At 41.6% G+C, this 144,179-nt stretch overlaps 3 protein-coding genes across 6 annotated transcripts; 1 reads left to right on the top strand and 2 right to left on the bottom strand.

Moving 5' to 3' along the window:
• Positions 1-45,182: 45,182 nt before the first annotated feature.
• IFTAP (intraflagellar transport associated protein) lies at positions 45,183-109,579 on the bottom strand. Of its 4 annotated transcripts, XM_070804069.1 has the most exons (9): positions 109,456-109,571; positions 105,038-105,114; positions 104,393-104,450; positions 93,505-93,660; positions 68,983-69,137; positions 67,710-67,781; positions 66,303-66,369; positions 54,218-54,360; positions 45,183-45,429 (listed from the first exon to the last, which is right to left on the bottom strand). In XM_070804069.1, exons 4-9 carry the CDS (start codon positions 93,635-93,637, stop codon positions 45,271-45,273), a joined length of 729 nt encoding a protein of 242 aa, XP_070660170.1. In that variant the 5' UTR covers positions 93,638-93,660; positions 104,393-104,450; positions 105,038-105,114; positions 109,456-109,571; the 3' UTR covers positions 45,183-45,270. The 4 variants fall into 4 exon arrangements, with proteins under 4 accessions (XP_070660170.1, XP_019831236.1, XP_019831235.1 ...); XM_019975677.2 differs by lacking the exon at positions 104,393-104,450; XM_019975676.2 differs by lacking the exons at positions 104,393-104,450; positions 105,038-105,114 and having other exon boundaries at positions 109,456-109,579.
• A 195-nt stretch (positions 109,580-109,774) lies between these two features.
• On the top strand, positions 109,775-111,507 carry RAG2 (recombination activating 2). The gene has a single exon (XM_019975675.2). It carries the CDS (start codon positions 109,924-109,926, stop codon positions 111,505-111,507), a length of 1,584 nt encoding a protein of 527 aa, XP_019831234.1. The 5' UTR covers positions 109,775-109,923.
• Positions 111,508-121,604: 10,097 nt separating this feature from the next.
• Positions 121,605-126,941, bottom strand: RAG1 (recombination activating 1). The gene has a single exon (XM_019974785.2). The coding sequence runs from the start codon at positions 126,933-126,935 to the stop codon at positions 123,804-123,806; it is 3,132 nt and encodes a 1,043-aa protein (XP_019830344.2). The 5' UTR covers positions 126,936-126,941; the 3' UTR covers positions 121,605-123,803.
• Between the last annotated feature and the right edge of the window lie 17,238 nt (positions 126,942-144,179).

Raw genomic sequence — 144,179 nt, 5'->3', positions numbered from 1 at the left:
GTCCCTCTCCTCACCTCCTTTCAAGACAAATTACCCTGAAGCACAAACACAAATGCCAGAATTCTTTCAGTGCCCGTTTCTATTAGCACATATTGTGTTATCTGAGTCTACAAACATTCCTATTTTCTTCCCACCTTATCTCTGCTCAGTGACCTTTTAAATGCCACTGTAGTTCAGTTGAATCAACATCTTTTTCTTTTTCTATTCACTCTTGGCCTTCATCTCTCCTCTCAACTTTTTTTTTTTTTTTTTAAATCTCAACAGCGTTTCCCTAAACACCTCATCCTGATTAAAAACAAGACCCGGACACTTTTCTCTACATAATTCTCTAATGTGATGATAACTGATGGAGAAACCTTTTCTACCCTGACCTCAGAACTCAAGGGCACAAGGAAGAGTCCACAAGCCCTGTACTTCCTGCAAAATGACTCGTTTTCTTTTCACCTGAGTGTAAATGAATTGAAGAAAGAGTTCCCATTCTTTCAATTAGTAAAAGAACAATTATTTTCCCATGTAAAATTAAAGCTTAGCAGGCACCTTTCCTTGGGAAGACATCAAGCTGAATGCTTTTCACTGAAGCCAAACCACAGCATTAAGAAGATAGATTCCTCCAGAGCTGTACTCCTTCGATCCTCAAATGCGAGTTGTTGGTTTACTTTTTAGCCAAAGTAAAAGATCTTTTTGCTTCTTTCTTTAAGGATCTCCATTAAGAAAAGCAGCAGCAGTTTTTCTATTATTGAGTTTCCTTTGTCGGGGGCAAAGGAAGGAGAAATGATAGTCTCATAACTTAGACACTGGTTGTATTGGTTTGCTATGGCTGCCTTAACAAAGGACCACAGACTGGGTGGCGTAAATGACAGACTTTTTTTTTCTCACAATTTTGGGGGGTTTTAGCTTTTTATTTCCCTTTGGAGTACAGTCAATTAACAACGTTGTGATTGTTTAGGGTGCGCAGCAAAGGGACTCAGCCATACACATGCATGTATCCATCTCCCCGAACTCCCCTTCCATCCAGGCGGCCACACAGCCTGGACCTGCAGAGGTCCCTGTGATAGATAGTCGGTCCCTGTTGGCTGTCCATTTTATATATAGCAGTGTGCACACATCCATCCCAAACTCCCCAATTACCCCTTCCCCCCTTCCTCCCCTCAGCAACCCTAAGTTTGTTCTCTGTGAGTCTGTTTCTGTTTGTAAATAAGTTTGTTTTTGTCATTTCTTCTTAGATTCCACACATAAGGGATATCATTTGATATTTCTCCTTCTCTCTCTGACTTACTTCACTCAGTATGAAATCTCTAAGAAAAGGAGAAATATCATATGACATCCCTTATGTGCAGAATGTAAAAAGGAATGATACAAATCTCACAACTTTGGAGACTGGAAGCTCAAGATCAAAGTGTCAGGTTTAGCTCCTCCCAAAGGCGTCTGTCTTTGGCTCGTGAATGGTAGCCTTCTCTCTGTGTCTTCACGTGCTATTTCCTCGGAGACTGTGTCCTAATCTTTTATAGGGACGCCAGTCATCCTGGATTAAGGCCCACGCAAATGGTCTCACATTAACCTACTTAACCTCTTTAAGGACCCTAGCTCCTAACACAGTCACATTCTGAGGTCCTGAGTGTTAGGATTTCAACATATAAATTTGGGTGGGGGAGGACACAATTCAGCCCATAATGGTGGTCTTGAGGACATGTTCAAGCAGAGTTTAAGTGTTTAGTGACGACCAGTGCGCCCGGGCGAGTGTGCTCAGTCAATTCAGTTGTGTCCGACTCTTTGCAACTCCGTGAACTGGGGCCCACCAGGCTCCTCCCTCCATGGGATTCTCCAGGTAAGAATACTGGAGTGGGTTGCCATTTCCTCCTGCAAAGGATCTTCCTGACCAGGAAGTGAACCACATCTCCTGCGTCTCCTGCATTGCAGGCAGACACTTAAGCGCTGAGCCACTGGGGAAGATGTTAGTGACAAGTAACAGAAACTAACTCAGTGTGAGTAAATAATCATCATAATCACCAAAAGAAAAAACCAACAGAAAACATCCAAGGCAGGAAAACAATCATGCCTTAAGAAGGAAAGAACCTGAAACAGAAAAACCCTCAAGACACTCTCCCTCCCCTCTCTGCTTCCTCTGCAAACAGGCATCTTCTCTCTTTCCCCTCTTTCCACAAGATAGAGAATAGTCTCCAGGCTGAAAACCTCCCTTGGACAGGTCCTGCCATTTATCCACACAGAGTAGCTAGAAAAGCTTCAGTCCCAGTTTCCAGGGGAGAGAATCCTGATGGTCCCATTTGAGGTCAGGTGTTCGCGACGGTCCAATTAGTTATAACCACGGTGATCACATCACCTATTTCACATATGACTCTTGGGGGCTTGCCCCTGTGAACTGGGGTGATTCCCATGGGAAAAGAGGTAGAGATACATGATCACTGGCCGGTGAACAGGCTAGATGTTCCAGAACTTGCCACTGGATGGATAAAGATGTTTTTTCTGCATGTCCCACTTTTTTTGTTAGATCTGAGCACCTGTTTCTCTCCTGCTAACCATCTGAGCTAGAGATTTCTCCTCTGGAAGCATAGACAATAGGTAACTATAGCAACTAGCTGTACAGGTAATTGCTCTGAAACACTACCCGGGGGTTAAAAAGCCATGGAGACAGTGATTCCCTACGTTCAACTCGAGCATTAGTCCACAGCTAAAGAGAGTTTTCTTGTCTCCAGAAGAGTCAATGTTTTACCTTTTAAAAGTAAAGTGTGTGTGCCACAATTCTCTCTGAAAGCCCAGGCACTGAAGTAGGTCCAGGAGATGCAATTTCAAACAGGCTCAACCTTTCATCTTCCAGGTCCAAGGCTTGGCTAGGTCTCAGTTGCCTCTAATCTTCTTTGTATCTTTGTTTCAGCTACCCACCATTTCCAGGAGCGGGTTGATGAGGAAAGACACAGGTTCAATAATATCACCTGTAGCTCTGATAAGACAGCATTTCCTAGGGACTCCCATGGCTGTCTAGTGGTTAAGACTCCAGGCTTCCACTCCAGGGTACATGGGTCCTGATTCCTGGCCAGGCAACTAAGATCCCACATGCCACACAGCACAGCCAAAAGAAAAATTTTTTAATAAATTTTAAAAGACAGCATTCAAATGTGATCAGTTCATCCCCCAAAGGTTCAACCAGAAGTACAGGCATCCCAGAACCTTTCTACCCAATGATCTCCCTTCTCACTCACTCACTCTCACCTGAATGCACTGAATTTACAGACATAAGGACAATAGCCTTCTCTCTCTCTGTTTTAAAGCTCACATCAAATTGGAGTGACTCATTTTGGAATCACTGGGATAAGGAAACAGACATAACCCAGGGTTTTATGGTCTCGTGTCCTCTCTCATCAATTATTCGGGAGAAAACTGAGTGATAACCATACGCATGCTGGAGCCAGGCTGCCCAGGCGCAAAGTGCTACTCCTTTCTGACTCTGCCTTAGACAAGCTATCGTTCTCTCTGAGCCTCAGTTTCCTGATCATTAAATGAGCTAATATACCTAAGTGCTTAGCGCTGTGTAGTTGATGGCTATTATTATTAACACTGTAATAAAAATCTGGCCTGAAAGGCCACCCAGGGTTAGCCTGTGATGAAATGCAAGGGCATTCCTCTCCATTCTTCATTCAGGGCATCCTGCTCTCCTGCCTCTGTATCCCATCTATCTGGGAGCCTCATGGGAACTTCCCCCATCAGGCCCCAGAACCCAAGATCATCTCACTCTCTGAAACTGCTGACTCTGAAAGAGAGGTAGTTCTCCTATCCTTGGGAAAAAAAAAATACCCTCAGTGTCTTGTTTCCTTTCTAAGAGTTTTTTCTACTGTTTCTCTAAGAACGTCCGTGCATCTAGTTAATTGGATTATACCAGTTTACTGGGTTTCCTGGGTGGCTCAGTGGTAAAGAATCCACTTGCCAATGCAGGAGACACAGGATACGTGGGTTTGATCTCTGGGTCAGGAAAATCCTCTGGAGAAGGAAATGGCAACTCTCTCCAGTATCCTTTCCTGGAGAATCCCATGGACAGAGGAGCCTGGTGGGCTACAGTCTATGGGATCACAAAGAGTTGGACACAACAGAGCACCCACACACGCACAGTTTACTAATTATCACCTAAAGCTGTCCCCTGCCCTCCATACTCACTACAACTGTCTGAGTTTGGACCCTCTCATCTCTCACCTGGACCATGACTCTCTTCCCTACTTGGTTATGCTACCAATTTTGGTCTGATATCCATAGAACTAGCATAAGGGTTTGTTCTAGAAAAATTGATTTTACTACAGATGAAATATTTTTCCAGGGGCTTCCCTGGTGGCTCAGATGGTAAAGAGTCTGCATGGAGTGCAGCAGACCCAGGTTCCATCCCTGGGTCAGGAAGATCCCCTGGAGAAGGAAACAGCAACCCCCTTCAATATTATTCTTGCCCAGAAAATCCCATGGATGGAGGAGCCTTGAGGGCTACAGTCCATGGGGTCGCAAAGAATTGGACACTACTGAGCGACTTCACTTTCACTTGAAATATTTTTCCAGATAAAAAATTTTGAAAGCTCCCTATTGCCCAAAATGTATATTCCAAAGTTTTGTCTGCATAGCCCAAAAGCCCCCTGCTGACCTCTACCTACTAATCTCTGATCAGTCTAGTCTCTGATCACTCCACTTACCCTACTGTGTTACACTTTAGCCACAGAAAGCTACAAGTGTGGTGTTGTTACTTCCAGCTGGAGTATCCCAGTCTTCCAGCCATCCACCTAACTAACTCTTACCCATTTTTCATGATCCAAGTCAGTAGATATCTCCTCTAAAAGCAGTCTATGTTTCCCCCTAGAAATAATCCATTACACTCTCCTCCCTGTTGACTTCATACAACATACAGAACAAACCACTCTAAATGTTCATTTTCTAGACTGTCCCCACGTTTTTAAAACCACTTTATTGAAGTATGGTTGACATGTAAAAATATAGAAAACTTATATAACTCAAGAGCCAAATTTTTAAATGAGCAAAGGACAAAGACATATAGTATAGCACAGGGATCTCTACTCAGTATTCTGTAATAATCTATATGCGAAAAGAATCTGAAAAAGAATGGTATATGTATAACTGAATCCTTTTGCTGTACACTTGAAACGAACACTACATTGAAATCAACCATAACTCATTATAAATAAAAATTAAATTTAAAAAATAAATAAAATGGGCAAAGGACCTGAATAGACATTTCTCCACAGCTGACACAGACTTGGCCAAAGGCACATAAAAAGGGACTCATCAGGCAAATGCAAACAAAAACGCCAGTGAAATATCACTTCATACCTGTTAGGATGGATATTTCTTAAAAAGAGGTAACAAATGTTGGCAAGAATTTAGGGAAAAGGGGACCCTGGTACCCTGTTGGTGGGAATGTAAATTGGTACTGCCATTATGGAAAACAGCATTGAAGTTTCTCCCCTACTTTACTGGAAACTCTTTGAGGTCAGGAATTATGTTGCATCAGTCTTAGTATTTTCCTCAGCACCAACCCCAGAAAAGGGTATGAACTATAATAAACACTGGACAAATGAAGGGATAAGGGAGTGGGGAGGAGAGCGTTATTCTTTACACACAGCTATAATAGTACTACCCCGGGCCTCCCTGGTGGCTCAGGGGTAAAGAATCCGCCTACCAATGCAGAAGATACAGGTACAATCCCTAAGTCGGGAAGACCCCCTGGAGAAAGAAATGGCAACCCACCTCAGGATTCTTGCCTTGGAAATCCCATGGACAGAGAAGCCTGGTGGGTTACAAGTTCATGGGGTCACAAAAGAGTTGGACACAACTGAGCAACAAAACAGCAGCAAATAATAGTACTATAACCCTATTGAAAGACTTTATCTTTGGATACATTCCCCAACTTTGGAATGTGCTATATAGGTTTATCTATGTATTCTCATCCTTGTTACTCTGGAACTAACGACTCCATTATGGCTGAGTGAGAGGTTTCAGCAGTCTCTGACTAGGGACAAAACCAGCTGGCCCCACTCTGGAAGGAAATTCTATTCTTGGCCCCCTTATCAGCATCACTCACTCCCCAGCTGAGCCCAGAGCCTGAAGGAGGTCAGCTTGCAGCCCAGCCCAGCAGTGGGACTGAGAAACGGAAGAACAGGTCTTCTCCACCCCACCATGAAACTGAAAAAGCATATGTGCTACATGTATGTGGATGGAAATCTTCCTTCCTGCATCCTTCCCTTCCCTTCTTCTTTCCTCCCTTCCTTCTCCCAGCACATTCACAAATGAGGTGCTAGTGTAAACTTGAGCCTAACAATGTTGGTGGTTGATTAAACTCTTGTTTCATTCCTCTGCTAATCAACTACAAAAGCCTTCAATACGCACACCAACCTCAGAGAGGTTATATCACTTAATTACTATAAAACAACCCCACAGGTTAATGCATGCTTGATCTCAAAGGCGTGGCAGTAATCATTGTGTTATTTATACCAACCACACAGTATGAAACAAGTACAGAGAATTCAGGCCGAGAAATATGACACAGGTCTGAGTTAAGGGACTCTCCACACCCCTGGCTCCTACTGCTGCTGCTGCTGCTAAGGCGCTTCAATCGTGTCTGACTCTGTGTGACCCCATAGATGGCAGCCCACCAGGCTACCCCGTCCCTGGGATTCTCCAGGCAAGAACACTGGAGTGGGTTGCCATTTCCTTCTCTAATGCATGAAAGTGAAAAGTGATAGTGAAGTCGCTCAGTCATTTCCGACTCTGTGCAACCCCATAGACAGCAACCCACCAGGCTACCCAGTCCCTGGGATTCTCCAGCCAAGAACACTGGAGTGGGTTGCCATTGCCTTCTCCAACTACCACTCCCTAAAACTTGGGCTACCATGTTGCTATAGACTGAAATTTTAGACCAAGAAATAAATTATTTTGTGTTTTTCCTATTAAAATGCAAATACCATGTATGGTAGATCACATATCAAACCATGATCAATCATTTATGCCTCAGATACATCTAGATAAATTTAGACATTTTTCTGTGGCACTGGTATTCCAGTGCCTCAAAGAATTGAAAGAGAGTAGCTGGAGCTGATGGAGAAGGCAATGGCACCCCACTCCAGTACTCTTGCCTGGAAAATCCCATGGATGGAAGAGCCTAGTAGGCTGCAGTCCATGGGGTCACTTAGAGTCGGACACGACTGAGCGACTTCACTTTCACTTTTCACTTTCATGCATTGGAGAAGGAAATGGCAACCCACTGCAGTGTTCTTGCCTGGAGAATCCCAGGGACGGGGGAGCCTGGTGGGCTGCCGTCTATGGGGTCACACAGAGTCAGACACGACTGAAGTGACTTAGCAGCAGCAGCAGCAGCAGCTGGAGCTGAATAGTTTGGGCAGGTTACCATCAAGGGTGGAAAACAAGTCAAAAGAGGAATATTGTTACTGTGGTTGTTTAGTTACTAAGTCGTGTCTGACTCCTTGCAACCTCAGGGACTATAGCCTGCCAGGCTCCTCTGTCCATGGGATTCTCCAGGCAAGAATACTGGAGTGGGTTGCCATTTCCTTCTCCAGAGCAGTCTTCCCGACCCAGGGATCGAACCCACATCTCCTGTGTCTCCTGTATTGGCAGGCAGATTCTTTACCACTGAGCCACCAGGGAAGCCCAAAAGAGGAATGAGGGACTAAGAAAGCAAGCCTCACCTATTTCATATCTGTACCTCCTGCCTGGCATTGATAGAATTGTGGACAGTCGCGTGGAAATAAGAGGTCAAGGAGTCTGACTGTAGCTAGCATTCTATTCTACAGGATTGATTTACTGAAATTTTCTGCCTCTGATTTTTGCATCACTAGCATCCCAAGAATGAAGCAGCATGATTTCCAACTTGGCATTTCACTTTATACAGTATATCTGCTTCTGACAAGCTCTGGGTAAATAATTTTTCATAAGTCAAATCGTAATGCAGGTATTCCAGGAGAGAATTAGTGAGGAGATCACCCGGAACAGTGACAATGTCTTGACTGTTTTGTACAAATGCTTGCGTTTCTACATCAGGCTTGCTTGTGACGTACACTTACCGTGTATTTGCCTCTCTCTCTGGAAGGCAGACTATTTAGAACTCTGTGATGAGGACTGATTTAATTTACAAAAATGCCTGTCCAGATCGATAAGGATCTGCAGGAGCTTCCTGATGATCTCATCATGATTCTATGGGATGCATAAAGTAAAGAGGATCACCCTCAAAGTGCTAAAAGATCTGTTCTTCTGTCTGACAAGTTAGTCAAGAAATGAGCAGTCAGTCTCTTCTGCGAATAGAGAGGATGCCAAGTACTAGATAAGAGACTTCTTTTAGCTACAGGCTCTTATAGTGAGAACAACTGATAAAAAGTGTGTATATTTGAACAAAAGGCTCATTTCATGGAAAAGGTTATTAGAAACTCAAGAAGAATGATGTGTCTCATTGTGGTAAATGAGGTCAGACACTCAACCTGCTTCCGACGTGGGTCAACAATCTTAAGCATGTTGTGAATAGAAAAGCACGCTGTCTATCTCATCAACTTACCTGGGTTTGTACAAGACAATCATTTCATTCAGTAAGGAATATAATAGGCTTTTTAGGCAGCACCTCGGGGACAAAGTGAAGCATGCCCCCAGAGAACTTGGGAACAAGGGTGCCCACCGAAAGGCAAACCAAACAAATCAGCACTGAGTGGGACAAAGCCAAAAGTCTACCGAGTTCTTTCTGAAGCATCATCGACGATACTGGCATGCTGAGACCTTACCTTGACCCAGAAGACACATTCCTCAAAGCTATCTGCATCCTTTTGCTCTGAATCTTTACTCAACAGTCTGCCGATTGATAATGCAGCTCAATGCCTGGTAAAGGGGCCATCCAGGCACAGGCAGGAGTTCTCTCTAGTTGTAAATAATCACATTGGCATTCTAGTTTATCCATCAATCTCATGTGAACTGACTTAGTGAGTAGCCATCACTTTAAATCTGGTCAATTCCAAGTACACTGATAAAGCCCAGTTTCTGTAGTGGTACGTTTACAAAGCTTCTGCTATATAGCACCAAGAAGACTTTCTAAGGCTTTATCCTTTTGTTTGCCATTAATCTTTTTCCATTCTTTCACCATTGCTTAAAAGGTAAATTTCCCTTAATGGTTTGACTCATAAGCAGTATCTATACAATACCCAAAATGCTGGTTGATCACAGACTTAGAGAAAGAATTCATGGTTACCAGTGGGGAAGGTTGGGGGGAAGGGATAGCTTGGGAGTTTGGGATGGACATGGACACACTGCTATATTTAAAATGGATAACCAACAAGGACCTACTGTATAGGACAGGAAACTCAGCTCACTGTTCTGTGAAGCCAGAAGGGGAGGGGATTTGGAGGGAGAATGGATACCTGTATATGGATGGTTGAGTCTCTTTGCGCTCCACCCGAAACTATCACAACATTGTTAATTGGCTATACATTAATATAAAAAATCTTTTTAAAAAAAGATGTAGTTTATCTCTTTGAATTGTGGAATGAAACATCCAGTAGAAATGGTTATTTAGCAGTAGAGGCAGAGGTGCAAAGCCAGACTTGAGGTCAACAGTGACACCTGAGGATAAACTTTTTAGTGCCACAGACCCTTTTAAAGGAATCTGAGGAAAGCTTTGAGTCCCCTCTCCATTGAAATGCACAAGTACAAGATGTGGAGTTTGGGGTGGTCCATGAATCCTAGATACAGATTGCTACTTGAGAAGCATGATCTCATGCAAATCTGTCATTTTATAGATGGGGAAACTGAAGCTTTGTGGAGGGAAATGGCTAACCCAGGTGATACAGCTAGTTTCAGGAAGAAACAGAGTTATTAGGTCTTTAACATCTTCAGACCAACATTCATCTAACCAACTTTTTCCCACCGAATAACAAGTCATCCTGACATCAGGCAGATGCAGCAATAATGTAGAAACCAGCTGGTTCATGCTGCTTGGATACCATCCTCTCCTGGGGCATGAGAAGACGCCAACCAGACTCCTCACCCACCGACCCCCATTCCCTAAGCCAAGTTGCACTAAGTCATCTGGCTCTTGAGTCTTTATTCCTCTCTTTTAAAACGGGAGCTGAGGGACTTCGCTAGTAGTCCAGTGGTTAAGACTCCTCCTTGCAATACAGGGCACAAGGGTTCCCCTGGCTGGTAAACTAAGACCCCACATGCCATGGGGCAGCTAAGCCACAACTACTGAGCCCACACACTGCAAGATGCAACTAAGACCCAACACAGCCAAATAGATATGTTTTTTTAAAAAATGGGACCTGAAAGAGGGAAGCAGAACTGACCAACCCATTCTGGAGAAGATTCCAGAAGTTATCAGTGTTTCCTCCTGCAATATGTGAACTCTGGGTTTATCCAGTGATTTCCATCAAACAAATGTGAAATCATGGAAAGAAAATAGCCAATTTATCTGAATTAACTAGTCTGGTCAATGAAAACACTCCATCTGAGGGGCCCAGGAAGGTTGCTCCTAAAGCAATCTCTCTGCAAACTATTAACTAAAACTTCTATGATGTTTTTCATAAAGTACTTTCAGGCTTCCCTCATAGCTCAGTTGGTAAAGAATCTGCGTCAATGCAGGAGACTCTGGTTCAATTCCTGGGTTGGAAAGATCCTCTGGAGAAGGAAATGGCAACCCACTCCAGTATTTTTGCCTGGAGAATCCCATGGACAGTAGCCTGTCAGGCTCCTCTGTCCATGGGGTCACAAAGAGTCGGACATGACTTAGCGACTATACCACCATTACCACCAAAGTGCTTTCAGGTAATACGCCACCTGAGGAAAGAAACATTAAAGGGAGAGAAGGATTAGCAAATCCTTACTGTTAAATGGTTTATTTCCAAAACAACTCTGAAATAAAGACCTTTCTATCTCTTAAGGAATCGGACTCAGAATGGCTAGTATTTTGCACAAAGTCACACAGTAACTAGCAGAGCCAAGACTCAAATTCTGATATCTGATACAATCTTATTTTCTAGATGACAAGTTGAGGTTCTAAGAGGTTATGCCATTCCTTTTTTTCATTCACCTCCTAAGTTATGGTTCTTGTATTTGAACTCACAACTTTAGATCCTAAAGCAAGCCTTTCATCCCATTGAGTCAATGCCTCTCAACGTTCTCTGCAAAGCACCCAAATAGGAATCACCTGGTTGCTCCATTTTTGAGAAAAATAGATCTTGAGTGAGAATTCTTAAAGTGTGGCGCTTGGACCAACAGCTGAGAACACTTATTAGAAATGCAAGATTTCAGACACCACCCAGGACCTACTAAATCCAAAACTCTGGATGTGGGGGTCAGGAATCTGTGTTTTAAGTCCCCTGGGTAACTCTGATGCCTTTTTGAGAACCATTCACTAATGACATGCTTTCCTTTAACCCCTCCCCAAGGCAACTTATTTACACCTGAACTTTTTCTAGATAGAACGATCCTAACACATGTAACCTCACCTTAAAAAGCACTAACAGGTATTCAGCATTTGATCTAAGTCCATCATACTTTACAAGGCCCCAAACCTTGTGGCATTTGATTCTACCGCCTAATTTCATTGTAGTCTCTTTTCCCCAAACACGATCAGAAATCAGAGGACTCGAGAATCTGCTGAGAATCATGGACATAGAGAATAGACTGGTGGTGTCAGTGGGAGGGTTTGGGGGAGGGATGGAGTGGCAGGTTGGGATTAGCAGATGTAAGCTTTTATATACAGAATGTATAAATGACAGGGTCCTACTGTATAACACAGAGAACTATATTCAACATCCTTTGATAAACCATAATGGAAAAGAATATTTTTAAAAAGAATATATATATATATATATATGTATAACGGAACTACTTTGCTGTACAGCAGGAATTAACACATTGTAAATCAACTACAATAAAAAAAAAAAAATCTGCTGAAAGAACTCCACCCTGAATGTGTTCTCAGAGATTGTTCCTAATGAAGAGGAAAAAGATGCCCAACCCTATCATTTGCTTATTCACTACTCTGAACAGAATTTTTAATGGTGATGTTTACATGAATTTGAGCGAACTCCAGAAGACAGTGAAGGACAGGGAAGCATAGCGTGCTACATACAGTGCATGGGTGACACAGGAGGACACGACTTAGTGACTGAACAGCAAAAAGATTAGAAAATAGTTTCCTCCAAGAGAACCCACGAGTGTAGATTGTAAGGCTTTGTTTCAGAGCTAAGCTTGGCCGTGTGATGTTGATGTGTGGGCCTTTCATACTATGTCTTGGTGGGTGGTTCGTTTTATGACACTAAATGTTCTTCTCAAGCAGGTGGTTGGCTGGATAGACTAAAACTAATTAGTTTGTTCTTGGAGAAAAGTGAGCCTTATTTTAGATGTGTCCAGGTAGGTTATTTGCTTGAATTACACGCGCGTTCTAACAAGGAGTGAAAATGTGTTACTCTGCCTGGAGTCTGCTATATTTTACCATGGAAAACACAATCAGCAGTACCAAATGCAGGTATAACGTTCGCTGGTTAAACCAACCCGGTCCTGCATCTCCCGTGTTGCTGCTGAGCAATTGAATTTGCCTGCGACCGCGCTGTGGGCGACGCTTTCACAAGGAACGGTGCAACACTGCCACCGTGTGGTTCCCAGGTGAAAATGGCTGAGGCAAAAATAACCGTCCCCACTGAAAAGGCCACACTGCTGCCAGAGTCTCCCAGGAAGCTTAACCTTTGCGTTTGAGCTTAGAATTCAGAGGCAAGAGGACAGATGAGGACTTTCCTTGGGTGGACACAAAACATTAATCAGAAAGTGAGGCAGTGCCTGGGTAATCAGGTACCCCCAGGAATTCCCATTTTCAATCCTCCTTCAATTCATTCTGTTCTCTTCCCACCCTGTTCCTTTCTTGTTAGCAGCTTTTATTTGACTACAGCTTAATCAATTTCCATGCCATTCCTGAATCTCAGCTGCTGGCCATTTAAGATCCCCCCCACCCCGCGCCCCCGCAAGTTCAAAGCATAGATCCCACCCTCCTTATGTTTCTCCAGGTTTCACAAAGCCTTCATCCAACCATTAGGAACCAACTCTTATCCTGGTCTGTAAGAGGGAAAAAAGAAAGAGACGGAACAAGATGGGAGATTCCGAAAACTCACCATGACCAGTCCAGCAGTTGACTTGCCTGCTCTTGGACATTTCTTCTCTCTTTATTAATTGTATAGGACTTTTTAGTTAGTATGAATATCAGAGACTCACAAACCATATGAAACTTTCAGGGAAAAAAAAGAATTATTTTTCTAAATGAATTAAAGATATACCTTAGGAAGTTTATTTACCTGAAAAGAACAATCTCCAAAGCTTGCACAAGTGCACCTTCAGGGTTCCAAGAATATATGGTTTCTTACAATTAACTAGTAAAAATTGAGGGTGTCAAGCACACTTCTGATGAAGAAAAATCTGGTTCCCTTTGTTTTTATAGTTTCCCCACATTATTAATGGCCCCACTGCATCCCAGGCCCTGAGTAGGCCCTCTATGCCCATGCTATTTCTAATTCCCAGGTTAGAAATAACAGTTTGCTTTTTTTTCCTAAATGCCTCTTTCAAAACTAAACACGAGCACACACGTACACACACAGAGAGTTCTTGTCTGGAAACCTTATTTGCAGCAGTGATGAAGAATCTCTTTTGGCTCCTATAGTATGGCTGACAGCTTTAGTGTTTCCTCCTTTCAAAAGTTAAATTCAAAATGGCTTTTATCTTTGTCACTGGAGATGAGTTGACATTTAATGTAAAATGAGACATTTAGCTGCCTCTGTAAAGGCAGAGTAGGGGGTTTTCTAAGAGAATAAGCACATTCGTTTTTCAGATCTGCTGGCCAGCAGCTTTGGTTAAATGAAGTTTAATCCTCCCAGCTTATCCTCACCTCACCTGAAGCAACTGGGAAGTTTTCCCCCACATTCCTTCCAGCCTGAGAGGTGCTGCCTCCTGCAGACAGGTGTATCAACAGGGAGCTTACAGAGAAAGCTGGGAATGTTCATTCCGAGAGAATTTAAAGAAACATAACAGCCATAGAAAGGAACAAAAATGATTCAGTTGTAGTGAGGTGGATGAACTAGAATCTGGGATACAGAGTGAAGTCAGTCAGAAAGAGAAAGACAAATATCATGTATTAATGCATATAATATGGAATCTAGAAAAATGGTACTGATCAATCTATTTGAAAGCAGGAATAGAAACGGAGACATAGAGACCGGACACAGTGAGGGAAGGAGAGGCTGAGACAAACTGGGAGAGTAGCATCGTCATATATATCATGTGTAAGATAATCTATATATGATATAGATTATTTACACTATCATGTGTAAAATAACTCGTGGGATGCTGCTGTATGACACAGGGCGCTCTGTGACGAGCTCGGGGGGTGGGAGGGAGGCTCAAGAGAGAGGGAGATATGTAGACTTCTAGCCGATTCATGTTGTTGTGCAGCAGAAACTAACGCAACACTGTAAAGCAATTATCCTCCATTAAAAAAAAAAAAAGTATTTACAAATTAAAAAAAGAAAAGAAAAGCATAACACACCCACACTAGCAGGATCAATATTCACTTACACTATATTCAGATGCACAAAGAGCCTTTTTATTCCTCTGTTTTGATCGGCTTCCCTCACAGGACTTCAACCAGCTGATGGCAGAAGAAAATAATGAAATGTCTATCTGGCCTAGCAACATAGTCTTAGTTGGAATCCCATCTCGGCTGGGCTGGCTTGGATATGTGCTTACTGTTTCAGAGTCTGCACCTCCCCGTCCCGGGTGCCTCCTGAGCTGATACCTTAGAATCTGAAAGGAACAGTGTGGCTTTGTGACCTCTCGGGGAGAGGGGGGAGATGGCCAGGGTCCTTGAGATGTCGGCCAGCATCCACAGAGAAGGATACAGGCTGGGTTGACCCCTTGCCTGGAGCCCACGGAGGTGTGAGCAGGTGCCCTGGACTTTCTGCTGGTGCCACTTGAGTCTTTGGCTAACATCACTCGGGGTCTGCTGGACTCAGTTCACCTTAGTTCTTGCCGGCACAGTGGACATACCCCTAAGATCTGCCAGGAATCTCTGCCTTGCTGTCCTCAGCAACACTGGCTCCTTTGCACCCTGCAAGTGTTGGTTCTTCAGTCATGTCCAACTGTTTGCAACCCCGTGGACTGTAGCCCACCAGGCTCCTCTGTCCATGGCTTCCCCAGGCAAGCATACTAGAGTGGGTTGCCGTGCCTTCCTCCAGGGGATCTTCTGAACTCAGGGATTGAACCTGGGTCTCCCACACTACAGGCGGATTCTTTACTATCTGAATCACCACGGAAGCCCAATTTGCCCCCTGAAGTAACCCCTTTCTGCCAGGCTCCCCAGGCTCTGCAAAAGTCAGTGGCCAGCCCTGGGGGTATGAAGAAATCCCAGGTCCCTTTCAGTCACTTGAGAAGGAAGGGTGGTTCAAAAAAGCCAGGCCCTCCTAGGCCTAACCCAGCTGAGATGGCAGTGTCTTCTGACGAAGCTGCCACAGGTGGCTGCACGGGCAACCTGAGAAACCAGTCTACACCCAGAAACCCAGCTTACTGCTGGTATCTCACACACACACACACAGTCACGTACTCACACACAGATAGTCACACACACTCACTCACAGTCACACACAGTCACACACACACACTTCCCAGCGCCCCAGCTCAGGCCCAGAAGAAAGGACATCTCACTCCCCCACTTCACTTCATTTCTCTCCCTCCTCTTCTTCCCATTCACCTATGCCAGAGGGATAGACCATGGATTTTCCATTTCCTCTACAAACTGGCCTCCTTCTGCACATCAAGTCTTGTGCCCTACCTGTCCTAGGCAGAAGGAGGAGCCTCTACACTTGGAAAATCTTTATCCTTTAGTCTACTGAGGCCTCCTCTCAATATGCTGGGAGTGAGTGTGTGCTTAGTCGCTCAGCCGTGTCCAACTCCTTGCAACCCCATGGACTCTATAGCCCACCAAGCTCCTCTGTCCACGGAATTCTCCAAGCAAGAATATTGCAGTGGGTTGCCATGCCCTTCTCCAGGGGATCTTCCCAACGCAGGGACTGAATGCAGGTCTCCAGCCTTGCAGGCAGATTCTTTACCATCTGAGCCACCAGGGAAGTGGGACCCCTAAAAAAGGAGTCCTAGATGTCTTTTTCCCCCTGGGGGAAAATGTCTTATCTTACTGCAGAATCAAAAACACTATTTGAACACCAAACGTGGAATATTAACTCCTTCTTTCTCTTTGCCCCCCTCTAGGAACCATTCTAAGAGTTAGGAGGATTGCCTCAAGTAAACTAGGGAGAAGATTACATGTAGGGAAGTGTAAAATAAGAAAACGTTTCAAAATATCACCCTGTTCAAAATATCACCCTAGCTCTTCATTTAAATTCTCCAGATCCTTCCTGAGTACCTGCTTCATCTTCAGTTTTTGAGAAAGCACTACAGGAAGTACAGAAGAGACACGATACATGGTCACAACCTCAGGGAACTTTCAGTCTAAGAGTAAGAGAGACTCTTGAATAATCAAAGGGAAGACCTGACTCGCACAAACTGGTGGCGAGGGCACTAAACTGCTGGCAGTTCGGAAGGCCCTCTCCCGACCCCTGGTGTTTCCCTTCCTCCTCTGCTATCGTGAGGCTCTTAAATGTTTAATCTCTCTGCCTCTTGGACGAGAAGCCCTGAAGCAGCGAGCAGGCAAGCAACCCCTGCACTCTACACTGCTGTCTGCAGCCCCCCTCCCCACCCCCACCGTCTCCTCTGGTCGTCAGGAACCAACAATTCCCCAGGGGAAAAGGGAGTGGATGAGGACACTACCGGGTCTCAACTGTACACAGGCAATGTGTGCTCATGATTATTTTGAGTACTGCACAAGCCACATCAAACTGGACCAAACAGCCCCTAATTAAACGCTATGCGAAACGTCTCATTCCTGTGCAGGCTTCTATTATGTCAGAGTCCACTGAAAGAGAAATCTCACATCTAGTAACTTCCACCCGTCTGCTCTTTGTTCAGTAAGACCTCTTAAAAGAAGGGTAGATGTTGATTTTTTTTTTTAAGTCAACTTTCATAGAGAGAAAGTGTGCTTCCCTGGTGGCTCAGACGTTAAGCGTCTGCCTGCAATGTGGGAGACCCGGGTTCGATTCCTGGGTCGGGAAGATCCCCTGAAGAAGGAAATGGCAATCCACTCCAGCACTCTTGCCTGGAAAATCCCATGGAGGGAGGAGCCTGATAGACTACAGTCCATGGGGTCGAAAAGAGTTGGACACAACTGAGCGACTTCACTTCATAGAGAGAAGACTTAAAAGAATAGAACTAAATATTGCCAGTAATTACTCCAGATCGTGTGTGTGTGTGTGTGTGTGTGTGTGTGTGTGTGTGTGTGTGTCGTTATACTTTTAAGAGAAGCACCAACATTGAATAAGCTACAAATAGAGCATGAAAAAGTGTAACATTTAGAAGTCAGAATCTTAGGTGATGCTGATACTGGTGGTGTAAGCATAAATACAAATTAGAAATAAGGGGGAAAAGGCAATTCTCCATGAGGCAAAGAAAATGGAAAGGCACTATCCTCCAACTCCCTTTCTTCTTTGAGCTTTTTAAAAACTCATCATTGTAAGCTCTTTCTCTGCCTCCTCAAAATGTATGTAAATCTCTTTAGAAGGTAAATAATCCCCTTGCCAATTTTACAATCCAGGGATGTTTCCTCCAGGAGCAGGGAGCCATCTCTTTGAAAAGTAATCATCAAGAAAGATAGGACCCTATTTCTCAGTTTCATGAGAGGACAGGACCCTCCCTTCCTGAATTCATATTGCAAACTTACTTCTTGTCGGGAGATATGAGAAATTTACTTTTTCTTTGTATAAAGGCAACTAACAAACACAGATCATTATCCCCATTACATGGTGAATTTAGGAAGAACAACTACATGTGGAAATAGTGCTGTTAAGTCCTCTTGAGGGCTAGTTGTCCTTTCTCTTGAGAATGTGTATGGAATGGGTATATCTGCTTGGCTATACAAACTATAGAAAAAGGTGAGATTTCTTTCTGTCTTTGTAATCTCTTAATGGATTGCCTGTGATACTTATCATGTCCTTGTTTAATGCTGGTTCAGTAATAAAACTGTTTCTCTTCTATCCTTGTGGAGAGGTTTTCTGAGTTGGCAGGAGGTTTTGTTTTTCTGATACATCTTTTGACACTCAAATCTTTCTGTATTGAATAATTTGTACATTTGTGATTTTTTAAATAATGTAATATCTTGATATTACACAATGGAATTAATATAAGAATTAAACCCAGCTGAATGTTATTCCCATGGCAAATAGGGGGAAAAATGGAAACAGTGAGAGACTTTATTTTCTTGGGCTCCAAAATCACTGTAGATGGTGACTCCAGCCAAGAAATTAAAATACACTTGCTCCTTGGAAGAAAAGCTATGACCAACCTAGACAGCATATTAAAAAGCAGAGACATTACTTTGCCAACAAAGCTATGTCTAGTCAAAGCTATGGTTTTTCCAGTAATCATGTATGGATGTGAGCGTTGAACCATAAAGAAACCTGAGTGCTGAAGAATTGATGCTTTTGAACTGTGGTGTTGGAGAAGACTCTTGAGACTCCCTTAGATAGCAAGGAGATCCAACCAGTCCATCCTAAAGGAAATCAGTGCTGAATATTCATTGAAAGGACTGATGCTGAAGCTGAAACTCCAATACTTTGGCCCGCTGATTTGAAGAACTGACTCACTGGAAAAGACTCTGATGCTGGGAAAGATTGAAGGCAGGAGGAGAAGGTGACAACAGAGGATGAGGTGGTTGGATGGCATCACCGACTCTATGAACATGAGTTTGAGCAATCTCCAGGAGTTGGTGAGGGACAGGGAAGCCTGGCAAGCTGCTGTCCACGGGGTCACAGAGAGTTGGACACATCTGAGTGACTGAATTCAGAATTGAATGCTATTTAGTTGTTTTGCAAAAAACTAGAAATTAACTACCAGAAAGGAGGGATAATTCTGGAATATTCTGGATAATCTTTAACATGACTGATTAACTATTACAAAATTTGGTTTCTCCATCTGAAAAATGAAGATTATGTAACATGTATTAATCAATTACTGGTTTTGGGAGATGTTTAAATATCTTCTTAATATGGCCCCAAGTTTAGTAAACATCTGCTTTGATCACATACCTATAACGCCAAATCCTCTGCTCATCTATAAAAGATTCCTTGGATGGAGTAAGTCTTCTTTTAACCCTGGCTGAGAAAAAAACAAAAACATTTCAGGACTTTTCCAGTGATTTTCAAAGGATACAAAATGTTTTTAAAAATATAGGTGTCTTTGACATTAGTGTAAGGTCACCTCTCTACCTTATCCACATTATCTACTCTATTTCTATCAGCAAAATGTTCAAAGATTTTGTCATTGGGCATATTCAGATTCTTTTTAAATTATACATGTATTTTAAATCCTGGATACAAATACCTTCTATACTTTTCTGACATTTAAAGAATTCCACAGCAATGAACAATGGCCTCATAACAAACATCAGTAATAGTTTCTATTGCAACAAATCTTTAACCCAAAATTTGAACACTGTTACCATAAGAGCAAACAGACAAAAGGCTATCTGGTTTCTATTGGGTTGGCCTAAAAAGTGCATTCAGGTTTTCCATAAGATGTTATGGAAACCCAAACAAACTTTTTGGCCAACTCTATAAATTCCTACATTAAAACTCACAGGTAGACCTATAGCTTAGTCATCATATATACCTTACAAGGTTTATTTACTATTTGTACCATTTAAATTAAGTTTAATTTTAGCAATTTAGCCTTGAACACTAGTCATATGAGAAGCTCCCAATTTTCTAAGATACCAAGACTTAAACAATTAAGAACATAAATTTGAAATCAAACAGATGTGCTGAACCATAAACTAACAGTGTGACCTTGATCAAGTTATTTAACCTCTCTTCAAAGTTTCCTCAGCTGAAAATGAGTTAAAATTAAATGAGATAATGCCCTTAATAAAGCATGCTGCTGCTAAGTCACTTCAGTCATGTCCAACTCTGTGCGACCCCAGAGACGGCAGCCCACCAACCTCCCCTGTCCCTGGGATTCTCCAGGCAAGAACACTGGAGTGGGCTGCCATTTCCTTCTCCAATGCATGAAAGTGAAAAGTGAAAGTGAAGTTGCTCAGTCATGTCTGACTCTTAGCGACCCCATGGACTGCAGCCCACCAGGCTCCTCCGTCCATGGGATTTTCCAAGCAAGAGTACTGGAGTGGGGCGCCATTGCCTTCTCCTTAATAAAGCATATCATTAGAAATTGTTATATAATCACTCTATTCAGCTCTGTCATTCAAAATCCGTATCTTTGTAGGCAGTGTCTCTGCTGATGACCCTGGTAATCTGTTGTTGTTGTTGTTCAGTCGCTCAGTCGTGTCTGACTCTGCGATCCCATGGACTGCAGCAGGCCAGGCTTCCCTGCCCTTCACGGTCTCCCGGAACTTGCTCCAATTCATGTCCATTGAGTCCATGATGCCATCCAACTATCTCATCCTCTGTCATCCCCTTCTCCTCCTGCCTTCGATCTTCCCAGCATCAGAGTCTTTACTTTTTTAAAAAATAAGAAAGAAAACAGGAGAAGTTTGTAAAATGCCCTCACAAATTCTCATGCAACAAAAGGCCAATAAAACTCAGCCTGACTTCCAAATAAGGGACGGGATTTTCAGTTTGTCCCTTTAAGAAAGCAGAACTCCAAGTCCACCACTCAACCAAAAATAAAATAAAATTCCAACTTCTGCTCACTCCTATCAGAGAGACTTGTAGCTCTCAACCCAATTTCTCATTCTATGGTTCAAATCAGCATCACGACAGCATGCCTCAAATTAATTAAAAGACATTCCTTTCCATCCAAGGTATAATCACAGCAATTTACTTCCAAACATAATCAAGAAAGTATGTAAAGGAAGATTAACCATATGAAGAATTTTTTCATGTGTGAAGTTAATTGATTTTCATATCTTTTTTTAATGTTTCAAATAAGGATTCTAAAAGACTAGGTTTCCTGAAATATCTCAACTCAGAATAATTTTGGAATAAACTCTTCAAAAGAGATCACACTTTCCACAAAAAAACAGCTTCAAGGCTATGGGGGTAGTGGGGCACCTACCGAATTTGTTGTAGGTCTACAGTAGCTACGTTCAGAGTTCTGGGAACTCTTGACCAGAATTCCTTTGAATAGTCAGAAGAGGGCAAAAAGAGTGATGAAAATATGTTCTTTCAGTAAAGCTTAGAGCTATCTGTTTTAACAGGCCAGATCAGGTTTATGGAGAAAAAACTGCTGGCCATGTTTGATTGTCTTCAGTTCTTTGGGGAAAAAACAAAAACAAGCAAAAACTCAGGCAAACAAAAAAATTGTTCACCTGCAATATTCACTTCCAAAAAGAAGACTGATCCCCTCTATTGAAAGCCAAATAAGAGCTTTATTGAAACAATAGACACAGCTACCTCAATTGCAAACAGGGATTCTAAAGGTTTCCCCAGTCCCTGATCCCCTACATTCACATTTCCACAACCCCTAAATTTACTCCTGAGCCCCTCCAGTGAATGCCCCGTCTGACACAGAAACATTGCAGGAGGGCAACACGATAGTCCCATGAGCAGTCATCACCAATGTTTGTCCAGGATCTTCACAATTAAGGACCCTTGTCACACTCTTCCCCAAATTTCCACATATTGAAACATGATTGTTTTTGTTGTTTAGTGGAAGAGGCGTTTAGACTCTTCATGACCCCATGGACTGTATGTAGCCCACCAGGCTCTTCTGTCCATGGGATTTCGTTATGCTAATAACCAATAATAAGATAATAGCATTTATTAATAACCCTTTGTTACCCATTTTTTTTTAATTAACGAAGGACACAGAAAATGATAATTTAAGTTCTGATCAGCACAGGGCTACCACGTTACTGCAGTAAGCTGATATAATACCAGCCAAAATCCAGTAAAGGTGGTCCACAGACCAAACTCTGGAACCAGAGCACCCAGGCTAGAATTCCAGCTCTGCCACGTGTCAGCTGTGCAACTCTGGGCAAGTTGCACAACCTCTGTGTCTCAATGATCTCACCTATATGCTGCTAGTAATAATTGCACCTGTCCGTAGCGCTGTTGGAGAGACCAAAATGAATTCATATATTTAAAGAACTTAAAACAGTGCTGAAAGATAGTAAATGCTAATTTAAAGTAGCTTTACTTTTTTAAACAGCTTTATTTCTAGAAATAACTCCAGGAAATACTTCTAGAAACTTGTGTCCCTGGATGTCTCAATCTAAGTGAGACTGTGTGTTAGTCGCTCAGTCGTGTCCGACTCTTTGCGACCCCATGTACTGTAGCCCACCAGGCTTCTCTGTCCATGGAACTCTCCAGGCAAGAATACTAGAGTGGATTGCCATTCTTTTCTCCAGAGGTACTTCCCAACCCTGGGATCAACTCTGGTCTCCTGCCTCACAGGCAGATTCTTTACCCTTTGAGCTAGAGGAAAGTCTAAGTGAAGATCTAAGTGAAGAACTCTACATTAAGGCCTTTTAAAATGTCATCTTGTTTTCATGTGGCCCACAATTCAGCGCTCACCAAAGTAATTAATTGTAGCTTTAATATCCTCATTCTGCACCAGGTGAGGTAAAAAGAAATAAAAATTATCTGTAGTAGACTAAATGTGTCAGTAACATAATGTTAATCATTTAAACTCTAGATTTTTAAGAAATACAGTTTTATCCTTTATAAAGTATCACTAGGACATAAATTGGAGAAGGCAATGGCACCCCACTCCAGTACTCTTGCCTGGAAAATCCCATGGACGGAGAAGCCTGGTGGGCTGCAGTCCATGGGGTTGTGAAGAGTCGTACACGACTGAGCGACTTCACTTTCACTTTTCACTCTCATGCACTGGAGAAGGAAATGGCAACCCACTAAAGTGTTCTTCCCTGGAGAATCCCAGGGACGGGGGAGCCTGGTGGGCTGCCGTCTCTGGGGTCGCACAGTGTCGGACACGACTGAAGCGACTTAGCAGCAGCAGGACATAAATGCTATCTCCATTTCCTTCACTCAAGATACAAGCAATTGTTGGATAAAAGCAAGCACTTTGCAGGGGCGGTGAAGAGGTGGGCTCAGTCATGCAGGCAGGTCTGACTCTTTTGCGATCCCATGGACTGTAACCTGCCAGGCTCCTCTGTCCATGGGATTCTCCAGGTAGGAATACTGGGGTGTGTTGCCATGCCCTCCTCCAGGGGATCTTCCTGATCCAGGGATTGAACCCACATCTGTTGCTTCTCCTGCATTGGCAGGTGGATTCTTTACCACTGTGCCAACTGGGAAGCCTGAGGAAAAGGCAATTGAAAATAGAAGGGCTACTGCTGCTGAGTTGCTTCAGTCGTGTCCGACTCTGTGAGACCCCATAGACAGCAGCCCACCAGGCTCCCCCGTCCCTGGGATTCTCCAGGCAAGAACACTGGAGTGGGTTGCCATTTCCTTCTCCAATGCATGAAAGTGAAAAGTGAAAGTGAAGTCGCTCAGTTGTGTCCGACTCTAAGCGACCCCATGGACTGCAGCCTACCAGGCTCCTCCATCCATGGGATTTTCCAGGCAAGAGTGCTGGAGTGGGTTGCCATTGCCTTCTCCGAAATAGAAGGGCAAGAGAAGTCAACTGAGGGAAATATGTCAATATGCCCTAAATGGACAACTATATTACTATTCCCAGAAAAAGTGAAGGATTCCAAAATCTTGGCATAAGGGAATAGCTCTGAAAATGTCAGTGGTCCAATCTTTCCAAGTGCTGAAATGGAAAACTGTCCAGAGAGTGAGTGTCGGGCTGCGCAGTCCCCACCCTGCCATCCTCAGGAACACCAGCACTTGGGACACTTCTCCCAAGCACAGTCCTCTAAGCAGACACCCTCCCCGCCTGCACTGCCAAGCAGTTTCTAATACCGACTCTGTGGTCTTTGAAAACCCTGTGGCTTGATTTCCTCATTTGTAAAATAGAGATAATATCTGGGCCCACCTTACAGTGTTGGCTTGTAGTTTCTCTTTATTTTTTGGCTGTGCCGAGGGGCCAGTGGGACCTCAGTTCCCTGACCAGGGGCCGAACCCACACTCTCTGCAATGGAAATGCAGAGACTTAACCACGGGACCATCAGGAAAGTCCCTATAGGGTTTTATAAAGATTAAATGAGTTAATGCACATAGAGCTCCTATAACTGTGCCTGGCACACATTGTTACCTAAGTCTAAAATATTATTTTTATTTAAAAAACTGGCTCCTAAACTTCTCCCCAGTCCTGAGTCAGACTCTGCAAACCTTCCCCTAGGTGATTCTCATACGAGACAGCTTTGGGAACTATGGATGGGCATAGTGAGATTAAGTGAGATTATCACTTAGTTATCTTATTTAAAATATCTCTAAATGGGTCAAAGGTACAAACTTCCACTTCTAAAATAAACAAGTCATGAGAATATAGTGCACAGCATAGTGACTGTGTTACTAGTCATGTTTAAAACTAATATTTTATTGTGTATTTCACAGCTGCTAAGACAGTAGATCTTAAAAGTTCGCATTACAAGAAAAAAAATCCTGGCAGTGTATGGTGATGGATATTAACTTGTGGGGATTATTTCACAATACATACAAATATTGAATTACTATGTTATATACCTGAAACTAATATACTGTTATATGTCAATAATATGTCATTAAGAAAAAATTATAAAACCAAAACCCAAGGGAATTCCCTGGTGGTCAAATAGGACTCAACACCTTCATTGCTGGGGCCTCAGTTCAGTCCCGGGTTGGGGAAGCAGGATCCCACAAGACAAGTGGTGTGGCCAAAAAAACAAAAAGCCCACGAGGCACTTACCAGAAAAAGCAAAAAAAAATTTTTTAAGTGCCTGGAACAGAAATATGAGACAATTTGTTGGATTTAGACCAGCTGTTCTCAACTGGGGTGAGTTCTTACTGCCTCCCATCCTGGAGTATGCTCATCAATTTGTGCAGAAGTTTTGCTTATAACAACTGGTAAGGAAATGCTTGGAGAACGCAATGGCACCCCACTCCAGTACTCTTGCCTGGAAAATCCCATGGACACGGGAGCATGGTAGGCTGCAGTCCATGGGGTTGCTAGGAATCAGACACAACTGAGCTACTTGACTTTCACTCTTCACTTTTATGCATTGGAGAAGGAAATTGCAACCCACTCCAGTGTTCTTGCCTTGAGAATCCCAGAGACGGGAGAGCCTGGTGGGCTGCTATCTACGGTGTCACACAGAGTCAGACACGACTGAAGCAACTTAGCAGCAGCAGTAGCAAGGAAATGCTACTGGTATCCAGTGGGAAGAGGCCAGACATGCTGCTAAACATCCTACAATGCAGAAGCCAGCCCCCAGGATGAAGATTTATCAGGTCCAAAATGTCAATAGAGTTAATATTGAGAAACCCTGATGGATCGGTGCTTCCCAAACTTTTATGTGCTTACGAATCACCAGGGGATCTTGAGAAACTGTGTATCTTCAGATGTAAAGAACAGACTTCTGGACTCTGTGGGAGAAGGCAAGGGTTGGATGATTTGAGAGAATAGCATTGAAACGTGTATATTACCATATGTGAAACAGATCGCCAGTCCAGGTTTAATGCATGAGACAGGGAGCTCAGGGCCAGTGCACTGGGATGACCCTGAGGGGTGGGATGGGGAGGGAGGTGGGAGGGAGGGTCAGGATGGGTACACATGTACACCCATGGCTGATTCATATCAATGTACAGCAAAAACCACTACAATATTGTAAAGTAATTAGCCTCCAATAAAAATAAATTAATTTAAAAAAAAAAGTGTGTGTCTTGACTCAGTAAATCTAAAGATGAGGCCTGAGACTCTGCTTCTCTAAATAAACATCACTGGGGAGTTTGTTAGAATCATTTCAGCCTCCATCTCAGGACTGTTGGATCATAATCTGTATTTTAACAAGTTCCCTGAGGGATTTACATGCAAAGGTTGAGAAACATTGCTTTAGAAAATCCAGTCAGCTTTGTCTGTCTTTTACATGCTCAGTTGTGTCCTACTCTTTGCCATCCCATGGACTGTAGCCTGCCAGGCTCCTCTGTCCATGGGATTTTCCAGGCAAGAATACTGGATTAGGTTGCCATTTCCTCCTCCAGGGGATCTTTCTGACCCAAGGATTGAACCCATGTTTCCTGCGTCACAAATCAGGTTTGTGCTAATCCACAAAAGAGAAAGCTATTTTTCAAACCTATTGACAAAGAGTAAGACTGGACATTATTTTCTAGACAATTTTTTATATTTAAATATGATGAGAAAACTGCAAGGATTTTATTAGATTACTTTATTAAATTTTATTGATATTAATAATTTATAATTATAAAGAATAATTTTTATAATTATTGGAAAATTCAGACATTCCAAGTAGGTCTTACTGTTCCTCAGTCAAAACCTCTCACAGCTTAAAGGTGTTCTGAAAAACAGGAAGGTCAGGGGAGAGCAGAGGAGGGATGGATGGGAAAGAGGGAGGAAGGGAAGGGAGAAGAGGAAGAAGGGAGGGAGGAGGAAATGAGGGAAAGAATAAGAGAAGGAGGAAGAAAGGAAAGAAATAGAATGTAAGGATGTAGAGAGGAAAAAAGGAAAGAAAGAAGGAAGGAGGAAGAAAAGAAAAAGAGACAGTGAGATTTGAAAAATGCTTTGTACAACTTTAAGCAAAATGATTTCTTACTGCAAGACTTATCAGAACCTTTAATGTTCTCATGTGCAATTTGAAATTCCAAAGGGAGATATTTTTGAATATATATGACTATAGAAGCTTTTTATTATAGAGCTTCCAAGGCCTTCATATGCTAAGGAACTCAGCTTTGGAAATGTTGGTGTCAGTAAACCATTTTCTTTCCTGGACCTTTAAAAGGACTGTCATGCGTACATCTTTTCAGACCACTCAACCTCTACTTTGTATCCTTAGGAGCCAGAATGTATGTGTGTATGTGTGTTAGTCACTCACTCGTGCCTGACTCTGCAACCCCATGGACTGTAGCCTACCAGGCTCCTCTGTCCATGGAATTGTCCAGGCAAGAATACTAGAGTGGGTTGCCATTTCCTTCTCGAAGGGGATCTTCCTGACCCAGGGATTGAACCTGGGTCTTCTGCATTGCAAGTGGATTCTTTACTGTCTAAGCCTCCAGGGAAGCCCAGGAACCAGAATAGGCACTAATAAATAAGAACAGCAGGTATCATTTTAACCACCTTGCCATACCAGGCACTGTGCTAGACACATGACATGCATTTTCTCTGATTCTCACAACAAGCTGACAAGGTGGGAACGAACTTAATTTATACCTTAAGGAAATGAGACAGAGAAGCTGAGAAATTTGCCCCAAACCATGCCTGCTGGTGAAGGCTGGTGAGCTCACCCAGATCCACTTAATGAAACATCGTCTTCCCTGACAGGGGTGTTAGATTCAAATCCTGACCACAGACATCTGTTCTCCTTGGAGACCTGACTGCCTTTTTGCTAGTAACTGGCTTAGCCTCTGTCTCGATCTCTCACTCACATCTCCGTCACCCTCATTTGCTTGCCTTTAACATTTCTGTTCAACTCAGAGTCCTCAGCAGTGACCGACTTTCACAGACTCACCCACCTTTCCCATAGATGAGCCCCTGGGTTGGAGACGGCCAACGTGGAGCTCAGGATCCCTCAGATCTCCCTGGAAGCATTACGTCACCACTTCTAATTCCCTGCTTGGGAGGAAGCCCACCCAGCAAAGGAAGCCACTCATGGACCAACAGCTCCTGTCTGGGGTTCTCCTTTCCCATGCAGTATCTAGTAAGCTCTGGAGAGCTGGCCTCTGCTGTCACGTTGGAATAACAGGTGGTCTTCACACTGGACTTGACTGGACAGCCCACCTCCTCACTTGATCCTCTGCATGCATTACTCCCTGCCTGCATGAGGTATGACATCTGCCTACAACAGCAGCCCACTACAGAGTGGTGATTTTAGGCCAGGCCCCATGCTAAGTGCTTCCCCATGCTAAGTCGCTCAGTGGTAAAGAATCAACCTGCAGTGCAGGAGAGGCAGGATTCGTGGGTTTGATCCCTGGGTCAGGAAGATCTGCTGGAGGAGGGCATGGCAACCCATCCTAGTATTCTGGCCTGAGAAATCCCATGGACAGAGGAGCCTGGCAGTCTACAGTCCATGGGGTCACAAAGAGTTGGACACAACTAAGCATGCACATGCCATGCTAAGGGCTTATAGGCTTCATTTCTTTTTAACCTCGGGCTTCCCTGGTGGCTCAGCAGTAAAGAATTTATCTGCGGTACAGGAGACATGGATTCAATCCCCAGGTCAGGAAGATTCCCTGGAGAAGGAAACGACAACCCACTCCAGTATTCTTGCCTGGAAAATTCCATGGACAGAAGAGCCTGGCAGGCTACAGCTCACGGGCTCACGAAGAGTCAGACACAACTTAGCAACTAAACCACCACCACCACCTTTTTAACCCCACAACACTGTGAAGTAAGTAACATTACCCCCATTGGACGACGCATGCATTAAACCAATATAGTAGATGTTATTCACATGATCATCCAACTAATGTGTGCTAAACGCAAACCTGTTCTTCCGGACCCCAAAACTCACCCTTTTATCCACCAAGCCCTGATGACTCTCAATATAACAATTAAAGGCTCATAAAATCCTATGAGAAATGGATACAGAGGGGAGGCAGACAAACCATGTGGGTTGCCTGGTTTCCTTGGTTTCCTCGTAAAAGACTCTTCGTGAAGTTTTCTTGGCAAATATTTCCAACGACAGATGTGCAAACTGAGGAAAGCTGCTAGAGCACGTGATCGTATGTTTCCAATCCAAATTTACAACTAAAGAGAACTTTGGTTTATGTCAAAACAAGAGGCTGAAAATAGATTCCTAGGCTCCACAGAGATGTGGATTTGTGAAGACAGTTGATCCAAATCACAACACTGAAACATGAGCCTTGTGCAAAACCACCCACACACTCAGCTTGGTTTGGGGTGGAAAGGATCAGTCAGTGCCCTTTACCCTTGGCTCCTGGACCTTAAAAACTGTTTCCTCTCGAAACATATCCTTAGGATATGAGTCACTTCATCTGAAAAATGAAGGAATAGAACTAAACAGTATCAGAAAGTACCTCTCGACTCCACATTTGACGGCTTTCTGAATTGCAAAACCAATTTCAAATATCCCCCTGAGAGTGGCTCATAGAGAAGAAATAGATGAAATTGGTCTTGTCCACACACAATTTTCAATCATCTATGCAAGCTCCAAAATCACTGCAGATGGTGACTGCAGCCATGAAATTAAAAGATGCTTACTCCTTGGAAGGAAAGTTATGACCAACTAGACCAACCTAGACAGCATATTAAGAAGCAGACTTGTTACTTTGTTAACAAAAGTCCATCTAGTCAAGGCTATGGTTTTCCCAGTAGTCATGTATGGATGTGAGAGTTGAACCATAAAGAAAGCTGAGCGCCGAAGAATTGATGCTTTTGAACTGTGGTGTTGGAGAAGACTCTTGAGAGTCCCTTGGACTGCAAGGAGATCCAACCAGTCCATCCTAAAGGAGATCAGTCCTGGGTGTTCATTGGAAGGACTGATGTTGAAGCTGAAACTCCAATATTTTGGCCACCTGATGCAAAGAGCTGACTCATTTGAAAAGACCCTCATGCTGGGAGGGATTGGGGGCAGGAGGAGAAGGGGACGACAGAGGATGAGATGGTTAGATGGCATCACCGACTCAATGGACATGAGTTTGAGTGAACTCTGGGAGTTGGTTATGGACAAGGAGGCCTGGCATGCTGTGGTTCATGGGGTTGCAAAAAGTCAGACACAACTGAGCACAGTTTCATGCTTCCCCACAATGCACACTCCTGGAATTCCTTCACTCACTTCCTGTTTCGGCTTTTCCGGGGTGACACATATCAGGCATGTCCTGGGCAACCCAGAACCCACTTGTGACTGGAAGAAACCAAAGCAACAAAGAGCAAGAACTGGCTCTGCTGCCTCCTAACACCCGACCTACCGAGTGCAGCCGCCACACTTTCCTCTCTTGGAAAGGCCATGATACTGTTTAGTGTCCTCAACCAGTGCTTCTTGAAGGGTCGGGGGTGAAAAATCAGTTCTTTTTGTCTGAGAATTTCCAATCTATCTTAGATGGCTACATTCATTATAAAATAGAATAAAAGTAAATTAATGGGAAAATGACAGGCTGCTTGGGTGTCACAGCAATTTCACTTTGCCATAAAAGTTTCAAAATGTTTACTCTTCAGTTGCAGACTTATCTTACCATGGACCTGTAACAGTTCACAGAACCATGCGGGACTGCAGACCACACAAGAGAGGCTTTGCCCTAAATCCTTTTACAATTCAATTCCAGACATTTATTAGGCAATTTCTAGGTCTATACTAGGTGACCTGGGCACCACTGATATTTAGATGACTGGCTTAAAAAACCTCTCTCACATGCTGAGATAGAATGAGGCCGGGCTATTGCAAAGTGATAGTGGAATTAATTAATTAATAGTGGATTAATTAATTGATAGTGGATTAATTAATTAATAGTGGATTAATTAATTGATAGTGGATTAATTAATCCATAGGTTTTAACTTGAAAAGAGGGCAACTAGCATGTGGCTTGAGAAGTATCACAAGTCAGAAGAGACGATGTTTCGTAAAGAATAAAACCTCCTATAATAATTATCATAGTGTTGTGTTTGGAAGTTCCAGACAGATCTCAACGTCCTGGTCAACCTGTTTTTCTTTATCCCAGCCTTATCCTTCAGAGGTTGGAAGAGAAAACTGTGAGGCAAAAATTTAGGACTCAGCCTCAACTCTCTCATTCACTCACCCTCCCTCTATGTCACCCTCACTAAGCCCCATCAACCCCACATCCAGAATGGGTCCTAAATCCATCCACGTTTCTCCACCTCCAGCACTACCAACCAAGCCACCATCACCCCAGCTGGATGACTGCAGTACCAGCCACATAGCCGGTCACCCTGCTTCTTCTCCTGATCCCATCTCAACCCCATCAAGCAGAGTGGATCTCTTAAAATACAAAGCACATCAAAGATTTCAAAATTCCATGACTTCTCATAGCACCGAGATTAGACTCCAACCCCCACCATGACCTCCAATGTCAGACAGTGAATCCCACTAGCTGCCTCACTCACCCCCAAGAATCTTGGCTTTCCCTCGTTACACTCCAGACCCACGGTCATTCCTTACATTTCTCTGGTCAACAAGTTTGGTTCACTTCAGGGTTTTAACCTAGCTATTGATTCAACCAGGAACACATTTTCTCCAGGTCACTGCAAGCCTGGCCCCATCTTGCCATTACAGTCTCAGCTTACCTGTATGTTCCTTAATGAGGCTTTCACTTTCCACCCAAATGCTCTCTATTCCTTCATCCAGGTTGGCATTCATCGCAGCATTTATCAGCAATGTGTCTTTACTGCTGCAACTCCAGAGTGCTGATGCCTTGCTTATCACAAGCACTCAATGAATATTTATTGTCTGTAGGAAAATGTTCATCTCCATCTAGGACTTGTGCTTAGTTGCTACTTAGTATGAAAAATAACTAATTCACTTCAGAAAAAAAAAGTACAATAAAAGAAGCTGAGGGATTTGTTTGCTGACTTACTTGGGATTTAATTACATGGAGGATTCTGATGAAAGGAAAGAAAAATACTGTAGTACATTATGGTGCTAATGTGTGGGAGTTTTCATTGTTTACCCCTGTCTCCTTCCTGGGGTATTATTAATGAGCCAACTATCTTGTATGTGATAATGTATTACAATGAGTTGCATTGGGTTGCGGGTCAAGATAAAATAGCACAGTGTAATTTAAATGAAATGATGTTTGCTCAGTGAATGGCTGACTCATTTAACACTTGCTTCTCTTCTGCACTTTAGCTGTGCACACCCCAGAGCTGCACAGACTCAGCCTCTCTCCCACCCAGCTGATGGGAGGAGGTGGATGAGCCAGTTGTGAAGCAATCTAATCTGACCTCTGCAAAAACAAGAATCAAGGTGGCCCCTCAAACGGGCACTCATCCCAAAGGCTCACCAGCTTGCCTTTGAACGACAGAGGGTTTCTTGACAACCACCTCTAATTTTCTGAAAATCCAGGCAGGTCCTCAACACCTGGTTACTCTCAGAGCAGCTCCTGGGCCAAAGCAGGGCACTGATCCCAGGGAGGTGGGCTTCCACTTCAACAGACGACCTTCAAAAGATGGGCAGCCACTGACGCCCACCTGTGTTAACTGTCAGCTACCCACAAGAGAGTACAGTGGTGGGAATGCCCCTCTTATCTCCAGCTTGCATCGCTGTGGTGGAGAGAAGCTGCTCTTGTGGGCTGAGAGGGATGGGGTTTCAAGGGTTTCTTTGCTTCTGATGTCAACCCTCCAGCACCGCAAGATGAATATGTGCCATCTGTAGGGTAGTGTGTGAGGGGGAGGGGACAGGCAGGGAAATACATACAGATGCAGGTATGTACCATGAATGTCATGTCATCAGGATGAGCCGTCTCTTCCCAAAGGAACACTGAGCTCAACTTCTAGAAAGCAAGGTCTGTTTACTTCTCCCCTTATCTAAGGGCTTCCCTGATGGCGCACATGGTAAACAATCTGCCTGCAATGCAGGAGACCTGGGTTCAATCCCTGGGTTAAGAAGATTCCCTGGAGAAGGGAATGGCTACCCACTCCAGTATTCTTACCTGGAGGGTTAGGGTTAGGGAGAATTCCACGGACAGAGGAACCTGACAAGCTATAATCCATGGGGTTACCAAGAGTCAGACATGCCTGAACAACTAACACTTTAGCTATGGAAGGTCAGTTTATTTGAAACAATGCGTCTAGCTAATGTAGTACTAGTTCACCGGTGGGTTCTCTGGGATATTGCATTGATTTCTCTTTCCTGTGTCAAAATTGGCCTCTCTGTGATGTTACTGAGTAATTAGCCACTCTTTTTTCCTTCTTCCACATCTCATCTAAACTGAAGGCGAACATGTGGTGAACACTCAATTGACACTTAGTGTTTTCTTAATGCTTTCTATTTTGATTAATTAATTGCTTAACATGTCATGACTGTCAAATTAGGGGGAACTGAAGATGGGAGCACACTTGTAGCAAAATATATTTCATTTCTCATTCTAAATTACGGTGGATGGCACTGGATGGTTTATTTATTTGATATATAGCATATTAGAGCTTAATTTCACCACAATGTGAAGTGATCATTGTGGGTACCATCTGGGATCCTGACAAATCGACGACCCTAATGATAGGACATAATACACTCACTTAGGCCAACAAATACAGAAGCCATTACAGAAGTGAAGAAATTTTCCAGAAATACTCTGACCAGCCCTTTACACAGTTCCTGACATGTAAGGGACTCACATTTCCTTACTGCTTTTTGTTTGTTTCCTTATTGTTTTGAAAACAGAAGCCTCTCAAGTCCAACATGCAAGCCCTCACCTGCAACCTGCACACATTCTTCTTTGTTTGTCTTGGATGAAAGCCCCCTCTCCAGAGTCCTGTGCACCTGCACACAGGCAGCCAGGTGTTCAGCTGTTCGACACCAAACGACCACCAACACGCAGTTCCCTCTGTCACACTTCCACTTGGTGCACGGAGGGGGTGCAGAAACCGGCGCTACAGGCAAAGCCTCCAGGACAGAACAATAAAAAGGAATAAGCTGAAGAAAGACAAACACTGCAGGATGTTGTCCCCAGAGAAAGGTTAGCAAACTCAATTTTAGCAAAACAAAAAGGCGACACAGACCAACTAATCTGTGAATTTCTTTCACATTTGAAAATAAGTTGGATTCAATGCAAAGTAATATAAATTTATTTGCACACAGAATATATATCATGCATATACTGTTGTTTAGTGGCTAAGTCGTATCCGACTCTTTTGCCAACCATGGACTGTAGCCCACACGACGCCTCTGTCCACAGGGTTTCCCAGGCAAGAATACTGGAGTGGGTTGCCATTTCCTTTTCCAAGGGATCTTTCCGACCCAGGGATCAAACCCACTTCTCCTGCATTGGCAGATGGGTTCTTTACCATTGAGCCACCAAGGAAGCCCCAAGGGTATATATATGGATATAAAAACATCAAGTCATCAAAAGTCGTTACGGTCAATATGTCAACAACAGGATAATACTATAACCAAAGCATTTAAAGAAAATCATAAAAATTCTCCAAAAGCTAAAGTCTCCTAAACAGATCTCTGCTTTCCAAGCTAAATCCTCTATAAGTTCAAGACAACAACCTTTTGAAACCCAAAGGACTGAGGAAATCATTTTTGCAAAGATATACCATGTTTTTTCTAAATGACCCAATGCTTGTGATACAAATACTTTCCGGATGTTCCCATCTTTGTCGGGGGGGAAAAAAAGAAGATAAGAATAATTAGTGGTTTTTTTCTGCCTGGTTGTTAAACACCCTAATTACTTCAAGCACCATTACTGCCTTTGAAAATCCTGTTCAATCTAAACTAAAATTCATGCTAATTTCTTCTGAGAATTCAGCCAATATTAACACAATCTGAAAACTTATTAGATTCACTTTTCTAATCTTAACAGGGATGTCCATATTCTAAGCATATACAATGGAGATAATCTATTATCATCTTAAGTGTAATGAACAACAGAAAAACTCTTTAAAAAGATAGAGCATTTGTATAGACCTGAAAAGTATTATAATTACATATCATGTACCATAACCTTTATTACTGACTTGCCATTATTTTGATACTAAAATGACTTCCTTTATTTCTTCTTACAAACTTTACTTACATTAAAATCACATTGTTGGGTTTTCCTCCCACCTTTGTACCAGATGGAATTACTTTTTCTAATTGTTCGCTCAGTAAATCAACATTCTGGTGCAGCGTGTGCAGACATTTTGGGTTCCTTTTTTATCATGAGTTCAGTGGGCTAACAAATCATGACATTATTTCTTTCTATAACAAAATGTAACAAAGGAAGTAGATTATAAAGAAACATTAGTTGAATGAAAAAATCTTGATGTGACCCACTTTTGTGGCACACATCTTAGATTTTGTAATTAAAGGAAGCCAGTGATGAGAACCATAATATTTAAGAAACCTGCTTCCTAAACAGGCATGAATGAATGAGATTTAGTGTTTGGGCAGGGAAACAGTGTTCACAAGGCAGAATGTGACAAGTAGCAACAGTGTCATAAAATGCTATGGAGGTTTCAGTTCAGTGCTCAGTCCTAACTCTGCGGCCCCATGAATCGCAGCACGCCAGGCCTCCCTGTCTATCACCAACTCCCGGAGTTCACTCAGACTCACGTCCAACAAGTCGGTGATGCCATCCAGCCATCTCATCCTCTGTCGTCCTCTTCTCCTCCTGCCCCCAATTCCTCCCAGCATCAGGGAGGTTTCAGGGAAGATGAAATTATACCTGGTTGGAAGGATCAGAAAATTTCACAGAGGAAGTGACCCCTGGGGTGAATCTTAAAGGATGAGTAGAAATTCACTGGGCAGAAATGAAGGGTGACCATCCAGAAAGAATGAACAATAAGAAGAAAATCAAGAAGGTGGAAAGGAACATCTGGGAACCATGTGTACTGAGTTTTGTCTGTATCATGGCCAGACTAGGGAATAGGGCCTTGTACGTTAAACTGAAAAGTTTTTTAACAATCAGTAGACAATGAGCTGGTACCCCACTCCAGTACTCTTGCCTGGAAAATCCCATGGATGGAGGAGCCTGGTAGGCTGCAATCCATGGGGTCGCTAAGAGTCGGACACGACTGAGTGACTTCACTTTCACTTTTCCCTTTCATGCATTGGAGGAGGAAATGGCAACCCACTCCAGTGTTCTTGCCTGGAGAATCCCAGGGACGGTGGGGCCTGGTGGGCTGCCGTCTATGGGGTCGCATAGAGTCGGACACAACTGAAGTGACTTGGCAGCAGCAGCAGACAAAGAGCAGCTAGTAGTGGTTTTGAAAAGATTGCAACACAAAGATGAATATGAAAGCAATGTGCAAAACAAGCTACAGTGAAAGAATAGAGGCATTTAGAGACTAATTGGGAAGTAGGAAGGATTCCAGAAGGAGATCAGTAACAATGAAGTCTTGAATAAAGGCCAGGAGGATACAAAGGAGAGATTGGAACCAAAAGGAAGTATAGAGGCCAAAACGATACTCAGGCAACCAATGTGGTGCCATAAACAGAAATAGGAACATCAGGAATAGGAAAGGGAGGTGCTTCAGAGGATGGAATGCCTAACACTGAAAAGACACACATTCCAGAGACCCAGCCAGAGACCCAGCACTTAATGTATCACTTCCCTCTCTCAGTGTCAGGCAACCTAGAACTTACTCAGCCTCCACTTGTTCACCCCTGAGGCTTTCTACAACATGCTAGGAATACCCAAGACCCTCCTGACATCTCCATCACCTCTGCTCATTCAGTGTCATAAACACAAGCGCTTCCCCTCGAGGGGCACCATGTTCAGCCTTACCAAGGATGAGATGCTACCTTCATTCACACAGTTCTAATGGTCCAGTCCTGAAGCAGCTCTGGCATGCTGTCCTGATCAGTCTAGATGTGGTTTTGTGGCATCTGTCCTTATTTTCCTTTTCATGAAAATGGCTTTACTATTTAGTGGATTTTTTAAATAAAATGCAAAAAATAAAAGTATATGCATCTTGCAATAAAAAACATGGAAAATAAAGTTGAGGAAAGTCTCAGAAAATAAAGCAAAAAGAAAGAAAACAAGAGAGTACAAAAATATTAGAGTAGCATCTAAGAAGTTCGATATCCAAAAAGCAAACATTCTAGGAAAACAAAGAGGAAATGGAAAGAAGAAGGTCATCAAAAAATAATTCAAGGCAATTTCCCAGAACCAAGGATGTAGCTTTCCAGACGAAAAGGCTACTGAGTGCCCAGTACCAAAAGTGAAAACAGACCTGTGTCAGCAAAGATCACTGTAAATTTTCAGAAAACAGGGGATAATGAACTCACAGTAACTTACACAGAGAGAGACAATGGTAGAAAAGCCCTTTACAGTGCAGCCTGGCACACCCCTCCAGCAGAGCCTTTCCCCAACATAGTACAGCCCTGGCCCCTCTCCACCCGTCTCCCCTCAAATATTAATCAGATTATGTCCCTCCTCTGTTTACAAATCTCTTGTGACTTACATGACACTAAAATAAAAAGTAATGAAAACAAGGCAGTTAGGCTTTAAGACCCCCTCTACAATGTGACGACTCTGGTGAGCATTAACATTTTTGAATGAATGGATAAAAGATTCTGTGTTACAGTCAGCTACCAAAGTGAAATTTCCTTCTTCCTAACTCACTCTTTAAGTTCTGTTTCCTTTTCCCTTCCAGTTTTTTTCCCTTTCAGTCTTTTCTTTTCTAGTCAGCAGTCCACACTTTTTAATGCAGAATGTTGGGAATACTGGTATTATATTTCATGAATGGCTCCCAAATAGGGTTTTCAATGAAAGAAGTCATAACAAGGTTTTAAAAGACAACTGAGAAGTCAGTCAAGTTCCCATGTGAGCCACAATTCTCCATGGGGTTAGGCAAGGCAAAGAAGGAACAGGGTAAATGGAATAGTTCTAGTCCATATTCACAGTGGCCATTGGATAATCATCATGAGTCTAAGAAGTAATATATTTATATAATACATATACATATATATTATGTCTTGAATATAAAAGTGCTCAATAAATGCCTAACCAAACCGAACTGATGAAATGGACCTCTCGGTTCTTCTTCAAACTTTAGAGGTTTGATTCATTCAGTAAATACTTATTGAACAACTACTATATTGCAGGCCCTTTTCAGGTGTTGGGGCCATGGCAGCAAAAAGGCAGAGGAGCGCGGTACCCTCTTGCAGTTCATGATCTAATGGGAGAGTTCGGTAAGACATAGACAAGGTAAGGTAAAGGGATGCACAGTGACAGGGTGAAGGCTGTGAGAAGAGGATTAGACAGACTGGTCAGAAAGAGACTCTGGAACACACTTCACTGAGACCTGAATAAAGAGAAAGAGGAGCCACACCAAGAGCAGGGAAAACCAGGCAGAAAGAAGAGCAAGAGAAGAGCACAAAGGTGGAAACAAGGTAGAGTATTTGAAAAACAAAAAGAATACAAACTGGTTAGAACATCATTTAAAAATGCTGCTGCTAAGTCGCTTCAGTCGTGTCCGACTCTGCGACCCCAGAGACGGCCCCCCAGCAGGCTCCCCCGTCCCTGGGATTCTCCAGGCAAGAACACTGGAGTGGGTTGCCATTTCCTTCTCCAATGATGAAGGAGGTACAAAATGAGATTGAAGAGGCCCCTACAGAGGGGCATAGGATATATGGGCTGGGTAGGCCAGGATGAGGCGAATGGATTTCTCTTCTGCTTATCAGTTCAGTTCAGTCACTAAGTCGTGTCCAACTCTGCGACCCCATGGACTGCAGCACACCAGGCCTCCCTGTCCATAACCAACCCCCCTTTACTCAAACTCATGTCCATTGAGTTGGTGATGCCATCCAACCATCTCATCCACTGTCATCCCCTTCTCCTCCTGCCCTCAATCTTTCTGAGCATCAGGGTCTTTTCAAATGAGTCAGCTCTTCGCATCAGGTGACCAAAGTACTGCAGTTTCAGCTTCAACATCAATCCTTCCAATGAACACCCAGGACTGATCTCCTTAAGGATGGACTGGTTGGATCTCCTTGCAGTCCAAGGGACTCTCAAGAGTCTTCTCCAACACCACAGTTCAAAAGCATCAATTCTTCAGTGCTCAGCTTTCTTTATAGTCCAGCTCTCACATCCATACATGACTACTGGAAAAACCATAGCCTTGACTAGATGGACCTTTGTTGGCAAAGCAATGTCTTTGCTTTTTAATATACTGTTTAGGTTGGTCATAACTTTTCTTCCAAGGAGTAAGCGTTTTTTAATTTCATGGCTGCAATCACCATCTGCAGTGATTTTGGAGCCCCCAAAAATAAAGTCTGCCACTGTTTCCACTGTTTCCGCATCTATTTGCCATGAAGTGATGGGACCGGATACCATGATCTTAGTTTTCTGAACATTGAGCTTTAAGCCAACTTTTTCACTTTCCTCTTTCACTTTCATCAAGAGGCTCTTTAGTTCTTCTTCACTTTCTGCCATAAAGGTGGTGTCATCTGCATATCTGAGGTTATTGATATTTCTCTCGCCAATCTTGATTCCAGCTTGTGCTTCTTCCAGCCCAGTGTTTCTTATGATATACTCTGCATGTAAGTTAAATAATCAGGGCGACAATATACAGCCTTGAAGTACTCCTTTCCCAATTTGGAACCAGTATGTTGTTCCATGTCCAGTTCTAACTGTTGCTTCTTGACCTGCATACAGATTTCTCAGGAAGCAGGTCAGGTGGTCTATTATTCCTATCTCTTTAAGGATTTTCCACAGTTTGTTGTGATCCACACAGTCAAAGGCTTTGGCATAGTCCATAAAGCAGATGTTTCTCTGGAACTCTCTTGCTTATGGAGACATATTTTTCTAGGAAATTCCAAGATTGTCTCTTTCACATCATTTCCCATGCTATTGTATTCATACACCTTCCGCCTCCAAGAAACAAGCCAATGAAATGAAATTTTTTTGCCTTTTTCATATTTTAATTCAATCATACAATTACTATCACATAAGGAAAATTTCTTGATGAAAGAACTAAAAACCCTCTTGATGAAAATGAAAGAGAGTGAAAAAGCTGGCTTAAAACTCAACATTCAGAAAACGAAGATCATGGCATGTGGTCCCATCACTTCATGGCAAATAGATGTAGAAACAGTGACAGACTTTATTTTGGGGGGGGGCTCCAAAATTACTGCAAATGGTGACTGCAGCCATGAAATTAAAAGATGCTTACTCCTTGGAAGGAAAGTTATGACCAACCTAGACAGCATATTAAAAAGCAGAGACATTACTTTGCCAACAAAGGTCTGTCTAGGCAAAGCTATGGTTTTTCCAGTGGTCATGTATGGATGTGAGAGTTGAACTATAAAGAAAGCTGAGCAGTGAAGAACTGATGCTTTTGAACTGTGGTGTTGGAGAAGACTCTTTAGAGTCCCTTGGAATGCAAGGAAATCCAACCAGTCCATCCTAAATGAAATCAGTCCTGAATATTCACTCAAAGGACTGATGCTGAAGATAAAACTCCAATACTTTGGCCACTTGATGTGAAGAACTGACTCATTTGAAAAGACCCTAATGCTGGGAAAGACTGAAGGTGGGAGGCGAATGGGGACAACAAAGGATGAGATGGTTGGATGGCATCACTGACTCAATGGACATGAGTTTGAGTAAACTCTGGGAGTTGGTGATGGACAGGGAGGCCTGGCGTGCTGCAGTCCATGGGGTCGCAAAGAGTCGCATACAACTGAGCAACTGAACTGAAGGAAAATTTCTTTTTTTATAAGAGGATACAGCTCTATCTCATTCATGGGCAAAGAAATTTTTTGATGAAGGAAGCAAGAAAGTTCAATACCAGAACTAAATATTTTTTTCTCCTTCTTATGTGATTCCATACAAGATGGATCCTGCAGTAATAAGACTGCCCATTGAGCCACCACACAGAACAAGCTAGGGCTGGTATTGCAGACTTGGAGTGAACTTTTCTCCATTCCAGCTAGTTCGTGTAGCGACTGCCACTTTATTTCAAGATACTCAAAATTTTCATGTTCTCCCCTACCATTTTGGTGCATACCTGCAGGAGCTTCTACTGACTCTTTCTTACTCTTATCCTAAATCCCACTACCTAATCCAAGTAAGGATCATTCATACATACACTTGTAGGCTTCTTCTAAAGGCACTTGGTTAGGGTTTGCCAGTCAATACAAAATGAACCATTCACATCAATTCAAGGGATCCATAAAGATGAAAGTCATGATGGAGTTTTTACTAGTTAGGGCAAGAGTAATGGTACAGTTGAGACAAAACTAATTCATTCAAAGGCTTTAAGGGACCTATTTCCAGTGTCAGTTTTGCTGTAATGCACAACTGCCCCAAATAATGCAGGAATCAAAAATTTCCAAAGGGAATGAAGCTAACGATATACCAACTCTACAAATAGAATGCTCTGCAGTAACATGCATCTGCCGTCTACCACCACCCCCACCCCGCCCCCAGTTAATGGAATACTCTGCCAACATGTTATTCTTTTTGAATAACTGCTTTTGTTTCTTCTATTATAAAACTATTTAAGTTTATAAAATGGCCGATTCATGTTGATATATGGCAAAAACCATCACAAAATAATTTAAAAAATAAAATAAAATAAAACAGTGAAACCTTTTATTTACAATACCAAAATGCTATATATATGTGTGTATATATATATAGTCAAAAGAGAGTCTCTGATCTTGTGAACAACTATAACACACTGTGGTTGTCAAGTTAGCATATATATAGACTGCCTACTAAAATACTGTCTTAACCTCACAACAACACAATATTGTAAAGCAATTATCCTCTGCTGCTGCTGCTGCTGCTATTGTGTCCAAGTTCAGTCATGTCCGACTCTGTGCGACCCCATAGACGGCAGCCCACCAGGCTCCCCCGTCCCTGGGATTCTCCAGGCAAGAATACTGGAGTGGGTTGCCATTTCCTTCTCCAATGCATGAAAGTGAAAAGTGAAAGTGAAGTTGCTCAGTCATGTCCGACTCTTAGCGACCTCATGGACTGAAGCCTACCAGGCTCCTCCAGCCATGGGATTTTCCAGGCAAGAGTACTGGAGTGGGGTGCCATTGCCTTCTCCAATTATCCTCTAATTAAAAGTAAATTTAATCATCAAAAAATATATTGTCTTAACCTCACAACTGCTCCCTTATGCCCACAGTGCACCAACCAACAGTCCCTGAAAGTTCCACCTTCCAACCTCTCATCAGATCCACGCCCCCCATGTCATGTCCACCTCCCCTGCCTTGGTTCCAGCTCTCATCTCCCACATCAACCACTCTAACAGCCTCAAATCAAAAGATCCTACTGATTCTTTCCAACCAACCTCAAACCTCTCCTCCTCTGTGAATATTCCCCACCTCTCCAGGGTGGGGAGACTCAGTAACTCTGATTTGCTTCACCCAGTAGCTCTTAGTACACACCACTCTTACAATACTGATTATACTCTACTGCAATGCCATCAAATAAAAATACACATGCCACAAGCATAATTTTAAATGCCCCAATAGCCTCATTAAAAAGGCAAAAAGAAATTGGTAATTTTTAACAATATATTTTACTTAACCAGATACATCCAAAATATTATGTCAACATGTAATCAATACAAAAAACAAGATATTCTATAATTTTTCATATTAGTTCTTTGAAATCCAATATGTTTTCCCTTTACAGCATATTTTAGACACTAAGGTGTTATCAAAAATAGTTGATCTGTATTTAGTTGTCATAAAAGTTACAACTGAAAAAAGTAGATTCACACACCCAAGTTGTTCTAAATGAACTTGAGAGTTTTATAATAACTGCATCAAATATCAACTTTATATTTTAAGTTAAAATTAACATCCAAAATCAGTTCCTCAGTCACACTAGTGGCTAGTGGCTATGAGGTTGGATCATGTAGCTCTATGGTAATTATTTGCATATACATTTGTCCTTCCCACTAAATCAGACTATATCTAATTTACCTATATCCTCTTCAAGCATAGGCTTGCCACATATATGGTGTTTCGTGAAAGTCTGTTGACTAGACAAAGAAAAACAGACATGGAAATCACCTGACTATATCAACAATAAATCAAGAAAATTCTTTTGTAAGGAATATGAATGGCAGTTTTATGAATATACACACACATACAAGCACAGGCTTGTATTAAAAATAATTATGACTAAGTACATTTGAAATTGGTGCAGCCACTATGGAGAACAGTATGAAGGTTCCTCAAAAAACTAAAAATAAAGTTGCCATATGATCCAGCAATTCAATCCCTGGGCATATATCCAAACAAATTATACTTCAAAAAGATACATGCACCCCAATGTTCATTGCAGCACTATTTACAACAGCCAAGATATGGGAAAAGTGTAAATGTCTATCCAAAGATGAATGGATAAAGAAGCTGTGGTACATATATACAATGGGATGCTACTCGGTCAAACAGAGAATGAAATAATGCCATTTGTAGCAACATGGACAGACCTAGAGATTATCATACCAACTGAAGCAAGTCAGAAAAAGAAAGGTAAATATCATATGACAGCACTTACATGTGGAATCTAAAATACGACACAAATGAACTTATCTGTGAAACAGAAAGACTGACAGCACTTATCCATGAAACAGAAAGACTCAGAAAGGCTGTCTGTGGAACAGGCGTGTGGTTGCCAAGCATGGGGGTGGGGAGGGAAGGAGGAATGGATAAGGAGTTTGGGATTAGCAGGTGCAAACTATTATCCATGGAATGGATAAATAAGGTCCCACCATACAGCACAGGGAACTATATTCAATACCCTATAATAAACCATAATGGGAAAAAAATAGGTATAAAATACATACAAAGGCAAAAAGGCTAAGTACATTTGATTTGTTACTCATTCCTTCAATAACAAAAATCACTTCATATATACTATCCCCCTTCTGTGCCCTCACCCCCTTTTTATCCTCCCTTTAAAGCATTCATGGGTATTGTACACAATTGGCACTTCATAATAGTTTTTACATTCGCTGGTTGCCTTCTCTATGTCTTGCCTTCTCAAATTATATTTCAAACTTCTGGAGATAGAGATCATTCCTTGTACTTTGTAACTATCCTTATACATGGTTGAATGGCAGTAACAAAGTACAAGAATTTAATATATGACATATAATCAATTTTCAGATGCTTTCCTTTTCAGTAAAGTCTTTCCCAGTCAATTCTCGAAGCCTAGCCTCTCAGCACTCACATCCATATCACTGTCTCTGGATACCTGGCACCTGGGACCTACCACATGACCAGTTCTTCTCCGGGCTTTGCATGCTCAATTGCCCTTCCTCCCCAAGTAGGTAGGGTGAAATTTCCAGTCAATGTCACAATACCCTCATTACCTTCTTGCAGTGCTCTCACCAGATAGACCCTTCTGTAGGTGCTGCTTCCTGTTCCCATTTGCCACCTCCATCTCCCCCTATCAGCCTATCAGCCATGGATACAGCCAAGTGACAGAAGAGAATTCTGTAAGGATAGAGGCTCCCCTGGTGGCTCAACTGGTAAAGAATCTGTCTGCAATGCAGTAGACTGCCTGCAATGCAGGGGACCAGGTTTCATCCCTGGATCAGGAAGATCCCCTGGAGAAGGAAATGGCAACCCACTCCAGTATTCCTGCCTGGAAAATTCCATGGACGGAGGAGTCTGGCATCCATGGGATTGCAAGAGTTGGACACGACTGAGCGACTAAACCACATAAACCATAGAGAGCAGTTTGGTTTTGTTAGACGCATCGCCTGGGCTTCCCTGGTAGCTCACCTGGTAGAGAATCCATCTGCAATGCAGAAAACCCCAGTTCCATTCCTGGATCAGGATGATCCGCTGGAGAAGGGATAGGTTACACACTCTAGTATTCTTGGGCTTCCCTGGTGGCTCAGATGGTAATGAATCTGCCTGCAATGTGAGAGACCTGGGTTCAATCCCTGGGTTGGGAAGATTCCCTGGAGAAGGGAACGGCTGCTACCCACTCCAGTATTCTGGCCTGGAGAATTCCATGGACTGTATAGCCCATGGGTCACAAAGAGTTGGACACAATTGAGCCATTTTCACTTTCACTTTTCAGACGCATCGCCCTACTGAAAAGGTTGGTGGTATGGGCATGCTCAGTTGTATCCGATTCTTTGTAACCCCGTGGATTGTAGCCCCCCAGACTCCTGTCCATAGGATTTCCCAGGCCAGAATACTGGAGTGCCGTTCCCTTGTCTAGGGCATCTTCCCGACCGAGGGATTGAACCCACATCTGCTGCGTCTACTTGCATTGATAGGCAAATTCTTTACCACTGCGCCACCAGGGAAGTCCACTGACAAATAACCCTATAAATCAATGCACACACATACATTTACATAAAGGGGATTACAACAGGTTTCTCTTTTAATTTCATGTTGCTTGAATAAGAACAAAATAAAAATAAATGTAAAGAGGTCTGGGTGGATCAGTCATGGGGGTCCTCTAAGTCTGCGCTCTTTGTCTTCTGCTTGCATAGCTCTTTGATGGCATTCATCTCTGCAGGAGTGAACTTGGGGGTTAGCACCACCGCATCGTAATCGAATTCTTCATCAAGCGAGAAGGGCTGAACTTCGTCTCCAATGATCTATAAAAGGTAATGGAGGAGGAAAATCATATATAATCATTGTAAATGAAGATAAAGCTGAAAACATAAACTCCCTATTAATATTTAAACTTTTTTTAGACTTCAGCACTCTCAGCTGATTAAGCTGTTTTTAAGTAAAGGAATAAATTCAATTATTCAATTTGACCTAATTTAGGCCTTTTAATATGCCCCATTTGTACCATCCTGCATTGGAATGAATATCATTAGCTAATTCCACCCACGGCAAGAATCAGAAAGTCTCTCTTGCACACATTCAATACATTTTTACCATTTGTAGCATAAGGGCTACATGCATATGGAAAAAAAACTAAGTTTGCTGTTGTTCAGAGGCTAAGTCCTATCTGACTCAGGGTCTTTTCCAATGAATTGGCTCTTCACATCAGGTGGCCAAAGTATCTGAGCTTCAGTTTCAGCATCAGTCCTTCCAATGAGTATTCAGGGTTGATTTCCCTTAGGACAGACGGGTTTGATATCCTTGCAGTCCAAGGGAATCTCAAGAATTTTCTCCAACACCACAATTTGAAAGCCTCAGTTCTTCAATGTTCTTCAGTGTTATGGTCCAACTCTCACATCCATACATAACTACTGGAAAAACCATAGCTTTGACTCTATTCAGACCTTTGTTGGCAAAATGATGTCCCTGCTTTTTAAGAGTTATATTCAAATGTAAGAAAATAAACCCTAAGATTTTGTTCAATCTTAAAGACATTTTTATTTTTAGTATTTACTAAAAAAGACTTGTATCAAAAAAACATTCATTTTTTAAGATAAAAATACTCTATGCTTAACATACTTCTTCAGATAGTACTTGGGCCAATAACAGCAGGAATTAAAACACAGTGTCCCCCTTAAATTAAAAAGTCTAGGATCCTTTCTTCCCACCAAGCATTTTAAAATATTACAGAATTTATTTGCAACTCAGAGTAGCTGCAAAAAGAAATAATAATCTTGTACCTGCTTATTCATAATCTGTGAATTTTAAAGACTTCCTAAAGGAAGGTAGTTTAAAAAGTGTATTTTCCAATAAACAAAAGAGAATGCTTTAAATCTCATTGTATTACCCGTTAGAAAGCCTCTCCAAAATCAAATGGCGTGTGATACTATGAGATCACCCAGTACGTCTTTGTAGCTCTATATTATGTATGATGATGCTGAAATAATTGAAAACTACGGCTTATGCAAGAGTAAAAAAAAAATGCCCTGAAGCTATAATCAGCTTTAAATATTCTTGCATGGAAAATTATCTCATCGAGTGGCTTTTGCAATGTTCTTGAAAATGGAGCATCTCACTCAGAAGCTGTGTGCTGTTTTCAAAGATGCGAAGAAAAAAAAAAAACATGAAAAGTAGGTATCACATATCTGTTTAGCAAGTTGCATTCTGTAGTTGGGTATACGGTACTAATAGCAAACACCCAGCCATCTATCATCCTTTCTTAGTAAAACCAGCAAGAGAACAAATTTCAGAGACTTGTTCATTTCCTCTTTATTAGAAAGTATCTGTGCTTTCCTGACAACAGTAATGATGGGACCTGTCATTGAATGAGTTCCCACCACAGGCCAGCCCCAGTACTAGGAACTTTGTGGGAATCAGCAGTAATCTTCAAACAACCCATTTTACAAAGCTCTAAGAGGTTAAGTAACTTATCAAGGCTGTACAATTAGTAAGGTAGAGAAGCAAGATTTGAATCCCAGGTGATCTGTAGATAAAGCTGCCACCTTCTCAACAAAAAACACCAGTAAAGATCAACCTTGAAGTTTCACTGAGCCAATCACGTCTCTTTGGGAGAAAAGATCTTTTCTAAACAAGCTAAACAATTCTCTCAGTCTACCATAAAAAATGCACTCAAGGATCCACATAATACCGTGACTGTCTTTAAAGGAGCAAGTGTATACAGGAATCAAATCAGTCTGCTGAGTGGCATCTGTTCATTCTGGTCACTTTCTGAAAATTAAATTTCTCATCGCCAGTGGGGTAATAGGGCTAAGACCAGCTCAAGTGAAGAAACGTGTACACAATGACATAAAACGCTCATTTCCTGAACAGAAGCAGCCTTACCATCTCCAACTCCGGCAGTGAGCACTGAGGCCTGCAAGCCTGGTTCTGGCAGACAACGAGGAGGAGTCCCCTCTCTGCCAGCTTCTGTCTGATGGGATTCTTGCTGCCCTGTAGCCTGGTTAAAGGCCTGCCATCCACATGTCCACCAAGATTCCAGCTGCCCACTGCACTAGGACTTTGAACCCTGTCCTGAGGCCCCTAAGACCTGCCCAGACTTCACCAGCCACTCTCAATAGATGCAGTCACTCTGCCTTCACCTACCTGGAAAGCGGGCGCAAATTCAACAAATCTCTTTGCTGAGCTAAAATCTCAGCAAGATCATCCTTCTCGAACTCATTCACACCACATGAACAGCCCTCACTTGCCCACCTCCCTCCCCTCTATGTGTCCACTCCATAAACAGCTATTGAGCATTAAATGTGAACTGGATACTGAGAACACATAAAGATGAAGAAAAGGAAAATCTGTGTCCACGAGGTTTTGTAACTTCAAGGAGAAGAGAGAAGTAAGGGAATGACTTCCTGATCATGCTCCATGCTCCCCAACAGAGGGATGCAAAAGGGCTACCGTGGAGGGCAAAGTGCTGAGCTTAGCTTACTTCCAACTGAGCACGGCCACTCTCCAGAAAATCCTACTCGACTCCCCACTCAACACCCTAGTCATGACCCACCTTGTACCAGCAACCCAGACAGAGCAAGGCTGGTGTGTTGAATTTCTAGACTCTCTTGACAACAGCTGACTCCCACAGTCAAAGTTAGTCCTTTCTCCCAGGTACGGCCCAACCCATCACCCTCTTACCACTCTTCCTTCCCAAGGGACCCAAGACACCTTTTGGCCACAATATCCAACATTATGGAACTGGAGATATAGAAATTAATCTTTAAGTGGAAAGTTTTTATTTTCCGTAAGTTATTTCTCATACACTTAAATTTTTCTCTATTACAGAGCACAATTTCCTTCATCAGCTATTTGGTATTAACTTAAACGATGCCAAGTTTTTAGCTAGCCAATAAATATACAATGCCAATGCAAGAATTATTCATTTATAGTACACTTAAAAACATAACAGTATACTTAAAAATATAAATGTCTTCATTAGAAACTCAGTTATTAACAGCAGTTCTTGTTAGATTAATTCCTTTAGGCAATCTGTTAAATACTGACGTATATAATAAAAGAAAGAAACCAAGGGTGATAATAATTTCTTATTTACAATGCCAAAATATGATACTCAAGACATTTTAAAACTGTTTGGGTGTATCACTGTCACTCTGTACTGCAAGGTGGCCAGTACATCTCAGGATCAAAATATCAGAGGAATAGTCTCCTGCAATCATTCAGATATATTCCATTCTTTCCACGGATGTTTATTAAAATCTAGGTGCTGCGCTGGGTGCTGAGGATACAAAGCTGCAGACTTGTATGAAATCACAGAGAAATGATTTAGATACATATATGAACAATCATAGTAAAATGTAGTAAGTATACATGGTATAGTTAGGAGGGAATAGGAAAGAGAAAGAAAGCCTAACCCAGTCTAGATTAGAAGGCATTGGGAAGGAATCAGGGGAGGCTTCCTGGAAGAGGTGCTATCTAAGCAGAATCTTCAAAGGTAATATTATTTAACAAGGTGAGGGAAAATGATCTGAGGACAAACGCAGGTCTCATGAGCAGAGGAGGCCAAGTAAGAAAGACACAGAATTTCATGTATGTAGATCTACAAGTAGGTCAGTGCTGTCAAAGCAGAAAATGTCAGGTAGAGAGCAGCAGAAGACGAGGACAGTGCCAGATCACGACAGGTCTTGTATGCTGCTTTTCCCAGAGATGATGAAAAGTCGCTGAAGGATTTTTTTTGAAAGCAGGTAGATACCTGGTCATCTATGCATTTCAAATAAATTCCTTCCTTCATTCAAATGCTAACTGAGACAAGTGCTGGGGACGCAGGTGTGGTGCAGAGAACAGGATGCCCTGCCGTCCTTGAGGGTACATCGAGATAAGTCACTTTGAAGATGGAACAAAGGGTAGGCTTGGAGTCAGGGGTCAGCTGAAGCAGTCCAGACAAGAGACAATGAGCACAGGGCACTGAGAGCAGACAGTTGAAAATTTTAGAAAAGCTGGCAGCACTTGCTGACTAATTTGGATATGGGAAGGGACAAAGGACAGAATGCAGGAATGGAAGCAGATAAAGATAAGTTCAGTATTTAACATGCTGATTTGAATGTACCTTAAGGAATCCAGATAGAATTGTCAACAGGCAGCTGAACACACAAACCTGGATCTCAGCAAAAGGTCTGAACCTACAGAAATACAGATTTGGAGACAGAAGTACAAAGGGGAGTCACCTAGAGACGAAAACGGATCCATGTGTGCAAGTGGGAAGAGCTGTAGGTTTAGCATGGAACCCTGAGGAACACCAGCTCCTAAGGGGAGCATGGCAGGAAACCCCCAAAGGAAGCAGGGCAAGAACACCCACAGAAATACACACAGGGAGAGCCAGGAAGAGAAAACCAGTGGACTGTGAATGTCAGGCAAGATCAGTGGTGAAAACTGCAGTAGAGAGATCCATTAAAGACAGAAAAGTGTCCACTGGCATTTGGCAATAATAAAGTGCTCTTATTCTGAATCTATCCAGGCAGATGATCAGCACAAGGACATTTTGCAATGAACTGAATGAGGAATGAGGGGAAAGGAAGCAGAGACGACCAGGGGAGCTAGATCTAACGGTTTCTGAAGTCTACATGGAAAGTGAGAAAAAAGGACAATAGCCAAGAGGGGTCCAAGGTAAAGGGGAGGATATTTTTCCTTAGTTTTCTTTCATTTTGTTAAGAATGGGAGAGACTTAGACGTGTTTACATGTTGAGGGGAATGAACCAATAGAAAAGGAAAAAGAGAATGACCCTCACCATCTTATTATACCAGAAAGTCACTCCTGGTAGCTAGTAAAGTTTTTTTTTTTTTTTTTTTTTTTTGCTCATTCAGTATTTACTACGTCTTCTACAGGCATAGCACTGAACTCAGCACTAGTTCTGACTTTTTTGCATTTCAATTAAGTAACCTCCTTATAGAGACACACACGAGTGAATGTAGAGCCTTCTAAGACAAGGGGCATACATGTAATTCAAAGTGTACCCTGATGTACCCTGCAGTTTAGAAGACTTCGCTCTGATCTTCAAAATGACAGCTTTTCAGCCACAGTAAAGCTGCAGTTCTATTTATGCATTTCAGCTGTTGGCTACTGTGGCACACTTTGGGAATTCTCTTCTTTCAAGTTGGGTTCATTTTCGGGTTCTAAGCTCTAAGGCGCCGAGGTTTTTAGATTGCAAACTGAACTTCTGATTTATTTCAAAGGGCAGAATTTGTGCGATGGGACACCAAATCCCCTGCTACTAAACAGAAAACAACTGTGAATTAAGTTATTAACTTGTTATTTTTGCCTAAGGAGCTGAGAGAAATATACGGATTTCAGGTGTCTAATTTCAAATCTAATTGAAATCTTTTTGTAGCCTCCCAGGGAATAGAATTTTTACACTATTAGAAAACTGCTGGTTTTCTTAAAATTGTTTCTGTGACTTATTCTAAGACGGGCACTGTTACAGGAAGAATCATTTTCATTCACAGAACCACACAGGCAAATTAAAGAAAATAAAACTAATGCTCAAATCAATAATAGCAGCATTTAGCTATAGGCTGTCTTGCACAGTAATATGGTAACTAAACTGTCTCTACAGGTGAAAAAGTTGAGAGTCCTATTTTGAATTGGAAAAACAGGCCATCTCCCATTAAAATATTACAAAAGTTTCTTCAATGACCTCTCCTGTACTTTGGGAAGTAGGAAAGGAACTCATAATTTTTCATCTTCTTAATGTGAATTCTTTTTGCTCTATAAAGCTATTCAGAACTTCCAAAATTCATCAAAATAGAGTGACCATGGCAAGAAATTATTCACAAAGGGAAAGTGGAAGGTTCTTGAAAAAGGTTTGACTGTTAAAGGGGAAATGCACATGTATAAAAGCAGTGATAAAATTAGCGAAAAAAATTAAATGGGTTCAGTTCATATCAAGAAGTTATAGATTCGTATTAGGCAATTAAGAGGAAGTCAGGACATCCAGGATACATTTTCATCTTTTGAGACTGACATCACAGAAAGCAACCGCCATCTCTAGCCCAAAATGGCCCCTTGATAGGTCCTCACAGGACACATGTGCTGGAATTTGGTAATTATGTTCTTCTTCTTGCACTGCATACTTTAGAATAAGATTAATACTATTAAACCAAGGCAGAGGTGGTGCAGTACTGTGATTCTAGACAGTCCTGAAATGTTTCTCTAACAAATAGTGTCTAGAAATTAAAATCCCACCCACAATATTACTCTGAATATTTAAAGAAACACCAAAAATTATTCATCTATGTCTCATTGTCAGACTTTATTTTTTTGGGCTCCAAAATCACTGCAGATGGTGACTGCAGCCATGAAATTAAAAGACGCCTACTCCTTGGAAGAAAAGTTATGACCAACCTAAACAGTATATTAAAAAGCAAAGACATTGCTTTGCCAACAAAGGTCCATCTAGTCAAGGCTATGGTTTTTCCAGTGGTCATGTATGGATGTGAGAGTTGGACTGTGAAGAAAGCTGAGGGCCGAAGAACTGATGCTTTTGAACTGTGGTGTTGGAGAAGACTCTTGAGAGTCCCTTGGACTGCAAGGAGATCCAACCAGTCCATTCTGAAGGAGATCGGCCCTGGGATTTCTTTGGAAGGAATGATGCTGAAGCTGAAACTCTGGTACTTTGGCCACCTCATGCAAAGAGTTGACTCATTGGAAAAGACTCTGATGCTGGGAGGGATTGGGGGCAGGAGGAGAGGGGGATGACAGAGGATGAGATGGCTGGATGGCATCACTGACTCGATGGACGTGAGTCTGGGTGAACTCCGGGAGTTGGTGATGGACAGGGAGGCCTGGGGTGCTACGATTCATGGGGTCGCAAAGAGTGGGACACGACAGAGCGACTGAACTGAACTGACTGATGTGTCATTAGTTTGCCAGCACAAAAATTGTTCCTATCATTTTGATTTGAACATTTAAAAATTTTCACATTTTCTGAGAAGAAACTTATACTTGTTTTAAAGATACAATCATATACAGGCTTTTAACTAGCATTTTGCTGGCTATATGGGAGATCATAGAAGTCATTCATTTTTTTAAACCCATCAACTAAAGCCATTTTGTAACAATTTCTATAATGGCATGAGGTGCCACTGACCATTGGCTGGCCCAATAATTTGTATGGTCACAACTGAAGTCAAGAACATGAACAAGTCTTTAAAAGAAGCTGATTCTTGCTAGCAATCACCTTGCAATTTTAGCTTCTTAATACTCAGAGAAAGCTCCGTAATTCAAAAAGACACTGAAAAGTGGCTGTCTCAACCCCATGGACTGTAGCCCACCAGGCTCCTTTGTCCATGGGATTCTCCAGGCAAGAATACTGGAGTGGGTTGCAATTTCCTTCTCCAAGTAACCTATTTGGGGGTTCAATATAAGTCTGCAAGCCTCCTAGATAGACTTTTCTGATGTCAGTGAACAAAAGTTCTATTAGCAAAGGGCAAAAATTGAAATGTGTGGATTACTTCTGATTGAATGACTGCTTCCATAACAGAGTATCTTCAGGTGACAAGACTAGTACCTGAACGATTACATACTCAAGAAACACTCTAGTATTTTTATTTGGAATCAATAATAAAGAGCCCTTAACAAATTCTTGTACCTGATCCCCTTTTATGCTAGCGTAAAAAAGGTGATAAAGGTCACTAGCCAGCGCCATCAGCGGCCTCGGTTGGTGCGTGTCGATTAAGTAGATGAAGATGAGCTGGAAAGGATAGTAAAAGATGAGTCTCCCTGTTGTGTATTAGGGAGAATTAACATGTGGCAGACTCCATTCTCCCACGCTGGAGGAACACATGGCTAGATGACATTTCTCAACTTCCCCGGTGACCAGATAGGAACACGGGACTAGCGGGTTGCCCACGGAGAGCGAGCAGAAATGAAGCACCTATGTCCTCAGCCTTGGGGAAATGTGCTATCCCCATCTTCTCATCCCCGGCCCCTCCAGGTAGGACAGTGACCTGACCTGAAACACGCACATGAAGACAATGTCCTGAGGGGCAGTGAGATCCAGAGAGAAGGAACCTGGTGGGCCCCAATGACTGAAAACAGAACCACCACTTGCCCACTTTAAAGGCTCTCTATAGACTGTTACGGGAGAGAAATACACTTCTGTCTCCTTTCAGCCATTGAATTATTGTTAGGGTTCCCTACTATAGCAGCCTGGCCTTACCCTAACTAATGCAAAATGTTTATAGAAACTTGGAAACAATAATAAAAAGAAAAGAGGCTGGTACAGACAAAAAGAGGTAAGAAATCTGTCCATCCTATCTGCGGATTAGTCCCCAGGTAGCACCGTCCCGCAGCACGGCAAACATCATGACATAAAAATAGCTTCTGAGTAAAAATATAATTGCTTTCTGTGTGTTCAAAAGGGATTATACACATTAGAGAGAGATGACAGGGAGAGGGACCCAATTAAGCAACCTGAATTCTACATTTTCCCAAACCTGAGAAAAATACAGGCACACACGGGTATGGTGGCATTTCTCTGAAAGGACCAGTTATAGAATTGAGGCAATTTCAAGAGCCCTGAATTCCCTGAGAAGTACCTCTTTGCTTTGTTTATCTGCTGCTTTCACGGTGGGTCGGGGCTTCGTTCCAGGGGTGACAGGCTGGATGGCCACAGAAGGAATGTAAGAGGGAACACTCAAGCTCACTTCCTGCTCCACTTGTCCTGGAAGCAGCAGCACATCTGTTGAACACAAAATACATCACTCGATCCCTTCACCAAGTCCACAACTGACCTAAACCATCAAGAAGCCTACGGTAGTCAAAAGAATGAGCAAATATACTCAAGTAAAGTAGGCCCGTTTCACAACACCTGTTCTCACTGGGGAACTTGACTCAAGGGTGTCTCCCTTCTAGAAAATAAAAGCTGCTGCTGCATTAGTTTTCCTCTGATTGTTGCTATGTTAACAACCCATCCAAAAGGTCTGGGAGAAGTATTGTCTGGGGAACAGCTTGTTCATATGAGCCTTTCAACCCAACTTCTACTTCTATAGGAAACTAAGTCCAGAAGATGCTACTTTTGTCTCATTTTGCCATATTTTCCTAAGGGGGGAAAGAGAAAGAAAATGGAGTGCTGATTTCATCCTGTAACAATATGGCAATATTTCAAAACAACATATTAAAAAACAATGATGCCAGAAGGGAGGAACTTTCACTTGCAGCAGAAAAATGAAATAATCCGTCATACTCAGAATGCAGGGCCTCATTTCCAACACTTGCAAACAACAATGTGCTCTGTGTTTCCAGCTTGTTTAGCACAACAGCAAGAATTCAAAAGCCAATCCTGGTTTTCTGATCAATCCATTAGAAGTAGATGTGTTCCTTTATTTTTTTTTTGCACATGTGGCAGAATCATTGATGCGTCATGGACAAACAATGATCTTCCACAGCTCTCTTTGAAGACAGAGAAACAAATAGAAGCCCAAAAGGATAGCTCCTTGGCCTGTTTCTGCAGGACCAGAAGGGCTGCTGGAGCCAGCCAGTAACTTGCAGCTGGCGCAGGATGCTGCGGCCTGCTACTCAATGATGATCCTAATTAAGACACTAATTAAGTTCTCAGTGGAAGTGATTAATTAACAACAGGTATGCCTTGGCTGTTGCCAATGGCAGCATATATGAGGAGATAACTGAGCAGGTACTGCTATTCAAAAACGGAAACAGATTTGAAATACATCTCTCTCCACTGCAGATACCACCTGGAAGCTTAAGAATTTTGTAATCATGTCTTTTTTGATCCCTGAGTGAGGAAGATCCCCTGGAGGAGGAAATGGCAACCCACTCCAGTACTTTTGCCTGGAAAATCCCAGGGACAGAGGAGCCTGGCAGGCTACAGTCCATGGGGTTGCACAGAGTCGGACACAAGTTAGGGACTGAGCATGCATGCATGACTATGATTAATTACTGAAATCGTAGAATGTGACCTGATTAATTAGGGGAAATAAAAACAATAATACTAGCCAGCCTTTTACATGCATTAACTCAGCTAATCCTCTCAACAACTCTATTATTTCCTGTTTTACAGGCAAGGAGCTCTAACACCCAGAATCACCGCACTCAAGGCGCCACAGCTGCAGCCTGGCTGCAGAGCCCTGTTCTAAACCCAAGACGTCACATCAGAAACTGATTTTTAAGAAAGCAGTTTCATCACTTATGTTATTTATATCTACCAGATTCGTATCTCCAAACTCAGGGCCAAGAAATGTCACTATGATAAGCATGTTAACACGATTAGTCAGCAGTCAGTGTGTTCACGTGTTTTATAACCAGAGAAGTAATACTTTTAAATACTCAATAAGGCTGGTGGAAAGACTGGCTTTCCCTTTATGAGTCCAAAGCTAAACTCCTTCACTAGTTAGGGGCCAGCCAACAACAGAGGCAAGGAGAGTAAGGGTCAAGCCTCTTAATATGAAAAACCAATATCTACCAGACCCACTGGCTGCCAGAGCAAACATCACTTCAAATGTGAAATCAAAATCAATTCTGCTTTCCGAGCTATTTAAGATCCGACTGACAATATTGTGCACCAAGGAGGATAACTCTGCCATTCCTTTGCTGAAATTCTTCACATCCCTCATATATTTGCAAAGAAGGTTGGATTTTCAGCAATAATGGTTTCCTTCCTAAAAAGCCCACTGCCATGGGAACAGTTCTTTCAGACTCAGTATCCACCACATTCCACATTCCTGTCATTTGTTTCTCCAGGGTAAAAGAAAAACGCACAAACTTGCATAGTTGTTGGAGTCTAACACAGCACCTTATGTGTAGTAAATTCAACGCATACTTGCAGAAAGGGAATGGATTTCCTGTATCTCAACTTTTAAATTGAACAGCACGTGTAAGTCTACCTATCCATAGAACATTGGAATGATACAAAATATGTAAAGTCCTTATCCTCGCAAGCTAAGTTTTTTTTACAGGGATATGATTTTTACACATAAAATCACAGAACAGTCAACACAAAACCTGAACTGCTTTACCTCTAAATAGGACAGATTTATAAAATGGTGAAACCCTTATGGACACGAACAGTCTGATAATAAGTAAGTTATAAAGAAAGCTACCTTGTCCTTTACCCATTTTATAGTCACTGATGGGGCATTTATATATTCATTCTCTGAGAGGGAACAGGATTGTATTCATTGATGGTGAGGAATGGAATTTCTGGAGATCTCTAAAGCTTTTTAGACTGAAATCTGATCTCTAAGACACTTTTGCTGCTGCTGTTTAGTCACTGACTCACGTCCACTCTTTGCAGCCTATGGACTGCAGCACCAGGCTTCCTTGTCCTTTACTATTTCCCACAGCTTACTCAATCCAGGCTTACTGTTTCTACAACAACTAGTTTTTTCTTAACTATGGATAAATACCACCATCTTGACTGATGGGCTTTGTCGAGTTAAGGCAACTCTCAAAAAGGAATCTTCATGTTGGATGGCAAGCCTGGTTGAAAGCATTTCAATCTCTTTCTCAGCTACATAATAAGAATGCTCAATGTTTATAAAGTATCTGTTTCTGCCATCTGCCTTCCTATATTTAACTGATGACCAGCAAGTCAAAGGTAATACATTTAAAAGTAAGCAATCAAAAAAAAAAAGGTAATCTGATGTCTGATAATCTCAACAACAACAATACTTAATCTGCCTATCATATTTATAAGATCAACCAATTCATTCCTTTGTTGACATGTAGAAATAGCCAAAATTTCCTGAAATTTTGGGCACTCCTCAAGACCAAAAAGGATACACATAAGAAATGGACTGAGGCCTCTTATGCATATGGATTCCAGCTATGATAGTTTATGTCAGAGTTTCTTGTTATTAAAAATTTTTGAAGACGCAAAGAGCTTTTTTTGTGGGAGTTATATCTAACAATATTCACCGTATTAGAAACTGAATTTTCAAATATTTGACTTCAAATTATTAAAATAATACAATCATTATTAAAATAAATACTTTAATTTTAAAAAGATATTTTCCAAAAGCAAAGATAATAGAAGAGAAGCGTTGTTTTACATTTGCTGAATCTTTTAAGTTCTTGTCGCAAGTAGAAGAAAGCTGGATTCTATATTTGCTTCTGCATTCAATTTTTGGAACATGCTGTTTCACATGATGAAAATGAAGAAATTCTAGTCTCACACGATATATATGTTGGAAAGGGGAAGAGTACTTTAATACTCCTTTTATACAGTTGGGCATAGTCTTTGATACACACTGGATCTTGACAAATGATATTGGTTTTAAAAATATTTTCAATGTGCAACGTGAAACCCTTTCAGTGAAGTTTTCATGCTCTTATGTTTAAAATTCATTGGTCTGCCCTTTATCATAAATGAATTGTTCTCCTGTGCATGATTTTGGAACACCATAAATCGGTTATTTGGAAACTGGTGGTTCACCCTGTTATGCAGATCTGTCAAATGTTGACATATTTCATTATGTAATATAAAAGTCACATTAGTTAACATTACCAATTTTGTCAAAAAAGCCTTTAAATATTGAGAAGCTGTCAAGCTCACAGTACTGGATATAAGTTTCCCAAAAATCCAATTTTCACTTGATCCATTGCCAACTTTATCACTGGCAATGAAGAGTATCAGTTGTTTGTCTTGAAAAGACAGCTTCACTTCCTTCACTTTTGAGAACTACACTTTGTCAGTCACCCTTTCAAGTAAAAATGTTGATCCATGAAAGAAAAAAAAAAAGTAACTCAGCACACCACTCAACAGCACAAGCGTTTTTCATGAAAAAGTGTGTTTCCTTTTTTCCATGAAAAAATGCTCATGTATTTCATGCACATGTGAAATACAACTGTTGTCCTTCAGTATGCAGCAGAAGTGCTTTACACACACAAAACGTTAAAAAGAGGTATACTCAGGGATCAAGATTCAATAAAATTAATAACTTTTACTACTTCCCTGGTGGCTCAGATGGTAAAGAATCTGCCTGTAATGTGGAAGACACGGGTTAGATCCCTGGGTCAGGACGATCCTCTGGAGAAGGCAATGGCAACCCACTCCAGTATTCTTGCCTGGAGAATTTCACAAACAGAGGCGCCTGGGGGCTACAGTCCACTGGGTCACAAAGAATTGGACGTGACTGAGCACACCCCACACAAACACCATTTCATCAAAGACATTTTCGATGGAAACTGGCATTTGTTTTAACTACAAATTCACGACAGTGAAGATAACAATGACGACTAGCATAGTTTGGTGCTTCTACCTTGATTCACACTAAGGTACTAGTATCTTTACCCATCATTGCTTTTGCAACATCAGTGTAAACGTCAACATATTTGACCTTCAGACCCTGGGGTTTCCAAAGGAGCTCCCAGACCACATTTAATATCTGACCCTCATCAGATAGTCTGAACCTCACACCAAGAACACCAGCATAGCTGGAAAAATGATAAAAATTAACTAGTTAAAGTCACTGGAATGCTACCAGGGAAGCCCAGAACTTGAGGGGCTAAGATCCTGGAGAGAAGGAAAGTACTGAATGTGAGTCTAAGATTCTAAGCTGTTTTTCAACATATGGCATCTAGTGATTTGTAAGCAGAGGCTAAAAAACCAAGAAGAAGAAATAGGCTAAGAGGCTGAGAAGCTTAGCAGAACTACCAACAGATTCACAGTGCTATGAAGATAAAAACAGAGCTCAGGACTTCCAAAAAGAAAGGGCTGTAATTTACCCTGAAGGGCTACACCCTAGAAGTAAGCGAGAACTAGAAGTAGAGCAGCCCTCATAAAGCCTGAGGTGGTGGCTCAGATGGTAAAGAATATGCCTGCAATGTAGGAGATCCAGGTTCAATCCCTGGGTTGGAAAGACCCTCTAGTGTAGGAAATGGCACTCCAGTATTCTTCCCCAGAGAATGACATGTATTCTCCAGTATTCTTGCCACTCCAGTGTTCTTGCCCAGAGAATGCCATGAACAGAGGAGCCTGAAGGGCCACAGTCCATGGGGTCGCAAAGTCAGACATGAATTAGCAACTAACACTTTTACTTTCTTTCATAAAACCTGAAACTCAGTCACCAAATCAGCTCAATCCCATATTGGGTTAAGATGACCTAAATGCTAGCAGAGAATGTTGAAGTTTCTCTAAATACAGATTAAGGTAACATCATCCAGAGCTTCTGTAATATTTTATATACAGTATTCAGCACTCAAACAAAAATTACCAGGTATACAAAGACACTGGATCAAAAGGGAAAATTAATGATACACACGGACCCACGGAACATCTCAGTTATTGGAATTATGAGACAAGAACTTTAAAATAACCAATTAATACATTCCAATAAATATATTACAAGATGGAGAATTTTGGCAGGGAACTGAATTTTTTAAAAATAGATACTCCAGATCTCTTGACAACTATAACAGAAATACTGATGGCTTTAACATCATATTTGGTACAAGATTACTGAATTGGAACACAGTAGAAAATATTCTAGCTGAAGAAAGAAAGGAAATAGAAAATGATGGAAATGCAGGAAAGAGCTTGGAGAGATGTGGGACATGGTGAAAAGGTCTGGGCACAGGTATTATTTGAAGACATAATAGCTGAGACTTTCCCAACATTTACAAGAATCTACAAAGCCCAAGCAGAATAAATACAAAGTAAACAATGCCAAGGCACAATGAAATTACTGAAAAACAAAGAGAAAATCATAGAAGTAAGCAAATGAGGTAAAAAACATATTGATATTACCTTCAAATGTACAACAATCAGATTGACATTTGGTTTTTCTACAGTTTTCAATAGAGGAACAATTAACACCACAACAAAACAGAATAACACCTTTAAAATGCTGAAGAAAATAATTATATATATATTCTGGGTAGAATTCTCTACCCAGAAAAAACAGGAGGCCATGAAACAATATTTGATTGATCCAAAAATAGGCAAAAAATGAGTGAAGAAAAGAACATATAACTGGCAAAACAACTGGAAAACAAAAGAGTAAGATAAGAGATTTAAAGTCAAATATATCAGCAATGTATTAAATATAAATGGATTAGACACTCTAAAAGACAAAGCTGTGTGTGTGTGTGTGTGTGTGTCTAGACGCACATGAATAAATCATACGCCACTTTCAAGAGACACATTAACCAACACCCACTTCAAGAAAAAAACTGCAAGGTAAAAGTGGAAATATAAAAGGAGGCAGAAGACCAGTACTGCCATCCAAGGTGCTGGGGAAGAAGCTGGGGAAGATCAGGGAAGACTTACTTACGGCTGGAGCTGGCATTTGACAGTGATAATAAATCATATCCCCCTCCCTTTAAATATAGAAATAGAGGAAAATACATTCAGGAGTCAAAATAATGGGGATCAAAATATGAGCTTTATAAATAATGAAGCTGATTTTGAAAATGGAGCTTGTCTTGCAGTCACAATTGGACCTCTTATTTATCGAGCTTTCCTCCCAAGTCTAGACCTCAGACTATCCCACCTGAGAGGAAGTCTACACAGATGACACGAATCCAGCCAGGTAAAAGGAGAACCTCTTCACATCCCTGTAGCTCTTGGAGTAGACACTCAAGAGTGATACCTCCAGAACTGTCTAGAGCTGGTTCTCAGCTTCAATAGCATATTAGAGTCACCTGGGGAGCTTTAAACCCTGCCAGTGCCCAGGACACACACCAGGCTACTGGGAAAGGATCCCCAAAGGCAGGATGCAGGTATTGTCTTTTTTTTTTTTTTAAACTTTACATAATTGTATTAGTTTTGCCAAATATCAAAATGAATCCACCACAGGTATACATGTGTTCCCCATCCTGAACCCTCCTCCCTCCTCCCTCCCCATACCATCCCTCTGGGTCGTCCCAGTGCACTAGCCCCAAGCATCCAGTATCGTGCATCAAACCTGGACTGGCAACTCGTTTCTTACATGATATTTTACATGTTTCAATGCCATTCTCCCAAATCTCCCCACCCTCTCCCTCTCCCACAGAGTCCATAAGACTGTTCTATACATCAGTGTCTCTTTTGCTGTCTCGTACACCGGGTTATTGTTACCATCTTTCTAAATTCCATATATATGCGTTAGTGTACTGTATTGGTGTTTTTCCTTCTGGCTTACTTCAATCTGTATAATAGGCTCCAGTTTCATCCACCTCATTAGAACTGATTCAAATGTATTCTTTTTAATGGCTGAGTAATACTCCACTGTGTATATGTACCACAGCTTTCTTATCCATTCATCTGCTGATGGACATCTAGGTTGCTTCCATGTCCTGGCTATTATAAACAGTGCTGCGATGAACATTGGGGTACACGTGTCTCTTTCCCTTCTGGTTTCCTCAGTGTGTATGCCCAGCAGTGGGATTGCTGGATCATAAGGCAGTTCTATTTCCAGTTTTTTAAGGAATCTCCACACTGTTCTCCATAGTGGCTGTACTAGTTTACATTCCCACCAACAGTGTAAGAGGGTTCCCTTTTCTCCACACCCTCTCCAGCATTTATTATTTATAGACTTTTGGATCGCAGCCATTCTGACTGGTGTGAAATGGTACCTCATAGTGGTTTTGATTTGCATTTCTCTGATAATGAGTGATGTTGAGCATCTTTTCATGTGTTTGTTAGCTATCTGTATGTCTTCTTTGGAGAAATGTCTGTTTAGTTCTTTGCTCCTCAAGTGATTCTAATGTATCTCAGGTTGAAAACCACCGGGTGAGGTAGACCTGGGCCCCATGTAAAGTACGTCTGCAATAAGAAAGGCGGTGTGAGCACAGAAGAGAGGACATACACCTTCCACACAGCATGACCCAAAGGAAGCAAAGGCCTCATCCATGCACATCCAGTGTTTTCCCCTGATCTCTCCAATTAGATAAAACCTTTCTTTTTTCCTACGGGAGAAATAAACATAGGAACTGTTGAAAGGGGGTAATTATCATGCCAATTCTGTTCTCAGGAATGGAGTGGAAGCATTTATCTTTGTGGTTGACATTGCTTTCAAACTGGAGTTTAATAGATGGATAAGTCTGCACATAAAAAATAATTGGAGGAATAGAGACAGAAACATTTTGAAGCTAGGATTTTTTTCCTTCTCAACGTTTTTAGTGATCTTCTAAGCAATGCAAGGATGATTTTTAACAGTCTCAAGTATAAAGTAAATGAAATGCCTAAACTCTGAAGGGCTGAAATATGCCATCCTCTTCTAGCTCGGGACCTTTACATATGCTGTTCTTATCCTGTTCCTATACTCTCCTGCCCAGCCCTCACCTAGTTAATAATTACTCATCCTTTAGATCTCAAGCTCTCTGCTCTTTATCTGATCCACAGAAAAATTAAATTCCCCTACAATGTGCTCTCATAAGATCTAGAGCAATTTATAATTATATATTTGTGATTATCTGGTTAATGTCCAATTCTTCCAATAAACTATGAATTTCTGTAAGGACAGGAACCAGATATGTTTTATTTTTTATTTTATTCCCAGATCCAGTCACAGTTGTTAAACATTTATTGAATAAAAGCCAGGTCATTCACAGGGTACATAAAGCTGCTTTAAGTTGCAGATAAGGAAAATTTTAAAGAAAAAAAAAAAAAAAGAGGGAGAGGGAGAGAAACTGATACCTTCATTAAAACTGGAAGTACTGGAAAGCTTGAAAATGAAAATCAAATAAGGCTGCCAATCTTCAAGCAGGATCAGTTGCCCATTTTAATTCAGTGAAATCAATCACAACATAAGTACATATACTGGTCAAGAAACGTGTATAATACAGTATAATTCTGAATACCAGACCTCAAAACGGTCTCTTTGACCTTCTGCACTCATCCAGAGAACAGGCTGGGCCAACTGAGGGGCGGAAATAAAGACAATCAGAAGATTCTTTCTACTCTAAAGGGCAAACCAATTGTTGAGTCTTCTGTGATCCCATGGACTATTTAGCCTGCCAGGCTCCTCTGTCCATGGGATTTCCCAGGCAAGAATACTGGAGTGGGTTGCCATTTCCTTCTCCAGGGAATCTTCTCAACTCAAACCAAACCGGAGTTTCCTGCATTGGCAGGCGGATTCTTTACCACTCAGCCACCAGGGAGGCCCCTATAATAATTAATACCGATTCCAAATAATAATCTTTCTGGATATGCATGACAGTAAGTAATCAGGGTAATTATCTTGTCTCAAAAGAGGAAAAAAAAAAGTTAATTTAATGTCAAATAAACACAGGGCACCACACTTTGTGACCAAGGTTTCCTGGGACAACTGGTCAATAGCACATCACTGGGTTGGCTTCTTGGAAAAAGTGTGTCCACCTGGGCTGCTGAAACAACAAGCTAAATCCCAGGGCGGCATCAAAGGCCTGAATCTTGGAGAATATTTATGAAAATGAAGAAGGTGAACAAATAAAGTCCATGGTAGAAAAACAATAGGCAACTCACTTCCTTGTTGCCCCAGGCAAATCTGTTGTTTAAACAATAATGACAGAATCTAATCAGTAAGCCTCTCAGCTGCCAAAATTATACAAGCAACTTGCTTATTTAAAATGTCACATTTCCCATCTGATATATTTACCTTCTGCTCACATTCCTGAAGTGTAATACAAATTAGACCCAAAGATAAAACCCATTTGGCAAATTTCTTGTGTGTGTGTGTGTGTGTGTGTGTGTGTTTTCTTTCAGATGACCCAGACTGTACATTATAAAAACAGTGAAGCTTGGTGGTCTTTTCAGTAATTGGGATAGATCACTGAAGCCTTGGTTGCTTTTTAGCCTTGACTTTTCACATTATTTTACACCTCAGAAGGTCTTGACTAGCTAATCCAAGTCCACTGAGACTTGGTTCAGCCTCAGGAAGCTTTTATACACAAATGAAAAACTACTTGTTCTCAAATTTCTGGAAAAATCATACTAGTAAGACGTTTTTATGCAATCCTTTAAACAAAAGAAACAGACCTAATAGCAATAAAAAATAATTTTAAAAATGTTTAAAGGAAACAATATAAAAGTAGTGGGAAAAGTAAAGACTAATTTAAAATACTGATACAACCAAAATCAAATTCACTGGCTATGCAGGATTATGTCGGTATAAAGACTTTCTAATTACTGGCAAGAAAAGGAACCATCACAGAAACGCTCCACCTGTGCACTGCTGTGCCCTCCTGTGAAAGTAACTTTATGTTGCAAATATATACATGCCAATTCCAAGCGCCAACTCCAAGTACCTACTCCAAGTGCTACCCACAGAAGAACTGTATCAGAATCCCCTGGGGGAGTGGTTAATAACACAGATCACTAGGTGTCACAAAAGACCTTCTGAATTAAACTCTTTTTTGGGAACAAGACCCAGGAATCTGCTCCTTTCCCCCAAACTACCCAAAACCCAGAAACAGTGTGCTTGCTCTACAAATTTGGCTCCCTCATAAACCCTTAGCAACACCTTCTAATCCAATCAGAACCCCTAAATTGCTCTTATAAAGAAATTCAGAGCCGCCTAAAGCACAGAAGTTAAGAGAACCTCTCCCAGGAGTCTGTGATTCCCTTAGATCCCTCATCTCCCTTAAACCAAGCAAGCAAGGGGGAAAAAAATCTGCAGTTTACTGGTTAATAGACTGCTTGAGAAATAATCCCTTCAGTGGAGTAGTGTTATGTTTGGAAGCAGAATAAAAATGTTAATTGCTTCCAATTACCAAAGCCTCTCAAATTCAGGGGGAACCAGAGAAGCCAAAGCAGAGGCTTATAGAGACAATTTACAGACAGCAGTCCACAAACCAGCTAGAGCCTGCACTTTAACTCCTGTGTGATTACAAGGAAGCCCTCCTCCCCAACAATAATGACCACAATGGCTGTTTATGACCACCTAAGGACTGTAAACAACAAACGCCAACAACCAACTCCCCTGTGGAAACTGCCCCGTGGAAACATTCAACATTAACGTTGAGATATTCTTGCATATTAAATTAGGAATGAGAGTTTTCAAAACAACTCAAATTTTGAACATATTTCAAAGCTCCTTGGAACAACAAAGGGTACCTATGCTTACACAGAAATGTTAACCAGGAGAGGAAAAAGGCCTCATAAAAGTCATGGACTACATACATGTCAGCGGACAGCAGGCTCTCTCAGCCCAGCCTATGTAGAACAGCCCAGAAAAAAACATTCACAACACAGCTTTAGTTTCAAGTGTTTGGCTTACATATTAATAAATATTCATAAAAGCAAAGATCTGGATTTTATTTTCTTTTGTGTTTATTTTATGACCAACTCTCATAATGTTTACGATCAACTGGTATTTTATGGAGCATTCAAAACTAATCTCAATTTACAGCATGATGCAGAAATTCTAAGAAATAAGAGTTTGACTTAAATGGTTCTACTTGAGACAATTATCCAAAAATCAATCATATGGTAAATGGGAGATGGGAGGAAGAAAATCTTTATTTCTTTTAAGATCAAAGACTTTACAACCTTCAACAAGCTTTGTTTGACCTTTCAGCTGAAATCTTTATTAACAAAAAAAAGACTGCAGGACTCCAGTTTTCTGTATCTTGGGGAAAGGAGAGGTAAGAATTGCACCCTGCGCCCACCCACCCAGAAAAAAAAAAAGAGAAAAGCTGTCTAAAGTCTTACGTGTAGTTTCTAGAAAGAGGTCAAGCAGTGTAGGAAGGAAACAGAAAACATACCCTTGCTCAGTTGGGGATTAATCTCTTCATCCAGGTCTAAATCTTCTATATCAAGGAAATTGTCTACCTAGAAAAGGATTAATATCATTTTATGCAAATCTGACCTAGAGTTAAGAATCAATGAATCCATTTCTACAACACTCAAGTGAGCAACTGAATCCAATTTTCTCATTAACTTTTGAGTCCCAGCTAGAGTTCTGTGCTTTCCCAGAGACATCTGAAAGCAGCAGTAAATTTAGAAGTTGGCCTGGATTTTGTAGGCACCATAATAAGATCTCTAGACTGAAAGAAAAAATACAGTCTGCGGAGTTTTTGAAAAGTTTTGTTCCTGATTCTATCCCAGAATATATACCACCATCAAGACAGTCCAAAGCAGTGTCTCCGTCTTTTGTTTTTGTTTTATTGCTTGTGTTTCTCTGGCCAGCGATGGTGGTGGGTCTGTCTGTTCTCATAACGGTGTGCTTTAAACTCCAAAGAGACAGAAGAAACTAAAGAAAGCAGGAGAGAAGGTTCATTCGAGACAGAATCATCCTGCCCCAGGTAACCACAAGAAAGGTGAGCAGGGCAAAAAGTCAAGTGTTCTCTTTCGACCAAATAAAACTGAAGATTACTTTAAAGGTAAAAAGCAGAGCAAATGACCTTTACAGACACAATAGCAGCATTTTAATGAAAAACTATTCCACGTGGAATACTGCTTTCCACAGCAAGCTGACAATGAGACATTTTAGATTAACAAAATGTTAACACTTCATACATGAACTGATTCATCTCAGGTGAATATCAAAGAGTGTAAATTAAAACAATGATTTCACCACTGGCAGACCTAGCAAAGGCAGGATGTCGAAATGCCTTTTATGCTTATGATCTAAAACATGTGCATAGCAAAATACCATAAAATTATAAATTTAGATTTCATCATTGGAATTCAAAACACAGCCTAGGTCTTTCTTCCCCACTCTACTTATCAGACCATGGCTTTTACACAGGAATTAAAAATGGTAGCTTCCATGGCTTGTAAGTACATAACTGCAGCTATTTTTTGACATCCAAGTGACAGCAAAAACTTATCTTCCAAATGATGGTTTAGTGCTAAAACTTGAGAATCTGTTATATTGTCATTTCTCTTAATGGTATAAGTTCAGGGGAGTGAGAGTCATGTTTCTCTATTGAAGCACCACTTCCATTTCTAAAGCTTTGAGGAAAAAAGATCCAGAACCCAGCCAACCAAGACAGTTGAAGATAATCAAACATCATTTTTTTTTAATCAAACACCATTTAAAAAAAAAATCATATGGACAAATTCTGCTGAATTTTCCAAATTTGTATGGGAGAAAGCAAATGAGTCCTGTGAGGTTCTTGTGCTTTTTTGGGGTTTTGGCCATGGAACAAAATTGAATTATGCCTCACCTTCACCTTCCCTGCTCGATTCAGATCACCTTGAAAGGAACTGCCAGCTTTTTGGCCATCACCTATCGTTATCTGAAAAACAAGACAAAAACCATTGAAGACAGATTGATGGGAACTTGAAATAACCGAAAATAAAGGAGCTGATCTGTAGCCCTTCAGGCACAAAACTCCCCTTCCGGTTTCTGTTCATTAGCTATGCTTGACAGACCATCACACCTTAGTGACGGCAGATTCAGTAGGTCACAGTGGTAGTCAGGGAACAGGTTTCAGGAGGTCTGACTTCTACTTCTGTCCTCTAGACCCATCTACAGTGCAACTTAGAGTAACATACTTCACCTCGGTTTTCTCATTCGTAAAACAGGAACACTCCCCACCTCATTACCCCAGTTCTCATGCCATCCCAACGAACCTCTGCAGGACAAATCAGAGAACGCTAGTACAACATTTTCAAGTTATTAGGAAAAATATTGTGAAACAATTCTTTGCCTCTCACACGCAGGTTAAAGATTCAACAGAAAATGTAATTCCAACGGCCAGTGATTGCCAACAGACAGGAAATCTTCTAGGAAAAAAAAAAGTTTTGTCCCTTAATTGTCTCTCTGGAATAAGTTATAGAAGTAAAGAATTATAGGCCTTCACTGTATATAAACACACTTCTAACGTGGAGATGTTTTTCCTTTGCATAAAACCACAATCTCATATACATTCTATCCACCGTATCACAGGGAAGACGTGTGAGATATAAAGTAGAAACTCAAATGGCTTAAAAAAAATAGAACAGTTTCCACTAGGATTCCTTGATTGTTAAAAAAACATAGCTAGAAAGAATGTGAATATAGTCTATGAAATCTTGAAGATTAGAAAGAGAGCATCTAACATTTATTTATTGACCAACTCGTGGAAAAACCAAGATAACACATTCTGCTTTAAGTCTGAAGGACTGAATCCAGGACAGTAAAAGAAACTCCATTTACACATAGAATTATAAAAAGGAACTCTTTTATCCCGAACAGAAGATAAGCTAAAATATAGAAATAATTACAAGAAAAATCTGTAGATGGCAGATCCTGATATTATCATAAAAGTTGGCTGTTGAAATCATGAAATGTAATGACGATTTTCAGTAAAGTAATCCAGGGGCTCTCCTTCTAAAATCAGGAGTGTGAGTTACTGATCCAGCAACTGTCCAGTGTTTTTTATGTTCTTACAGTCTCTTGTTTTAAATTCATGATGAATGTTTTTCTCTGCTTCCATAAAGGTGCTATGGTATTACCTGCTCCTCTTCCGAACACTGTGATGAAGTATGAAGAAAGATGGCTTTATTGCTAAGATGGCAATCATTTGGTTCATTTCTCTGAGTAAATTTTATTGAAGTAAAATTGTTTTCTGAAGAATTAGTTCCAAAGGCTTCTCTTTTGGTCACATTATCTGAAATGATAAATTACGTAATATTAGAAAACACCCACCACATCCAGTCTAGTTTATTTTGTGTTTATTGAGAATTTTTCTTCCAAACAGCAACAGAAAACCTTTCAAGGACATCTACAAACTGAATGCTTGAAGCATTAAGTACTCTTAACCTATAAAGTTATTTCTAAAAATGCATAAAAGACAACATTATTTCATTCACTACTCAACAAACATTTAGAGCTTACTATGTATCCAGTATTGTTCTCAGCCTGTGTTAAAAGGTCAGTAAAATACAGCATTTGCAAGACTCTTAGACATTACCTGGAGAAGGCAATGGCACCACACTCCAGTACTCTTGCCTGGAAAATCCCATGGATGGAGGAGCCTGGTAGGCTACAGTCCACAGGGTCGCTAAGAGTCGGACACGACTGAGTGACTTCACTTTCATTTTTCACTTTCATGCATTGGAGAAGGAAATGGCAACCCACTCCAGTGTTCTTGCCTGGAGAATCCCAGGGACGGGGGAGCCTGGTGGGCTGCTGTCTATGGGGCTGCACAGAGTCGGACACGACTGAAGTGACTCGGCGGCAGTAGGCATTACCCATCTCTTTTTTTTTCCCCTAAATTTGAGGTTTTGTTTTTGTTTTTTTTTTTCAGAAAGAAAAACACCAATACAGTATACTAACGCATATATATGGAATTTAGAAAGATGGTAATGACGACGACCCTATATGCGAGACAGCAAAAGAGACACAGATGTATAGAACAGTCTTTTGGACCCTGTGGGAGAAGGCGAGGGTGGGATGATTTGAGAGAATAGCATTGAAACATGTATATTATCATATGTGAAACTGATCGGTTCGATGCACGAGACAGGGTGCTCAGGGCTGGAACACTGGGATGACCCTGAGGTATGGGATGGGGAGGGAGGTGGGAGGGGGGTTCAGGATGGGGAACACATGTACACCCATGGCTGATTCATGTCAATGTATGGCAAAACCAATATAATATTGTAAAGTAATTAGCCTCCAATTAAATAAATTAAAAAAATAAAAATATGGAAGCAATGTACAGATGATTTTAGAAAATTTGTAAGAGAAAAAAATTAAAATTAGAATATCACACATAATCCTACAAGACAGAAACGCTACAAAACAATTTTTTCAGTGACTATTTTTCTCATCTTTTATCTATGCATCCATAAACTTCTAAAACAAAAATGGAACTGTATGATACATACCATATTATAAGGCAACTTGAGAATATTTTTTCCATATTATTGCATATTCTTCTGTGTAATTTTAGTGACTGTAGAGAATTCCATTGTATATATTTAACATAGTTTAACCAATTCCTATTCTCAATTATTTAAAACTGTAAACAGTAAATACCTTTGTACTAAATCTTTGCACATTCATGATTATGTCCTTAGGATAAGGAAAGAGTCTAAGATTTCATCCTAAATTAAGAGAAAATTATGATAACATGGTGCCATTAACAGAAATGTGGGGGATAAATTCAGATGAGAGAGGACAAATTAACCTTTGTCCCAAGTTGCATTTGAGATGCCGGAGGAGACGGAGGGAGAAGTACCCGAGGCAGCTGCAAACATAAGCTAAAATGAGGATGAGAGAGATCACAGCGACAGGCGAAGGGCCAGTGAGCCAACTACCCTGAGGCAGGGCTTAAGCCATAAAATGAATTTTAATATTAGCAGTAATATTAAAATAAATAAGGGTTAACGCTTACTTGAGTGTCAGACAGTCTTTTATATGCATCTCATAAATCTCATTTAAACCTCGCCACTGGTGTAGAGGTAGGTACTGTCAGTATCCCCATTTTTCAAAGGAAGAAATCAAGGCCTACAGGGAGCCTAAGGACCCTGTTCAAAGTGACACAGCTGGTAAGTAGCCAAGTTAGGATTTGAACCCAGTCCTTCCTAACCACTTACTGTGCTATGCAACTTAACTGGGAGAGCAGCATTGGCACAGATACACTGCCGTGTGTGAAACAGATAGCTAGCAGGACGCTGCGGTGTAACGGCAAGCAGCTCAGTGCTCTGTGGCCTGGAGCGATGGGATGGGAGGTGTGGGCAAGAGGAGGCCCACTGAAATCAGTGGGATTTGTGTTCTAATGACCTCAGCCTGGTGCAAGGTAGCCAGAGTCCTTTGTCTGTTTCTGGATACCTCATCTTTGGTAGAATTAAGCCTTGTAGGGCTGTCTGCAGGACATTTAACACAGAAGTACTATCAGGGAGCAGAGGTAAGGTGCACGCATGCATGCTAAGTCACTTCAGTCGCATCCGACTCTTTGAGACCCCATGGACTATAGCGCACCAGCTTCCTCTGTCCATGGAATTTTCCAGGAAGGAATACTGGAATGGGTTGCCACTTCCTTCTCCAGAGGATCTTCCCCCACCCAGGAATGGAACGAGCATCTCTTCTGTCTCCTGCACTGGCACACAGATTCTTTACACTTGGCACATAGAAAGCCCATCCTTTAAGTCTAGCACAACCTAAAGTCTAGTATTTCCAGAGAAAATACTGTGTACCCAGCACAACGCTACTGTAATAATCTATTGACTTACATATTTGAAAAGCACAGTGATGTCTGGGAAGAACAGATGCTCTCTAAGGACAAGTTCTATTTGTTCTCGTAATCACTCAGTGTACTCCTCTGCCATTTCAAATAAAATACCAGGTTATTTGACAGATAACCAGATGAAACTCCTTCGAAATAAAGAGCAAAATATAATGAAGTCCTGGCTTCTGATGCTGATGTGGAACGACTGTTCAGGTCTCAGATTGAACAAAACTTCTCATTTACTCTTTTAAAACTTCTTCCTATTGTACACATAGAGCTTTCATTTTTAAAATACCGAAAGATGCAGAAAAAAAAAATTATTCTCTGACTCAACCTACACTTGAAGACTCATTCCTAAATCTTGAAAGCAGTCTCACAAGAGTACATACTGCTTTACTCCAAAGACACCAAAGTGCTTCTTACAAAGGCTTTCATCATTTTAAAAACCAAAGGCAAAGAAAAATTAATCTCTGGGCAGAATAAGATAGGGAAAAAGTTCCTTTTCAATATGACAATGACACAATGGCAGAAGATGGCACAGCCCAGGATCCAACGTGGCCTCAAGCCTGATTCGAGTGCAGATGCTGCCTCCCAGGGTGATTCTGCTGGCGATCCGCACATCCAATCCAAGTGTGTGTCTCACATTCTGCTGTTTCTGTTTTTCATCAGAGTCTTTTTCCATCCTTTCATCTGATCCCCAATGTTTCTTGCTTTGAAATAAGTGTCAGACATAATACACTTAAGAAATATAACAGCAATATTTCAGAGAACAAGTAGGTTTTTGAGACCTGAAAGAGCGTTTCTTTGGGGTATTTCTGAGTCAAAACTTCAGTATACATGAAACAAAGGTTGTATTTTTTCCCCCCTAAAAGTTTCATTATTCTGAAGCAGTGGAATTTCAATTTTCTTTTGATACCAAACAGACAAGCTTCCAACAGACTTTCCTTACAAGGCTACCAACTATAACTATTGTGTCTATTTTCAGGCCAAAGAAAAGTTTACTCTCCTGGAAAAGGGTTGAAACTACTGATACCTTGATAAATTAAACACCTATCATAAATTAACTCTATATCTTCCAGATGAAAGCCATCCATTTCAGAGAACTCGGTTTCAAAAGAAATTTTTAAAAATTCAAATTCCCCCATTCAAAGGCTGGACTAGTGTCCATGAGCTGAGAAGAAAGTTTAGGCTTCTGGGAAAGTTTTCAGAAATCAACCCAACCAACATCAGAATTCACGATCTAATCCTCCTGGCAACCCCTAAGAGTCTGTTTTTCTGCACCATGGTCAACAGCGATATAAATCAAGAGCATGTTCCCAGTCAAGAAGTGATATTGAATACGTTGCTATAAGGAAAGAAAAATTCATGGCGGGGTGAGGGCGGGGGGTGGGCGTGCAAAATTCTGTGCAACACTGGGTAGCTGCAAAAAGCCTTCTGCCAAGAGCGCAGGGGATAAGCATTCATGCTTATAACAAGGTTGGGTACTTTGAAAATCAGGGGGTGATTTTCACATCACATTCCTAGCCTAGAGCAATGTTTCTTTGGACAATATCTGCTCTTCATTTGCCCAGCCAAACTACTTCACTCCACTGCTTCTTGATCACGTGTTCCTTGGTATCTGGCCTCCCCTGGAGCGAGAGTCATTAGGATTAAATAAGCAATTTAAAAGCCAATCAATCATAAATCAGAATAAATCCAAAGAAGCTAAATTCAGCAGACAACGGTTTTGCCTAAATTCCCTTTGCAGCGCTCTGAATTCCAACTGTTTCATGTTCTTCATTGGAAAGGGCGCGGGGAAGAGGGACTTGCCTCAGACTGGCCAGCCAGAGATCCCTGGGCTTTCCCCAAGGCTGGACGGTAACTGACTCGTTATTCAGAGTCAGAGCTCTCAAGCTGCCAGGACACAAATGTACAACCCGAGCTCAGGAAAAAAAAAAAAAAAAAGTGTGTCAGAAGTCCAAGCTGAGGGACACAATAGCAGTTAAGTTGACGTGTCTGCAATGTCCAGTGTTAGGTGCTTTCAGGGAGAAAAAAAAATGTGAAGAGAATGTAAAGTTGCTGTAAGTTTATTTTCAGGGAGAAAAGCTGAGTCGTAGTTGAATTATGCAGTTCATTCAACCCAGAGGTTATATTTTGAGCATCGAATATGTGCAATGTGATCAAGATGGGGAAGACCCAGTCCCTGCCCTTACAGAGTCTATAGACTAAGAAGTCAAGCCGGGTATGCAAACCACTCAGCTAGAACACAACTGAGGCAGAGCATGGACTTCCCTGGTGGCTCAGGGGTAAAGAACCCACCTGCCGATGCAGGAGACGCTGGATGGATGCCTGAGTGGGGAAGATCCCCTGGAGGAGGAAATGGCAACCTGCTCCAGTATTCTTGCCTGGGAAATCCCATGGACAGAGGAGCCTGGAGGGCTACAGTCATGGGGTCACAAGAAGAGTCGGACACGACTTAGCAACTAAACAACAACAAAAAAAGGAGAGGTTGTAAGGGGATGAGGAGTTAGAGAACGGTGAAGTCACGGTTGGTTTAGGAGAATCACAAAAGATTTCATACAGGAAGGCAGAGTCTGAGCTAGACTCTGAAAACTGGCCACGATTTCAGCAGGTGAGCCCTGTGCAGAGCTATCCCACAGAAGAAGAACCGCACGAGGAAGAACCACCACACCTCCAGGAAGGCAGGAGAACGCACTGCGTGATGCATGGAAGGCCTGCTACTTATGGGGCCTGACAAAAACTCTGCACTGTGCCAAGGCCCTAGGGAGTCATCACTAGACCAAGCTGTAAGGAAACGAACTGGATGGAACGCAGCAGAGTGCTTTAGAAACTGGAGGTAAAAAGTACGACGTTACCCCAACAATCCAAGCGAGAAGTAAAGGGAGCCTCGGTAACAGGAGTTTAGAAAGGAGAAAAGAGTTCACAAAGTGGGCTCTTCTTGTGTTTCTAGAACGGAAATGAAGACACTGTCTCCAAGTGGTTATGTTTCTCCCTCGAGATATCTCAGAAGGTTCACCTGATCTTTCCACGGCCATCTGTACTATTCTCTTAATTTCATTTGGCATGCCCTAGATAAATAAAAAACAAAAACAAAAACACAATCTATGTGGTGGTGGTGGTGGTAGGAGGTATTACAGAACGCTTGCAATCTGTCAAATGGATCACACTGTGGTACAAAGAGGCTGCATACATCATCCCATACGATGAGTTCACCTTGCCAACAGCTTCATTCGAGGCTGCAGAAGGGAGCTGGCCCAGCGTGGGTAGAGATGCAGCATATGTGAGCACAGCTTCCCTGAGCTCCCAGAACCCCTAACAGGCTAACCCGTTAATGGCACTGTCTACACAAGGTAGGATACTGTGGCATCTGGGAAGTTTGTTTCTTTTTCGTATCACAGTCTTTATCTACCTAAAATTTTCAAGTCTATGCTGCTGCTGCTGCTGAGTCGCTTCAGTCATGTCTGACTCTGTGCGAACCTATAGACTGCAGCTGCCAGGCTCCTCTGTCTATGGGATTCTCTAGGCAGGAGTACTGGAGTGGGTGGCCATGCCCTCCTCCAGGTCAAGTCTATGCACATATGGTTTATTTTCTTGGTAGGAAATAATTATGACAATCAGGACCCTCAGAGTTCTTCAGCCAGATCCAGAGTCACAAGGCTATATGCTCATCCAGTGAAGAACTCAGGTAAGCATCTAGGTGTCTATAACTCAGGTAAGCATCTAGGTGTCTATAACTCAGGTAAGCATCTAGGTGTCCGTGAACAGTAACTCTACCTCTCCATAGCTTCACTGAGGTATATCTGTAGAATTCACTTAAGTGTGTTGTTGTTGTTCAGTTCAGTTCAGTCTCTCATTCGTGTCCAACTCTTTGTGACCCCATAAATCGTAGCACGCCAGGCCTCCCTGTCCATCATCAACTCCCAGGGTTCACCCAGACTCACGTCCATTGAGTCAGTGATGCCATCCAGCCATCTCATCCTCTGTCGTCCCCTTCTCCTCCTGCTCCCAATCCCTCCCAGCATCAGAGTGTTTTCCAATGAGTCAACTCTTCACATGAGGTGGCCAAAGTGCTGGAGTTTCAGCTTTAGCACCATTCCTTCCAAAGAATACCCAGGGCTTATCTCCTTTAGGATGGACTGGTTGGATCTCCTTGCAGTCCAAGGGACTCTCAAGAGTCTTTTCCAACACCACAGTTCAAAAGCATCAATTCTTCGGCGCTCAGCTTTCTTCACAGTCCAACTCTCACATCCATACATGACCACTGGAAAAACCATAGCCTTGTTGTTATTCAGTCACTAAGTCGTGCCTGACTCTTTGTGATCCCATGGACTGCAGCACACCAGGCTTCCCTATCCTCCACTATCTCCTGGAGTTTGCACAAACTCATGTTCATTGAGTCAGTGATGCTACCTAATCATTTCATCCTCTGCCAACCTCTTTCTCCTTTTGCCTTCAATTTTTCCAGCATCAGGGTCTTTTCCAATGGGTCAGCTCTTTGCATCAGGTGGCCAAAGTAATGGAGCTTCAGCTTCTGCAGCAGTCCTTCCAATGAAAATTCAGGGTTGATTTCCTTTAGGATTGACTGGTTTGATCTCCTTGCAGTCCAAGGGACTTGCAAGAGTCTTCTCCAACACCACAGTTTGAAAGCATCAATTCTTCATTACTTAGCCTTCTTTATGGTCCAGCTCTCACAGCCATACATGACTACTGAAAAAACCATAGCTTTGACTATACGGACCTTTGCTGCAAAGAGATGTCTGTTCTTTTTAATATGCTGTCTAGGTTTGTCATGCTTTCCTTCCAAGGAGCAAGCAGTCACTTAGGTGTACAATTCAATAATTTTTAATAAATATATGGAGTTGTCCAACCATCGCCACAATTACAGTTTAGATCATGTCCATCATCCCCAAAAGTCTCAGATACTCATCTGTAGTCACTCTCCATTCCTACTGCCAAACACAGGCAACCACTAATCTACTTTTTAAAGCTACAGAGTTGCCTTTCCTAGATACTGCATATAAATGATACCTATTCTCTTTTGTAGTTGGCTTCCTCGCTTAATATGACATCTTTGAGGGTCTTTCACATTGTAGTATATATTAGTATTTAATTTCTTTTTATAGTCAAGAACTATTCCATTATCTTCATAGACATTTTTTTTTCCATTCACCAGTTAATGGACAGTTGGATTGTTGGCACCCCCTTGATTCAAATACTGAGTTTGATCCAAAGACCACCATCACTAATCCAATTCCTTTGTGGTGCCAAGACATGTTGAAATCCAAACAAAAGCCAACCACAGAGTTCCAGCTTCCCTTCACACCCCAACGAGGGAAGAAATGTGTGTATCAATTGAAGCTACATAACTCTCTGATCATTTTACCATCTCATATAGTCACAGACTTAGAAACATGATCCTGTTCTCTTCTCCAAATATACTGAAATCATCTGCAATTGCCTTTCTTTAATTTTCCATGGTTATCCCTTCCTACTAAACTGTAAGCCTAAGGAGAATAAGGACCTTTCTATCAGAAACTTACTCACAGTTCCTGAAAGGGAAATATCCTTTCCCCATTCCTAAGGACATGTAACGATTAAGACTGGAAGGTGGACTGACGCACTACCCTTCACCCAGCGAGATCTCTGTGTGTTCTGTACCATGCTAGGCTGGAAAACTAGGAATTGAGAAAGTTAAAGGACATGACCTCTGCCTAAGAGAAACAGAATTTATCTCCTTAAAACTTTTACTCACTCAAAGGCATAACACTTTGCATATCTTTCAGCAGCATTTCTATGTCTAAGAATTTATCCAAAAAAATAATTATGTGGGCAAAGATTTCACTACAAAGCCAAAAATGTCTGATCTATTCCCTTGAAATTTTTTTTACTTAATCAAGGCCTTACATTTTTGCGTATCTTTGAACCAGCATTTCCATGTGCAAAAATTTATTCAAAGACCGTAAATAAGAAGGGTGCAAAAATATAGCTACTAAAAAAATAATAATAATACATATGACCAAAGTCATTCAAGGACCTACAAAGCTACCATGCCTCGTCCACCCCCACCTCCACAGCCTGTGATGTCAGCTTCTCCTCCTCTCTCCCCTCATCATACCACTCTGGCCCTTCTGGCCTCCGCACCGTTCCTCAGCCAGGCTGGGTACTGCTCTCACTAGGCCTCTGCACTGTTCCACTGGCCTCGAGCGCTCTTCCCTCAAGTCTCTGCAGGTTTAACTTCCTCACTTCCTTCCAATCTTCATTCAGATTTGACCTTCCTGTGTGTGCTCAGTCGCTTTAGTCATGTCCGACTCTTTGCAACCCTATGGACTGTAGCCCACCGGGCTCCTCTGTCCACAGGATTCTTCAGGCAAGAATACTGGAGAGGTTGTCATGCCCTCCTCCAGGGCATCTTCCCAACCCAGGGATCCAACCACATCTCCTGCAGCTCCTGCATTGGCATACAGATTCTCTACCACTGCACCACCTGGGAAATCCAATAATTGTGTTCAGTTCAGTTCAGTTGCCTAGTCGTGTCCGACTCTCTGCAACGCCATGGACCGCAGCACACCAGGCCTCCCAGTCCATCACCAACTCCTGGAGTTTACCCAAACTCATGTCCATTGAGTCGGTGATGCCATCCAATCATCTCTTCCTCTGTCATCCCCTTCTCCTCCTGCCCTCAATCCTTCCCAGCATCAGGGTCTTTTCAAATGAGTCAGCTCTTCCCATCAGGTGGCCAAAGTATTGGAGTTTCAGCTTCAACATCAGTCCCTCCAATGAACACCCAGGACTGATCTCCTTTAGGATGGACTGGTTGGAACTCTTTGCAGTCCAAGGGACTCTCAAGAGCCTTCTTCAACACCACAGTTCAAAAGCATCAATTCTCTGGTGCTCAGCTTTCTTTATAGTCCAACTCTCACATCCATACATGACTATTGGAAAAACCAGAGCCTTGACTAGATGAACCTGTGTTGGCAAAGCAATGTCTCTGCTTTTGCATATGCTGTCTAGGTTGGTCATAACTTTCCTTCCAAGGAGTAAGCATCTTTTAATTTCATGGCTGCAGTCACCATCTGCAGTGATTTTGGAGCCCCAAAAAATAAAGTCTGACACTGTTTCCACTGTTTCCCCATCTATTTCCCATGAAATGATGGGACCGGATGCCATGATCTTCGTTTTCTGAATGTTGAGCTTTAAGCCAACTTTTTCACTCTCCTCTTTCACTTTCATCAAAAGGCTTTTTAGTTCTTCTTCACTTTCTGCCATAAGGGTGGTGTCATCTGCATATCTGAGGTTATTGATATTTCTCCCGCCAATCTTGATTCCAGCTTGTGCTTCCTCCAGCCCAGCATTTCTCATGATGTACTCTGCATATAAGTTAAATAAGCAGAGTGACAATATACAGCCTTGACGTATTCCTTTCCCAATTTGGAACCAGTCTTTTGTTCCATTTCCAGTTCTAACTATTGCTTCCTGACCTGCATACAGATTTCTCAAGAGGCAAGTCAGGTGGTCTGGTATTCCCATCTCTTGAAGAATTTTCCACAGTTTGTTGTGATCCACACAGTCAAAGGCTTTGGCATAGTCAATAAAGCAGAAATAGATGTTTTTCTGAAACTCTTGCTTTTTCGATGATCCAGCGGATGTTGGCAATTTGATCTCTGGTTCCTCTGCCTTTTCTAAAACCAGCTTGAACGTCTGGACGTTCACAGTTCACGTACTGCTGAAGCCTGGCTTGGAGAATTTTGAGCATCACTTTACTAGCGTGTGAGATGAGTGCAATTGTGTGGTAGTTTGAGCATTCTTTCGCATTGCCTTTCATATATACAAATTAACCAAAAGAAAAATTCAAGAAGGATATATAATATGTCCATGATTTATCTCTTAAGACACAGGATTATGGTTTTATTAATTGGATATAGGTTTGCGTACGTGAAACAGATACCCGAAGTAACAATTGGTTAAACTAGACAGAAGTTTATTTCTCGTTCATGTAACAGTACAGGTAGAGATAATTCAGGGCTAATATGGTTGTTCTGCTCCACAAAGTCATCCTAGAACCCAGGCTCCTTCTATCTTTCTGCTCTGCTGTTTTTAAGGAACCACCCTTCTCCACATGATCCAGGAGGAAGCACCCTTGCTCCAAGCAAGAGGATGAAGAAAAGAGAAGAAGAAAGCATGGATGTCTGCCTCCCTCTGTTACTCGCCAAGGTTTGGTTTAAGCTACTAAATGGAGGAAGCACCAAAACAGAGCAGCTGAAACAAGAATTTTATTTCTCTCTCATTTTATTCCTCATGGGGCAGGTGGGCAGGCCGTGCTCCATGAGACGACGCAGGGATCCAGGCTGGTGGGGTGCCCTGCCATCCTCAGCATAGGGCTTCCCCCTCTGGGTCTATGGAATTGCTCCAATGATTGCCTAGTTCGAGCCAGGGGAAATGAAACAAAAAGAGTCCAGGGCATGTTTCCTGAGGATGTGACTTCAAAGTTACACACATCAGTTCCCCTCACTTCTTACAGGCACATACTTAGTCAAATGGCTATACCCAACTGCAAGGGAGAAGGAGAAATACAACTTTCACTCTGAATGACCACAGAGTAGCTAAAGATTTTCCTGCCGGAGAAAGAGTACGTTTTTTGTTTTGTTGTGTGTGCATATGTTTGATGCCTCTCTGTACTTTCTAATTTCCTACCATGAACAAAAAAAAAAATAAATAAATAAACATTCATTTATAGAGGTGAAAAGCATTTTGTTTTCAAACCCTCAATTCAGGGAGAATACCTACATGCATCTCCTTCCTTCTTAAGAAGACTTTCCTAAAAATACTGGAGAAAAACATACATATATGGTATTTTACATTTACATGTTTTAATATTTTGGACAAAAGTTTCCTTTGGCATTTAACTTTGTGGTCCCTCTTCAATTTTTTAAATTCATTTATTCTTAATTGGAGAATAATTACTTTACAATATTGTGTTGGCTTCTGCCATACATCAACATGAATCAGCCATAAGTATACATATGGCCCCTCTGTCTTAAACCTCCCACCCATCACACCCCTCTAGGTTGCCACAGAGCGCTAGATTTGAGCTCCCTGCACCATGCAGCAATTGCCACTGACTGTCTATTCAACACATGTACTGTCTATGTTTGGAGAAGGCAATGGCACCCCACTCCAGTACTCTTGCCTGGAAAATCCCATGGATGGAGGAGCCTGGCAGGCTGCAGTCCATGGGGTTGCTAAGAGTCCGGCATGACTGAGTGACTTCACTTTCACTTTTCACTTTCATGCACTGGAGAAGGAAATGGCAACCCACTCCTGAGCTCTTGCCTGGAGAATCCCAGGGACGGGGGAGCCTGGTGGGCTGCCGTCTACGGGGTCGCACAGGGTCGAACACGACTGAAGCGACTTAGTATAGCATAGTGTCTATGTTTCAGTGCTGCTCTCTCAACTCATCCCACCCTCTCCTTCCCACACTGCATCCACAGGTCTGTTCTTTATGGATGGGCCCTCTTATAAATCAGTTACCCCAATCATAAAATGTTATGCTTGACTAAATTTTTAAAGCTTACCAGGAAGCTTCATGTATGAAACATAGACCAGAAAAGTTACCAAAAGTACAAAATTATTGGTGGGGCATTTCCTAGAAATACCCGTGACAAGATGCCTCCGCAGCCCAGGTGGCCTCCCGAGTCTCCTGCCTGTGCTCTTGCTAATGATAAAACGCTCAGACACTCTTCTGGTAGCAACAGAAGCAGACAGGAGATTTCTCTGTGATTGGGGAACTTTGGTAGCACATACACTAAAACTGAAATAATAGAAGACCAGCTATTAAATAAGAGAAGACCAGCATGGCCCTGGAGCAAAGATGTCATACAAATTCGTGAATTGCTCCATATATTTTTGCAACCAGACATTATCATACAAAGTGAAGCAAGTCAGAAAGAGAAAGACAAACACCATATGATATAATTTGTATGCAGAGTCTGAAGTGTGGCACAAATGAACCCACCTATAGAACGGAAACGGACTCACAAACCCAGAGCACAGGCTTAGGGTCGCCGAGGAGGGTGCGGCAGGTGAGGGGTGGACTGGGAGCTTGGAGTCAGTAGATGCAAAGGATTGTATATAGAATGGATAAACCACAAGGTCTTACTGTACAGCACAGGGAACTTTATTCCAACATCCTGAGAGAAACCATAATGGAAAAGAACATGTACACGTGTATAACTGGGTCACTCTGCTACACAGCAGAAATTAATGCTTTATAATCAACTATATTTCAGTTTAAAACAATTAAAAAAATTTTTTTATCATTCCTGCAACCTGCCATGCTTTTTCACTGTCAAAGTATCTTTTAAATAATGTAAAATGGTGGCATTAAATTAAAAGTTATATTTAAAGTACAATACTTGTCCTTACCCTTTGGGTAAAGTGTGGACAATTTCATGAAAGCTATGCAACTATTCCTAGAGAAATTCTATATATACAAAAGCCCAGAATTCTGAGGAATTCATCCATCTTCCCACGCCCTTCCTTAATCTCATTTAGGGTGTTTATCAAAGCTGGTCTGAAAGTCAAAGTGCCTGGGCTGCACATAAGAACTGGAAATCAGAGTTGGGAGATTGGTCCCCAGGAACCCGCATTTTAATAAGCCTCTCCCAGGTGATCTTTACATATACCTCGGGTGAGAGTCCTAAGTAAAGATTCCATGGAGCAGTATCTAAAAAATTTATAATTAGAGGTTTCTTATGCCTCATCTTTGTCAAAGCACACAAATGCCTTTGCCTGAAGGATCCACGTAGACATATTATTTAGTCCCTCCACCAGAGGCCAGTGTAGGACTATTGCCTGCATTGTACAGTATCACACTACATAATACACACTTAGACACTACACAATACGCACTACACATAGCTGGTTTTAGCTACTTCAGTGAAGAAGTGCGGAAAACTATACCGAAATATATAACATCTTACAAAAATATAAAATACTATAGGTAGTATTTTACACTTTTTATACTGTAAAGTCAAGATTTCTTTATATTTAACCTTGATGTTCCTCTTTTAAATTATAAATAGCCCGCATAATCATAATACTTGAGAGTAAATCTTTAAAATTTACTGAGAATCTTCATGTATATTTCATCTGATTATCTCCACAACCATAAGAGACACCAAGCAGACAGGATTACCCCTGATATACAGACTCTGAGAGAGTAAGCGGCAGGTCTACAATCTCAGAGAATTCATGAATGTCAGTCTTCTGAATCCTATACTAGAATAGCATCCTTTCCATTACAATCATCCTACCTATGACAAAATAAGAAATACAAGGGCAGTATACTAAGTTCCCCATAAAACTAAATCCTGCCAACCTAAGAAACTCCCCTTCACTCTGAGATCATGCCCTTCTCCCTGCCTACACAAAGATGCATCTACTTAAGACAATCTCTTTCACTCACACAGGTTGGAGAAAGCTGGAGTAATTTTTTTTCTGTCTCCTTCATAAATAAAGGCTTCCTACAAGTTTTCAAACTTCATGAGGTAGAATAACCTCTTCTGTACAAATCTGTAATAACACAGGACTCATACATTGATGTGTGAGAGCAATGCAAACACAGAGATAAATTATACATGTCTTTCACACTCTCGTTTTTTTTTCAGAGTACTACAAGACATCCTTGAATGTAAAAAAAAAAAAAAAACAAAAAAACCTTGAAGCAAAAAACCAAAGTCTGAAAATCCACTGTTTCTAAACATTCTTATTGCTCTTTTCTTAACTCATATTAAGTGTTTATTCAACCTAAAATTGAGACTCCAAAACCAAAGGCAATATCCTGGATACTGTTTAATCAGCACTATGTAAAGAGTAGTGAGCACTGGCTCCTCAATCAATCTATAACTGTAATGTCTACAAATATACAGATTGCTATTGCTTTTTCATACATCTAGAGCATTTGGAACACCCAGTACACAGAAATTAGTAAGAATGACATATTTCTGTCTCATTCATCTGTATTCCCAGATTCCAACTCAATGCCTGAATTACAGCAGGAACACACTCAATACAGAAATGGCCTCAACATTAGCAAGAAAAACTGGATTGACACCACAATTAGGAACTAGAATCAGTACTCAGAAATTAGATGAGTGGCTACAAGTCACACAAAGCATGATTTGGAGAAGGTGGGGGAAAAAATGGTACTTGGCTCACAACCCTTCTTTTCTAATCATTGATTGGCACACCACAGAAACTAGAATAAAAGAAGCTAAGTCCGCAAAGCATGTAAAAATGGTCCAGCGGTTCCTCAACGTGCTAAGGGAGCAATGGCTGCAAAAAGAGTGAGCTAACTAGCGTCACTTCAACCTACCCCATCTGGGACACATCCGAATAGGAAGGGAAAAAAGACAAAAAGTGGCATATAGACAGATGCGGTTTGATTTTCACATAAGAAAGATAAGAGTTTGGTTAAAACACGGTTTCCTGTTTGTATCCCTTTGGGTTTAGTGGACCATTTCAAAGAAAATATTATTGTTCCATGCGTGAAAGAACATTGCTAAAACCATCCAGATGTGAACATGTACCCACTCACGGAGTGAAAGGACACAGTCTCTCGACCACCTCAGTTTCAAGTCCAGTAATTTAGTTTTTTCCATCAAGTATAACAATACATTGACAACAATGATTTTTGAGAAATGCGTGCATGTGTGCTAAGTCACTTCAGCGTGTCCGACTCTTTGCAACCCTATGGACCATAGCCTGCCAGGCTTCTCTGTCCATGGGATTTCCCAGGCAAGAATACTGGAGGCGGTTGCCAAGTCTTCCTCAGCGTTCTAAACAAACGTGCATGCACTTTATATTGTTTAAATTGACTACTTAAAGGATGATAGTGACCATCTTAAAAGTTTCTTTGGGGACTTCCCTGGTGGTCCAGTGGTTAAGAATCTGCCTGCCAATGCAGGGGAGATGGGTTCAATCCCTGATCTGGGAATATTCCACATGCCGCAAAGTGACTAAGCCCATGTGCCACAACTTCTGAGCCCACACATCTAGAGCCAATGATATGCGACAAGAGAAGCCCCCATAATGAGAAGCCCTCGCACCCCAATTCCACAACTAGAGAAAACCACGTGCAGCAACAAAGACCCAGTGCAACCCCTCCCCCGCCAAAAAAAGAGTTCTTTGGCTACCAGTAATTCTTTGCTTGTGTTTTGAAAAGTTCAAAATTCGATTTGCCCAAGAAAGTACACCTCTCTAATTTACGCATACATATAAAATATGCTAAATAATATATATGTATGTGTGTGTTGAGAAGTTATAAAAAGAGAAAGAAAATGACTCATTTATTAGGACATAAACCAGATTTAAAACTTCACATAATATCTTTTGTGTGTTTTACTGAGAAAACACACCAGAAAATACATTTACTGTAAGAAAATACATGTCAAAAACACTGCCAAAAATAATTTAATGATTGTAATTCAGAATGTTGTAAATACTTAAATACATTTTCTTTCCTTATCCAATTACACCTAAACTACAGCAGACACAGAAAACAAACGACTATCTATGGACCAAATATTCCTGTGCAGAATGAATATGAATTGTAACAACTGCAGCTGAAGATTTATGCTAATATATCTAAGGCAAAATGGCTTGATCAGCTCAAAATCCATCATAGTTTGGTGGGGGGTGGATTTCCTTCTGCAACTGAACCAGCAGTTTTCTGTGTTTCATAATTTGCCAATTTTTCCCCAAGTGTAGTGATTTAGTGATGACAAAAGAAATAGAGAAACAAATGAAAATTGCTTAATTACCATTTGCAGATGTTCCCCCAAAGAGAAAGAACAGGTTAAACAGCTGATGCTATTTCTTCCACTGGACTCTGCTATAAAGTAGCTCACTTCATCCAATACTTCTTTTCTCCTTCGGTGTTTATCTGATATTTGATGCTATGCTGTGATAAATATGTCACATACAGGCAGCCACTAAATGTATGACCGATATAAAATCATGAGTTTTTTTCTTTTCCTTTTAGTCTTTTCAGCAATCAGTACAGTTCAGTCACTCAGTCGTGTCCGACTCTTTGCGACCCCATGAACCGCAGCACGCCAGGCCTCCCTGTCCATCACCAACTCCCAGAATCCACCCAAACCCAAGTCCATTGAGTCGGTGATGCCATCTAACCATCTCATCCTCTGTCATCCCCTTCTCCTCCTGCCCTCAATCTTTCCCAGCATCAGGGTCTTTTCAAATGAGTCAGCTTTTCGCATCAGGGGGCCAAAGTACTGGAGTTTCAGCTTCACCATCAGTCCTTCCAATGAACACCCAGGACTGATCTCCTTTAGGATGGACTGGCTGGCTCTCCTTGCAGTCCAAGGGACTCTCAAGAGACTCTCCAGGCAAGAACACTGGAGTGGGTTGCCATTTCCTTCTCCAATGCATGAAAGGGAAAAGTGAAAGTGAAGTCGCTCAGTTGTGTCCAACTCCTAGCAGCCCACAGGCCCCTCCGTCCACGGGATTTTCCAGGCAAGAGTACTGGAGTGGGGTGCCATTGCCTTTTCCGCTTTCTCCAACACCACAGTTCAAAAGCATCGATTCTTTGGCGCTCAGCTTTCTTTATAGTCCAACTCTCACATTCATACATGACCACTGGAAAAACCATAGCCTTGACTAGACAGACCAATAACCCCACCTCAAAAAAATCAATCAATCAGTCAATCCTTATTCTCTCCGTTTGGATGCCAGATTAATTAGGTGGATTTTTTTTAATTGCCTACTTGCTTTTATTAGCAAATCCTCATTTGATGTCTTCTACAAATTTCTCTGAAGTTAACATCCCTGTGGTCTACATCCTAATTTAGAGCAAGTTTATTACTACTTGCTGTGCTATTTTCAACAGTGCACTTTACTGTTAAATTCACATTTGTAAAAGTGCTTCCCGAGTTGCCTTTTTTTTTTTTAAATGTGGCTTATGTAAAAAAGGAAACAGAAAGACACTACAAATGGCCTGTGAACTATAAACACCACTCAATATTCAGTAGGGAATTAAATGACTGATAACAACAGCACAGAAAAGGTGGCTTAAGATCCACCTGGAAGTATAAAGCTGGTCAGTTCATTTCCAACTCCTGCTGGCGGGCAATCTGCCAGTGGTGAGGGTGTCAAAACAGTGCTAAGCCTGCTGGTCTCTAATACTCAACAGAAAACAACTGCAAAAGGCTATGCAGCAAGGATTATGTTTTGTTGTCGTGCTTTCTTTTATGAGAGAAAGCTGTTTTTATGCTTTACTGAAATTCCTTTCCTGCTCTGAAATTGGTAAGAGGGCCAGCTGCTTTCTCTATTTTTCTCTGTGGTATTTGTCAATGGCAGGTTTTAAATTCATTCTTCAGATGGAGAAAAGATGCTTCGTCTCCCTGGGGAAGTCTTAAAGATGCATTGCTAACGATCAAATTCAAGATAGCTTTGGGGACCAAAATGATATGTCAGCTTTGGAAACATGTTGCTTTATGTGCTGTCACCAGTTTCATTTTTAATTACCTTTTTTAGAAGTTGTCAAGGGTGAATGGTGATACATATCCCTTTGGCTGAAATGACAACTCGAAGTTTATCAGTCCAGAAGTGTAAACCAAATCCCAGCCCAAGATTCTAAGCTCTTTGACAGAACATACACTCAGTAAGGAAAAAAAATAAAAGGCTCCTGAAAGGAGAACTGTGAACAAGTTGGCCTCGGTGGGCCTTGGGATCTCCAGGCAGGACACTTGTGACCCATCTTTGGCTGTTTCTTCTCCCTAATCCTCTGTCAGTCACCCGTTACCAAGGGCTGCACTTCCTCACTTGCAGAGTCTCACTGGCCCTATTTTCTTTCTATTTCCTTCTCCATGGCCCTAATGGAGTCTGTACCACCTTATATGTGTTTCTGCTCAGCCTCCTGGCTAAGCTAGTCTCCCTGACTCTAGGTGCTTCTCTCCTTTTTTGCCTCTGTTTTTCAAAATAACTTTGTGTGTGTGTGCACACGCATGCTCAAATTCCACTATGGCTCCCAATTAGCTAGTATATCAACTCCAAACTCAGGGCATCATGACATCAGAGCATCTTTTGCAGGCTCTTCTTTCTGTGCCTAGCCATTACATGTGGATGTCCTTTAGGGTCTGGTCTGAGGACCTCCTGTCCATCTTTCTGCCATCCTGCATTCTCTTATTTTCTTTTTATTTCATTTATTCAACAAATATTTATTAAGCATCAATTTATTCTACATTACCAGTCACTGCTTTAGACACGAAAATAATAATAATGAACAAAACCCTCAAGCAACTAGACCTCATGGAGCTTACACTCTGGAGAAGACAGAGTAATTATGTTTTGAGGAAGCACATCCATTCCTATGACTCACTTTACCCACATGCCAGGGACTCCCCAGGTCTCGAGAACTGCCCAGCTGCAATGTGGAAGGCAGAAAACTGAAACAGTTCAGGGTATGGGCTTTAGCGCTACGATGACTAGGCCCGTGTTCCAATGCCATCACTAAACAGTTACAGGACCTTAGGTAATTCTGTTAGGGCTGCCATAGCAATTCACCACAGACTAGGTGGCGTGAAACAACACAAATTTATTTTCCCACACTTCTAGAATCTAGAAGTCCAAGATCAAGGCGTGCGCCGGTTTGGTTTTCTCCTGAGGTCCCTCCCCTTAGCTTGCAAAAGGCTGCCTCCTTGCAGTGGCCTCCCGTGGTCTTTCCTCTGTGTGCATGCATCCCTGGCGCATCTCTCTCTCCAGGAGGACACCAGTCATACTGAACTAGGACCCCACCTTACGACCTCGTTTAGTCTTCATTACTTCTTAAAAGGCCCTGTCTCCAAACAGTCACCTTGCCAGTTAGGGCTGCAACAGATAAATTTTGAAGCGGCACAATTTTGTCCACAACAGCAATTTACTTAAACTTAAGCCTTGGTTTTCTCACTGTAAATGGAGAATAATAAAAATGTTAAAAGTTACAATGGAAAAAAAGAAATTTACTAGGTTATTACAAAGTTTGAGATGATCCAGGTAAAGTGCCAAGCATAATTCCTAGTACTTAATAAATGTTAGCTGCTTATCAATAAGGGAAGGTCAAACCCTCTCATGATTATTAAGAGTATTAGAACCTAAGAAAAACTGAAACATATTTAGAGATCTTGAGACTAAAATTTTGAGACAATCAAAAGACTAGACCACAACCTGATTATAAAGTCACAGGTGTGGCCATTTGTCCAGAACATTCAGACACATAATATTCTACCTAAGGGGGAATTTCATTCAAATATTAACAAGTATGAACGGAAAAAGGCAGGTTGAGTTGACAGGGTTTTTTTTTTTTTTTTTCCAAATATATGTTGAAAGAACAATAAAAGGCTAAAAGCATGAAGTGTTGGAAGGGAAATGAGAATGGCATAAAGAGAACAAGAACACATCAAAATCAGAAACAAAATCTTTGATCTCAACTGGTTTAAGTGTATAAATATGGCAGTGAGTAGAAAGCTGTTATTATATGATAATATAGAAACTGATAAAATCACTTGGGAATCTGGATCCCAGGTATTTAAAGAATGAAATGAGAGAATGAAAAGCAAAGTCTTATTTAAGAGTTAATCATAAAATTACAGTAGATTCATCTCAATTTCCAAAGCATTTTAAGCTGAAATTGGTAAAAACTGGCAATCTTAATGGAAATTAATCATTTACTCTGAAGCACACACAAAAAAAGACAATAATGGTGTGAGTGTGTGTGTGTATGTGTGGGAGACAATGAGTGTTGGTGAACACAAACTACACCTTAAATGTTTTCGAATCCTTAGCATATAAAACAAGAAATTCAGACAAGAAGACACTCAGAGGACTGTTGAATGAATAAATGAATGAATGCATTAACAGAAAATCAAATGTAATTATTTATATCTGTGTTTTTGTAACCTAAACAATGATAGAAACATAACAAGGAGGAAGAAGCATTTTTTTCCCTTTAGACACACAGTCTGGTATCAATTAATTATATTCACAAAGAAGCTGAAATATCAAAGATTGAAAGTCAGCCTCTTATTTTTATCTACAATAATGTCAAAAATATAATAATGTCTTCACTGATAATGAACAAACTCAAAATCTGCACACTAATTTTCTAATACAAATCTTAAACTCAGTCTTAACCTTCTTGAACTGAAGAATTCAATTAAAATGTCTGCTTAAAATTAATAAGCAATATATCTCTTTAAACATTTTGGTAAAACACAGTATTTATCATCAAATATGCACCATGATTATAAAAACCAGAGCTGCTTAAAAAAAAAAAAACTGCAAAACATAGTCAATATAAATGTACTAGAGTGAGAATTATGCTACAATATTAACAGTTTCCAACTGTTTTCCAAGCACCTGAAGCAGTAACGTGAATTTCTTCAAAAAGGCTCTAGTTTAATTTTTTCCAGGGAAATATTTTTAATAGTACTACTGACCCTTTTAACACTCTCAGAAAGAAAATGAATCTCATACGCATTCAGGCAGGTAACTATTACAAAAATAAATAGAAGAGTCAATCAGTGAAAGCATACTTGAGAAACTAAAGAAACGTACGTAACTATACACGGTGAGAACTACTTTAACACAGACAAGATTCCACTTGATATTAGCAAGACAACCAAATACCAAGACAAATGAAGGGCTGGAAAGCAGGAGACAACTGAAGAAAAAGCTTTCAGATGTTCCTTCAAACAGAGCTAACTGCATTGACTGTGGTCAACTCTGTTGGCTATCATTCAACTCTTAGGCCCGACCCTAAGTCCTATGTGGTTTTTCAGAGGTATTTAAAAGTTTCAGGGTAAGAAAGGACACTTAGTGATTTATGACATATTTTTGCACTCACAGCTCTTGTGCTCTAGGAGGAATTTTTTCAGGTCATTAGTTTATAATGTGAACTGGCGCCTAAGGATATTTTGAAAGGGAAAAAACTAGTGTGCTTGGAGATGCAGTTTATGTAACTTGCATCATCATTTATTTCAGCTCAATTTGGGGCCTAAACTGAACTCAAAATGAAGTCACCACATCTGCAACAGATTCTCTGGGCATGGAACGAGCACACAGAAATCTGCAAACAGAACAGACTCCTTACCCGGAAAAACAAAAACAGTGTAACCTCCTTAAAATATCCAAGTCCTTGCAAGAAGTTCTTACACTTTCAGAGTACAAAAATAAAGTCAGCCTTACAAGTAAGTTCCAAAATAATCTGGGTTATCAAAATGCCACTGGCATACCAAAATGCATGAATTCTGCCAGTTTTATCCTTGTTTCCACAGCCTGCCCCAGCTATTCACACAACCATGCATGTGTGGGTCTAGAAAACATGAAACTAAATCATTAGACTCTGAGAAGGCAAGCATCTTCCTAAATCCATGTGCATAAGACAAATGGTGATTTGGCCATTATCAAGATTAATTTGATCCACATATGATACCAAAATAGATCATTCTCAGCCCCAACTTAACAAAGTATTTCCTAAATTCTCTATTTCCCTTTCAGTTCAGTTCAGTTCAATTGCTCAGTCGTGTCCAACTCTTTGTGACCCCATAGATCGCATCACGCCAGGCCTCCCTGTCCATCACCAACTCCCAGAGTTCACTCAAACTCATCTCCATTGAGTTGGTGATGCCATCCAGCCATCTCATCCTCTGTCATCCCCTTCTCCTCTTGCCCCCAATCCCCCCCAGCATCAGAGTCTTTTCCAATGAGTCAACTCTTCGCATGAGGTGGCCAAAGTACTGGAGTTTCAGCTTCAACATTAGTCCTTCCAATAAACACCCAGGACTGGTCTCCTTTAGAATGAACTGGTTAGATCTCCTTGCAGTCCAAGGGACTCACAAGAGTCTTCTCCAGCACCACAGTTCAAAAGCATCAATTCTTTGGTGCTCAGTTTCTTCACAGTCCAACTCTCACATCCATACATGACCACTGGAAAAACCATAGCCTTGACTAGATGGACCTTTGTTGGCAAAGTAATATCTCTGCTTTTTAATATGCTATCTAGGTCGGTCATAACTTTCCTTCCAAGGAGTAAGCGTCTTTTAATTTCATGGCTACAATCACCATCTGCAGTGATTTTGGAGCCCTAACCCTATTTCCCTTGCTGCTGCTGCTGCTAAGTCGCTTCAGTTGTGTCTGACTCTGTGTGACCCCATAGACGGCATCCCACCAGGCTCCGCCGTCCCTGGGATTCTCCAGGCAAGAACACTGGAGCAGGTTGCCATATTTCCCTTAAGAGTAAACAAAACAGATAGATATTCCCACTACCTTGTACAATAAAAGAAACAGGTTAGAATCTCTTTTCCTTTTCTTCATTATAACTTCACTTCTTTTACATTTGTTAAGGACACATGAATTATGGCTTCAAATCATGGAGCTGAGGATCCTTAGATTGTTATAACCTAAGAAATTATGGAACTCCCTATTTTCAATCCTGGGTACACATTAGAATCACCACAGGAACTTTTAAAAAGTCTGTATTCCCAGGCCCCATTAGGGCCCTGGAGTTGAGTCCAAGATACATGTAAGTCAATAGTCTCCCAAATGTGGAGTCATGACCCAAAAAGGACCAAGGTTGAGAGCAAGCCAATGGCAGTCGAAACAGAACTCAATGCCTACAGGAGCCAGTGGCGAGAAGGAAGCAGGCAGGATATGCACACAGGTGTGTGAGAGCCAGAGAGTGTATCACACTAGTAAGGTCACAGGGCGTGGGCTCCTGAACTCTAGCTGCTGATACTGCCATCAGGGAAATAAGAGGCAACCATCTTCTCACTTAATCAGAAAAAAGAAAAAATAGAACATCAAGATTTTTGTGTAACATTTCCAACTTTTAAATGTTGGCTCAATAAAACAATAACAATACTGCATGAGGTAACCAAACACATTACAAAACACAGCACGCATTTGGCCTTTAGGGCTTCAGTTACCACTTCTGGTCTAAAGGGTGGTTTCCATTCTACAGAAACCACAGCATGATATCACTACAATAAACAATAATAATACCTAGCCTTCATTAAGCATTTACAAGCTAGCCACTATGCTAACAGGTTTACATGGATTATCGCAATTAGCCTTCATCAACCTTTATGGTACTATGAATATCCCCCCTCTACTCAAGTGACTTCCCCTCAAGCCAGAAAGAGGCAATGCCAGAATCCAAACGTGTATGGTGTGACTCCATATCCAACATGGTGCTAGGTTTCCTCAATGTTTTCAGTGTGCTCTTAAAAGCCTGGACTCGTTGCACTTGTATTTTTTCAAAACTAAAACAAAGGGATTATACTAAATGATTTCTTGGGTCCTTTTAGTTCTCAAATTCAATGGCACAGATTCCATAATACAACTCTTGGCTGGATAAAAAAGTTAGCATTTATATGCATCAGTTGCAAATGCCTTGATGAGAATAACCTGATCAAAACAATGGAATGAATGAATGCTCATTCAATAGTCTTTCTGAAAAGACAGCAAAGACATAAAATCATAATAAAATTCGTTATCTCTACTGGGCTTCCCTGGTGGCTCCGTTGGTAAAGAATCCACCTGCAATGCAAGAGACCAGGGTTCGATCCCTGGGTTAGGAAGATCCCCTGGAGGAGGACATGGGGAGGATACACTCCAGTACCCTTGCCTGGAGAACCCCCAGGGACAGAGGAGTCTGGGGGGCTACAGTCCATGGGGTCGCCAAGAGTCAGACACCACTGAGCAACTCTCACTTCACTACTGTCATAGAAAGTTTACTTTTCCATCTTACCTTTTGCAAGATGAGTGAACGTTCTCTGAAATTCTTCATATGTTTGCTCATGACAATTAACAAACTTATCCAAGACTTCTTCAATTAGCCGATCTTCATCCATCATCTCCAATTCTGGTGTCTTGGCAGGCATTCCTATTCATAAGGCCACTTTATCTATGAGACCAAGAAAAACATGAGCTACGGTGAGTTGTGCAGAAAGAAATAATTTGGACCTGAAAATTAGGTATAAGAAAAAGCACCAGTTACAGTTTATGCAAATTTGCCTATAATACTGCCAGGCTTCAGCAACCCATAGTTTAATTATGCTGGCAATTGCTAGCTAATAAATAATGATAAATTCAAAGGTGGTTATTATTTAACTATCAGTAGGACAAATACTTAATTACCAAAATGTTAATGTCAATCTCCTTTTCCAGAAGTGGACCCCAGCAAAATTCCAGCACTGTATTATAGCAACCTCTTCCTCAAGCCATCTCAGGTAATCTACTTCTGCAGACAAATATCAAACAGAAGCAGCCAGGTTGTACTTTATATTGCTGTAAATGCCTTCCCGTGGATGCTTTGAGAGTTATAATAGGAATTCCTTTAAACATGCTTTGCAATTCTCAAATTGGTATATTTTGAGTATTTAGCCTTAACACATCTCAGTTTTACTAAAGGCAGACAATTAACAGGCTGTGCACAGCACAAATTCAACATCTTTCAATGTCTTTAATTTTATTCCTGTGGTTATCACAATACAGTAACTGTACAGACGTTTTAAAGACTTTTGCAAAATCCAGCTTTACAAGCTGTCATGATTTAAACAGTTTAACCCACCTTCAAACTTAGCACTTTCCTTATCTATGAAAATACAAATAACCTCATGTTAAAAGTCCTCAGAGACTGACAGAGCAGATAATCATTTACCAGACAATCAAGTGGTTTATGCAAATCCTAGTGGTTTTCTAGAAGGAAGCATTGCTTTTTCAGTTACCATTCACATTAGTTTGTGTTTTTACCATGAAGTGTTTTTCTAAAAGACAAAAAGGAAGAGACAGAGATATACTTGCCTGGATAACAGGATTCTTTGATTTGGTTTTTTTGTCTTAAAGCTTAAAGCTCCACATAAAAAAGACCCAGAACATATTGTGATGATAAGTAAATGCGTAACAACATACACTTTCACAATCACAGCCTCCAGAAGGAACCACTGGGAGGATGTGTCGCTCTGCTTGGACTACTCAACTCCACAAAAGACCACAAGCTTTCTTAGGAACAGGATTCTCTGCTTACTGAGTCCCTGGGAGCTAGCAAAAGAACCGCACCATCTTCCTGGAGTCCTGCTTTCTTCCTTTCAAATAACAAAACTAACGACCACTCAAGCCAGGTAGTGTCACCTGCTCTCTGAAAGAAAACGTAACACATCCAGGCTAGTTCTGAACCCAAGTTTGCTCAATGCCAGAAAGACCAATACTTGAGAGACAAGTATTGGTAAAAAAGGAAAAGCTGCTTTATTCAGGAGGCCAGTGACCTGGGGAGATGGTGGCTAATGTCCCAAGATCATCTCCAAGTTGCTGGCTAGGAGACCAAGGTTTTCAAGGGGAGTTTCAGGGATGTACAAGCAGGGGTCGACATGCACAACAGCAGTCAGCTCCGATAATCATCTCCAAACTGGTCCAGTTAATGTCATCTTCATTAGGTGTTCATTAATTTTCTACTCAGGGTCATTCCATTCCCGTGTCCTTGAGGTTGGTTTCTGAAATTCTTAGGCAAGCGAGATTAGTTCTCATTCTCTCCTCATCAGCTTGTCATTATCTAGGCAGCTCTGAGGCATGCCAGGGCCAGCAGGAAAGGAAAATGCCCATGAACTTGAAAATCTGTGCTGTTCAAGATGGATCAGCTCATGCCCTGGGTATAAGACCCCACTGTCAATCCTTCATTCCATTTCTATGGAACAGGGGCAAAGGTCTTTCTTTCTTTCTTTCTAGGAGAAAGCAAAAGCAATGGTTGGGACATTTTGTTATATACTTAGAACCTTCATGATGGTTTAAGAGTTTCAGTTTTTAATTGACTCTCCCTGTGTCATCAATTTCAGGTCCACTTGGAGCCAGTTGGTTAAACCCACAGGACATTATCTCAACAGTTTGGGGTCATAAATCAAGACACTGGTTTAAGCTAACAATAGAAAAAAATTATGTTGGGCTGTTTTTTCCTTTGTTTGTACATTCCCTCACTTTTCCAGACAGTACCTGTTTGAATCTGCTCTTTGGAGCTCAGGGAAGGTTTAGGAGACTAAAGCCTTTTTATAAACAAGAGGCAAGCAGAGGAAGAGTGGGGATTGGGGGGTGATTTGTCCTGGGAAGGTCCCTGTAAAGGGTCCCACCCCTTTACAGACATTATTATAAAATAAAGTATGTGGAACTATCACCACTGATGTAGTATTTCTTGGATACTTATCTTCAGATCCCTGCCTCCTGTGACTTACTTAAAACACATCTGTCAGAGATGAAAGCAAGAAGCCTTAAGAAACAAGTCACCCTGAGCTAGTAAGCTTTCAAAACATATAATCTGCTTTCTAACAGTACAGAAAGGTATATGCCTGCAAAATCGTGTTTGTTGTTGTTGTTGTTAACTGTGAGGCTTACTGCTGATACTTGAAAGTAATAAATAACACATTTTTAAAGAGTTTTGCAGGGACTATCAAAGCCCATTGTCTCCAATTCTCATAGTTCTGTTCAAGCAGCTCCTGATGTATGAAAGGTAAAATGGGATATTTTACAAAGAATTCACAAAGTCTGAGAAGGAAAATGTCAACCTTGGTGCTGCACAGGCTAGGTCTCTTTTTATACTTTGGAAAATGAACAAATCTCAAAAGACCAAATTACACAGTAAGGGTACAGATTTACTTACATGATAGAAGAGACTCAGTATGAACTGACAGCCTCTGCCTTGACTGAACAAAAACTATTTTGCATCCTATAATATTTTCATGTTGTTTAGATCATATTAAGGAGAATGAAATTCAATGACAGAAATTGGCACAGAGTCTCAGAGTTGAGAGAAACCTAAAGGTCATCTAGTTCAATCACAGAATACAAATAAACGAATCTGGAAAAGAAACTGTAAGTGAGGTTTTTGTCAACTAATGACTCTACTGGAGAGCAGCATTATGTGGTTCTCATAAACAGTAACGAGATGCTCCTGATTATGATTTTTAATGCATAGATGAAGTCATCAGGAGATTAAGCAATAAGCAGAAATCTCACTCAGGTTGGGTGTATTCGTGTGTCTGACTACAACTACGTTCTTTATCCCAATAACATACAAAACATCTTGAGGCAAAATACACACACTCACACACACACACACATGCATATACATCATTTGTTTTAGACATTTACTTATATAAACAAGAAAACAAAGGAAGAGAGGAAGAAATAAATACAAAACTTCTTATGAAATAGAAGAGGATCTAAATTCCTTTATAGTTTTTTATCCAGGTGATAAAAACATACATTTTGGCATCAAAGAATACACAACACTTCAAGTTACAAGCTTCTCCCAATGAGCCTTTTCTAATACTTTAAAAAGCATGGAATTCTCCATTATCACCAAAAAAGATGACAGTATAAGCCTCTGCTGCTGCTGCTAAGTCGCTTCAGTCATGTCCGACTCTGTGCGACCCCATAAACGGCAGCCCACCAGGCTCCCCCGTCCCTGGGATTCTCCAGGCAAGAACACTGGAGTGAGTTGCCATTTCCTTCTCCAATGCATGAAAGTGAAAAGTGAAAGTGAAGTCGCTCAGTCGTGTCCGACTCCTAGCGACCCCATGGACTGCAGCCCACCAGGCCCCTCCATCCATGGGATTTTCCAGGCAAGAGTACTGGAGTGGGGTGCCATTGCCTTCTCCGATAAGCCTCTAGATTTCCATACAGATTCCCCTTGATACAACCCTTTGCAGTAAATATTACAGGAAGCCTTTGGTAGGAGGCAGGAGAGGCTTGGAGATAACTGCTAACTACAAAGCTTTAGAAGAGCAGCTTCTCAGGTGGTTCAGTGCCAGTGCAGGAGATGCAGGCTTGATCCATGGGCTGGGAAGATCCCCTGGAGAAGGAAATGGCAACCCACTCCAGTATTCTTGCCCGGAAAATTCCATGGACAGAGAAGCCTGGCAGGCTACGTCCACGGGGTCACAAAAGAGTCAGACACGGCTAAACAACTAAACAACAAAGCTTTAGAAAAGAAAAGCTGCATATTGTCATCTGTGCAGAGGTCTCAGAAGTTGGCACATCTTTGTTACACTTTTTCCTTGACAAAAATCTCATCTTAAGGAAAAGAGAAAGAGAAGACACCCAGTAAAAGTTTACCAAGAATGTTGGAACTCAGGCGTGTTGATGGTTTTCCTCCTGCAATAAGCTCTAGAGAGTGGGAATAATACTAATCTATAAAATTACATGTTTAAGCAGAAAGTTTCCTCTTGAAAAATTTGCTTCCCTTTCCTGATCATCCATCCAAGTTACCGTAATGGGGTTTCTTGAGCCTATCATTTATTAAGACTTGTTCATCAACAGATTGTATAAAATCAATTTTATTTCCCCAAAACATACTTTTCCTCCAAGCTGCTCAAGTCAATCCAGAAATGTCTACATTGACTCACTGAGGCGGGTCAACTATTAGACTGTTTTCAATTACACAGTTATTAATTCCATTAAACAAAAATGCAAACAGTTAAGCATTCAGAACTTCCCTCTCCTTGCTTACTCCTTATTTTTTTTTAAAAAGCAAATTACCTTGGACATAGAAGCTGAAAGATGTACCCATAAGACAAATTTTAGAAAATTCATTGTTTTCGAAAGCAGAAAAATTACTTTTCCACTATCATTTTTGTTTAATTTTCTTTTTTGAAAAATTTGAGTCAGTCACCTACCTTCACCTCCTAACAAAACCACAAACATATTAACTGACCTCTGCTGCTGCTGCTAAGTCGCTTCAGTCGTGTCTGACTCTGTGCGACCCCATAGACGGCAGCCCACCAGGCTCCGCCATCCCTGGGATTCTCCAGGCAAGAACACTGGAGTGGGGTGCCATTTCCTTCTCCAGTGCATGACCTCTAGACTAGTACATTTATCAAGACAAATGTACAATACGCATATTTCAATCTTACTCAAAACTGATCTCCTAGCCTCAGAAACGTGATCATCTACCTCAATGAGTTACAGACAATAATAGTGAGTATTTCAGTGAACATTTTTTCAAGGCCCCTGATAACCTGTGGATCCAAACAGGCAGTAGAGTTTCTAAGTCAACTTTAGAGCTCTATAATCATGCAATAAGGTTTCAATCATAAAAGAGTTATTAGCTCAACTGTAATGCTGCCTTCCCATGGGACACGATGTCCCATTTTTGCTCATTTTATCTGTATTGCATGACAACTGTGGCACAAAAGCATCCACTCTCAATTAAAGTCATCTCTGTCTGGCTTCCCAGCCTGTGGGCCATGTGCACAGCACACAGCACTTCCACAAAACCAGAAAGCCTGCTTTAAAGCAACACCTGCACAGCTAGTTAGGAGCAGGTGTAGACCCACCAGACTAAATCAACTCTGTTTTTAGGAATTCATTTCACAAAGTGTTTCAAAATGCCAGATGGTGCAAATAATATCGACCTTTTCATTTGACATTCTCTTAAAAAGAAATAAGATTTTAAAGCTGTATTTCTCAGCTATTTTTGATTCTAAATTCCTATGACCGTAGAATAACAAATGGGCCTTAAGGAGTAATACAGTGATTCCCTAACTTCCAATTTCCCTCAGCATTTTATTTGCAATTTTGCTTCTGTGTACACAACATAACACACACACACACACACCCCTACGTAAAAACCAATTTCTTTTTGCCAGCATGGTTTCTATACACAAAGGCAGAAATTAAGAAACACAAATTCCCTCCTTCTCTAAGAATAAAAATTTTAAGTGCGTTTTCTTTCTGAAACAACACTGTAAATCACCTCTCAAATGTTGCTCCATTTTATTCTACAATTAGGAATCCTCCTTAAAAATGTTCTGGTCAGGTGGCTGCATTTAATGCATCACTTTAAATAAAAAATGACAACTCACTTGTCATGTTCTTCTCTCGACAGTCCATCACACTAACTGTAGATTGCTTCCGTCTACGTTTCCCTTTCCTTCCTCTTTTCTCCTCCTTGCTAGTTTCAGTTGTGCCTTCTATCGTGGGATTCATTCAACAAGTCAGACACCTCCCTTTCCCATACTATTTATATTGTTTCCTGAAAAAAAATCAGCCACTTATTTGAAAAAGTAAAAATTGTCTATGCCTGTTTGAATGCTGTGAAAAGCTGCCACTGACCTTATTTCAAACACTTGCTAACCCGTTGGGCAATGTCATTTAAGTTGTTTCATTTATAAAAGGGGATGGAAATGCTTGACAGGTCACTACATTTCTTGGGAAACACTGTCAAGAGTTCACAAGACTGTGCTCCTCCTCTGCCCGCCTCAGCTCACCATGTACACACACTCCTGTAGCTGTGTTACCCTTTCAAGTTATTTAACTTTTCTAGCCTTAAGTAGTGTGAATGTAGATATAAAGGGACAGGATTTGAAGTTGTCTTCCATCTCTGACGTTCTATTTTTCTCCAACTATGTTTCCTTTTTATTCAGTTACTATGACAGAATACCCCATTACTAAATCTTTTATCTCCTCTGTGGAATAAAGATTATTTTACTCTGTAATGACACTGACTTGTATTCTTTAATTGCCCACTGTCTTTGGATTTAAGGTAGAAGAAATACACATATCTCAGTATGAATTTGACTCTGCCCCTATAATTGTGATTTCTTAGTGAATTTTTAAGGGTGACTACTTCCTACTATCATGCAAGCTCCTTAAGGCAAAACCTGTGTCTGTGATATTTTTTTCCTAATCTTCCACAGTGGAGGTACACAGTGGATGCTGGATAAATATCGTTCATGACTTCACATTTAGCTTCTGTGCTAGGATGTTGATAGGCTGGGGACAACAAACCCACTCAGCAACCAACTGCCTGTTTTCTGGTGTTAGCAGAATGTAAAGGCTAAAGCACTTACCTAAACTCACCCCTTGTTTCTGTGTTGCATTTATTATTTTATATTTATTGTGGAGATATCCACTATGTCAATTAGATGAGCGCTGTCACTGACGCTGGAATTTCAAGTGCCATAATCATTATACGACACCATGAATAGGTTAGGGAAATAACCCAATGCTCTTTTGCAGACAGAGATTAAAAAACCACTGTGGGAGTAACCAGAAGAGATGATGACACTTTTTTAAAGAATGGACCAACATTTCAAATGATGAAAATCAGCCAAACAACTGAGCTACTTGCTCGGTTTTTAAAAAGTCAATCCTGAAAATGCATCCTAAAGTTTTTCAAAAAATGAACATCTTCACTTTTACAAATAAATGTATGGCACCATCATATTAGACAGATTTATTGAGTACACTCTCTATAACAGACACTTCATATCCATCCATCCTCCCAATAAGGCAGGTATCACCCTTGTTTTAGAGATAAGGACTGAAGCTCAAAAAGGCCATTCAGCTAGTAAGTGGCAGAACTCGGACTCAAATCCAAATCTATCTACCTCTAATCACTACATTCTATCATCTAAGCCACACAGAACCTGACAGAATGACCAACAACACTGAACGGTCTGATAGACTGCATTATATTTACCTAATGGAATTTTAGGCAAGTATTAAAAATTATAAAGGTGGAAATATACATTTCATAGTATATATGAAATAACATTACATCAAAAAGATAATACACAATTTAAATACATTCTTATCATAATTATTAATGTAGGTACACCTGGATAAAAATTAGAACACAAATAAATAAAAAATTTTGTGGTTAGGAAATGGGCTTAAATAAGTGGTATATATTTTTCTTGAGGTAACTGTTTTTAATGAATTGTTTTAAAATTAAGTCAGCTACAGTAATCAAGGGAGTGTGGTACTGGTGAAAGAATATACAAATAGATCAATGGAACCGAACAGAGAACTCAGGATAGATCCACATAAGTAGAGCTAACTGATCTTTGACAGAGGAGCAAGGGCAACACAATAGAGAAAAAAACAGTCTTTTCAACAAAGGGTTCTGGAACAACTGGACATCCACAAGCAAAAACAGGAATCTAGGCTTATGAATAAAGTGGATCACTGAACAAAGAATAAACCACAAAATTATGAAACTCCTAGAAGTTTTATATCAGAAAAAAACCTAGATGACCTTGGGTATGGCAATGGGTTTTTAGATACAACACTAAAGGCATGATCTATGAAAAATATAATTGATAAGCTGAACTTCACCAAAATTAAAGACTTATGCCCACCAAAAAAACAGACAGGAGAATGAAAAGAAAAGCCATATGATGGGAGAAAATACTTGCAAAGAACACATCTGATAAAGAACTGTTATCCAAAATATACAAAGAACTCTTAAGACGCAACAGTGAGAAGACAAATAACCTGATTAAAAAATAGGCCAAACACCTTAGTAGACACCTCACTAAAGAAGACGTACAGATTACAAGCAAATGAAGAGATGTTCACATCATGTCATTAGGGAAGTGCAAAATTAAAACAATGAGATACTACACACCTATCAGCATGGCCAAGATCCAGAATGCTGACAACACCAACTGCTGGTGAGGATGTAAGCAACATGAACTCTCATTCATTGCTGCTGCTACTGCTGCTAAGTCACTTCAGTCATGTCCGACTCTGTGCGACCCCACAGACAGCAGCCCACTAGGCTCCTCTGTCCCCGGGATTCTCCAGGCAAGAATACTGGAGTGGGTTGCCATTTCCTTCCCCAATGCATCAAAGTGAAAAGTGAAAGTGAAGTTGCTCAGTCATGTCCGACTCTCAGCGACCCCATGGACTGCAGGCTACCAGGCTCCTCTGTCCATGGGGTTTTCCAGGCAAGAGTACTGGAGTAGGGTGCCATTGCCTTCTCCGCTCATTCATTGCTAGTGGGTATACAAAATCATAAAGACAGTTTGGAGGTTTCTTACAAAACTAAACCTACTCTTACCATATGATTCACTAACAGTGCTCCTTGGTATTTACCCAAAGGACTTGAAAACTTACATCCACACAGAAATCTGCACATGGATGTTTATAGCAGCTTTATTCATAACAGTCAAAATCTGAAAGCAACCAAGGTGTCTTTTGATAGGAAAACAGATGAACTGTGGATATCCAGGCAATGAAATATTATTCAGAGCTAAAAAGAAATGAGCTATCAAGTCATAAAAAGACATGGAGGAAACTTAAATGCATGTTACTAAGTGAAAGAAGCCAATGTGAAAACTATACGACATCATGAAATCTGCAAAAGTATGGAAACAGTGAAAAATATTAGTGGTTTCAGGGGTTGAGGAAAGGGAGCAATGAGTAAGCGGAGAACAGAGAACTTTTAGGGCAGTGAAATTATTCTGCATGATGCTATAATAATAGATACATGGGCTGCCATCTATGGGGTCACACAGAGTCGGACACGACTGAAGCAACTTAGCAGCAGCAGCAGCAGCCATTACACATTTGTCCAAACCCCCTGAATGTACAACACCAAGAGTGAATGTTGATGTAAACTCTGAACTTTGAGTGATAATAATGTGTCAGTGTGGGCTTCCTTGGTGGCTCAATGGGTAAAGAATCCACCTGCAATGTGGGAGATCTGGGTTCGATCCCTGAGTTGGGAAGATCCCATGGAGGAGGGCATGGCAACCCACTCCACTTGCCTGGAGAATCCCCATGGAAAAAGGACCCTGGCGGGCTGCAGTCCATGGGGTTGCAAATAGTCGGTCACAACTGAGCGACTAAACACGGCACAATGTGTCAATGCAGGTTCACCTATTTTAACAAATGTACCTCTGGTGGGAGGTACTGATAACGAGAGGCTATGAATGAGCAGGGGCACCAGGTATATGGGAAACTCTACTTTTCATACAATTTTGCTGCAAACCTAAAACTGCTCTAAAAAATAAAGTTTATCTTAAAAAATTCAGCCAGCTTTTACATCTGTTCTGAACCCTTTGGTTTATTCTTCTTTGACTGTGCAACTTTGGGGTAGGAATGGGGGAGGCTACCATCACAGCTTTTAAGACCACTGTGAAATATTTTCCTTGGCAGAACATTTATTTAATCGTTTTGCAACAATCTTTTGAGGTAGATATTTCTATCCCCATTTCAGAGATGAGGAAACAGAGGCTTAAGGATTAAGATGACTCCACCTGGAAAACAGCAAAGTTGGCCGAGAAAACCAGGACCACTTGACTCTAAAGCACATTTTCTTAATCACCCCATTGTACAATCCTACACAGCAGCTGCCCGATATAAAGCTGGTGGTAGGCCTCCCATAAACAGAAGTCCTCTCGAGCCTTGCATTAAAGAAAACAAGAGCACTCAAAATCACTGACACTGGTACTAGTGGTTTCTGTTCTAGGAAAAATAATTTCCCCATTTGAATTATGGTAGTATTTATTTGTTGCCATTGTTGTTGTAAAGTCACTAAGTCGTGTCTGACTCTTTGTGAACCCTTGGACTGTAGCCCGCTAGGCTCTTTTGTCCATGGGATTTCCCAGGCCAGAATACTGGAGTGGGTTGCCATTTCCTTTTCCATGGGATCTTCCCAACTAGGGAATCAAACCCATGACTCCTGTTTGGCTTGGCAGGTGGGTTCTTTACCACGGAGCCACCTGGGAAGCCCCAGTATTTATTTAAATTATATTAATTATATTCATTTTTCTAAAATGTTTTTAATAAATCAGGTTTCTACCAGGGCTTTTTTTTTCTGCCTTTATAGATGAATAGTAGATTAGGTTTTCATTGCTCACCAGTAAGGAAACAGTTAAATCTTGAGGGTACACCCTGGTGGATATCTCCCTCAACCATCTCAAGAAAAAAAAAAGTCACAGTCAGTTACTCCCGTTAGATCTGCGTTCACTGGGACATCTGTAGGCACACATACATGCTCTGTTTACCGTCATCCTTCTGCAGGCCACGGTCAGAGTCAGCAGTCAGTGAATCTTCCCCACGTGCTGACATTTAATACCGGGTTTAGCGGCAAAGATTGAGAGAGGGCTGAGCAGACCCCTGGCCTTCAGGTAGGTCCAATAACTTCATTTCTACTGGAGCTAAAACCTGGGAGCTTACGCTTGTCAACTTTTAGGGTAAGATGCCCCTTTAGCAGTATGTTAGTTCCAGTTGGACTGGGTGTCCAGATAGGGAAGGGATGATGTAGAATTTGGAGAGAAAGGAGCTTTCTGGTCTCAGGCTGCAACAAGGATTTCATTCCTGTGACATACAAGTTGACATATTAATCTTAGTGCATAAATGCTTCTCTGGTACAAGGGTCAGAAGGAAGACCCAGTCCTGGCTCCACTGGCAGCAAAAAAAATCAATGTGTGCCTCAAGCCTGATTAACTGTGCAAGATAGGGTTAATTCACACACTGAAAAGACTGCAGTTACATGAGGTTACCTGCTATTTTGGAGCAATCAGGAAAACGTGGGCCACGCTGATCAGTAAGATTTAATGCTTCCGAGTACAGTAGCTTTCTTTGGAAGAGAAAAAAAGTCAGTTCAAACACAGGAAACTACAAACCCAGACCTCACACCATTAGTCCTCTTTTGATTCTCAACTATGCCCTAGCTTCATAGTGAATAAGTGAAAAGCTCCCTGCTGAGGGATGTTAGCATGGGGTTGAGAAACTTGTATAAATTTATTGGTCCCGTATTTCTGTCTTTTAAAAAGAATCTTTAATGTGTTGACTTTGAAAGTTCCTTCAATCGAAGAACAGTGTCTTCTTTTTCAAACCCTGCCTGTTTTTATCTGGCCTATTTAAAGAGAACCACTTCAGTAGATTATTTTAGTTATAGTATCACCTTTTAAAAACTCATTTAAAAACCGAGATGGGACAAATAGAGTCACATTGAAACCGTGGAAAATATACCATAGTCTACTCCTGTGAAGACATATTTAAGTTAGTAAAGCAAAATTACAAAATCTAAACTACATGGCAAAATAAAGTGAAAACACTTTCAATGTTAATGTTCATTCTTTAAATACATAAGTCATCTGGCCATGGTTTAAAATGTGTAACCTAAAAATTAAAAACACAAATACTTTGTGTTACACGAAGAGGTAATTCATCTTAACAGTAATCTATTTTATGACTATTTTTAGGCCCCTGTAATTATGGGGTGAGCCAAGAGCAGGACATCAAAGGGAAATGAGGTCAGGAATCTTTGCAGACCCAAAAAGGCTACACAAAGAGATAGTATTCATCACGTCTTGTCTAAGAAAATGTTTGTTTGATCTACAATAACCATGTTTTCCTTTATGAGAAGTCAAAATCCCTATGAACTTTATTTGTAATCAATTTTTTGTTAGTAATGTTTTTTAATGAGAAAACATTGTACAGCACAGAGAACTCTACTTAAGGCACTGTGGTGACCTGAACGAGAACGAAGTCCAAAAGGGAGGGGATATGTGTATATGTGTGGCTGATTCATTTTGTTGTACAGTAGAAACTAATACAACGTTGAAAAGGAATTATACTCCAATAAAAATTAATTTAAAATTCAAAATCCCCATGAACTTTAAAATGAAGCCAATAGGCTACAGTGAAACTTTCTGTGTAAAAGCAAGCACTCTTGGTGTATGGTCACCCCTTGGGATCTGGGATCCATTACCTCTGCACAGCGAGCTTTCCAGCCCAGTCATTACTGGGTGAAGGCCAATCTTCCCTGGTGTTTACAACAAGCAGGCGCTGGTGCAGGTGCTCCCTCAACCCCAGAGTGCGCAACTCTGAAAATCATGCGCACATCATGCTGAGTGTAATCACTGCTGGTTTTCCTTTACTAAACTGAGTGCCAACAATATTTCCCTTTAGTTCCGATGGAGAGCATTTTCTTAGTTGCACAGATGCCTTCTCTCACATATACCTGGATAGGCCACAAGTAAATAAAACACTTGCCCAGGTCATTTCATAAGCAAGGCAAGTTGTTGGACCTACAAACCACCATGTCTGAGGAAGAAAGAGGCTTGCTTCATAACCTTAGGCATAATCCTTCTCATTCAAGTTCCTCATTTGCTTTAATAACCCACAAGATGATTATTAAAATATCACACTTTGAATCTCCCAAGCTAAAAATAACCAGAAGAGAATAATTAGCAATTAATTAGATCTGATCTTCAAGGCCCCACCAAAACTGCATTAGACTGACCACAGATTCCAAATGGCCCAAGGAAACTTTGCAGGCGGAATAAAATAAATTATAGCATCAAATAATGTTTGCTGTGTGGTGTGCTACGCTCAGTCACTAAGTCCTGTCCAACTCTTTGCAACCCCATAGACTATAGCCCCAGAGAAGGCAATGGCACCCCACTCCAGTACGCTTGCCTGGGAAATCCCATGGACGGAGGAGCCTGAGGCGCTGCAGTCCATGGGGTCACAAAGAGTCGGACACGACTGAGCGACTTCACTTTCACTTTTCACTTTCATGCACTGGAGAAGGAAATGGCAACCCACTCCAGTGTTCTTTCCTGGAGAATCCCAGAGATGGGGGAGCCTGGTGGGCTGCCGTCTATGGGGTTGCACAGAGTCGGACATGACTGTCGCGACTTACCAGCAGCAGCAGCAGCAGCAGACTGCAGCCCCTCCAGGCTCCTGGACCAGTACATGGAATTTTCTAGGCAAGAATGCCAGAGTGGGTTGTCATTTCCTTCTCCAGGGGATCTTCCTGACCCAGGGATCGAACCTGCATCTCCTGCATTGGCAGGCAGGCTAATGTTTATTCAATACTTATTATGTACCAGCATATATAATCACATATGTCCTATGTGATTTATGTGTGTCATCCCACTTACTCTCAAAAATAACTCAATGAATAGATACTAATACTATCCCTACTTCACAGATAAGAAAAGAGAGGAAATAAACTTGGCCAAGAGAGTTAAATAGCAAATATGTGTTTCAGCCCAAATTTGGACTCAGACAATCTAACTTTAGAGTCTGCATATTTAATCAGGAGTTAGTGGAAGGGTAAAAAGAAGAAGGAAATATTCCCTGTTACTTAAATTGAGCTCATCACCAACACCTCTGTCCTATGCATGCACTGTTGTGTCCAACTCTTTGTGTCCCTGTGGACTACAGGCCCACCAGGATCCTCTACGGGATTCTCCAAGCAAGAATAATGGAGTGGGTTGCCATTTCCTCCTCCAGATGATCCTCTCAATCCAGGGATCAAACCCATGTCTCCTGAATTCCAGGCAGATTCTATACCACTGAGCCACCTGGGAAGCCCCTTCTGTTGCATCAGTTCAGTTCAGTCATTCAGTCATGTGCGACTCTTTGTGACCCCAAGGACTGTAGCACACCAGGCCTCCCTGTCCATCACCAACTCCTGGAGCTTTCTCAAACTCATGTCCATCGAGTTGGTGATGCCATCCAGCCATCTCATCCTCTGTTGTCCCCTTCTCCTCCTGCCTTCAATCTTTCTCTGTATCAGGGTCTTTTTCAATGAGTCAGTTCTTCGCATCAGGTGCCCAAAGTACTGGAGCTTCAGCTTCAGCATCATTCCTTCCAATGAATACTCAGGACTGATTTTCTTTAGGACTGACTGTTGCATATGTTTATTCAATTCTCACCAGTCTAAAAAATTATCAATCTACACCCACTAACCAGATTCCCAGACCTTAAAACCCTTCTAATCAGCTAACTGTGCATTAACAACCTTACTTTTTATAAGTTCAAATATAATCATCACAACTAGGACTTAGAGTGTACAAAGCCCTGTTCTAAGTGCTTTGCATGTATTAACTTACTAGACACAACTTACATCAACCAGTGAGGTAGGTAAAATTATCATTTTACAGATGAGGAAACTAGACACAGGTTAAAGTACTTGCCCAAGGTAACATAGGAAGTGACAGAGCCAGGATTTGAATCCAGGGAGTCAACTTTCAGAGTCCATCCTCTTAGCCACTGTTTTTGAAACATTAACAGTTTATTCTTAGAAGTCAAGGAATCTGTGCTTTTTTTGTTTCCTTTAATTTAGGAATTTAGTTTGCAAACAGGGAGTGTATTTCACATAAAGGCTCCTGATATTTCTTCAAGGTAGGTAATAATTTTTTTAATTAATCAAGCTTACTTCATCTGATAAACATCTCTTTTTAAAAATCATGCAAATATTACCTTCTGTATAATTCTGGTACCTCTTTTCTTAACGCTTGCTTACAACAGAATTACTAAAGAATTACTTCATGGTTCTGGAACAGGAAAGGGATCTGAAATAATGGCCACTAACTCTCATTTTCTTATCCAAAGAGGGAGGAAGGGAGGGATGGGAAGAGACAGGGGAGAGAAGAGGTGTTGGAAAAGTTCTCTGCTTCCCTAAAAGAACTCTAAAACCGAAGCCAGAGCAGCTGAGAAAACAAACAGCCTTTGGAGAGGTATTCGGTAAAGTCTAATTACCATATTTCCATGACTATATACAGGAATGGTAAAAATCACTATCAGGTAAATTCTCCCCAGCACGCTGAGTATTCAGAGATTAATCTTTTGGTTCTGCAAAACAGTCACAGCTTTGTACTCTTGGTGCCCCCTTCAAACTCCCGCCCCAGCAACCTAAAGATACCCAAGTGTGCAATTTTGAGTCCAAGCTCCAAACCGTCCCGGCAGGAGTCCGTGAGGACACCTCGACCAGGAATCTCTTCAAGCGGCGGTTTCCAGGCAACCCCACTCTGGCCAGAAGCAGCTGTGCTTCCTACCCGGTCATCTGTTAATGAGTCCCCGGGAGAGGCTCCAACAACACCCGAGGGGGGAAGCCTGACGCCCCTCCTGGTACGCAACTTTCCCATAACCCGGATGTTAGGTGTGCATCAGCCATTCTCACCTCCCATTCCCTAGTTTTCTGTCTTGGCTGCCAGATAGTCACTTCGCATTTTGGGAGTCTTTACTCAGCGAGACTTGTCTCCTGGAGAAGCAACTATTGGAGCCACACGTCCCACAGAGAACGGATTCTTGGGAAATGTAGTTCTTTCTGCTGACAAGTGGTGAATTTTTAAGGGAAAATGACTACAATTCCCAGAAATCTAAGGGACGGTAGTCCATGTCTAAAACAGCTCCCAGCTGCTACGATTGTTTTAAGCAAAAAGGTTCTGTGTCTCTTTGCTTGTCTAGCCGCCTGAGTTTTTGGTATTCCACTGCAAACTTATGGGACAACTCTTTATTTTTAACATGCTTTTTGCATGTGAGGGAATCTACACATAGTGATTTTATATGAAGAGATGTAGTAAGTAAAGAAAGTTTTTTTTTTTTTTTTAATTCTTTCAGATAAAATATCTATCCACCGTCAGAGAATATGTCACTACAGATGGTAACAGTCGGAAATAGCATAGCCTTAATTCAACCAGGCTTCTCGTTAATGAATTTTGATGGGCAAGTTTTCTTCTTTGGCCAAAAAGGCTGGCCCAAGAGGTCTTGCCCCACTGGAGTTTTCCATTTTGAGGTAAAGCATAATCATCTTAAACTGAAGCCTGCAGTTTTCTCTAAGGATTCCTGCTACCTTCCTCCTCTTCGATACCCGGCCACTTGCACATTCAGCGGCAACTTGGAGTCTGAAAAGCATCAGTACATCATCCATGGAGGAAAAACACCAAACAATGAGCTTTCAGATAAGATTTATGTGATGTCTGTTGTTTCCAAGAACAACAAAAAAGTTACCTTTCGCTGCACAGAGAAGGACTTGGTAGGAGACATTCCTGAAGGCAGATATGGTCATTCCATTGATGTGGTGTATAGTCGGGGGAAAAGTATGGGTGTTCTCTTTGGAGGACGGTCATACATACCTTCTGCCCAAAGAACCACAGAGAAATGGAACAGTGTAGCTGACTGCCTGCCCCATGTCTTCTTGGTGGATTTTGAATTTGGGTGCTCTACGTCATACATTCTTCCAGAACTTCAAGATGGACTATCTTTTCATGTCTCCATTGCCAGAAATGATACCGTTTATATTTTAGGAGGCCATTCACTTGCCAATAACATCCGCCCTGCCAATCTGTACAGAATAAGGGTTGATCTCCCCCTGGGTAGCCCAGCTGTGGAGTGCACAGTCTTGCCAGGAGGAATCTCTGTCTCCAGTGCAATCCTGACTCAAATAAGCAATGATGAATTTGTTATTGTTGGTGGCTATCAGCTTGAAAATCAAAAAAGAATGGTCTGTAACATCATCTCTTTCAAGGATAACAAGATAGACATTCTTGAGATGGAAACCCCAGATTGGACCCCAGATATTAAGCACAGCAAGATATGGTTTGGAAGCAACATGGGAAATGGAACTGTTTTCCTCGGCATACCAGGAGACAATAAACAGGCTGTTTCAGAAGCATTTTACTTCTATACATTGAAATGTGCTGAAGACGATGTGAACGAAGATCAGATAACTTTGACAAGTAGTCAGACATCAACAGAAGACCCAGGGGACTCCACTCCCTTTGAAGACTCAGAAGAATTTTGCTTCAGCGCAGAAGCAAACAGTTTCGATGGTGATGATGAATTTGACACCTACAATGAAGATGATGAGGAAGATGAGTCTGAGACAGGCTATTGGATTACATGCTGCCCTACTTGTGATGTGGATATCAATACGTGGGTACCATTTTATTCAACTGAGCTCAACAAGCCTGCCATGATCTATTGCTCTCATGGAGATGGACATTGGGTCCATGCCCAGTGTATGGATCTGGCAGAACGCACACTCATCCATCTATCAGAAGGAAGCAATAAATATTACTGTAACGAGCATGTGGAGATAGCAAGAGCACTGCAAACTCCCAAAAGAGTTCAATCATTAAAAAAGCCTCCACTGAGATCCCTCCATAAAAAGGGTTCTGGGAAAATAATTACTCCTGCCAAGAAATCCTTTCTTAGAAGGTTGTTTGATTAGTTCCATGAAAGCCTTTCAGATTCAAGTGCATCAAAATTTTAAACTTATTTTAAAGAATTGTAACAATGATAAAATTTATCTTTGTATTTTTGTTTATTGAAGATATCTAATGTTTTCATTTAGTTATATGAGTCAAGTACTAGGGGAAAGTGCTTATAATGCCATACTGAATACAGTCATTGTGTTTAGACCTATGAAGGACCTGTAACCTGTATTCTGAAAATATTTTACTGAAAGTTATATTCAATGGAATTTATGATCTGAATTTTTATTCAAGGAATCTTAAACACAGAAGTAGTAATAATAATCAAGGTATGCTTATATCCTTTATAGGACTTTTGGTAACAAATAATCCACCAAGGAGTTAATACAAATTTAACCAGTAAAGAAGCTAACACCCAAAGGAATTAAATGAATTATTTTCTGGACTATAACAATTTGGTGATTGACCAGAAATTAAAACTGGGATCACCTGTATCCCACATGAATGTTCTTTATACACCTCAAAGATGGCCACTTGACTATGCCCATATACAGAAAAAACTTTAAGGAGATAGGTAGGTAGATAGATAGGTAGACTGTTGTTGTGTTTAGTCACTCAGTTGTGCCCAAATCTTTGGACCCCATGGACTGTAACCCACCAGACTCATCTGTCCATGGGAATTCTCCAGGCAAGAATACTGCAGTGGGTTGCCATGCCCTCCTCCAGGGGATCTTCTCAACCCAGGAATTGAACTCAGGTCTCCTGTGTTGCAGGCAGGTTCTTTACTGTCTGAGCCACCAGGGAAGCTAGATGGAAAAAAAAAAAAAGATAATCTCCATTGACATAAAGAAAGACAAAATGAATCTACATCGTTTGTTACATTTTATCAAGCTATCCACATGCACTCTCTTCATAGACTCCTCCCCCACCCCCACCCACCGCCCCTCCCCTCCTCCCCTACCCCCACCCCCCCCCACCCCACCCCTTCCCTCCTGCCCAGTCATATGGTTAACAGATGATGAAGTAAGCTAGTGGGTTGAAATAGTTCTTTGAGAGATTTAATGAAAATTCAGTCCACTGATACTTAGCTCTCTGAAACAGGGAGAAGAGTCAGAGTACAATAAGAATCTCTAAATAGATCTCATGAGAGATTATTTCCACAAGTAATATTGATTACTTACCCAAATAATAAAAGTTTAGAGATTGACAAAGTTAACACGTAGATAATTTTTAAAAGGGAAAAAGAAATGTATGTGTGTCTATGAGTCTAGTTGGTATATGGCATTTGCTGCCAGTGAAAGTTGTAGAATCAGTGAGCTTGCTCAGGTTCAATTAGATACTTGCTAGAACTGAAATTAAAAGAACTGTTAATTTCGAGGCTTCACATAAATTGATAACTAGATGACCTTAGATACAAATGTCCTCCCCCCCGGAGTATTTTTCTGGAGATGTATTTCATTTTAGCCCAAGAGCTTAGACCATAGCCTCTCATTCATTTGTTTCCACTGAGTCCACAATGTGTAAGGTATTATTGTCAAATTTAGGGGAATATGAACCATACAGGAGATGAAATTGTGCTGAAAAGTTCTGCTAACAGTTCATGCCTCAGATACTGAAATAAATCTGAAAAAATTAAAGCATGTTCACTTTGTTTCAGTAATGTTGCTTGATGAATATTCTTTTTGCATAATTTGCTGTACCATTGTTTTGATTTTCTATTGTTTCTATTACCTAATAAAGCTGATAAAATATGAAAATGTCTTTTGTTTACATTGATTTATTCCTATTATTAACATTTGTAGTTACCCAGTTATCGGCAAAATTATACTGTTTAATTTTTTCAAGATCACTCTACTTTTATTTCTTTTTTATCTGTCAGTAGAAAGTGACATGAGTGGGAGCTGAAATAGCCTCCACGGTATTCAAAATGTTTTTCCCTCACGTTGTAGTTATTCCCACAGCCTTCTCTTATCTTTATTTGTCTACAATGACCAAGTGGCTAAAAAGTAATTACACGTATTTGTTTCATAGTGAAAGCAGATTACATACGATAATCTGAGAGATTCAATTAGAATCTGAGAGATTCAATTAAAGCTGCTTTTGTGTGTGTGTGTGTGTGTTTGTGTGTGTGTGTGTAAGTCGAGGGCAAGTACTTTGGTTTTACTTACCGTAAGTTTGAGTAAAAATAGGTCTTTTTAAGTCATCTCACTAGGAAATGGCAACCCACTCCAGTGTTCTTGGCTGGAGAATCCCAGGGACGGGGAAGCCTGGTGGGCTGCTGTCTATGGGGTCGCACAGAGTCGGACACGACTGAAGCGACTTAGCAGCAGCAACAGCAGCAGCACTAATGAGTCTACCACGTGTGATTTGAAGACAATAAAGTTTCTTTTCTACTAAGCATATGCAAACTTTCAAATGAACCACATTAGAAGAGTACTCACTTATCCCAAGGATATAATGCTTTTGCCTAACACAGTTCTAAGACTCACTTTTCAATCACTTTCAGAGTCTATGTTTCATTCTTTAGAAGATACTCAACAGTCAGAGATGAATTTGGTTTTTGGAAACAGACAAATGTTATCCAAAGCCAAGTAAGGTGTCATTTTCAGCATTATTGTCACTTTAGGCCAAAAGTGAAGTCTGAGCTAACAAAGTGGGTTTTCTGATATGCCTCACAAATAGATTTTAAGGGTAAGTCCCAAACGGTTTACACAGAATAATGTCAATAAATAAGTACATAGCTTTCCAGGGTGACTATTTTGAGGGACTCTACTCCTCTCCAAGCACAAAGATGGTCCATTGCATAAGAACTCACCTTGGAATGCAGGGAATGTGGATTCAATTCCCTGGTCAAGGAACTAAGATCCCACATGCCGTGGGGCAACTAAGCCCTTGGAGCCCAAGCACCACTAGAAAGATCTTGCATGACTCAACAAAGATCCCCGTGCTGCAACTAAGACCCCCACGCAGATATCTACACATGGATCTATATATCTATATAAATAGGCACACATATATGTATATATATAAACAAGAGCAAAATACACAAACAAGTTCAATGTATCAAGAAAGTGGAAAGCATAGTGGAAAAGGAGTAGTAAGTCTAAAGGGCAAGAAGCTTGTCATGTTTATGGAACTGAAACAGCATCAGTCTGGTGAACACAGTAAACAAGAGGATCGTGGAATGGCATGCGCATGGAGAGGTGGCCAGGGCAGGGACCCCCAGTTTTTCATCAGTACAAGAAAATCACATAAAACTTCATTCATATCATGTGAGCTGTTCCTTCCTGCTTACCTCTGTGTTACTATTCTCTGTGTGGGGACATCTCACCTAATGAGCTTATGCTTTCACACTTTATGCACAATCTCCTCAAATGCTGAACTGATAACATTTGTGTTGAGCCCCCCTTGTTACTTCACAGGTACTCAGGGCTTTGGGGGAACCCATTCCTTCCGCAGGGTATGCTTTCCCTCTTGCACTTGATAACTCCTGCCAATACCCGAATCCATCTGGCTCATTCCTCTCCACTCTTTACATCCCAGTTCAGATATCTGCTCCTCCTCCCGGAAAACTCCTCTGGACCCCATCACCCCAAATCTCTGCTTACAGACTCAAAAATACAAGAAATAAAACTGTATTTTTCTGTAAATGAATTCACATTATACTATGTATCCCTTTCACAGTGCATTGGAAATTTAGTTTAATAAATTTAGAGTTCTCTGTCTTCACCCAGCTTTTTCTCCAATTTCTAGGAAGAAATATAATGCTGAGGTGTCAGGAGTGGGAGCGAGGGAGGGTGAAACATTTGGTATTTAGGGTCATCATTCCTCCTCACCAGCTGCTTCTACAACATTCACATTCCCACCTGACTTGTGGGTGGCACCTTAGCTTTAACCACAAGCATTAGGACATCTACAGTTTCTCTTTCTCTCTCTCTCTCTCTCTGCTATTTTCAGGTCCATCTGGGCTCAAATGATAAAGAGGGGATCTTTATCTTTTCTGTCCCTCCCCTTCCCAGCATGGCGACAGTTCTCTTAGCGAGACCATCTAGGATTTCTCTATGCTCTGTACCACTCCTGGGCACCTCTTCCTGATCCCGCACCTTTACTGGGTCACAGAACCTCTCCCCAGCTGTCTCAGGCTAAACCACCCCAGGAAGACATTCACTTCGGGTTCTATCAGGAAAGTGAGTTGCTTCTTCTCTCTGTTTTTGACTTCCCCAAGCTTATCTGGAGTTTGTATTGTTCTCCCAAGTCCACAGTTCAACCCAAGATACAGGAGATTTTGTCATCTCTATATATCTAGTAATTAGCATAATGCCTTGCATACTGTAGGCACTTAAATTTTCTTTGAAATGAATTGAATTAAATTCTTCAGTGAGTTGCCTCTGCATTCCACTATGGGCAGCCAAAATGACTTATTCATTGTCTAGCTTAATACTGATATAAATATTGAAAGTAAAATAGAATCAGTTACACTAACTGAATACGCAAGAGATATAAGAATGCTCACATAGATGAGAAGAAAATGGGTGTTAGGATAAGTGATACTGGCTGGGGTAACAAAAACCCCAAAACACCAGTAAATTGTCACAAAGTCTCTCTCCCACTCAAGAAGAGTTCAATGCAGGTTTCCCTTATTAAGCTATTCACCAGAGTAGGTTTCCTCCAAGATGGGTCTCAAAGAATCAGGCTGTTTCAATTTTGCAACTCTGCCATCTTTATCTTATCTTCAAGACTTCAGATACAAGGAAAAGAAAGAACACTGAGAAGGCATACTCTCCTGTAAACGTTTCAGCCTGCAAGTGATACAGCATTTCCTCCAACATTCCACTGTTAAAAAAAAAAAAAAAAAAGCTCAAGTAGTACAGCCTCACCTACATGCAAAGGAGCTGGGAAATATAGTTTAACTGTGTGCCCAGAAAAGGGAAATGGATGTGGTCAGCATGAAGCCAGTATCTTCCATGCATGCTCAGTTCCTTCAGTCTTTGCAACCCTATGGACTGCAAACCCCCAGGCCCCTCTGTCCATGGGATTCTCCAGGCAAGGATACTGAAGTGGGTTGCCATGCCCTCCTCCAGGGGATCTTCCCAACCCAGGAACTGAACCCAAGTCTCCTGCATCTCCCTCATTGCACGTGGATTCTTTACCCACTGAGCCACCTGGGAAGCCCAATATCTGCCATCAGCTCAGTTCAGTTCAGTCACTCAGTCATGTCCGACTCTTTGTTACTCCATGAACCCCAGCATGCCAGACCTCCCTATCCTCCCTGCCAGGCCTCCCTCCCTCCCTCCCTCCACCCAAACCCATGTCCATTGAGTCGGTGATGCCATCCAACCATCTAATCCTCTGTTGTCCCCTTCTCCTCCTACCCTCAATCTTTCCCAGCATCAGGGTCTTTTCAAATGAGTCAGCTCTTCGCATCAGTTGGCCAAAGTATTGGAGTTTCAGCTTCAACATCAGTCCTACAAGTGAACACCCAGGACTGAGCTCCTTTAGGATGGACTGGTTGGATCTCCTTGCAGTCCAAGGGACTCTCAAGAGTCTTCTCCAACACCACAGTTCAAAAGCATCAATTCTTCTGCACTTAGCTTTCTTTATAGTCCAACTCTCACATCCATATGTGACTACTGGAAAAACCATAGCCTTGGCTAGATGGACCTTTGTTGACAAAGTAATGTCTCTGCTTTTAATATGCTGTCTAGGTTGGTCATAACTTTCCTTCCAAGGAGTAAGCGTTTTTTAATTTCATGGCTGCAGTCACCATCTGCAGTGATTTTGGAGCCCAGAAAAATAAAATCTGCCACTGTTTCCACTGTTTCCCCATCTATTTCCCATGAAGTGATGGGACCAGATGCCATGATCTTCGTTTTCTGAATGTTGAGCTTTAAGCCAACTTTTTCACTCTCCTCTTTCACTTTTATCAAAAGACTCTTTAGTTCTTCTTCACTTTCTGCCATAAGGGTGGTGTTATCTGGATAGCTGAGGTTATTGATATTTCTCCCGGAAATCTTGATTCCAGCTTGTGCTTCTTCCAGCCCAGCATTTCTCATGATGTGCTCTGCATATAAGTTAAATAAGCAGGGTGAAAATATACAGCCCTGACATTCTCCTTTTCCTATTTGGAACCAGTCTGTTGTTCCATGTCCAGTTCTAACTATTGCTTCCTGACCTGCATACAGGTTTCTCAAAAGGCAGGTCAGGTGGTCCGGTATTCCCATCTATTTCAGAATTTTCCACAGTTTATTGTGATCCGCACAGTCAAAGGCTTTGGCATAGTCAATAAAGCAGAAATAGATGCTTTTCTGGAACTCTCCTGCTTTCTCTATGATCCAACGAATCTTGGCAATTTGATCTCTGGTTCCTCTGCCTTTTCTAAAACCAGCTTGAACATCTGGAATATCTGCCATAGTATATATTTAAACATGCAGATTAAATAGTCTCGAGTACCTTGAAGTAATAATGAAGGGCACTAACATAGTTCTGTTAAACTGGAAACAGAGCCACAGTCACTTGAGGGAATAAGACAAAAGAATTAACAGGCAGTGTGTCACTAAGACGTTTGAAGTGGCTACTGCAACATTTAAAATTATGTACATAGCCCTTCTCAGTCTTAGACAAATCACTTCACATTTAACACCTTCCAAAAGCATTTCACTCTTGTCCCTCCCCTGGCTTGCATGGGTTGCATGCCTCAAATGCTTCAGTGGTTTCCATTTGCATTTGGGGTGGGATCCAAAGTCTTTACCCAACCACAGGGTCCTGCATGATGAGGCCTCTGCCTGATTCTCTGGACTCAGCAGCCCCTCCCTCAGTTGACTTCTGCTACACAGACCTTCCTTCAGTTCTGAAACATCTTCAGTTGAAGCAAAAGGGAAGGGGTCAGGGAACAACCTTTAAAAAGAATGGCATGGTCACGGGACGTGACAAAAACTGTTTAGAACCAACCAGCTCCAAGATGGCAGAAGACTCCACTTCCAGTAGACCTTGATCCTCGTTATACACTCACTGTAATACACTAACAAGCTAAATGACACACCCACAAGTGCCATGACCGTTCAGTTCAGTTCAGTTCAGCTGCTCAGTCGTGTCCGACTCTTCGCAACCCCATGAATCGCAGCACACCAGGCCTCTCTGTCCATCACCAACTCCTGGAGTTCACTCAGACTCATGTCCATCGAGTCAGTGATGCCATCCAGCCATCTCATCCTCTGTCGTCCCCTTCTCCTCCTGCCCCCAATCCCTCCCAGCATCAGAGTAAATATTTTAAATATTTTACAATGAACATTTATATCAAATCATCCTTCAAATACAGACAATTTTATGTGTCAATAATACCTCAATAAAGCTGGAGGAAAATAGTACAGAATAAAGATAATAGGATTTTTTAAAAGTCAATCAAAGATGGCAGCACTGGAACAGCCCTTAAGGCCCCCTGCTATGCCCACAGTCAACTTGTTACTTGCTGGATATAATTTCCTGGGAGATGGATTGGGGCTGCAGGAGTAGGGAGGGTACCAGGGTCTTTGGGGTACATCCTGTTTACCTACAAGTACAAACATATTTCAATATTTAAAAACTTGGTATGTTTGGCCTGGCTACTTCCATGCAAACATACCAAGTTTTTAAATATTGAAATATGTTTGTACTTGTAGGTAAACAGCATGTACCCCAAAGACCCTGGTACCCTCCCTACTCATGGAAGTAGCCAGGCCAAGGGCTTCCCTTGTGGCTCAGTTGGTAAAGAAGACACCTGCAATGTGGGAGACCTGGGTTTGATCCCTGGGTTGGGAAGATCCCCTGGAGAAGGCAAAGGCTACCCAGTCCAGTATTCTGGCCTGGAGAATTCCATGGACTGTATAATCCATGGGGTCACAAAGAGTCGGACACGACTGAGCGACTTTCACTAGCCAGGCCAAATCTCTGTTCTGAGTAGGAGTGAGCTGGGGAAGTCTCCAGAAAAGGTGGCACTAAGTTGCTTGAAATTTCACGGATGATGTGGCACTGACAGACTAGTGTGAAGGTAAGGTGGACAGAACTAGAGGGAAAATTGTGGAGGTGCAGTCCTGTCAACTTCGGGCTGAGATAAGCTTCAGTGACCTCGCACGTAACGTGAAGAAAATAGTAGTACTGACTCCAAAAGAATCCAATGAGAAAACCATAGGCAAAGTGTTTGCCACACGGTTTGGTCAGTGGCAGCTATTATTACTGTTGTGATCGCCATTGTTGTTGTTTCTAGGGAAAGGACTGGGCAAGAGAACCTGGGGGCTAGCTCACTTCTGCCATTATCTGTGTGGCCCTGGCAAGTCAACCACTCTGATCAAAATGTTGAGTGTATGAATGCATGAATTTTATGGGGCAGAGGATCGTATTTTTATGATTGTCAAAGAAATTTAAATTTTCATTTCACATCCTATATTTACTTTAAGTATCTGGAACCAAATGGTCTTTCTTATTTTAGTATAAACTATATTCATTATTCTGTTGCCTTTTTATTATAAAAGCACCAAATTCATGTTGTAGTTCCCTCCAGGAAAAATGTCATTTCATTTTTTTTAATGTTGTACTCAATATTATTATTTGAATATAAATCACAATACCCACTGTTTCCAAATTTTAAATTTTTATTTCAAATACTTAAACATACAACTGTTAACTATAACCATAATATTAATAAGGAATAGAAATATTAAAATATAAAAATTAAGTGCTGAAACATATTTTAATTAAAAACATTTGACATGGAAATTCCTCCACAACAAATCATCAAATAAAACCACTGCATCCTGGTGCCTGAACTTTTCCTAAAACAAATACAAAAAAAGAAGAAGAAAGGTCTTAGAAGCCATTAAACAAACTTTATAATTATGTGTATGAAAATAAAGTGAAGTGCAATTTCACAAAAGGAAAAATCTCACCCAAAATGAATGAGGTACATTTATGTAGGTCACTGTAGTTAAATGGGAAAAATCAAATAGTGACAAAATATAGTCACAAAATCTCTCAACATAGAAAGAATAGACCACCTCTCATACAATAAGTGAAGACACAGACATAACCGCAATCAAAAATCATTTGCATCAAAGTGATGATTCATTCCCGCAGCCACCCCTGGTGCTTACAAACTCTGCCTCCACAAGCTCAACCCAAAAAAAGAAATCTTTACCTTCATCTATATTTTGTGATAACAAATTGAGGCAAAACTAAATTTTAATTCACTTGGAAGGAAAAGACATCTTTTCCTCCTGTTCCTGCTTCTCGGTACATATTTATTAATCCCAAGGAGCTTTTTGACCTCATACCAACTATTCATCAATTTTCATCAGCCATTATTACTGGCCCTGCAGCGCACCTCAGCGGGTTGGCAGAACTTGTAGAATCAGGTTTCATGGGAAAAAGACGCTTTTCACTTCTCAAGTCTCAGTCTACACTTCAGGAAAAAAAAAAAAAATGCTCCGTTCAGTGTGGTGAATTTCCCTAGAGAATGTGACTGCATTTACAATGGACACTGTCAAAAATAAGACTTGAATATAAAACCAGGGTCTAGGATATTACAATCTCAACAGTGAGGAGGACAGAAACAACCATAGGCCGCATTTCTACATATTGAAATTCCTGCAGCCAGATGTTCCTGAGGTTTATTAAAATGTGATCTGATTAAGGGATTACTGGGAGGGTTGTGCTATAAATCATGCTGTTAGTCACATGCATTCAAAGGAATTCCTACAATGCTAGAAAAGTTGAATTTAACATTGGAGAGTGTTTACATTGCCACCAATCGAGTAACAGAGAGGGAGTGGGAAAAAAAAATCCACAAACCAGAGCAAGCATGCCTCAGGGAGTAAGAAGATTACAGGAATTTAGCTGTTTATTAGGGCAGAGACATGCTGTAAGGATTAAAGGGGATGAAGGAAAGGGGTGCTTCAAAGTCCATTAGTTTACCTAATGCAAAACGTAAACGTTTTCTAGAGAAAATAAAATTAAAATATGTATATGTTTTTGACAACTAAATTACAAGTATCTTTGTAATTTATATATTCTATACAAAAAAAGCAAGAAAAAACTGCTGTATTGTTTAAATGGAAAATACCAGGTTCAATCCCTATAAAAGCATCAAACGCATACCATTTAGGATAATATCACTGATGCACATTTGACAACAAAATTACAAAGCTCTTTGATATACTGTGTATGAAGAGTGGCAATTAAGGCCAATAAAATCAAATGAAGAAAAAAAACTAATTAACACTAACATATCATTATGACTCACTAGCATATAAACTCCCATGCCTGCTCTAAATTGCCTGCAATTGGCAATTCCCAAATTCCTAAGGATGCAGACAAGAGTTTCCAGAAACTGGAGCCACCAGAGGTTTGGGGGGCTCTTGAGAACTTTGACAATTCTTCCTCCTAGCAAAAGGCCCTAAGCACACCAAGGACTTAAAACCCACCCGTCCCTGCTCCCAAGAATGCAATCTCAAGATTATGAACTATAGTGGTGAGTTGTAGATTCTAAACAAATTATGTTACTGCTTTATTTCAAAAAAATTAATGGTTCGTTTTTGTGGCAGAAACAACATGGAATCTGAAGACAAAAGATTTGAGTTCAAATTCCAGATCAGGTATTTACTATCCCCGTAAATTTGGGCAAGTCATTTAACCCTCCACAAATGAGAATCATAGCAATGTCTACCCCACAGAGTTGTCGTGAGGAAAAATGAGGCAAATGAATGTGGATGAATGTGGAAATATTCTAAAAGTGGCAAAAAAAAAAAAAACCCTCTACAAATGTTAACTCTTCCAGGGTACCACGAGCAGGCTCCATCTAAACTTGTGCACGCGTGCTCAGTGGCTCAGTCATGTCTGACTCTTTGCAACCCCATAGACTATAGCCCACTAGGCTCCACTGTCCATGGAATTTTCTGGGCAAGAATACCAGAGTGGGTTGCCATTTCCTACTTCAGGGGATCTTCCCAACCCAGGGATTGAACCCACCTCTCTTTCATCTCCTGCATTGGCAGGCAGATTTTTTACCATTGACACCATCTGGGAAGCCCTCCCTCTAAACTTAGCAGGTGATAAAAGTACAACAATTTCCTGCTACAAAAACCTTAATACACTGAAATTAAACTGATCATAATAGAAAAAAAAATAATAACATAATGTAGAGGGAAAGATGCCATGAGAACTAGATTTAGTAAAATTGGTCCAGGTTTCATATGGAGAAAACCTGGCAGAAATTTTCAGCAAGACATTAAATCTGTTTTTATACAGTAAACAAACCCAGATTTAAAAGACCACTGTGGAGTGGAAGGTGAGAGGGAGATTCAAGAGAAGAGGGACATGTGCATACCTATGGCTGATTCATGTTGATATATGGCGAAAGCCAACACAACTTTACAAAGCAATTATCCTCCAATCAGGAATAATTTTTTAAAGTAAAAACAAAACAAAAAAGGACCCATGTGCCTTTGAGATTGTATGGACAATCATTTGAAGAATCTAGTTAAAAGTAAAAATAAAGATCATACTTGGCTACTGATAGCAAACTAAACATGTACTACCACAAGATTAATAACTAATTGCAGCTAACAGTTTTATTCTTCTAACTTTGTTATTGAAAAATCCATGGTACAGATGATCTCCTAAACTCTAACCATTACAAAAGAGACATCATTTAAATTCAGAAAAGGACTGATTTTCCAAAAATATTCTGGATGTAGGGTATTTCTGCATAAGTGTACCAAATGACAGGATGTACCAAGAGCATTTTATCAAGGTCACTGTACCATACACAAGGAAGATATTATTCCTACAGATATCTGAAAAGCTGTTTTGAATCTTGTAGAATAAGCCAAAATACATCAAATTTATAAAACCAAGAATTCTACAAAAATGATATAAAAAACACAGCTCAATATAAACTAGAGTAACTTGGTGGGGGGATGGAGACCACAAGTCAAATTTCTCCCCTGGCTTCTTTGGCAACCCTGACTTTGATTTTCACGTCACTCAGTCACACGCATACCTATCTTTGTTCATCTCTGCTCCTCTGCAGTTACTCCTCCTCTCAGCTATTGAGCTTTCAAATAACTGGTTTCCCCTGTTGCATTTCTGAACTCCCTAAACAGCTCAAGCAATCAGCTCACCAGTTACCCATTCCTGACATGGGTTCAGCATCTGCGGCCTCTCCAACCTACCACTGCCTGCGTGGTGAAGCCCCACACACTGGAGTGCAGGGTGCCAGGAGAAGGTCTCATGCCACCCAGAGGAAAACATATTTGCAAAACCAACTCATAAGCGGCTGCCCTGCTTAAAATTCCATTGAATCTTGGGATTCTGGGGATTCCTCTAGGTCTAACAAGTCCCCTAAGCCTCCCTGCGAGTTTAGGGTAAACCCCGAGTCTTTCAGGGCATTATGAGCATTCATAAACTTCTGCAGGTATTTGGAGGTATACAACCAGTGATGTTTCAAAACATCTTCCATTTCGTAGTACTTGGACTGCCTGGCATTCATTTTCCGGAAACGCCTGAACAGTTTGTTGCCAGATTCATTTCCCTCGCTTGCCCATGCCCCAATGGAGCCATCCCTCTCAATAATTTCAGGGACGTGAGCCAAGGTTTTGTGAAAATAATTGGTGATTTTGCCTTCATATCTATACTTGAACTTGGTGGAGAGGAGCTCAGCAAAGCGTTGTGAATTGAAGCTATACTGGCAGAGGGATTCCGGGCACTCTTTAGCAGGACATGAGGATCGCCAGACGGGTTTCATCTTCAAATAAAGGTCCATCAGTTCCTTCAGGGCTTCGTGCCTCTCCTGGGAGGGAATTAATTCACAAACTGCCTCAACCGTCTCTTTGGTCATGAGCTTCCGGGCAAAGTTGCCGTTCATCCTCATGATGGGCTTCAGGTTCATCTTCTTTCGGAGGTGCTTGTCCAGGGTAGCCTGCCATCTTTTCCTTTCCTCTTTGGAAGCGTTGGGGTTCTTATACACCTCTCCGATCTCCAGCTGGAAGATCTTGTAGAACTCAGCCGCATTGCCGATGTCGCAGTGGAGGGCATCTATGGAAGGGACCGTCTCAATGAAGGGTTTGGCCGAGACCCCCTTCACCCGGTCCCGCAGTTCCTCCACCGTCTCATGGTAGGGGTTAGAACGCCAGACCTCATAGCGCTCCAGATTCTCAGCGTGGCTTCTGGTTATGGAATGGAAGACCAGATTTTGAGAGGCCTCCAGGCGAGTGGCATCACAAAGGGTGCAAATGTAGACTGAGCCGGAAGCCTCGAGACCTTCCACTTCGCGGACCAGTTTCTCATCGTAGCCGGTGCCCCTAAAGATGAACTTGAAAGTCCGGAGGATGCCTCCCATCTCCAGCATTAATTCGCTGCTCTTCATGGCCTCCCTCTCGGCAATCAGAGGGCTCAGGATGGCCGTCAGGGTCTCGTGGTCAGACTCATCGGCTAGCATAAGGCACAGCGGCTTGCAGCAGAGCTCGGAGTTAGGCTTGGCTTCCTCGAACACCTTCACGTTCTGTGACCCGTGAGCAATGCTGATTTTCATGACCGTGAAAGAAAACCGAACCGCCTTTTCTGGAACTGCCGGTCCGCTGCCGTGCTTCTCGCTCACGTCTCCCATCCCATCACAAGACTCCTTCACCACCACGGTGAAGGGGCCATTCAGGTAGTCGTCAAGCTCTCGGGCTCTCATGCCCTCCAGAATGTCTTCTTCCATGTCCATCAGAGCGGACACCAAAGCTGCATCATAGCGGAAGCGCTTGGCGATGGTGTCCACCGGGTAATCGTCCACAGAGGAGGCCAGTCCAGACAGTCCATCAATAATGCCCACGTCAGTGCTGGAAGACACGTTCTTCAGAGGTGGCTGCCACTCGAAGGGGTGGTAGCCTGGCAGAAGGACTTTCTCAGCACTCCGAAGGGAGTGCAGAGGCTGGAAAATCTGCCTCCCCGTGATGGCCTTCACAGTCCTGTACATCTTGTGGTACTGGCTGCAGCTGAGGAAGGTGTTGACGCGGATGGCTAAGCAGACAGCCGGCTGCAGGCCGGAGCCACGTCCCTTCATGATGGCCTCCAGCTCATCCGCTTGTCTGTGCTCATTTCTCGCTCTCAGCGCCAGCAGGAACAAGGTCAGGCACACAGACTTCACATCTCCACCTTCTTCTTTGTCGGCAAAAGCCTTGACCTGCATCTTGAGCTCCCTCAGACGGTGCTTCTGAGCCCTGCGGGTCAGGGACAGGAGATGCTGGCGGGGCCGGCCCCCTTTATTGATATGCACAAAAGTCTCTTTCGATTCCTTGTGGCTTGAGACATGGTGATTGTATTTTTCCAAGCTGACCTCCTCATCGCACTCCTCTGCTGGACATTTCACCATCAGGGAGTTCAAGATGCTCAGAAAAGACTTCACCGGACTCTCCAGGTCAGTAGGGAAGCAGGGATACTGGCAAGAAGGACAATAGCTGCCCAGGACTTTGAGGCATCTGAGAATGCAGATCCTGCAAAAGACGTGCTTACAGTTGGTCTCCACGGGATCGGCCAGAATGTGTTCGCAAATCTGGCAGGAGATAGATTTCACAAAGTGTGCTGGGAAGTCCACTGCTAGGAGCCTGGTACTGAGGTGTATCTTACTGCAGTTGGTGATCTTCTTCATCAGTTCCTTGCTGCTGATCCTGTCCTGAGTTCTTCTCTTGCACCGTCGGGCTTGTCTCGCTCGGTCGATCACAGTTCTGAGTCTTTTGCTGAGCTGCGAGTTTGGCGGCTGACTCTTCCTCTTGAGTCCTCGACGGGCAGCATCACAGATGTCACAGGATGGTGTGTGGGGGTGCCACTCCATCGTTGCGTTCCTCGAGGAGTAAACCTCACGCGGGGCACTGCTGAACTTCCTGTGCATGAAGCTCCAGCAGTTATGGCAGAACTCAGTGGGGTGGATCGAGTCCACATCTGCCTTCACGTCGATCCGGAAGACCTTGGCAATGAGGTCCGGCCAGGACGTGGCCCTCTTTTCCTTCTTTCGTAAGAGGACTTGGGTTTTGCCATCCACGGGCCCGTGGACTGGATATCTCCTGTGGTGCTGATCAGCTTTGAGAGAATTCCCACAGATGCGGCAGAGATGTCGCAGGTTGGCTTGGTGGATTGCTTTGTCTCTTGCTTTTCCATCATCGTGGGATTTTTTCTGAAATTTTGGGTGGGGCTTTAACACCGGTTGAGTCAGGGCTGGCTTCGGACCACCAACCTTGTCCAGGGCTGCTGGAGATTGCTCTAGAGAGGGCTTCCCCTCAGAGGAATCTTGCTTTTCTGCTTGAGCATTTTCAGGGGCCTTTTCAAAGGATCTCACCCTGAACAGCTTAAATTTCCATTCTGAAAATTTAATATGTGGATGCTGGATTTCATCTGGGGCAGAACTGAGTCCCAGGGTAGGTGGCAGAGAGACAGCCATGCCGGCTGAAACCTGGGAACAATAAAAACAAGTCAGATGAGAAAAAAATGTCAACATCCCACTGATGCATCTTGGAAAGAATACAGATTAGTACGTTCAATTATTCACTTATTAAATCATCCAGAAAGTTAATTATTAAATCTCCTATTTTAATATACTATGTTAGGTGCTGATCATATATCAGAGAATAGAGTCATTCCCTGTTCTTACAGTGTAGATGGTCATTTAAACCAGGTATGTAAGTACGTGCACCACCATAGTTAATTTTACATATATGTGTACAACCTTATATTTTAGTTTATTATTTTTATTGAGGTATAGTTGATGTACATACCATATGTACAATATTATTTCCCTTTCACTAAAACCTTAAGGTCTTTGAGGACAAAAATCTCACGATTTACCTCTGTATCCCCAAGGTTCCTAGTACACATTACATGCTCAATAGTTGTTTGCCAAATAAATGCAAGAAAAAAACTGGCTACTAAAACCAAAGAAAAGTCATATTTTCTGCATTGTATCAGCCTCTTTGCAGTAGCTGGACAATATATTTCCAGCTTTTTAAAGCTGTCTCCCAGGAGGTTGATTGTTTATTTCTTCCAAACGGGACATAAAAGGATGATAAAGCTACAAATCCAAAGAAACTAATTACTCAGTACTTGAAAGGATGAAGTGAATTTTGAGCTTTATGAATGCATGCTAATAATAAGTATCATGGATAGTAATTATGCTTACAATTTTAATTAGTGAATGCTGCTGTAAATTAAAAGGCTATGTCTCCATTAGAAACAAACCCCACAGAACTCTCTAAACCTGAAACAAACCACAGTGTGCATATACAAAGATTCTGAAGAACTTTTAAGATGAAAAATTCGAGTATTTTCAGATAAAATTCCACAGGCCATCCTGAAAGTCATTACCAGGCACTGATCATTAATTAGCTCTATAGTTTGTAATGAGAAGAGGTGGAGGTAATATTTTTCTTCTTTGAAAAACATTAGCAATTATACATTTCAGGAAACCCTAGAAATCTGGGTTGTGGTGTAGCCATCATGGCACTGTAGAGAAAAAGTCTTAAAATGCCATTTGAGTATCTCTAGACCCAATTAGCCCAATATTCTCAAAATTCTTTACTACACATAACTGGAAAAAACAGCAACTGTATATTCAAACTGTCATCTATATATCCCATATTTGGCTGGATTAATGCTCTTTTTTCTTAAAGTCTTGGTTTCATTTGCTACAATATTGCTTCTGTTTTATGTTTGGAGGTTTTTTTTTTTTTTTTTTTTTTTTGGTGGGGGCGGATGCAGTGCTATGAGGCATGCAGGAACCTAGCTCCCTGATCAGGGATCCAGCCCACACCCTCTGCAATGGGAGGCAAAGTCTTAATTACTTGGACTGCCAGGGAAGTCTCTGGTTTAATGCTCTTGACTTGGCGATTATATTAAATAACATTTTCCCCTCAATTAACTAACCAAATTGATGATATTTTTCTAGTCATGTGGTCATGGAGACTACCCTCTGAGGAACAGGCTCTGCTCAGAGGTGGGGTTGGCGGTGGGGGGCGGGAGGGCAGGGGGAGCCGCCAGGGCTGTCCTGATGGCTGCCGACTGTTTCCGGTCAGGCCATCCCTTAAACCGCTGAAGTCTGCTCCATCTTGCATGCATTATGCTTCGGAGGTTCATGTTTTTGTAAAAACTAATAGCCAACTTCCAAGTCTTGGTTGAAAAGGAAATCCTGTTACCTTGTTCTGTATGCAGGACTGTGTGAGAACCAAACAGTTCCAAACCATTTCAAAGGCCTCCTTAACCTCAGAAGTATTTCAGCTGCAGCCCAACCAACACCTCAAAGTTGCATACGGTTCAATTATGTTCCTAAATTCTGTCCTGGGTCAGGGTCAGGGGCCTTCCCATGCCCCCTCTGTCGCCTTGGTTTGAACTCATTCCCAAATGTCTTTTTCATTTCTTTAGCCTTCCCCTTCCCTGTCTTTTTCTAGCATGCTAGTTCTCTGGAATTCCAAGATAATACTTTGAATTCTTTTAAAAAATGCATGACTATCTCTAGAGTTATTCAAGTTAAATACTGAACTTTCATAATCAGTAAGTCAAGGCATGTTAGAAGGAGCCCTAGAACCGTCTCCCCTCCCTACCCACACCTCGCCTTGACTCCCACTACCCTAAAATAGTCTATCAGAATCAGCTGAAATACATTTGTGAAAGTACTCCCAGAAAAAGTACCATCACCATGCTATTATTAGCCACTGACATCCAAATCAAATTTACTTATTAGATTGTTTTTCTATTTAGCTGCTACAAGTTTATCCAAACTAGAAGCAAGAATGGAGTAGGGAAAATGTGTTATTCTTCTCTTTTTTAGGTAAACATACACCAAGAAGCTAATAGTGGTGATGTGTGGCACCTATGAGGCTTCCCCCGGTGGCGCTAGTGGTAAAGAACCCGCCTGCCAATGCTGGAGACAGAAGAGAGGCAGTTTTGATCCTTAGGTTTGGAAGATCCCCTAGAGGTGGGTTTGGCAACCCACTCCAGCATTCTTGCCTGGAGAATCCCATGGACAGAGGAGCCTGGAGGGCTATAGTCCATACGGTCACAAAGAGCTGGACACAAGTAAAGCAACTTAGCATGCACACAGGTGAAAGCTATGCTGCTGCTGCTGCTAAGTCGCTTCAGTCGTGTCTGACTCTGTGCGACCCCATAGACGGCAGCCCACCAGGCTCCCCCGTCCCTGGGATTCTCCAGGCAACAACACTGGAGTGAGTTGCCATTTCCTTCTCCAATGCATGAAAGGTAAAAGTGAAAGTGAAGTCGTGCAGTCGTGTCCGACTCTTTGCAACCCCATGGACTGCAGCCTACCAGGCTCCTCCGTCCATGGGATTTTCCAGGCAAGAGTACTGGAGTGGGGTGCCATTGCCTTCTCCGAGGTGAAAGCTATAGATGTTTTATATTTTTTATCCTTATGGAGGATTTTTACTGCCTCTGAAATAAGCATCTATTATTTTTAGAAGACAGAACTTTTAATAACTAGTTCTAATCAGATATCATTTATCTATTTGATTAGCAAAGATTGAAAACATGAGATTGATGCTCATCAGCATTAATGAAGGTACAGGGATTGAAGGTATCTTCATACATTTTTGGGAGGAGTATAAATTGGTATAATATTTCTAGTGGAAAATGCAGCAATGTCTTTTAAAAGTTGAAATACAGATTATCTTTGGTGGAATAAATCTGATTTTAGAAAATTCTATAAAAACATTCCCACAGGTTATTCCCATAGTGATATTTTATATGGAAAGAGAGAAAGAAAAAAATTTAAAATGCGTTTAAAAAATTTTTTTCTTACTTTGCAAAATAAAAAAACAGCATAAATAATCACCAAGCATTATTAAACAAACTATGGACCAGGTACACAATGGAAAACAACACAGAAATTAAAATTTTCTGTATGCATTGATACATATATGCAATTTCTATATACATCAAGATATAAAATGATGCACACATGACAAAGCTGAGACAAGAACAACAATAGCAAGTATAGTAAGACCTCATTCTTGCATATTTGTTCATATTTGTATATATCTGAAAATATAGACAGTCTGGAAGAGTATGCACTGAAACCTTCACAATGTCAACTCTTAAGAAAATAGAATTGATACTGGTAAGATCTCTAATTTTCTATTTAATTCATTTTTATATCATTAGAATTTTTCACAACAAATATGTATTATTTTTTAAATTTTTGTGATATATTCACTTTAGGGAAAAAACATTTTTAAGGCTAGATTTCCATGTACCCATAGTCATTTCCGCATTGTTGTTGTTGTTCAGTGGCCCAGTCGTGTCTGACTCTTGTGACCCCATGGACCACAGCACGCAGGCTTCCCTGTTCCTCACCATCTCCCGGAGTTTGCCCAAGTTCATGTTCATTGCATTGGGGATGCCATCCAGCCACCTCATCCTCTGACACACTCTTTTCCTTCCTCATTTTCCCATACTTCTTCCTAAATTTCCTCCCAGAAAAGTTTGGCCAAATGTCAAATCTGACCACCATTCTTAGCTTTTCTTTTCTGGTAAACCTGTGCATGCATTCTCAGTCGCTCAGTTGTGTCCAGCTCTTTACGACCCCATGGACTGTAGCCTGCCAGGCTCCTCTGTCCATGGGATTTCTCAGGCAAGAATACTGGAGCAGGTTGCCATTTCCTTCTCCAGGGGATCTTCCCGACCCAAGGATCGAACCCATATCTCCTGCGTTGACAGGCGGATTCTTTACCACTGAGCCACCTGGAATCCCAAACAAGTTGAAAGGGGACTGAAATATGGACTTGCAGACAGCATGAAGTTTGAACCATGAAAGAGTTATCCTGAGGTCATTTTTTTTTTTTTTTTTTGGACACCTGGGAATCTTGCAAACTCTTGATCTCCTCTCTTCTAACACAGGGTCTCAGTGGTGGACCAGCGTCAGACTCTATAAGGCAGGGTGGTTGTTGCTGGCTCAGCCCTGTTCCCATGCTCTACCCTCTCAGCGTTGCTATGACCTTCCATCACAGCTGGAGAGGTCCTTCTCCCTACAGGGCGTGGATTCACTTTGGCAGCCAGTCTAAGGTGACTTGGCTGGGGCAGAAACTGTCATTCATGTGAGTGCATCATTAGTTATTTCGGAAGGCAGAGCTGCAGCACTGCCCCTACTCCCAGCCCAGCCCCCAACTCTTCACACACATACGTGTTAGTACTTGGTCCACAATCCCTCCTCTTAACGTCTTTGGTCCCCACACAATGCTTGAGTGACTACTGTGTGCCCAAGCGTGACCCCTTGTTGTCACACCCGTTGCACTCATTCGTTCATTTATTCATTCACTCCACAAATAACTATTGTCTGCTTTTTGCCAAACACCAACATCAAAAAACTGACAGCATCAAAAGCCTTTTTATGTCTCAAGGCATCTACAAAATGACCTGAGGATTCTTGCTCTTCCTCCAGGCAACTTCTTGCTTGAACTACTTCAGAAAGAAGTGCACTGTCACAGCCCCTGATCAGGAATCCTGTTCACGAACGTAACCTCTGTGTAGGGTCTCTACAGTGGCAGTTCTGAAAATTGCTATGTGCCAGCATCACTAGGGAGCTTGTGTTTTAAAACAACGATGCAGATCATCAGGTCCCAGAGAGTCTGATTCTCCATCTGGGACAGAGTCCAGAAACTGTATTTTTTAACAAGCATTTCAGTGGCACTGTTACTAGGGGCACACAGGTCATGCTTTGGGAAATACTGGTCTCCTACTTAATCTGATGCAGCTCAGGAAATTCCTGGCAATTCTTGGCAAATACCTGGGCAAGTACATATTTCCTCCAACCCTGAAATTTGTTTGCTCCTGATTATTTTTCTTGCCTGGATAAGCGCAGTACTTTTTCCAAGAGTCTCACTCCGTTCCTTCTGCTGATTCGCTTTGCAAATCCCTTCAATAGGCACTACTTGGGAAATTCCTGGCAGTCCATTGGATAGGACTCTGAGCTTCCACTGCTGGGGGCACATGTTTGATCCCTGGGTCAGGGAACTAAGATCCCCACAAGCCACACATTGCAGCCAAATAAATAAATAACACACTCCCCCAAGCCCTTCCTCTGCCTAGAGCCCTCATTTATAGTAATTCGGATATTTTGCATCTTCTCTATGAACCTACAGTGTCTTCCTCAACTTAGTCTCTTGTTCCTTTCCTATTTTAAGCACATTAGAGAGAAAAACCAAACATAAGTCAGCTTCCCTCGATCCCTCCTCTCATTCCCCACAAGGGAAAAAGCCCAAGTACTTTTAGTTAGCAACATAAAAATATAATAAATATTGTGACTCAAGGCATGAAAAGCATGAGTGTTACCTTGCTCAGCGGGCTGCCTGGGCAAAGTGTTAGGAAGACTGCAATTCAGTTGATATCACTTGATACCAAAGAGAAGGCAGAGGGTGCTCTCCTGTCTTTCAGGCAGGCTGCTGCATTATTTATCAGTCTCCACTGCCTTTCCCAGCCTCCCCCCACCACACAGGGCTAACCACAAGTGATGGCAGCCAATCACAGCCCGTGAGCCCCCAGCTCCAGCTGGCACCTGGTTCTTCAGGAAGCTTAGCTGGGGGACCTGAGTGTAGAACCACACTCTGGTGTGTGCTGAAACACTGCCAGAGCCGCCAGGTCACTCCCCAAGACTGGTTGGAAGTGATCTTGTCAACATAATTTTGGACTTCTGCCAAGGTTCTATACCTGTGCCTCAGTTTTCTCATCTGTAAGATGGAAATACATATACTTCAAATAGTCAGTGAGCTTATACAGTGAGAGTTATCATAGGAAAATACTTGTAACAGCATCTGCCCTTGTTGTTGTTTAGTCTCTAAGTTGTGTCCAACTCTGCAACCCCATGGACTGTAGCCCACCAGGTTCCTCTGTCCATTCGATTTCCCAGGCAAGAATACTGGAGTGGCTTGCCATTTCCTTCTCCAGGGGATCCTCCCAACCCAGAGATCGAACTCACATCCCCTGCACTACAGGCAGATTCTTTACCACTGAGCTACCTGGCAAGCCCAGAGATCTGCCCTTAATAGGAACTTATCAAATGCTAACTCTGTGATCACTTTTACTATAATTTTGAAATGACCTACCTGGACAGTTCTCAGTAAGGGAAGTTTGTGCTCCTCGAAACAACACTACGTTTACATTACTAGAGTTTTGAAGGAACAGACTAGGATCTGTGCCTTCAATTGCTTTGGGTCTTGGATATATTACTTAAATCCAAGTAACAGATTTATGAGATGCTATCTCCTCGTCTACATCCCAATATTGATTATATTAGCCCCCTGTTATCCAGAGCAATAGGCCAGGCTTCCAAGTGCTTTACTTTACTTACTATCACTTATTTGTCACCAAAACGCTGTGCATTCGACATTATTTTTTCTAAAGAGAAGCCACAGAAGTTTAAAGCAATGGAGAAGCTTACCCGTGGACACACACCGCTAAACAGTGAAGTGGGATTCAAAGTGCATGTTCTCAACCACTTCACTATTCTGTAAAAGGAGAATACTGAGAGCCATCGGCAGCAAGAGTGTGAGGTTGACTCAAAAACGAACTTCAGTCTACCTAGCAAGGTCTCTGTTTCAAATCCCCTTTATATTTCTTAGACCCAAGTACCCCTGTGCTCAGCTAATATGTGAGGGGCAGCCTTGTTCTCATCTTCAGCAAAAACTGTTAGCATCAGTGTGAGGATTTCTCTGTGCTGTGCTGCCCTCTTTAGACATTCCTCAGTTCAGTTCAGTTCAGTCGCTCAGTCATGTCCAACTCTTTGTGACCCCGTGAACCGCAGCACACCAGGCCACCCTGTCCATCACCAACTCCCAGAGTCCACCCAAACCCATGAGTCCATTGAGTCAGTGGTGCCATCCAACCATCTCATCCTCTGTCATCCCCTTCTCCTCCTGCCCTCAATCTTTCCCGGCATCAGGGTCTTTTCCAATGAGTCAGCTCTTCACATCAGGTGGCCAAAGTATTGGAGTTTCACCTTCAGCATCAATCCTTCCAATGAACACCCAGGACTGATCTCCTTTAGGATGGACTGGTTGGATCTCCTTGCTGTCCAAGGGACTCCCAAGAGTCTTCTCCAACACCACAGTTCAAAAGCATCAATTCTTCAGAGCTCAGCTTTCTTTATAGTCCAACTCTCACATCTACACATGACCACTGGAAAAACCATAGCCTTGACTAGACGGACCTTTGTTGGCAAAGTAATGCCTCTGCTTTTTAGTATGCTGTCTAGGTTGGTCATAACTTTCCTTCCAAGGAAGAACATGTCTTCCAAGACATTCCTAGTATGTTGTTGTTGTTGTTTAGTCAGTCTTATCTGACCCTTTTGCAACCCCATGGATTGTAGCCCGCCAGGCTCAACGAGATTTCCATGAGATTTCCCAGGCAAGAATACTGGAGTGGGTTGTCCTTTCCTTCTCTTGGGGATCTTCCCAACCCAGAGGTTGAATCTATGTCTCCTGTTTGTCAGACAGGTTTTTTACCACTGAGCCACCTGGGAAGCTCCTCTCCTCGTATATCCCCATTGTTTTTTACTCAGGCCTGTCCAACCACGCAAGAGTCCTGGGGGGACACAGTTTCCGCTCATAAAGATTGAGCAGGAGCCTTGCAGTAATATTGGGAGAGATGGCCTGTGTCTTGCAGGAGCTTCTGTGTTTATACCCAAGTTTCAAACACTATCATGAGGCTGGGAGGGTGGAACCTGAGAAGTTCCTGGAGAGCGAAGCCCATGTTCAAATCAGCAGGAAGCAGGGCCTCCAGGATGTGACTTATGGTCTTGATATCCTCTTTGTACTATGGGGTCATGTAGAGAAGCGTCAGAGCATCGCTGATGCAGAGGAAGTTTCCCTTCCCCTCCACTCTCCCACGCTGTAAAACCCTGCATCTCCACTGGACTCACATAAAGAGGAAGGGAGGGCCACCTCACCTTACCTCACCTTGAAGGAACCAAGGCAACAGCCACATCTCACAGAACTGGAACAGAGCAGCAAGTCCCAGCTTCCAAGGGTCAGCTTCAATTCCACAAACCCACTTAGAAGTTATGTAACACTAGAGGGCCCATCTGTTCCACTCTCCTGGAACTTTCTTGGGTTCGGCCCTGAAAGTCCAAGGCAAACAGAGTCAGTGGGACATCCTTCAACCCCAAACCAGAGCTGGAAATTTTCTCTAAGCTCAAATATTCATAAATAGAATCCTTTTCAATTGTTCTTAGGAAAATTAGATGTTCAAAGAGACTCATTAAAGAATATGCATCAGGCCATAGGGACCAGAGACAAACCAGAGCTTTATCTGAGCTTTATCTTTTATCATATTTGCCAAGGATTTCTGTGTTGTTTAAGCTTTTATCAGTCATATGTCTCCTTTAAAATAGAAAAAATCAAGATAACAAATAAAATATTAAAAATTTAAAACAAGGCAAAATAAGATACTGGGTACATGTGAAGAAACACTTCTAATTTTTTATATTTGAAAATCTAGATTTTTATACATCAGATTCTTCAGGGAGAGGATTTCCAATATTTTCCTGTCCCTCCCCATCACACCTGGGGACCTCTTTTTCCTATCCATGTTGAAATCTTGTAGCTGTCCCGTCTTCTCTGCTGAAAGATGACACCTCCATTGGATCGCCAGCAAAACACGCTGAGCCATGAATCCATGCCCCCTTTCCCTGGCCACTGAAATTCCACCCACTATTCCCATTTCAAGTCTTTGCCATGTGACAGACCCCCACCTGGAGCAAACCTCTTCTTCCATCATGAAACAGCAAAGTCAGAGCTGCCAAGACTTCCATGTTGTTCCAAGCAGATTAAAAATAAAACATGCCCGACTGATCTTGACCAAGTTTAGCAGGAGGAAACAAATGAAAAGGGCAAACTAGACTTTAGACAGTTCAAGGCCAGGCAGGTCCCAGCACTGAGTAGAGCCCTCCTGGCTGAGAGACTAGCTGTGGTTAATCCTAGAAATGTCGAAGGGGCCAGCACTGGCCCTGCTCCGTATGGTGCACAGGCAGCCTACTATCTCTCACTTCACCTGCCTCTCCACCCAAGCCCCAAATCCTCCTTAGCAGGTTTCCTCCACTCATTCCCCTGGACTCCCTGCAGGCCCTTTTAAAAGACCTTTTCAAATTCAATTTCCTCCCAGACTGCCAGGAGCTCCAGTTGCTGATATCAATCAAAATCTACTCCTGCAGCTGTGTCTGAGTGTGTGAACACTGCCTTCTCTGCTCTTATCATAATCCAGCAGATGCTGTTTACCGACACTGTGATTACATATAGAAGCATGTATCTGTGTATCTCCAGCTCACAAAACTCTTGTCTTCCAACATCACTGAATTGAATGCCAGAGCTGGAAGGGAACTTAGAGGTTATCTGACCCAATGGATGTCTCTTAAAAGTGAGAAACAGTCCCCTAAAGGTAAAGTGTCCTATTCAATGTCATAGAGGGAATGAGAATTAGTAGCAAAAATAGCATTACAAACGGGTCTCTGGAGTCCTAGGAAGAGATTCTTTCCAGTACATTGAAAAGGGAGCATCCGTCCCCCGCCCACCCCGATGCCTTCTTGCTTCTCTTAGCCTGGAAAGGAACTCCAGTTGGCGATGAAGCAGAACCACAACAGGCCACTGCTAGGCTAGAGCCTTCAGTGATAATGCAGACTCTCACAGAGCTGGTGGTGGAGAGCCGGCACCCCACCCACTCGTTTCTCCCCCACTTCCCCAGTCTTGAAATTGCTTTCTAATTAACTCAATGTGGATTATCCCTGTTAGTAAATTTTCTAATGCATTATTAATTGCTGTAAACGTCAGCTGCAGCTCATTCCCCACAAATTCAGGAGTGCCTTGGCGGGCTTCCTGGCATTATTAGCTAAGCTGTTTTCTAAACAACTAGTGCCATCGTGTGGGCAAAAAAAGGCTGTGTCATTGAGCAGTCAGAAAAAGCCATCAGGAGAAGTCTTAGGAAGTTCATGAACTGGTTCAGAAGCAGTTAATAAGTTTGGTTCTCTTCTCTCTTCCTGTATCCTGACTTCCGTCTTTCTTACCCATCTCCTTCACTATCTCCTGCCTCTGTAGGAATCTCCCGTAATTCCTGTAGACTAAGAAACAGCATCAGAAGTTGAGATGGTCAAAGTAACTTGCTCACGACCTCTGACCTAGTTAACTCTAGTCTTCGGCCAAAGTCAAAGGTCTGACATGGAACTCCCTACTTTGCTACTGCTAACTGGTCCCAGAAAATATTTAATGAGTGCCTTCTCCCCCTTCCTCAAGAAAGTGAAGACCTAAGGATCGTGTCTTCATGAGGGAGTTTGAGGACTGAGAAGTGCCATCCAATGTTTCAGACTTTGTTAGATATCCTTTCTAAACTGGAGACATCTGTTCCACCTTCCAACCCCAAACATAGAAAGGCATTTCTTTCTGCCTCATCTCATTCAGCTGTACAGGGTCTGAGTTCAAATATCAATGTAGGATGAATTTTATCCAAGTGCCCAGGGGTTAAAATTCAAGTCTGAGGAATGAGTTTCTCAAGCCTGGAATAAACATAATGGCCTGAAACGACTAATTCCAGGACAGCCACAGATATGTTTACAAAAAGCCAAATTGGGCATCTGTCTTAAGCTCTACAATTTGGGGGCTCCAAAAATTTTATAATTGTTTTTGGAGCGTGAGAAAGGAATACTCTTAAATGAAGGGAATTTAACTGTAATTTAACTGTGTGTCTATATATAGTTACTATGTAGCTTAACTTTTTCTCTAATGAGAACAGTTGCTAAGTTTTTAATAAATTTTAATTAAAATTATATTGTTTTTCAACTTATGAATAGATTTTTGGAAAGACATAGGTAGAATCAGCTTCTAGTTATATTTGTACGAAAACCTGCCATTGACTTGTCTGTAATATGTTTATCAAAAAAGTTGAAATTTTATGTGATTTAAATGTATATCTTATTATAAATTTTTTTCTGGGACATTTCTCCCACTCAAAAAAGAGTACTGTTTTCAAATGCAGATAAAAGCACACTTTACCACTATCGTTACATGAAAAAAAAAATTGTATCTTTATTTCTGTATCTGAAGATACTATTATAATTATTCATTTATTTATTTCATTATATAAGTTTCTATTAGAAAGTCTGGATTCTATTCTTTCTTATCCACATGTCAGTTTTAAAAAATAACTCTGGGGAATTCCCTGGAGGTCCAGTGGGTAGGATTTCATGCTTCCACTGCCTTGGGTGGTTTAATTCCTGGTCAGGAATTATTATTATAGTGAAGCCAGTAATAATAATAACATACATTTTTAAATAATAAAACTAAAACATAACTTTGCTTTGTGATAAATAAGGGGAGACCAGCTGAATTCAGCTTGAATTGAGATGGCTGGATGGCATCACTGACTCGATGGACCTGAGTCTGAGTGAACTCCGGGAGTTGGTGATGGACAGGGAGGCCTGGCGTGCTGCGATTCACGGGGTCGCAAAGAGTCGGACACGACTGAGCGACTGATCTGATCTGATCTGATCTGATGCTCTTTACTTCCATCAAGAAGAATTTACCTTCATTCTCTTCAGCCTCCCCTCAACTTTTCCAGTTTCTCCAATGCCCCCCTACAATTCCCCAAAATCACCAGCCACAACAAAACCCATGAATACCTCTAATATGTACATATCACGTATGTTATTCTAGAAAAAAAGAAAGGTTCTCAGTAGCATGACATCAGAGTAGTGCTCAAACTTCCTCAGTGACTTTGTGGCTTCTCTGTTTCTCATGGACCACAGACCATTACGTAGAAATTGCTGTAAGTTTCCAGGAATCTCCCCCGGGTTCCCGGGCCTTTTGGCCACCTGGACTCACAAATCCCTTTTTCTAACAAACCTATTCCTCCAGGTGGCAATCAATAACAATATAGTGTAATGTTGAAGTAACTTGTGGTTTGTGTCTGTCAATCTAAACATGGGCTTTAGATTGAAATGTGAATGTGAATGTGCTGAAATGTTCACCCCTAGTACCTCAAAATGTGACTAGACTTCAAGATAGAGTTTTGAAAGAAGTAATTAAGTTAAAGTAAGGTATCAGAGTGATCCCTGCATTTCCCTGGTGGCTCAGTGGTAAAGAATCCTCCTGCCAATGCAGAAGACATAGGTTCGATCCCTGATGTGGGAAGATCCCACGTGGGGAGGAGAAACTTAAGCCCATAAGCCACGACTACTGAGCTCTAGAGCCCGGGAACTGCAACTACGGAAGCCAGAGCCCATGCTTCACAAGAGAAGCCACTGGACCGAGAAGCCCACACATCACAGCGAAGAACAGCCCCTGCTCGCCACGACTAGAGACAGCCCTCGCACAGCACGAAGACGTAGTACAGCCAAAAATAAATAAATAAAAGTATATGTTAAAAAATTTTGTAGAGTGAATCCTAATCTAATCTGACTGATGTCCTTATGAGAAGAAGGACACATGCATGCACAGAGGAAAGGCCACGTAAGGGTGCCATGAGAAGGCGGCCGTCTACAAGCCAAAGAGACAGGCCTCAGGAGAAACTAACCTGAGGGCTCCTTAATATCTACCATCCAGCCTCCAGACCTGTGAGAATATTAGTTTCTGCTGCTTAAGCCACCCAGTCTGTGGTATTTGGTTCTGGCAGCCCCAGCAGACTAAGAAAATGGGGATCAGTCTCTCATCTTGGATATTCCTTTCACCCTCCCTGTGTATCAGGCATTACCATTGTGAAGGTCCAAGCAGATGCAAGGCCAACTCAGGTTACTTCTGGGGCAGCATTTCTTCCTTTGGGGCATCCTAGTCATAATAGCGGAGAAGGCAATGGCATCCCACTCCAGTACTCTTGCCTGGAAAATCCCATGGATGGAGGAGCCTGGTAGGCTGCAGTCCATGGGGTCGCTAAGAGTCGGACACGACTGAGCGACTTCACTTTCACTTTTTCACTTTCATGCATTGGAGAAGGAAATGGCAACCCACTCCAGTGTTCTTGCCTGGAGAATCCCAGGGACGGGGGAGCCTGGTAGGCTGATGTCTATGGGATCACACAGAATCCGACACAACTGAAGTGACTTAGCAGCAGCAGCAGCAGTCATAATAGATCCATGCATGTGTGCTAAGTTGCTTTAGTCATGTCTGACTCTTTGTGACCCTGTGGACTGTAGACCCCTAGGCCCCTCTGTCCATGGGATTCTCCAGACATGAATACTGGACTGGGTTATCATGCCGGCATCCAGGGGATCTTCCTGACCCGGGGATCGAACCTGTGTCTCTTAAGTCTCTTGCATCAGCAGCTGGGTTCTTTACCACTAGCGCCACCTGGAAAGCCCCAGTCATAACAGATGCCACTACTCAATTGTCTCATCTCTCCCAACTCAGCCTCTTGGTGAAACATTACAAAGAGGCCTCGGTTTCTCCATTTGTAGACGCAAAGGGGAGGGAATGGTATAGCAGTATCTCCATAATTTCACTCTGACCACATTCACGATTTTTGCCTCATCCAAATACCACCTGCACTATTATTTGTTTAATATTTGTCTTTAAAGGAAGCCACCTTCTTTACTTATTAATTTACTTAGAGAAGGATTTTTATAAGCTATCAAATGTTTGTAGCCGAAATACAATGTAGGAAAAAAAAAATTCTCTCTGTGTTAGAAAGGAAGGTTAGTGAGTATAAAGATCTACCAAATAGATACTTTTTCCTTCCCAAATTTAGAAGGATTGAAAAAAAAAAAAACAGAAAAAGCAATTCTGCAGTTAACTTGCACACGAAGCTAATGTCTCCACCTGAAGTCATCTCATGTGCTACCTAAACTCATTTCATGCTGCGCAATGAGACTTTTCAGAACACCAAAGGATGTGATATTTAAGAATCTTCCCAATTCTAAGAAGCTGCGACTTGTGTCTTAAAAATCGTGACACACCTGTCACGAAGCAGCTGACTGTGGAAAGTCAATTCAGGAATCCGCCCAGTAGGGGGCAGGGTTGAGGCAGTGCTGCAGATGGAGAGCTTTCTTAATATACCGTCGCTTGTTTACAGCGCTCGGCGGGCTCTGCCGGGGCTCTTCCTCCTCACCTGCTGTTTGTCTACATCTTTCTGGAGGTCCCTGAGGAAAACAACAGACCAGCACATCACTTCATGTGGAAATCAGACTGGGGACTCCAAAATACTCACATTGTTGGAAGAAGCCCTAGTTCCCTCAGTCCCCTTGGAATCTGCCTTCACCATCTAAACTGAGGAAACAGGATCCCTGTGCCCTGGATCCAATTCAGGTTTTAAACCAATCGACCAAATCTCCAGCATTTTTAAGCATGAGCATTGTGTTAGACAGAGATAACAGAATTTAATAACCTGCTGCTTGCAAGCTAGGTTAATTGGGCAGATGATATGAAAGCTGTTGCTATTAATGAATGGAACAGATAGGGCATAACTTCTAAATTGCATGCTAGAGACCATAAGAAATGTACAGTGTCAGAGGAGATTAAGGGAAGGCCAAGGAGACCCTTCTTCTCCAATGCCCCCTTGAAGATGCCCATAAAAACATCCCAGATGAGAGAAAAATTTCAGCAGGACCAGATATAAGTGATAAAAATTAGCCTTATACCAAGATCCCCAGAAGTCTATAGATTAGGAGAAAGAAATTGGGTTGCATTAGTTTGCTAGGGCTGACATAACAAAATACAAACTGGGGGACTTAACCAGTAGAAATTGATTTCTGACAGTTCTGGAGGCTGGAAGTCCCAAGAGCAAGGTGTCATCAGAGTCAGTTTCTCCTGGAGCCCCTCTGCTTGGCTTAGAGGCTGCCTTCCTGATGGGTCCTCACATGGTCTTTCCCCTAGGCTTACAGATGCCTGCTGTCTCTTCTATTTCTGAAAAGGACTCCCATCCTATTGGATTAGGGCCCATCCACATGACCCCATGACCTCTGTGTAGTTGTTCAATCACTAAGTCATGTCAGACTCTTTGTGACTCCATGGACTGCAGCATGCCAGGGTCCTCTGTCCTTCACTGTCTCCTAGAGTTTGCTCAAATTCATGTGCTTTGAGTCAGTGGCGCTATATAACCATCTCATTCTCTGCCACCCACTTCTCCCTTTGACTTTAATCTTTCCCAGCATCAGGGTCTCTTCCAGTGAGTTACCTCTTTCATCAGGTGACCAAAGCATTGGACCTTCAGCTTCAGCATCAGTCCTTCCAATGAATATTCAGGGTTGATTTCATTTAGGATTGACTGGTTTGGTCTCCTTGCAGTCCAAGGGACTCTCAAGAGTTTTCTCTAGCACCACAGTTCGAAAGCATCAATTCTTTGGCGCACAATCTTCTTTATGATCCAACTCTCACATCTGTACGTGTGTGTGGGGGCGTGTGTGTTAGTCACTCAGTCGTATCCAACTCTTTGTGATCCCATTAACTGTAGCCCACCAGGCTCCTCTGACCATGGGATTCTCCAGGCAAGAATACTGGAGCGGGTAGCCATTTCCTTCTCCAGGGGATCTTCCTGACCCAGGGATCAAACCCAGGTCTTCTGAATTGCAGGCAGATTCTTTACCATCTGAGCTAGAGGGGAAAAGCCATAGCTTAGACCATATGGACCTTTGTTGGCAAAGTGATGTCTCTGCTTTTTCATATGCTGTCTAGGTTCTTTATTGCTTTTCTTCCAAGGAGCGTCTTTTAATTTCATGACTTCAGTCACTATCTGCAGTGATTTTGGATCCCAAGAAAAAAAAAATCTGTCACTGTTTCCACTTTTTCCCCATCTATTTGCCATGAAGTGATGGGACCAGATGCCATGATCTTAGTTTTTTGAATGTTGAATTTCAAGCTTTTAATTACCTCATTAATTTTAATGAGGTAATTCAAATTCTCAATGTTGAATGTTGAAATTCAACATTGAAATTCAATGTTGAATTTTCACTCTCCTCTTTCACCCTCATCAAGAGGTTCTTTAGCTTTCTGCCATTAGAGTGGTGTCATCTGCATATCTGAGGTTGTTGATATTTCTCTAGGCAATCTTGATTCCAGCTTGTGCTTCACCTAGCCCAGCATTTCACATGATGTACTCTGCATATAAGTTAAATAAGCAGGTGACAATATACAGCCTTGATGTACTTCTTTCCCAATATTGAACCAGTCAATTTCATGTCTGGTTCTAACTGTTGCTTCTTGACCTGAATACAGGTTTCTCGGGAAACAGGTAAGGTGGTCTGGTACTCCCATCTGCAAAGAATGTTCCACAGTTTGTAGTGATCCACACAGTTGAAGGCTTTAGCGTAGTCCATGAAGCAAAAGTAGATGTTTTTCTGGAACTCCCTTGCCTTTTCCATGATTCAATGAATATTGGCAATTTGATCTCTGGTTCTTCTGTCTCTTCAACATCCAGCTTGTAGACCTCAAAGTTGTTGGTTCAAATACTGCTGAAGCCTAGTTTGAAGGATTTTGAGCGTGACGTTGCTGGCATGTGAAATGACCACAATTTAATGTTAATCACCCCTTTAAAGGCCTTATCTCCAAATATAGTCACACAGGCAGTTAGGGCTTCAACATATGAATCTGGGTAGGGGTATGGATATAATTCAGTCCATAACAGGGCTGCAATCCACTTCTCAATTTTTGCAGAGAAAATAGCCTGGAAGGAAAACAGGCAAGAAGGGGAGAGGGAAGAAGTAGAGAAGGGGAAAAGT

The sequence above is a fragment of the Bos indicus genome, chromosome 15 (genome assembly GCF_029378745.1).
Source record: "Bos indicus isolate NIAB-ARS_2022 breed Sahiwal x Tharparkar chromosome 15, NIAB-ARS_B.indTharparkar_mat_pri_1.0, whole genome shotgun sequence".
Taxonomy (NCBI): domain Eukaryota; kingdom Metazoa; phylum Chordata; class Mammalia; order Artiodactyla; family Bovidae; genus Bos; species Bos indicus.
This window is presented reverse-complemented; position numbering and strand designations above follow the sequence as displayed.

Excerpts from the sequence above, each read along its gene's own strand:
- IFTAP (XM_019975676.2), bottom strand. The coding sequence starts at position 93,637 with ATGCCTGCCAAGACACCAGAATTGGAGATGATGGATGAAGATCGGCTA. Across the intron at positions 69,138-93,504 it reads GTTCACTCATCTTGCAAAAG|ATAATGTGACCAAAAGAGAA; the intron begins GTAAGATGGAAA and ends TTATCATTTCAG. Across the intron at positions 45,430-54,217 it reads CAGATAAACAAAGCAAAGAG|ATCATTGGAGACGAAGTTCA; the intron begins GTACTTCTCAGG and ends TACCTTTTATAG.
- RAG2 (XM_019975675.2), top strand. The coding sequence starts at position 109,924 with ATGTCACTACAGATGGTAACAGTCGGAAATAGCATAGCCTTAATTCAA.
- RAG1 (XM_019974785.2), bottom strand. The coding sequence starts at position 126,935 with ATGGCTGTCTCTCTGCCACCTACCCTGGGACTCAGTTCTGCCCCAGAT.